The sequence below is a fragment of the Triticum urartu genome, chromosome 7A (assembly GCF_056163025.1).
Source record: "Triticum urartu cultivar PI428250 chromosome 7A, HENAU_Tu73, whole genome shotgun sequence".
Taxonomy (NCBI): domain Eukaryota; kingdom Viridiplantae; phylum Streptophyta; class Magnoliopsida; order Poales; family Poaceae; genus Triticum; species Triticum urartu.
The window spans coordinates 629668764-629808459 of record NC_141879.1 but is presented as its reverse complement, the minus strand read 5'-3'; the positions used below and the strand labels follow the sequence as shown (position 1 = coordinate 629808459).

The 139696-nt window shown below is 46.7% G+C and overlaps 5 protein-coding genes, 1 long non-coding RNA gene and 2 pseudogenes across 7 annotated transcripts; 5 read left to right on the top strand and 3 right to left on the bottom strand.

Moving 5' to 3' along the window:
• Window positions 1–50280: 50280 nt before the first annotated feature.
• On the top strand, window positions 50281–125097 carry LOC125518113 (putative cysteine-rich receptor-like protein kinase 20). Its single transcript, XM_087533185.1, is given in 8 exon segments — window positions 50281–50812; window positions 51168–51220; window positions 51500–51585; window positions 52195–52376; window positions 52494–52695; window positions 124100–124337; window positions 124450–124607; window positions 124745–125097. Coding segments are annotated over 8 exon segments (1695 nt in total). The 5' UTR covers window positions 50281–50374; the 3' UTR covers window positions 125083–125097.
• Window positions 56796–57832, top strand: LOC147960796 (uncharacterized). The gene is made up of 3 exons (XR_015610033.1): window positions 56796–56972; window positions 57055–57208; window positions 57363–57832. It is a non-coding gene; the product is annotated as an uncharacterized LOC147960796 (long non-coding RNA).
• LOC147960795 (uncharacterized) lies at window positions 61295–62888 on the top strand. The gene is made up of 2 exons (XM_087531398.1): window positions 61295–61580; window positions 62524–62888. Exons 1-2 carry the CDS (start codon window positions 61295–61297, stop codon window positions 62886–62888), a joined length of 651 nt encoding a protein of 216 aa, XP_087387524.1.
• Window positions 72923–75050, bottom strand: LOC125518112 (putative F-box protein At5g55150). 2 transcript variants are annotated; one of them, XM_087533186.1, is made up of 2 exons: window positions 74684–75050; window positions 72923–74594 (listed from the first exon to the last, which is right to left on the bottom strand). In XM_087533186.1, exon 2 carries the CDS (start codon window positions 74515–74517, stop codon window positions 73111–73113), a length of 1407 nt encoding a protein of 468 aa, XP_087389312.1. In that variant the 5' UTR covers window positions 74518–74594; window positions 74684–75050; the 3' UTR covers window positions 72923–73110. The 2 variants fall into 2 exon arrangements, with proteins under 2 accessions (XP_087389312.1, XP_048539006.1); XM_048683049.2 differs by having other exon boundaries at window positions 74804–75050.
• On the bottom strand, window positions 108611–111057 carry LOC125519182 (uncharacterized; annotated as a pseudogene).
• On the top strand, window positions 111794–112736 carry LOC147960794 (uncharacterized; annotated as a pseudogene).
• LOC147960793 (uncharacterized) lies at window positions 114042–122877 on the top strand. The gene is made up of 7 exons (XM_087537508.1): window positions 114042–114602; window positions 114807–115189; window positions 115734–115909; window positions 116365–117769; window positions 117935–119046; window positions 119873–119907; window positions 122341–122877. Exons 1-7 carry the CDS (start codon window positions 114042–114044, stop codon window positions 122875–122877), a joined length of 4209 nt encoding a protein of 1402 aa, XP_087393634.1.
• Window positions 125098–125532: 435 nt separating the features above from the next.
• LOC125523725 (VIN3-like protein 2) lies at window positions 125533–130763 on the bottom strand. Its single transcript, XM_048688789.2, has 4 exons — window positions 130559–130763; window positions 128604–129273; window positions 127434–127741; window positions 125533–127347 (listed from the first exon to the last, which is right to left on the bottom strand). Exons 1-4 carry the CDS (start codon window positions 130578–130580, stop codon window positions 125891–125893), a joined length of 2457 nt encoding a protein of 818 aa, XP_048544746.1. The 5' UTR covers window positions 130581–130763; the 3' UTR covers window positions 125533–125890.
• Between the last annotated feature and the right edge of the window lie 8933 nt (window positions 130764–139696).

Here is a 139696-nt window from a genome sequence, read left to right as displayed (position 1 = left end):
CAGCTCTACTGAGGAGGATCTGCTCCATACACACGCGGGCTGATCGTGGCACCAACGACACTGGCACCCTTTTTAGGGTTGAGGTGTCGGCCATGCGGCATGTTGACATTCAGTTACGACGCCGAGATGCAGTTCTAACAGTGGTAGACAAACTGGTGGACCGGGAGGTAGTGTCGTAGGTGCGGGCACTTAGGTTGGCGTGCCCCAGCATCGACAACGCAATGGTGAAGTTCGCCGGACGCCGCCTCGCAGTCATGCTTGCCATGGCCGGGCTTTCCGCTACATCTAAAAATACCAATGGGTGGCCAGGGATTGCTGGCTGTCGGGCGAGTGGGGCACGTAAAGACGAAAGCATGGGGGAGAAGAAGTGAAATGCATCCCCCTCCCCCCCCCCCCCCCCCCCGCCGCTGCAATCGGATAAAATAGGACCTCACGCAGACGCTGACGTGCGGGCCCAGGCGCACGCGTGTCCATTTAATATGGTAGGCAACAGTAGGTGGACGTCAAGAGCGAACCGGCGCCAAACAGCTAGCGGCCGCTTGGGCGTCCGCCTTGTGTTTGCGTGGACGCACATCTATTATAAATTTAGGTCAGAAATACCTCCAGACGGTTGACAAGCACACCCAATTTGCGAATACGTCGGCCCAAATTTAGGCCAGAAATGCGTATAGACAGATGACATGCGTACGCTTTTGTTCCTTTTCAAACGGACATGCGTAAACCAAATACGTCGGCACGTTGGAGTTGGCCTTAGCCTGCATAAACTGCGGACGCCAGTGGGCAAATGAAATATATTTATTTGCCTAGAAAAGTACGAAATATATTTATGGGACTTCAGCCCACATATCCCACGAGCAGCCCGCATATTAACAGAGGCAGGAGTGTGAATCTTTCCAAAAAAAGGCCGGTTTCGCCAGACACGGCGATTTGGTGCCCGAGCCCAGCTGATCCCGAAATCATTGGCGTCCGTTGCTGGCTCGAGATCCGCGATTTTCGGTCTGACACGTCTGACGCCGAGCGGCGAAAAAGGAGCATGCGATGGAATATGGTAGGAAACAGTATCTCTGGCGTGGGCCCTGAACGTAGGGAGGAGACTGCGTTCGCGCACGAGAACTCTGGTCCGTGGACCAGATCGTTAGAAGCGCACCTGAGTCAGGGATCAGATCGTCGGAACCCTCGTCGTCCCTTCCACCCAAAAACACGTTGTCCCTATTCTGAGCAGGTCCTTGCGGCGGCACTCGTTCTGCACCCGCGGTGACTGCAAAAATGGGGGATTCCGGGCTAGAGTTGCTCCACGCCGTTGACCGGTTAGTTCCCGGCCATTGTTGTCTTCTTTCAGGTTCCATTACGAGAGGAGTTTGCTGAGAAACTTGAGCAACCATATCCGGTTTCTCTAGTCTTGTTGCCCAACAACGGAGTTACGGAGCTGGCCTTGCCGTTCCGAAGACTCGAATGTTGGGTCTGGGTGCGCTCAGCAGCTCGACGGCGATGGGAAGGAAAGAGCAGGAGCTGGCGGCCGCCGTTGTCCGGATGCATCTTCGACGAGGTCAGCGCCGTCGACTGACATAGTCAACCCAGAGGCATCAGGCTGGACTAAAGGATGTGATCCGTATCCTACCGATGTTGGTCTGTATATTCAGCTTTGACTGCATGTTCGTCTGCGCATCCACACATGTTCTGTCAGAAAAATGTTTTACTTCACAAAAATCGTTAGCATAAAAGGTTTAACAGTCAGAAGCACTTTCAACATACTGTTAATATTATTGAAGTAGAACCAATGAACAGCAAAATTATTCTTGTATTTGATCTCGTAGAGTGAATAATGAACATCTGCAAAAAAAACAGGTTATGGCTGGATAGTGCGCCACCAAACAGGACACCATGTCCCTCTCGGATGAGCGCTATGGAGCAATCAATTTGCAACGCAGAGGAACCTACAAAGAATTTAGTACGCCCTGCCCTTGGCCCAAGTTTTGATTCACTAGTTGAGGCATACGTCTCCAACAATCTATATTCTTGGGATGTCTTTGGTATCAGATATGATAAAAGCAGACTAAATGCCGTGAGGATGAAATGCATGCAGGAGATCATATGTGGTTGCTCGGTGAGTAACGAGCGAGTTTGCTCAAATATTGTACATTTCAGAGTAAATGTTTTTTGCCGTGTCATCGATGTGCTCTCCAAGCGCGGTAGTGTCTGATGTTATGTTTTGTTGGCCAACATACAGGGCAAACCGGAGGTAGAGAATAGTAGGTCATGCATATGCGAGTGAACAGTGCTGATTAGACTGTTGCACGCGGCGGACAACAGCTGGTACATCACAGAGCACCGTGAGAGCCGCAACCATTCAATGTCCTTAAGAATGGGTGAGAAGGCGCACTGGTGGTCGCACAAGCACATCGACCCATACACAAGATTTGATAAAGCAACTTAGGGAAAACAATGTGAACCTTGAGAAGGTGTACCTTCTTTGGTTCGGTCAAGAAGGTGCGAGGACCCTAAGAAACATTTGCGTGAAGATAAGCCGTGAATCACATGTTGAAGACATGCATACATGCCGCCTTCAAGCCCAATGAATATATTTGTCAGGCAGTACATGAGTTTACAGTTTGACCACGAGCGTGAGGAAAGCTACGAGGAGAAGAGGACGGTGACTATAAGCATTTTGTGTGTGTATAATTTGATTATTTGACAGAAATGCATGTACGCTTCATACATGTCAGGCATTTGTTTACATGAATCACTAACAGACAGAAAAGCCGAACTATATTATGACAGGGTGGAGCTGTTAGGAGGACCAATTTGGCGATAGAGCGGCATGCAAGTAAAATTTACACCAGGGCTATGTTTGAGGAGTTTTGTTGCCTCCTAATCGAAGGGACGTTGTACAAACTGCCGAAAAATGAGTTCTGAAGTTTTAATCTGTAATCTGTATTGTAGTACTCCCTCCATTCCAAATTAGTTGACTTGAATTTGTCTAAATATGAATGTATCTATACTTGTTTAGTGTCTAGATACATCCGTATCTAGATAAATATGAGTCAAGTAATTTGGAATGGAGGGAGTACCTTTCAGGATTTTCTAGTGTTTTTCAGTGAGCATTGCTCCACGCTTGTTCCTCAATTACCAGAGGCATCTTACATATTGTACCAGTATACCAAGTTTGATAATGTTCATCTGTACTAAATTTGGTTTACTGATTGCAGGAAATATTGCTTCCTACTGTTGGGGTATCTCTGGCATCTGCCTAGTTCATATGTGTGGTCGTGTACACTAGCTAGCGTTCACGTCTCAGGTTTAGAGCATGGGCTTGTATGCTGAATGTGTTTGCTGCTGACACTTGGCCGGCATGCAGGATACAAAAGTGTGTTTTCCCAGTTCATGAGTGAGTTGTGCGCAGGTAGATTCAAAAAAGTTTGAACTTCCAGAAAGATTATATGCAAGTACTGCATGACAGGTGGCAGGATGGCATCCCTGAAAGCAGTATAAGAGTATACCGTACGGCAATGTTCGTCAGTTCTGGGGTCATGAATTCTGTCTGTAGAAGTTGGCTGACTGAGGTTTCACAGCTGGGGGTAGAGTATTTGTTTTGTTTTGAAACAAGGCTGCGGGTAGAGTTGGGAGCTGCCTGGTATGGAATGTGTGTCAGTTATTTGTTGTTATGACCGTAGTACTCCAGTATGAGTTTGAATGTGATAATTTCCTTGTCTGTTCTTGATGTGGGTCGCATCCATGATTTATCTGCGTGTGCGTTCCTCGTAGCTGGAAACACTGCAATTTCTAAGAATGGGGTCTGGTGAAATAAGCTCCTGCGGCTGGCTGCTGCTTTGGCCTTTGGATGGCGGCTGGTGGATTGGCAGGGGAACGGCGAGGGATATTTATTCCAGCTTGGGACCCGTCGCCCGTAGTGGAAAAGGTCGGCCCAGAACAGTTTCCGGTCCGTCGGGCTAACTTCTGTACCGGGATGTCCGTCCGTTTGGACCGAGAGTTAATGCGCCAGCTGTCCTTCTATATACGTCGCATATATGCAAGCGAGGTACGACGGGAAATACTAGCCGCAGATATCCCGATGCGAACGGATGCGTCAGATTTCGGGTCCAGCTGTGCTCGGGATCAAAAACGATTTTTCGCGGTTTCGCCCCCAACCTCCTTCCTCGTGCTCTCCGCCTGTCTCTCTCCAAGCTTCCTCTTTTCTTCCTTGGTTTGCCCCTATCCCTTCTCTCCCTCCAGCCTTTCCCTAGTAATTAGCAGGAGGCGCTTGCCGGGGTGGAGGCGTCTGCAGCCCGGCTTCTCTGCTCGCTGCTTCATGGGTATCTTGATTCGTTGTCCTCTTTGGAGCTGGTGGATTTGTTTCTTTTTTTTGCCCAATAATAAATCCCCTTTTTTTCTCTGCTTGATCTACTCACCGGTATTCATCTTCTTCTCTGGCGGTTTCTCTGCTATATGCATTAGATCTAGTTCCTCCAAATCATTTTGTCTGGGTGCATGAGCAGATCAATTTGGATCTGACGCATGTTTTAAGGTCCACCTCTTAGCATCAGGCCTTTCTCTCCCAGATGACGAACAATATCGGAGATCGCCTCCTCGGGAGCTTGCCCCCTCATGGTTTTCTGTTGCCGGAGCACCACCGTATATATAGCTTAGCAATGGTCGTTGCAGCACTGCCGTATATATCACTGCTAGGTTTAGGGGCGAGCGCCGCTGTATAGCTTCACAATGATCGCGTCGCAGCGCTGCCGGAGCAGCCTCCTGGAATCTGTACCCCTCTCTCTTTCTCTCTCTCTCTCTCATGTCCTCCATCTCTGTTTTCTTCACCGGCAAAAGGCAATCGCTCTCTCATGTCCTTCATCTTCTCTTCTCTGTTCATCCGAGTAAATTCCCCCCTTCCATCCTCCATCAAACGCAGCAAGGATGGCCTCTTTTACCCGAGCACGCGCCCATGGCGTCTGCCTTCTACTCCGCTGCGGCTGTAGCCGTCCGACGACAAGGGCGGCGTCCCTCACCTGCTCGTGCTCCGCCGTCGCTGAAAAAGGGAAGTTTGGATAAGATGTGTCAGAGGATTGCGGACAGAATTCCTTACAAGCATAGGATCTTTTTGTAAAAACAAAGCGTTTTCAGAGGCACTTAAATAGGGACCGCGGGTTCAATTTCGGAAAAGCACAAGGACTTTTTTGCAAAAATGACGACGGCGTACGACCCGAAGCAGCATCTGCTTTATTATTAGGGGAAGAATAAACTGTTTCTAATACTCGGAATTCATTAGTGCTAGTATAGTTGGAAATAGAGAAAGATTCATCTTATACTCGGATTCAAAAAAGGTGCGCGTTTTAGCTATGCATGGGCCCACTCAGATTAGCGCGCGTTTTAGATATGAACTCGGATCGCCCCGCATCTCTTCTTTCTTGATCGCCCCGTCTCCCAAATTCCCGATCTATCTCACCTTGCCCTTCACCGCATCCTCTTCCTCCCTCCCGTCTTGCCGCAGGATCCGTGCTCTCGCGATCGTCGTTTGATCGTTCCTCTCGCGACTCCACGGCCGCGACCATGGCCGGCACCACGGTGCTCCCGCCGTCTCTGCTCCCGCGCCGTAGCGCCGCCGCCGCGAGTAAATTGCAAAAAACCACCACATTAGGGGACGCTAAAACAGAAAACCACCACCTTTCATTTTTTTTTCAAAAAACCACCACGTTTGAGCTGACAATTTTCAAAAAACACTGATCGCACGATTTGGCGCGTCTGAGTGAAAAACTGACCTGTTGGGCCCAATCTCAGGCGCCATGTGGACAGGGGGAGACAGCGCCCGTGACGCGCGCCGTTAGACGGCGTCGCACTGACCTAACGAGCCGGCCCGACCCAGCCATTTCCCCAGGTCGCATCTAGTCGTCCTAGGTCACTTCCCGCATGGCGACCGGCGGTGGCGGCGGCGGCGTTGACGACGGAGGCGCATGCGGTGACGGTAGGGACGACCGCGACCTCGCCATCGCCGATGCTGGTGGCCGCCCCGTCCTTCCTCGCTCTCCGACGGCGCTCCCTGGTACGTTTGGCGCCTCTCGATCCACCGGCGTCGGCGGAGATGAGCGCGGCGAGGATTGCAACATCTTCAAGTCTGACGACATTGAGGCACGTGCGGCCGCCAAACTGGCCCAAGTCTGGAAGGCCAATCCAGGGCGGAGCCACCACTTCACATCCGGCCTCGGCGGTGTGGAATGAGTGTTTCCAAAATTCTCTTTTTGATTATGCCAGTGTAGTTGAACAATTTGAGTGATTATGCTACTGTAGTTGAACACTTTGAGTGATTTTGCTAGTTTAGCTAGACTCTTTCCTCCGTATGAATCTCAATTTAGGAATTAGGGTTTGAATCTAATTTTCAATAGTTGAACAGAATAATTGTGATGAAGTGAATGTACTGTTAAGTGAATAACTGAATTTAGTTTTAACTTAGCTCAGTTGTGTTTACATAGCTCAGTTTTAACTTAATTGTGGATAACTGAATTTAGTTTAGTTTTAACTTAACTTAGCTCAACTAGTTTTAACTGAGCTTAATTGTGGATAACTGAATTTAGTTTTAACTTAGCTCAGTTTTAACTTAAAGCAGATTTTTACTGAATTTACTGAATTGTGGATAACTGAATTTACTGAATTTCACTGTTAACTTAGTTTTAATTTAGTTTTAACTTAGCTCAGTTTTAACTTAAAGCACAATTTTACTGTTAACTGAATGTGAGCTTAATTGTGGTTAACTGAATTGACTATTAACTGAATTTACTGTTATCTGAATTGACTGTTAACTGAATTTAGTGTTATCTGAATTTACTGCTAAGTGAATTTACTGTTAATTGATTGACTGTTAACTGAATTTTCTGTTCACTTTGTTGTTTCTCTGAATGTAATATTGACTGTTATCTGACTCTGTTGTTTACTGAATGGTGTTAACTGAATGTAATGCTAACTGAACTTGCAGTTTGGATGATGATGAACCATGGGATATGAGGTTTCATTTCCAAGGCTGTGACAATCTGGAAAGGACCTTATGTGAATCAGATATCACATATATCAACAAGTTAGCTATTATTGGGATACAGGGCTATGATCAAAAGGATTCAATGTACTATGTGAAGCAAGAAGGTGTAGGAATGGCAGGCATGCAGCTAATCCAATCTGAGGAAGATGTAGAAGAAATGTTGATATTGTATGAGGAGAAGAGGTGTGTTACTATCACAGTAATGAAAGGAAGAGACTCAGAGATGGAAAAGTGCCAGATCAACATTGGAGATGGATGTGAAAAGAAGATTCCAATTTCTGAGATTGGTTGTCCAAAGGTGTATGATAACCCACAAGTATAGGGGATCGCAACTGTTTTCGAGGGTAAAGTATTAAACCCAAATTTATTGATTCGACACAAGGGGAGCCAAAGAATACTCTCAAGTATTAGCAGCTGAGTTGTCAATTCAACCACACCTGGAAACTTAGTATCTGCAGCAAAGTATTAGCAGCTGAGTTGTCAATTCAACCACACCTGGAAACTTGGTATCTGCAGCAAAGTATTTAGTAGTAAAGTAATATGATAGTAGTGGTAACGGTAACAAAAGGTAACGGTAGTAAAAGCAATGTTTTTGGTATTTTGTAGTGATGGTAGCAATAGCAACGGGAAAGTAAATAAGCGAAGAACAATATAGGAAAAGCTCATAGGCAATGGATCGGTGATAGAGAATTATGCCGGATGCGGTTCATCATGTAACAGTCATAACCTAGGTTGACACCGAACTAGCTCCAGTTCATCAATGTAATATAGGCATGTATTCCGAACATAGTCATACGTGCTTATGGAAAAGAACTTGCATGGCATCTTTTGTCCTACCCTCCCGTGACAGTGGGGTCCTTACGAAAACTAAGGGATATTAAGGCCTCCTTTTAATAGAGTACAGGAACAAAGCATTAACACATAGTGAATACATGAACTCCTCAAACTACGGTCATCACCGGTAAGTATCCCGATTATTGTCACTTCGGGGTTAACGGATCATAACACATAATAGGTGACTATAGACTTGCAAGATAGGATCAAGACCACTCATATATTGATGAAAACATAATAGGTTCAGATCTGAAATCATGGCACTCGGGCCCTAGTGACAAGCATTAAGCATAGCAAAGTCATAGCAACATCAATCTCAGAACATAGTGGATACTAGGGATCATACCCTAACAAAACTAACTCGATTACATGATAGATCCCATCCAACCCATCACCGTCTAGCAAGCCTACGATGGAATTACTCACGCACGGCGGTGAGCATCATGAAATTGGTGATGGAGGATGGTTGATGATGACGATGGCGATGGATTCCCCTCTCGGGAGCCCCGAACGGACTCCAGATCAGCCCTCTCGAGAGGTTTTAGGGCTTGGCGGCGGCTTCGTATCGTAAAACACGATGAATTCTTCTCTCTGATTTTTTTTCTCCCCGAAACACAATATATAGAGTTGGAGTTGGAGTCGGAGAGGCACCAGGGGGCCCACGAGGTAGGAGGGCGCGCCCCCACCCTCGTGGAGAGGTGGTGGGCCTCCTGGCCTTCATCTTTTGCAGGTACTTTTTATATTTTCCAAAAAGTTGCTCTGTGAAGTTTTAGGTCATTCCGAGAACGTTTGTTTCTGCACATAAATAACACCATGGCAATTCTGCTGAAAACAGCGTCAGTCCGGGTTAGTTGCATTCAAATCATGCAAGTTAGAGTCCAAAACAAGGGCAAAAGTGTTTGGAAAAGTAGATACGTTGGAGACGTATCAACTCCCCCAAGCTTAAACCTTTGCTTGTCCTCAAGAAATTCAGTTGACAAACTGAAAGTGATAAAGAAAAACTTTTACAAACTCTGTTTGCTCTTGTTGTTGTAAATATGTAAAGCTAGCATTCAAGTTTTCAGCAAAGATTATAACTAACCACATTTGTAACGATGCTTAGGTCTCAAGTTTACTCATATCAATAGCATAATCAACTAGCGAGCAATAATAATAAATATCGGATGACAACACTTTCTCAAAACAATCATAATATGATATAGCAAGGTGGTATCTCGCTAGCCCTTTCTGAGACCGCAAAACATAAATGCAGAGCACCTTTAAAGACCAAGGAATGACTAGACATTGTAATTCATGGTAAAAGAGATCCAGTCAAGTCATACTCAATGTAAACTAACAATAATGAATGCAAATGACAGCGGTGCTCTCCAACTGGTGCTTTTTAATAAGAGGATGATGACTCAGCATAAAAGTAAATAGAAAGGCCCTTCGCAGAGGGAAGCAGGGATTTGTAGAGGTGCCAGAGCTCGGTTTTGAAACAGAGGTGAATAATATTTTGAGTGGTATACTTTCATTGTCAACATAACAACCAAGAGATGGCGATATCTTCCATGCTACACACATTATAGGCGGTTCCCAAACAGAATGGTAAAGTTTATACTCCCCCTTCCACCAACAAGCATCAATCCATGGCTTGCTCGAAACAACGAGTGCCTCCAACTAACAAGAGTCCCAGGGGGAGTTTTTTTTGCAATTATTTTGATTTAGTTTGCATAAAACATGGGACTGGGCATCCCGGTGACCAGCCATTTATCTCGTGAGTGAGGAGCGGAGTCCACTCCTCTTGAGAATAACCCACCTAACATGGAAGATACAGACAACCCTAGTTGATATATGAGCTATTCGAGCATACAAAACAGGATATTTATTTGAAGGTTTAGAGTTTGGCACATACAAATTTACTTGGAATGGCAGGTAGATATCGTATATAGGTAGGTATAGTGGACTCATGTGGAATAACTTTGGGGTTTAAGGGATTGGATGCACAAGCAGTATTCCCGCTTAGTACAGGTGAAGCCTAGCAAAAGACTGGGAAGCGACCAGCTAGAGAGCGACAACAATCATGAACATGCATTAAAATTAATCAACACCGAATGCAAACATGAGTAGGATATAATCTACCATGAACATAAATATCGTGAAGGATATGTTGATTTTGTTTCAACTACATGCATGAACATGCGCCAAGTCAAGTCACTTAAATCATTCAGAGGCGGATACCACCCTATCATACCACATCATAACCATCTCAATAGCATGTTGGCACGCAAGGTAAACCATTATGATTCATAGCTAATCAAACATGGCACAAGGAACTATGATCTCTTATTGTCATTGCAAACATGTTTATTCATAATAGGCTAAATCAAGAACGCTGAACTAATCATATTTACAAAAACAAAAGAGGTCGTGTTCATACCAGCTTTTCTCATCTCAGTCAGTCTATCATATATCGTCATAATTGCCTTTCACTTGCACGACCGAACGGTGTGAATAATAATAGTAGTGTGCGTGCATTGGACTAAGCTGGAATCTGCAAGCATTCAATAAATAGGAGAAGACAAGGCAATATGGGCTCTTTTTCAGATCAACAAGTATGCATATAAGAGCCACTTCAACAATTTAATTATGGTCTTCTCCTATCGACCCCCAAAGAAAAGAAAAGAAATAAAACTATTTACACGGGAGAGTGATACGTCTCCGACGTATCTATAATTTTTGATTGCTCCATGCTATATTATCTACTGTTTTGGACTATATTGGGCTTTATTTTCCACTTTTATATTATTTTTGGGACTAACCTATTAACCGGAGACCCAGCCCAGAATTGTTGTTTTTTGCCTATTTCAGTGTTTCGAAGAAACGGAATATCAAACGGAATGGAACCTTCGGGAACGTGATTTTCTCACCGAACGTGATCCAGGAGACTTGGACCCTACGCCAAGGCATCAGAGAGGCGGTCACGAGGGTGGGGGCGCCCCCCCAGGGCGCGCCCCCTACCTCGTGGGCCCCTTGGTGCTCCACCGACGTACTCCTTCCTCCTATATATACCTACGTACCCCAAACGATCAGAAGGAGAGCCAAAAACCTAATTCCACTGCCGCAACTTTCTGTATCCACGAGATCCCATCTTGGGGCCTGTTCCGGAGCTCCGTCGGAGAGGGCCGTCATCACGGAGGGCTTCTTCATCATCATAGCCCTTCCGATGAAGTGTGAGTAGTTTACCTCAGACCTTCGGGTCCATAGTTAGTAGCTAGATGGCTTGTTCTCTCTTTTTGGATCTCAATACAAAGTTCTGCCCCTCTCTTGTGTAGATCTATTCGATGTAATCTTCTTTTTGCGGTGTGTTTGTTAAGACCGATGAATTGTGGGTTTATGATCAAGTCTATCTATGAATAATATTTGAATCTTCTCTGAATTCTTTTATGTATGATTGGTTATCTTTGCAAGTCTCTTCGAATTATCCGTTTCGTTTGGCCAACTAGATTGGTAGTTCTTGCCATGGGAGAAGTGCTTAGCTTTGGGTTCGATCTTGCGGTGTCCTTTCCCAGTGACAGAAGGGGCAGCAAGGCACGTATTGCATCGTTGCCATCGAGGATAACAAGATGGGGTTTATTTCATATTGCATGAATTTATCTCTCTACATCATGTCATCTTGCTTAAAGTGTTACTCTGTTTTTAACTTAATACTCTAGATGCATGCTGGATAGCGGTCGATGAGTGGAGTAATAGTAGTAGATGCAGAATCGTTTCGGTCTACTTGTCACGGACGTGATGCCTATATACATGATCATGCCTAGATATTCTCATAACTATGCTCAATTCTGTCAATTGCTCAATAGTAATTTGTTCACCCACCGTAGAATACTTATGCTCTTGAGAGAAGCCACTAGTGAAACCTATGGCCCCCGGGTCTATTCTCATCATATCAATCACCATCACTTTAATCTTGTTTTGCTTTTACTTTGCCTTTTACTTTTCACTTTGCATCTCTATACCAAAAATATTATATCTATCAGATCTCACTCTCGTAAGTGACCGTGAAGGGATTGACAACCCCTAATCGCGTTGGTTGCAAGTAGCTATCGTTTTGTGCAGGTACGAGGGACTTGAGCGTGGCCTCCTGCTGGATTGATACCTTGGTTCTCAAAAACTGAGGAAAATACTTACGCTACTCTGCTGCATCATCCCTTCCTCTTTGGGGAAATCCAGCGCAAGCTCAAGAGGTAGCAAGAAGAATTTCTGGCGCCGTTGCCGGGGAGTCTACGCAAAAAGTCAACATACCAAGTACCCATCACAATCCCTATCTCTCGCATTACATTATTTGTCATTTGCCTCTCGTTTTCCTCTCCCCCACTTCACCCTTTCCATTTTATTTGCCCTCTCTCTCTATCCTCCCTCTCTATTTGCCTCTTTTTGCCCGCTTGCCTTTTTGTTTGCTCGTGTGTTGGATTGCTTGTTTGTCGCGATGGCTCAAGATACTACCAAATTGTGTGACTTCACCAATACCAATAATAATGATTTCCTTAGCACTCTGATTGCTCCTCTTGCCAATACTGAATCTTGTGAAATCAATACTACTTTGTTGAATCTTGTTATGAAAGATAAATTCGCCGGCCTTCCTAGTGAAGATGCCGCTACTCATCTGAATAGCTTCATTAATTTATGTGATATGCAAAATAAAAAAGATGTCGATAATGATGTCGTTAAATTGAAACTATTTCCTTTTTCGCTTAGAGATCGTGCTAATGCTTGGTTTTCGTCTTTGCCTAAAAATAGTATTGATTCTTCGAACAAGTGCAAAGATGCTTTTATCTCTAAGTATTTCCCTCCCGCTAAGATCATCTCTCTTAGAAACGATATTATGAACTTTAAGCAACTTGATCATGAACATGTTGCACAAGCTTGGGAGAGAATGAAATTAATGATACGTAATTGCCCTACTCATGGTTCGAATTTGTGGATGATTATACAAAAAATTTATGCCAGATTGAATTTTGCTTCTAGAAATCTTTTAGATTCGGCCGCGGGAGGCACTTTTATGGAAATCACTTTAGGAGATGCTACTAAACTCCTAGATAATATTATGGTTAATTATTCTCAATGGCATACTGAAAGATCTTCTAATAAAAGTGCATGCGATAGAAGAAATAAATGTTTTGAGTGGCAAGATGGATGAACTTATGAAATTATTTGCTACTAAGAGTGTTTCTTCTGATCCTAATGATATGCCTTTGTCTACTTTGATTGAGAATAACAATGAATCTATGGATGTGAATTTTGTTGGTAGGAATAATTTTGGTAACAACGCTTATAGAGCGAATTTTAATCCTAGGCCATATCCTAGTAATCCTTCTAATAATTATGGGAATTCCTACAACAACTCTTATGGAAATTATAATAAGATGCCCTCTGAATTTGAGAATAGTGTTAAAGAGTTTATGAATTCACAATAGAATTTTAATGCTTTGCTTGAAGAGAAATTGCTTAAAGTTGATGATTTGGCTAGGAACGTTGATAGAATTTCTCTTGAGATTGATTCTTTAAAGCTTAGATCTATTCCTCCTAAGCATGATATCAATGAGTCTCTCAAAGCCATGAGAATTTCCATTAATGAGTGCAAGGAAAGAACCGCTAGGATGCGTGCTTCCAAAGATGCATTTATTAAAGCATGTTCTTCCAATTCCTATGAAAATCAAGATGAAGATCTAAAAGTTATTGATGTGTCTCCTATTAAATCTTTGTTTTGCAATATGAATCTTCATGAAACTGAATATGATCTTCCTTTACCTAGAAGGCGTTCTAAAAATTCGGAGTATTTAGATCTTTATGATGAAATTGATGAAAGTGGGATTGAAAGAAATATAAATCTAGATGTTGCTAAACCCACTATATTGGATTTCAAGGAATTTAATTATGAAAGTTGCTCTTTAATTGATTGTATTTCCTTGTTGCAATCCGTGCTAAATTCTCCACATGCTTATAGTCAAAAGAAAGCCTTCACCGAACATATTATTGATGCCTTGATGCAATCTTATGAAGAAAAACTTGAGTTGAAAGTTTCTATCCCTAGAAAACTCTATGATGAGTGGTAACCAACTATTAAAATTAAAATTAAAGATCATGAGTTCTATGCTTTATGTGATTTGGGTGCTAGTGTCTCTACTATTCCCAAGACTTTGTGTGATCTGCTAGATTTCCGTAATTTTGATGATTGCTCTCTAAACTTGCATCTTGCGGATTCTACTATTAAGAAACCTATGGGAAGAATTAATGATGTTCTTATTGTTGTAAATAGGAATTATGTGCCCGTAGATTTCATTGTTCTTGATATAGATTGCAATCCTTCTTGCCCTATTATTCTTGGTAGACCTTTCCTTAGAACGGTTGGTGCGATTATTGATATGAAGGAAGGGAATATTAGATTTCAATTTCCATTAAAAAGGGCATGGAACACTTTCCAAGAAAGAAAATAAAATTGCCATATGAAACTATCATGAGAGCCACTTATGGATTGCCTACCAAATATGGCAATACCTAGATCTATCCTCGCTTTTATGCCTAGCTAGGGGCGTTAAACGATAGCGCTTGTTGGGAGGCAACCCAATTTTATTTTTATTCATTGCTTTTTTCTCCTGTTTAGTAATAAATAAATTATTTAGACTCTGTTTTGGTTGTGTTTTTTGTGTTTAATTAGTGTTTGTGGCAAGTAGAACCGTTGGGAAGACTTGGGGAAAGTCTTGTTGAACTTGCTGTAAAAAACAGAAACTTTAGCTCTCACGAGAACTGCTGTAATTTTTATTTGGAGAGTGCTATTTAGTTAATTATTTTTGAAGATGATTAATAGATAAATTCCTCACATCCAGCAATTTATTTTAGAATTTTTGGGGTTCCAGATATTGTGCTAGCTACGGATTACTACACACTGTTCTGTTTTTGACAGATTCTGTTTTTCGTGTGTTGTTTGCTTATTTTGATGATTCTATGGCTAGTAAAATAGTTTATAATCCATAGAGAAGTTGGAATACATTAGGTTTAACACCAATATAAATAAAGAATGAGTTCATTACAGTACCTTGAAGTGGTTTATTGTTTTCTTTCGCTAACGGAGCTCACGAGTTTTCTACTTTAAGTTTTGTGTTGTGAAGTTTTCAAGTTTTGGGTGAATTATTGTGATGGATTATGGAAAAAGGAGTGACAAAATCCTAAGCTTGGGGATGCCCATGGCACCCAAAGATAATCCAAGGACACCAAAAAGTCAAATCTTGGGGATGCCCCGGAAGGCATCCCCTCTTTCGTCCACTTCCATCGGTAATTTACTTGGAGCTATATTTTTATTCACCAACATGATATGTGTTTTGCTTGGAGCGTCTTGTATTATTTGTGTCTTTGGTTGTTAGTGTGCCACAATCATCCTTGATGTACACACCTTTTGAGAGAGCCATACATGAATTAAAATTTGATAGAATACTCTATGTGCTTCACTTATATCTTTTGAGCTATGTAGTTTTGCTCTATGTGCTTCACTTATATCTTTTGAGCGTTATAATTTTGCTCTATGTGCTTCACTTAGATCTTTTAGAGCACGGTGGTGGATTTGTTTTAAAGAAACTATTGATCTCTCATGCTTCACTTAAATTATTTTGAGAGTCTTAATAGCATGGTAATTTGCTTAATAATAACATGCTTGGTATTCAAGATTTGTGAAACTTTCTTTTGAGTGTGTTGAATACTAAGAAAAGTTGGATGCTTGATAATTTTTTTGAGATATGGAGGTAGTAATATCAAAGTAATGCTAGTAGAGTAATTGTGAATTTGAGAAGTGCTTGAGTTAAAGTTTGCAAGTCCCGTAGCATGCACGTATGGTAAACGTTATGCAACAAATTTGAAACATGAGGTGTTATTTGATTGTCCTGCTTATGAGTGGCGGTCGGGGACGAACGATGGTATTTTCCCACCAATATATCCCCCTAGGAGCATGCGCGTGATACTTTGGTTTTTGATGGCTTCTAGATTTTTGCAATAAGTATATGAGTTCTTTATGACTAATGTTGAGTCCATGGATTATACGCACTCTCACCCTTCCATCATTGCTAGCCTCTATGGTACCGTGCATTGCCCTTTCTCACATCGAGAGTTGGTGCAAACTTCGCCGGTGCATCCAAACCCCGTTGAAAGGGCATTTCCCTACTTTATGTTTTGGATGATGATGACAACCCTCTGTGGTCTAATCGTGTGCTATATGGTTCAGGTTCTCGATGCTTAGGCTTACATCAGATTGCTATTGCCTATCGTAGGAAAAGATCGAAGACGTGTCCTCTACGCTTTTATTATATTTGGTCGTAGAGTACCCGTACTATCAAGAGGGAATCCTCATTAGGAAGCTCTGGGGGAATCAGTTCACATACACTTTCCTCACCCCTCCTTTGTCTTCCTCAGTTGTGAGAGAGAGAGAGTTCCCCCTGTCTTTATTTCGTGTTTCTGCTCTTCCCAGCGGTTGTACCGCTCCCTGGAGCGGTTGTACCGCTGGACCTTGACGCTCTCCAGCTTTGACCGAGCAGTTGTACCGCTACCTCCGGGCGGTGGTACCGCCACCTTGCTCAACAAAGGCTAGGGCGGTGGTTCCGGCCATGCACCGCTCAAGTACCGCTCAAGGTTCTGTTTTGATGCGGTTCTCGGGCGGTGGTGGCCCGGTTGATCCGGTCGATCCTCGATGACCGGTACCACCGGTGGTCTGAGCGGTTCTTCCGCTCAGAACTTCGCCGTCCAAGAGCTCAAGGCCATGCGGTTGTTCCGGTCTTGCACCGCTCAAGTACCGGTCTCGTCTCTGTTTCGAGGCGGTAGTTGTGCGGTGGCTGGGCGGTTGGTCCGGTCATTCTCTTAACCGGTACCACCGCCTAGTGGCCCGGTTGTACCGCCTGGTAGGGTTCTGCAGCTACACCGTGAGTCCCGGTTGTACCGGGACAAGGACCGGTTGTACCGTTGCGGGGCTGAAAACGCAGCAACGGTTGGATTTTTAGGGTTGGTATTTAAGAGAGCTTCTCCCACCTACCACTCTCACCTTTTACCTCTCTCACTCCACCATTAATTCACTTCAATCTCTCTTGCCCGATCTCTCTCTCTAGCCACTCAAACTTGTTGATTTGCTAGGGATTGAAGGAGGAGACCTAGATCTACACTTCCACCAAAGGATATTTGCTTCCCCCATACTTTCTTGTGTGGATTTTGTTACTCTTGGGTGTTTGAGCACCCTAGATGGTTGAGGTAACCTCGGAGCCATATTCCATTATGGTGAAGCTTCGTGGTTTTGTTGGGAGCCTCCAATTAAGTTGTGGAGAGAGCCCCAACCTTGTTTGTAAAGGTTCGGTCGCCGCCTTCAAGGGCACCAATAGTGGAATCACGACATCTCGCATTGTGTGAGGGCGTGAGGAGAATACGGTGGCCCTAGTGGCTTCTTGGGGAGCATTGTGCCTCCACACCGCTCCAACAGAGACGCACTTCCCCTCAAAGGGAAGGAACTTCGGCAACACATCCTCATCTCCACCGTCTCCACTCTTGGTTATCTCGTGCCTTTATTTGAGCAAGCTTATTTGTTTCATATCTCTTGCTTGCTTGTGTTCCTATCCTTGTTGCATCATATAGGTTGCTCACCTAGTTGCATATCTAGACAATCTACTTTGATGCAAAGTTTAAATTGTTAAAGAAAAGCTAAAAATTGTTAGTTGCCTATTCACCCCCCTCTAGTCAACCATATCGATCCTTTCAATTGGTATCAGAGCCTCTTCTCTTTATTAAGGACTTTACCGTCCAAAGAGTATGGTTGATACCGTAGACGGTGTGGAGGAACACTCCGGTGTGAATCCGACCTCGTCTACGGGCGATGGGGGCACTACTAGGAAAAGGGCTATAGATAGGATTGACACTAATGGCGCACCATAGAAGTAGTGCGCCACTACTATATACTAATGGCGCACTAGTTGGTGATGCGCCATTAGTGTGGAAGACACTAATGGCGCACCAGAAAATAGGTGCGCCACTAGTGATAATTTTTTTTACATACATACTAATGGCGCATCCTACCGAAGTGCGCCATTACTAGTTCTAACTAGTAATGGCGCACCGGGCATGCAGTGCGCCAATACTAAATTTTTTTTATTCTTTTTTTTTGCAAAACTACTAATGGCGCACCGCCTCACAGTGCGCCATTACTAGTTTAAACTACTAATGGCGCACCCTGTAAAAGTGCGCCATTAGTATATATTTTTTTTACTTTTCTGCAAAACCACCTGCAGGTGCGCCATTAGTAACCAGGATTACTAATGGCGCATTTGCAGGTGGTGCGCCAGTAGTAACCAGGGTTACTAATGGCGCATTTGCAGGTGGTGCGTCATCAGTAACCTGGGACCCCAACAAGATATTTTGGATAGCCCCACACCTACCCACTCACTTTCCCCACTTCATTCCCTCCACCTCCTTCTCCAAGCTTTCGGCTACCTCCTCCTCCTCACCTCATTTCCACCATAGATTCATCAAAATTAAGTGGTGAAATTACCTTTTTTTGATAGGTAAGTAAGGGGAAAGCTATCTTCATGATGTAGATCTACTTTTTTTCTCCCTAGCTCGCTCCAACAACGTGCACATGCACTTTTTGTGGCCTAGCTAGATCTATGTATGTTTGTGGTGTTGCATGTGTTTGTGGTGTTGCATATATGTTTGTGTTTGCAGGTACCGGTATTTGAAATGCGATAGTTGCCAATATTTTGCCGGAATGTTGATTCATTTCCGTTTCGGCGAGAATTTTGGCACTATGCATTCTTTTTGGTCCTATTTTTAGGGAAGGTCATGCCAATTTTTTTCTTGGTTCTAAAATATCATTTTGCTCTACCCCGCAGGCGACCATGGTCCGCACGAAGACCGAAGGCATCGTGAATAGGTTTTTGAGCTCCGCGAAGGCCGAGATGCTTCAAAAGAATGAGACGGAGATAAGATGTCTGTGTCGAAGATGCAAGCTGAAGAGCCTTATTGCGGACCCGGATTTCGGGCAGGTGCGGGACCACCTGCTCTTGCGTGGTTTCATGGATGGCTATTGGTGGCAAGGTGATGAAGATGACTATGAAGTCGTCCATGGGGGCCGGGCAAGAAATGAGGAAGGGCAACAAGACAAGTACCACCGCGGCGAGGGCGGGCGAGAAGACAAAGAATCTCCAGGACATGATCACGACGGTGATGCTGTACACAGTCATCATGTAGAAGATGTCGTACATGATGATGAGGAAGATCAAGACGAAGGGCATGATCATGAAGATGAAGATGCCGGAGCAGACGGCGATGGAGGCTGGGTGCAGGAACCTCATATTCAAGAGCTGCTTCTCAAGCAGACGGATAACGCAAGAGTTGCCGCCCGAGAGAAAGCCAAGCTGGATCAACTGGAGATAGAGGCGGTTACTCCATTGTATGAAGGATGCAGGCCCGAGGATACCCGCCTGAAAGTAACGCTCATGGCTCTGGAGATGAAGGTAAAACACAAAATGACCGACGCATGCTTCGACGAGAACATGTCATTCTGGAACGAATGTCTTCCCAAGGGGAACAAGTGCCCGACCAGTTTCGAGGAGGCGAAGAAAATCGTGTGTCCTCTGGATTTACCGCACGTGAAATACCATGTGTGCATGAACAATTGCATCATTTATCGGGACGAGCACGCGGAGTCTACCATATGTCCGGTGTGCGGCGTCACTCGATACAAGAAGAGGAAGAAAGCTCCTCGAAAATCGGTGTGGTACTTTCCGATCACTCCTCGTCTACAGCGGTATTTCGCGGACCCTAAGGTAGCAAAGCTCCTGCATTGGCACGCGGATAGGGAGGAGAAGAAGCGGGAAGATGACGGAAATGATCCGGAGATAAATAAAAAGACAAGATGCTGAGTCACCCTAAGGATGCGAGCCAGTGGCAAGCGTTGAACTTTGAATACCTAGAATTTGGGAAGGATCCAAGGAACATCGTTCTGGGCGCGAGCACCGATGGAGTCAATCCGTTTGGCAGCCAGAGAAGCACACATAGCACGTGGCCTGTGTTTGTGTGGATGTACAACCTTCCCCCCTGGTTGTGCATGAAGAGGAAGTACATTCACATGAGTATGCTAATTGAAGGGCCGAAACAACCAGGGAACGACATCAATCTGTATCTAGGGCTGCTGAAAGAGGAGCTAGACACGCTGTGGAAAACGCCAGCCAATACGTGGGACGCCGCAGAGAAAGAATATTTCCCTATGAGAGCTGCACTGCTCACAACGGTGCACGACTATCTCGGTTATGGATATCTCGCGGGGCAGGTAGTCCACGGATTTTCTGGATGCGTAAGGTGCATGGATGACACAACATATCGCCAGCTAGATAGAGATCCCGGGTCTTCGAAAACCGTGTTCATGGGACATCGAAGGTGGCTTCGCGACGATGACCCGTGGAGGAAACGCAAGGATCTGTTCAATGGTGAAACCAAACCCCGAAAACGCCCGCGTACGAGGAGCGGCGAGGAAATAGACGAGCTGTTGAAAAATTGGAAAGATTGCCCACTGCTGGGAAAGAAGCGAAAGGCGCCAGAGCCACTGCTGAAGGTATGGAAAACGAGGTCTATTTTCTGGGACTTGCCGTACTGGAAGATCCACCGTGTGCCTCACAGCCTTGATGTCATGCATATCACGAAGAACGTGTGCGAGAGTCTGCTTGGTACCCTGCTCAACATGCCAGAGAGGACCAAAGATGGGCCGAAAGCAAGGGCAGACTTGAAATCAATGGGCATCAGGCAGGAGCTTCACGCTAATGATGATGATGATGATGAGGCGAAGCAGGACACAAAAACTCGTCGCAAAGGCAAAAAGGCCAAGAAGACCGGAAGTGACTACCCTCCCGCGTGCTTCACTCTAAGTCAGGAGGAGATCGAGCAGTTTTTCACCTGCCTCGTAGGAGTAAAACTTCCTTACGGTTACGCGGGGAAGATAAGTAGATACCTAGACCCAGTGAAGCAGAAGTTCAGCGGGATGAAGTCTCACGACTGTCACGTGCTGATGACGCAAATACTTCCAGTTGCAATCCGTGGGATCATGGACGCACACGTCCGTGAAACGCTATTTGGCCTATGCAACTTTTTCAACGTCATCTCTCGGAAGTCGATTGGCGTGAGGCAACTCAGAAGGCTACAGGAAGAGATCGTGGTGATACTATGCGAGCTTGAGATGTACTTCCCACCCGCATTCTTCGACGTTATGGTGCATCTGCTGGTCCATATCGTGGAGGATATCATCCAACTCGGGCCGACGTTCCTGCACAGCATGATGCCGTTCGAAAGGATGAATGGTGTCATCAAAGGATACGTTCGTAACATGTCACGTCCAGGGGGAAGTATAGCCAGGGGCTTTCTGACCGAAGAGTCCATCTCCTACTGCACGAATTATCTAGGCATCGAGAACCCCGTTGGTCTGCACGTCAACAGGCACCTTGGCAGGCTCGCTGGATGGCGTCACCGTGAGGGTCGCCGCGAAATGCATGTCGACTTTGAGGGTCGACTCGCCGACTTTGAAAGAGCAAACCTAGTTGCGCTACAACACATAGACGTGGTCGATCCTTGGGTGGTAGAGCACAAAACCTTTATTGAGAAGACATACAATGACCGAGGCCAACAGAGGACGGACGGAGATATAATCAAAGAGCACAACTCATGTTTCACGCGTTGGTTCAAGCAGAAGCTTCTGTCATACCCTTTACATGAGGATTCTTCCGCGGAAGAACAACTCATATTCGCCTTGTCATAGGGCGCCGAGCACAACCTGATGACCTATGAGGCATACGATATCAACGGCTACACATTCTACACCGAGAACAAGGACATGAAGAGCGATGGTTATCAGAACTCCGGGGTAACGATGGAATCCTACACCGGTAACGACAAGGACAGATACTACGGAAGGATCGAGGAGATCTGGGAGCTGAGCTACGCTGGAGAGAAGGTCCCGATGTTCCGTGTTAGATGGGTCAAGAGCGTCCTAAAAGAAGACCGGCATTTCACCACCATGGTTATACCCGAAGCCAAATCCAAGACCGCGGGCGCAAACGTCACCGCGAAAAATGAGCCATGGGTACTGGCTTCCCAAGTGGACCAATGCTTCTTCATTACCGACCCGTCAAAGCCCAGTCGTGTTGTCGTGAGGAGAGGCAAAAGGAAGATCATCGGAATGGATGGAGTAGCCAATGAGCAAGACTTCGACAAGTACGGCGACCCGAAGATCGAACATGACGACGACGATGAAGTAGCAGCACACACCACAAGAAGAAGCAGGACCACCCTACCTAAAGGACGTCCATTCCACAAAAGAACTCCATTTGCGAAAAAGAAGGGCAAGAAGATTGTGAACAGATAGCTAGCTAAGATCGATTGTATTTAAATCGTAGTCTTCATTTCTCGATTGTATTTCATGGGCACTTTTTGATATCATGAATATTTTTAAATTTCACAGGAACTTTTTGAATTCATGAGGACACTCGATCTCGATCCCCCTCCACCGCCGCCGATGAGCACCCGGCCCCCCGCACCCTCCCCCGCTCCACCGCTGCCAACGGGCACCCCCCGCACCCTCCCCCGCTCCACCGCCGCCGCCGATGATATTTTCAAGTAACAAATTTGAATATATTTTTAAAAAAATTATTACTGTTTTTATAAAAAAAATATTACTGTTATGATTTAAACAAGTTTGAACATATTTAAACACAAATAAATATCAAACAGCATTTAAAATGCAAAAAAAAAATATTGCGGAGCCTGGGAATCAAACCCAAGACCTCCTGGTGTGTGTGCTGTGTGCTGACCAGTCGGGCTAGTGGGCGGGTTCTGATGTGGATTGGGTTAGGTGCAATATAACCTGTGCTCGAACTGTAATAAAAAATTCTAATGGCGCACCGCTGCGGGGTGCACCATTGCTATCTAAAAAAAGATTTCTAATGGTGCACCGCTGCGGGGTGCGCCATTGCTATCTAAAAAAAGATTTCTAATGGCGCACCGCTGCGGGGTGCGCCATTGCTATCTAAAAAAAGATTTCTAATGGCGCACCGAGGAGTGGTGCGCCATTAGTAAGCTTCCCCCTAGCAATCTCCCTCTCCCTCGCCAGATCCCCTTCGACCCTCTCTCCCTCGCCACCAGATCCACCCGCGCGCTGCCCCGACCCACGACGCCGCCGCCCCGACCCTCACCGGACTCCACCCCCGCGCCCCCACCCCCGCCGCCCCGACCCTCGCCGGACTCCACACCCCCGTCGCCCCCGCGCCCCCGCCCCCGCCGGAGCACATCTTCTTCCTCCGACCAACCCCATCTCGCCGTCACCACCGCCTTCTGTTTCGCCGAGCGGCTTTGCCTCCACCGTCCGTCGCCCGTGCAACCTGGCCGCCGTCCGTCACTACCCGGCCCCTGCGCAGGTGCCCCTCCCCTCTCCTCTTCCCCTTGCTTCGCCCCATGCCTGATTGAGCCGACGCGCCAAGTACTAGGTTATGTTCTGAATTTTGGGGCGGTAGTGTCTGTAAGCGAGTGAGCAGTGTTATGCATCGGCGTCTGATGCTTCCTGGTTAGACTTGGGAGTTTGCATTTGCCAACATTTCTATATAAGCAAAGTTGCCTTCTGTTCTTGTTTGCATTATCTAACGCAATACACAGTCATGGATTGTCTAAGGTGAATTTTTAAGTACAACTTGCTTCAAAAGCTGGAGTGCATTGGCATGTTCCTTTCTTTATGCCATTCCTGTAGTCTGTTTGCTAGGCACTTACAAGGGCACAATTAGTCAACCTTAAAACTCAACTAAATTGTATCGGTTACAGAAAACCAGTCCATGACAGATAGAAGCAACGACATGAGCTACTTCAGTGACCAGTTACACTTGCCTATACTTGTCATTGTTTTGGTTTCTGAATATGCATCTGTGTGCCTGACAAGACTCCTCTAGTACACATAGTACTATTTTATTAACAAGTTTTGGGAATTGTCTTTATTTATTTATTGCAGAAGCTTTTGATTTTTGAGCATGTGTTTCTCCCAGGGTTGTTGTTCTTGCTGTAGGAGTAAAATCCATGCCCTGTTAACAATGTATTACAAGAATTGTTTTCTTTTGTGTGTTTCCCTGAAATATTGTGTTATAATAGAACTGTTCCTGGATGTGGTCATGGCAGATAAATTTGTCATCAGTTTGTAGGTTGTCGAATCAGCAACTCGTAGTTGAATTGATTAGGGTTGGGTGAATTGATTAGAGTTGGGTGAATGATTTAAAAAAGTTTTAGAGTGGCTAGTATGTATGTAGTGGAGCTAGCAGTAGCAGCTGCTTCTACGGCACCTTCTTTGTTGTTCAACTGTGTCAAACAAAATTCCAATGGACTATCGTGTGGATGATGCTAAACAGAGATAGGAGTAGTAGTGGTGGCCATCTAGTTGGACTACTACTGCTAGGACTTGCTCCATATTTTAGGATTTCTTTTCTTTTAGGATTTATTTTCTTCTAGGACTAGGTTTTTATTATTTTTCTGTTGTGATTGTTTTTTGAGCTCTTTCTTTTTCATTTCCTACTATCCTTATCCTAATTATCTTAAATTGTTATGATGTGTGTAACAGGATTAGATCTTGGATTTGCTAGTGGACTTTGGGAGTTTCTTAGCCAGCTTGGTGACTCCATATTTTTCACTATTTCAGCAAGTCTTTTGTAAGCATTAAACTTTCAGCAATACATTTCCATCTTATGTGTACAAAAAAATTATATAGAAATATGCTGAATTTTCTGCTCTAATTGTTGCTCAAAGAAATTTAGCAAAAAAAGGGGTCCTGGGAGACGCCGCTGCTGCTTGAGGCCCTTGAGAGGCCCTTCGTGTCATGACGATTTTGCAGGTACCCCGAGAGTCCCTTGAGTTTGCCGGAATGTCGATTAACTTCCGTTCCGGCAAATTCAGGTACTCCATATGTCCTATTTTCAGCAAAGGTCATGCTGAAATTTTCCGTGAATTTTAGCATGACTTTGCTAAAAATCGGACATATGAGGTACTTGCTACTAATGCATGGGCCGGGGTATCTTAGTACTTACTACTCCTCAGCATCGATAAACCCTAGATGGTAAACCCAACATAGGTGGCAATAGAGCCAACTGATTAGTGCCAAGTGATTAGGCCCAACCTAGGGTGCCTCGGCATCGATAAACCCTAAATGATGAAAACTTAGCATTTAGGGTGCCTCGGCGTCGACAAACCCTAAATGATGAAACCTTGGCTTTTAGGGTGCCTCGGTGTCGATGAGAACCTTAATGATGTACGCTTAGGCTTTTAGGGTGCCTCGGCGTCGACAAACCCTAAATGATAAAAGCTTAGCTTTTAGGATGCCTCGGTGTCGACAAACCCTAAATGATGAGACCATGATCTTGTTCCTTGACAATAACCAACTTTTTGACCAAACTTTTTTCCTATTTAGAGCGAAACATGGCCCACAACGATGAGGCCGGCGGTTCGGGCGGCAAGCAATTCTGGGAGCTGTCCCAGGAGTTGGAGGAAGAACCTCACCGCTATGAGGACGCCACGGAAGACACCGATCCTGACTACACAACCCCTAGTGGCGTCGGGGATGACACCACTGATGATGGCACCGCAGATGCCACCACTGATGATGGCGGCGCATGCACAGATGGCAGCCAACCGAAGAGGCAACGGAAGGACCGGCGCCCGAACATGCTCGGCACCGTCAGGGAGGAATTTACTGAAGTGAACTCCGACGGGCATCCGACGGCGCCCAAACACGTAGTCAAGGGGTACTCGATTCAGCTTGGGTGCATTCTCCGGAGCACCGCCTCGATCAACACCAAGAACCTAAGGCATAAGGACCGAGGGAATTTGCGCAGCCTCCTCTTCATGAAGCTGCACGAACGATACAAGTTCCCCGCTGAGTTCACAAACACACGCCTCTCGGGTAATAAAGTGAACGGTGCCGCCCTCACGACGATGAGCACGACCCTGTCTACTTGGAAAAGCACGGTGAAGGCAATGATTGACAAAGGTGATAGTTATGAGAAGATCAAGGTGAAATATCCTTTGATGAGCGAAGATGACTACAAGGAGTTCAAGATCAAGTGCGAGAGCCCCGCAACCTCCGAATCAAGTCAGTGGGGGAAAGAAATGCGGCAGTTGAACATAGGGGTCCACCAACTCGGTCCCGGCGGTTACAGAGTGGCGGAGCCTGTATGGGACAAGGAGGACGCGGAGCGTGCCGAGCAAGGCCTACCACCCCGCTTCGAGAAATACAGTGACAAGAAGACCAGGAACTTTCTCAGGGCCCGGTACAAGGAGGACCCGGTAACAAAGGAGCTTACCATGGATCCGAAGACCAAGGAGCTTGAGCTTGTTCTGGTAAGGAATACACCCCCGCGTAATTAGCTCCATATGGTTGCATTCTAATTAATCCCCAATATTTCTAAATGGTTCACGTTCCTTCCGCAGGACAAAGAAAGCAGTAGCGCGGGGTCGTCTCAGAGCTCCCCTTTCGACACCCCTTTGAATAGGGCATTGAACGTAATGAAAAACAGGGATAAGCTCAATAAGCCGACGTCAGCTGGTCATGTGGCCGGCAAAGGCTTGTCCACAAAATGGTCGTCATACTATGGCGCTGGTGGGCGAAAGGAGAAAAAGACCAGCTCGGAAAGCTAGTCGCGCGAGGTTGAAGCACTCAAGGCGCAAGTGGCGCGGATTCCGGAGATGGTCCAAGAGCAAGTGCAACAACAACTGGGATCGACGCTTACTGGCATTATGCCTACCTTGATTCATGGGATAACGACGTGGATTGCGGGTGGCCAACAGGGGCCGCCCCCGATTCCCAGCTTCACGGCCAGCAACTCACACAACGCGCAGGCGGCACCATTGGTGTCTCCGGCGGCGGCGGTATTGGTGTCTACGGTGGCGGCGCCATTGGTGTCTCCGGCGGCGGCGGTATTGGTGTCTCCGACGCCGGCATTGGAGCTTAATGCACCCGGGTGTACGCCGGCCGGCACCTCGCCAGCAAGCGGCCCCTCCGTCAGTTGCACGCCCGCCATTGGCGGTGCCTCGACATTAGCCGAGCTCGACGGCATCACGGTAACTAAGCCTCTCGGCCGAGGACTTCATCTCCTTGCCTTTGACTGGGCATCCCTGACGCCCTACATGTTTTCGCAGGGCGCCGCCGACGTTCCTTGCACTCTCCTGCACTTCGTGGGCGGCGAGTTGGTCGATGTCGCCAAGGGCAAAATCGTTCAACCGGGCAACCCCGTGTTCCATGGTAATCCGATGCCACCCACAATGTATAGGGTTGAAGTGGTTCGGGTGCTGCCAGGCTGCGACGAGCTGTTACCTCCGATTCGACCTGCTGGGGCCGACGAAGAAGATGAGATGACCCTCAGCGCCTGCGTAAGCTGGCCCCTGCTTTGGCCGAAGAGCCAGATTCATTTGGGGGTGGGGACACCACCCCACAGACAAGACCACCAGTCGCGCCGGCGCCAAGCCATGGCAAGAACGCCACAACGCTACCGGACATGCCGGACATCCCTATGGCACAGGATCCGGACATGCATATGGCACAGGATCCGGACGACGACGACAACGACGATGGTACATTTACCAACGTCAATAAGTACTTTGCCGAACATGGGCACAGTGACGAGTTCTGCGGGCCTCCTTCTCAAGAACCCAAACAAGACGACCACGATCTAGCTGGTACGGCGGAGAAACCCAATTGCAACAGGCGTCGTCTGGCGTTCAGTTCTCAGGAGACGCCTCCAGCTGCCACCTTCACCGAGCCTTAGATAGCGGAGGTGCCAAATATTATCAGCCCCAACATGCTCAAGAAGGCGGTCTGTGAGCAGAACTCGGTCCCATTACAGCAGATCAAGAAGAAGGGCCGGAAACGACCGACTAAAAAGGCCGCCGGTGCGAGCCAGCCGGCACCGAGTACGATCTGTGCTCAGGACGGGCCACCTTCACCTAAGGATATCTCGAGGAGGGTGCATGTGGCGGGTAGGGCGATGATACCGACAAATATGCTCAGTGTTGCAACCGGTGCTATGCGGAGTCTGCACGACAGTGTTCTTTCTTTGGATAAGCGGCGTCTCAGAGAGAATGATGTGGCATACCCGGTTTTCGTGGCCAAGGTGCCAGAGGGCAAGGGCTTTGTGGATGGCGCCATCAGGGGTACGATCGTCCTGTGGTTTGATGACATCTTTGCTATGTTCAACCTTCATCCGCTGCACTACACCTTTGTTCGGCTATTTTCGCTGAGTATGGAGATGCGGATCATTAGAGACAAGACCCCGGACATCGTGATCGTCGACCCCTTCTACATGCGTGCCAAGCTCTTGAGCAGCGCTAGGGACCGCCATGTCGCGAGTTCACACCTCGAAGACGTCATTCTGGCAAACCCAGATAAGGATAACTTCCTTGTGGCTTACTTTCTCGAGTAAGTCATCCCTTAACCGCCCCGTAACATATGATTTCTTAGATTTCGATCGTTCTTTTTTTTCTAACATTCCGTGTTCTGTGCAGTGACACACATTGCACACTCATCCTCTTAAGCCCGAAATATTCCATGGCCACGTATTTCGACCCGAACCGTAACTCCAAGATAGACTACACAAATATCAAGAAAGTTCTTGATGATGTTCTCCCTGGCTACGCCAAATCTGGAGGCACCTTCATCAGGGCAGTTCGTAAGTACGGCAAGCACGTGTTCTCCCACAATACGATGTTCTGCTGCGTCAAGCAGCCGCCTGGCGGTCAGAAGGATGCCTACTACGCCCTCCATCACATGCGGGCGATCGTAAGGGACCATCATCACCTTCTGCTACCAAATAATCTCAAAGATTGGGCTGTGAGCTTGTTGGCAATCCAGGACGCGGACATCAGACAAGAATTCTTTCGCATCCAGTCGGAGTTTGCGGACATCATCCATCAAGATGTCCTCCATACCTCGGGGCAGTTCTTCCTCAGATATCAACCGTCCAACATTGAGATAGACGGTATGCTACAAATGCAGGCTGACAACGCCCGCGATTTCATGACCATCACGACAGATGGCGGCTTCATCCACGCTCCTGTCCATGAGTCGAGTCGAAAGTAGTGATGTGTAGTTCTGAAAAATTGATTGGCTCATGTTGTAATTAAAATTTAATGAATTGTATGTCTCTTTGGTTTGGACAGTCGTTCAACTTAGATGTAATCGATGCTATTTATTAGTAGGACCATGAATCGTGCTATTAATGTCTTGCTTTTCTCTTCCGATCCTTTTGTTGCATACTTATATATTGCTTATGTATGTATTGTCTATTGTTTGGCTTGTGCATAGAGATGCCGTCGTATGTCATGTACAAGGGTAAGGTTCCCGGAGTCTACGACAACTGGGAGGAGTGTCGGAGACAGGTTCACCGTTTCAGCAGTAACAGTTACAAAGGGTACACCACTAGGGCGGAGGCCGAATCTAGATACGCCTGCTATCTAGCGGGAGAGAGGAGGGAGCGTTGGAGGAACCGGATGAAGACCAGTTTGATCGCGATGATGCTCATCGTGATGACCACAGCTCTCTTCTATGTGATGGTAGTTTAGATGATTGATATCGACTTGTAATGTGAAGACAAACTCGATACTCGCGGTCTCGAGACTTGTAATGTTTTATCTTTGTTCGGTCTTTTGAATTCGGAGACTAATATGATGAATTGTATTCGATGAATCTGCTGTTGATGTGTGCTACTGTCTATATTCTGTCAAATAATATATTTTGTAACCTGTGCAAAAATCAGAAAAGTAAAAAAACCAAATATTCATACTAATGGCGCATCACAACAAGGTGCGCCATTAGTATGCCAAAGGATACTAATGGCGCATCAAGACAGAGTGCGCCATTAGTATGCCAAGTATACTAATGGCGCATCTATCTGCAGTGCGCCATTAGTGTGCCAAAGCACATGGTTAAATATGGCCCCTGGGAGGCACACTAATGGCGCATGGTGTTATATACTAATGGCGCACTGGGTGGTGCGCCATTAGTATACCAGATACTAATGGCGCACCAGTGGTGCGCCATTAGTAAAAATTACTAGTGGCGTGCTACTGATGGCGCACCAGTGATGCGCCATTAGTAGGCAAAACTGGTGCGCCATTAGTAGGCCTTTTCCTAGTAGTGGGGAACCTCGGTCTCTCGTGAGGATTTCAATGTGGCCTTGGAGACATTGAAAACCTCCATGACGACCGAAGTTGAAAGCATGTTTACTAAATTTCTTGAGGGGCTTAAACTATCCACCGCACCGTTGAAAGTGGGTGACCCCGCCGACAAGGTGATGGATGCTATCCCCGGCAAGGGGGAAGCTAGTAGTGAAAAGGCTCCTTCTTCTAGTGGTAAGAATGGCACCGGCATCTTTGCCCATGTGGAAGCACCACTTGTTTATGGTGGACCGGTTCCTTCCACTCATTTGAATCATGCAGGTCCTCCCCCTAAGATTGTGAAAAATGAGGACTCTAATTCTTAGGTTTACCGCTCTAAACGTCATTTAAATCATGTGAACACTAACCTTTGGAGAATCATTGAAGAAGGTTTCTATCCGCATGATCCAAGCAACTTCACTCCTCGAGAAGCCGCGGACAATCAATTCAATGAGAATGCTCTCTTCATCATTCAAGATGCAATTCCACCCAAAGACCTACCTCATCTTCGTCCCTTCGCCTTGGCCAAAGAGGCATGGCATTGTGTTATCTCTCTCTACCGGGGAAGCGCAAGCATTCAACGCTCCAACTATGAAGTGGTACAAGATGAGGCCGATGAGTTTGCAATGAAAGAAGATGAAGAACCTCGTGAGCTTTATCGGAGAGTAACCAAACTCGCGGTCTCACTACGAGATCACGGGAGCAAGGACACGGATGACAATTGGATCAAGCGCAAATTCCTCAAGGCAATGATGCCCTATCACAAGGCCATGACCTCCGTCATTTGTCAAAGACCGGACTTCCACACTTTTGACCTCAAGCGAAGTGTTGGATGAGTTTGTGGCCATGAACATTTTGGACAAGACCGCCGACAATGCGGTTCTTCGTTCTCAAAGGGCAAAGAGGCCTAACCTTGCATTGAAGGCCAAGCTCACCGTTGAAGAAGAAGAAGAGGAAGAAGAGAGGAGAAACCCCGAAGATACGAAGTATGCATATCATGAACACATGGCACTTGCTTCAAGGCAATTTTGGAGCAAGAAAAACTCAAGGCCAAACTTTAGCAAAAACAACTCAAGTGGCACGAAGGGCAAGCAACGTGTAAGGACTTGCTACAATTGCGGCAACGTGAGTCATTTTATTGCGAAATGCCCGTATGAGAAGAGGGAAGACAATGGTGGCAAGCTCATCCGAAAGGACAAGGCCAAGTCGTTCTCCAACAAGAGAAACTTCACCAAGAAGACGCCTCCCAGGGCATTGGTGGTACAAGAAGAGTACAATGAGGATGATGACGATGATGAAAGTGATGAGTCGGTTGCCATGGCCTCCGTTGCCATTGCGACGACTCCACGGGTGTCTCTCTTCGACTCACCCAATGAGAGCATCACCGCCAAGTGCCTCATGGCTAAAGCCACCAACAAGGTAACCCCCAACATAAAAAATACCATCATTAATCATCCTTCTTCAACGGATTGCATTGGTGAACATGAGGGAACTAATGTGGAGGAGAATGAGTTTGAGACCTTTATGGGCAAACTCAAGGGCAAGTCCAAGAAGCACTTTGTTGCTCTCTTGGAACAACTTGGTGAAGCCAATGACATGATCGATGCTCACGAAGATACCATCTCTAAGATGGAAGGGCATAGTCGTGACTATGCCGATGAGATTTCGGATCTTTCCAATGCTCTTGAGGAAGAGCGTGGTCTACGTTTGGCTCTTGAGGAGTCACACAACGAAGATCATGCTAAATTAAAGAAAGATCGTGATCATGCTCTTCTTGTTTCTCGTGTGCTAAATTCCGAGAAGGCCAAACTTGGGGTTGATCTTGCTAGACTCAAAGAGGAGTTTGATATACTTGACAAGGCCCACAAGGCCTTGAAGGGTATTCACGCTAGTCTCAAGGAGTCTCATGATCAACTCCAAGTGAAGCTAACTAAGGAGAAAGCCACATTTCCTCATATGGTTTTAATTGACAATGCAAATGCTACTAACCCGTGTTGTGAGCATATACATCTTGTTGAGGAAAATGCTAAGTTGAAGGAGCAGCTTGAGAAAGGCCTTGTGTCATGCATACAAGGTGAAAAGAACCTCAACGACCTTTTGAGTAGTCAAAAGGAAGTCGTGGCCAAGGAAGGGGTTGGGTACGTGCCCGACTCCAAGAACAAGAAGAAGAATGACAAGACCAAACGACCTCCTCCTCTCATGCAAACCTTTGTGAAGGAGGGAGAGAGTGTGTCCGAGGAAAAGACGAAGAACATTGCAAAGGGCAGCAATGTCAAGAAGGGCAATGCCACCCCTCCCAACAAAGCCGGCGATTTTAATCCTTCTTATGTGTTATGCCGTGCTAGTGATGGGCATGTTTATGCCAAATTTGTTGGTTCTCTTCATGAATACATTGAATGGTCTATTTGGGTTCCAAAGACCCTTGTTACTAACATGAAAGGACCCATTACAAAATGGGTACCTAAAACCAAGCATTGATCTCTTGTAGGTGTTTGCTTCCGGTAGGGGATCATGGTTGCTCGATAGCGGAGCTACAAATCATATGACCGGAAGCAAGGACTTGGTGGTGGATGTGCACAAGGTTCCATCTATGCCCACCAATGTCGAGTGGGGTGACACCTCATCTTCTAAGGTATTGGGACTTGGCGAGGTGGTCATCTCTCATGATCTCATGATCGAGAAGGTCATGCTTGTTGAGTCCCTTGCATACAACTTACTTCCGGTTCGTCAACTTGCAATCATGGGCTTTGCCACTTTCTTTGATATTGATACCGTGGCCCTCTTGTGGAGCAAGACTCTTAAAGTAGCCTTTGTTGGGCATGTCGAGAACGGTCTATATGTGATTAACTTTTTGGAGCGACCCACTAAGACCGCGACGTGCGTAATGGCTAAAGTTGATGTGGGATGGCTTTGGCATCGCCATTTAGCCCATGTCAATATGAGATCTTTGCAAAGTCTCCTCAAGGGGGACCATGTCCGTGGACTAACGAATGTTAGTTTTGCTAAAGATCGTGCTTGCAGTGCCTGTATCGAAGGAAAGCTACATGAGAAGGCTCACCCTCCCACAACTATCATTTATTCAAAGAGGCCTTTGGAGCTCCTTCACATGGATCTCTTTGGGCCTCCATCCTTTGATAGTCTTGGAGGTAGGAAGTACTGCTTGGTGACTGTGGATGACTACTAAAGGTACACGTGGGTGTATTTCTTCAATAGGAAGAGCGAGACCCAACAAACTGTCATTGACTTTGCAAATGAAGCACAACATCAACACAATGCAAAGATCTTGACAATAAGAAGTGACAACGGCACCGAGTTCAAGAACTACACCTTGGATGAGTTTCTTAGTGATGAGGGAATCAAGCATCAATATTCCGCACCCTACACCCCTCAACAAAACGGTGTTGCGGAGAGGAAGAACCGGACGTTGATGGATGCGGCAAGGACCATGATGGCGGAGTTCAAGTCTCCATACAACTTTTGGGCCGAAGCCATCAACACCGCGTGTCATGCATCCAATCGGCTCTACCTCCGCAAGGGCTTGAACAAGACTCCATATGAGATACTCACTGGTAACAAGCCCAACCTCAAGTACTTCCGGGTATTCGGGTGTAAGTGTTTCATTCTCAAGAAAGGTGTTCGGTTGTCTAAATTTGAGGCTAAAGCTTATGAGTGCATATTTGTTGGTTATGCTACAAACTCTCATGCTTACCGTGTCATCAATAAATCCACGGGACTTATTGAGGAGATGTGTAACGTGGAGTTTGATGAGAATAACGGCTCCCAAGTGGAGCAAAGTGGCACTTGTGATGTAGGTGATGAAATTCCTCCCCAAGCCATAAGAAGAATGGGTGTTGGCTTTATCCTACCCATTGAGGAACCCCTTGTGGCCGAAGGAGAAGGACAAAGCTCCACTCAAGTGGAGCCATCACCAACCCAAGGCCCACATGCTTCCAAAGAACAAAGTGAAGGCCCTCAACCTCATGAACAAGACCAAGGGCAAGATCATACTCAAGACGGTGTTGACACACCAAGTGATGCCCAAGGTCAAGTTCTCTCCCCCGAGCAAGTTCAAGATCAAGAACAAGTTCATGACGGCGCTCAAGATGATCAAGTAACCGCTCCTCAACTCACCACCGAGGAGGAATTAGAGCGTCGTGCCGCCAAGATTGCATCCAAGCTCTCCACCAAGGATCATCTCATGACGAATGTGCTTGGAAGCTTAAGAAAGGGGGTAAGCACTTGTAGACAATTAGCAAATTATTGTGAGCATCACGCGTTTGTCTCTTGTGTGGAACCCCACAAGGTCTATGAGGCGCTAGAAGATCCGGATTGGCTCAATGCCATGCATTAAGAACTCAACAACTTCGAGCGCAACAAAGTGTGGAGATTGGTGCCAAGGCCAACGGGGAACCACAATGTCATTGGAACCAAGTGGATATTCAAGAACAAGCAAGATGCCCATGGGATTATCATTCGCAACAAAGCTCGTTTGGTAGCACAAGGCTACTCCCAAGTCGAGGGTATCGACTACGGTGAAACCTTTGCTCCCGTTGCTCGTCTTCAATCCATTTGCATGTTGATTGCATATGCTTCTCATCATAACTTTAAGTTACAACAAATGGATGTGAAGAGTGCTTTTCTTAATGGTCCTATTAATGAATTGCTTTATGTCAAGCAACCCCCCGGGTTCGAGGATCCCTACCTTCTCGATCATGTGTATCAACTCGATAAGGCACTCTATGGCCTTAAACAAGCCCCACGTGCGTGGTATGACCACCTTACCAAGTTGTTACAAGATCGTGGTTTTGAAGTTGAGCTAATCGACCCCACTCTTTTTACTAAGAAGGTCAAAGGGGAGTTGTTTGTGTGCCAATTATATGTTGATGACATTATCTTTGGTTCTCCTAACAAGGCTTTCAATGAGGAATTTGCCGCTCTCATGACCTCAAAGTTCGAGATGTCCTCCATGGGAGAGTTGAAGTTCTTTCTAGGGTTCGAAGTGAAGCAAAGAAGAGAAGGAACCTTCATCAATCAATCCAAATACACTCAAGACATGCTCAAGAGATTCAAACTAAGTGACGTCAAGCCGGCTTCCACTCCAATGCCCACCAAGTGCCAACTTGACTTAGATCCCAATGGTAAAGTGGTGGATCAAAAGGTATATCGCTCCATGATTGGTTCATTGCTTTTCCTTTGTGCATCTAGACCAGATTTCATGTTGAGTGTGGGAATTTGTGAACGGTTTCAAGCCGCACCTAAGGAAAGTCACTATGTGGCGGTCAAACGAATATTTCAATATTTGGCTCATACCCCAAACTTTGGCTTATGGTATCCAAGAGGATCAAACTTCAAGCTTGTAGGGTACTCGGATTCCGATTGGGCGGGAGACAAAGTGGATAGGAAGTCCACTTCCGGAGGGTGCCAATTCCTTGGTTGCTCTTTGGTAAGTTGGTCTTCCAAAAAGCAAAGTTGTGTGTCTCTCTCGTCCACCGAGGCGGAGTATGTTGCAGCCGGGAGTTGTTGTGCACAACTCTTATGGATGAGGCAAACTTTAAAGGATTACGGTGTCATTTGTGACAAAGTGCCTCTTTGGTGTGATAATGAAAGTGCCATCAAGATCTCTCTCAACCCGGTGCAACACTTCAAGACAAAGCATATTGAGATCCGGTATCACTTCATCCGGGATCACATTAGGCGAGGAGAGATCGAGCTCAACTATGTCAACACTCATGATAACCTTGCAGATATCTTCACGAAGCCCTTGGATGAAGCAAGATTTCGCGAGTTAAGGCATGAGCTAAATATCATTGATTCGAGCAATGTTGCTTGAACTCTTGCACACCCCACCGTACTCAACATGTTGTCTTGTTTAGATGTAGGCATGAACATAGGGGGAGTGATGTTCTCTCAATGAACTCTTCCTCCCCCCATTATGCATAAATTGATCGAGTCTTTCATATTAGCCATGTTTGATGGTACTTGTGCTTCAAAGACGAGTTTTGGTCATGGACCCAAGGATAATTCTTCATGGTGCCATACCAATTGACTCAAACATAGGTGGCCTCGTCCACCGTCCTCTCTTCGGGAGGTTGGAGTTAGCCTTATTGTTCTCGTGTTGTTTTCTCTCGTTCTTTCTTTGCTCTTTGTGTTGGGTTCTCCTAGGGTGTTGCTTCTCTCCTGTTTTGTGCTCTTTCTTCCTCCCTTCGGATTGCACTCATTTGATCTTGGCTTGGGCATAGGTGGTCGGGCGGTACAACCGGTATCACGGGCGGTTCTACCGCTGGTCCCGGGTTGTGCCGTCCCAATGGGTCTCCGTTCGGTGCTTGGGCGGTTCCACCGCCCAAACCCACGGTAACCTACGTTCGATACTACCGGTTGACGCAGAGCGGTACTACCGCTGCCTCCCAGGCACCGGAAGTATTGCCTCCAACCACCGGTCTGTACCAGACGAGCGGTACAACCGCTCCCCAAAGCGGTACTACCGGGGCGTGTCTACGGGCCTATATATACTCGACGGGGCTGAAGGGTTGTATTTTTTCCCTTCATCCTCGTTCCTCTTCTCTTTGCCCTAGCCGCTGGCCATCTCTACCCCTGCACCGGAGTGCGTCTCGCGCTTCGGATCCTTGGCTCTCCGTGGATTCTCTCTGTGGAGGCCTCCCGATCTCTTCCCATGGATGGTGGTAATGCCTCGTGATTCTTTGCTCCTAGATCTTTCTAGGGTTCTTCCTTTGTCTAGGGCATTACTTAACTTTCCGCGATTAGTGTTTGAACTATGGAGTAGAAGAGATCTTTGTTTGCCTCCTGTCTTGTTTGCAGCACTTAGAATTTGGAATATTACTTGTGTGATTCGTATGCCTCGGTTAGATCTATCTTCCGTGGTAGTGCCACCGTCAGTGGTTCTACCGCCCCTCTGGGCGGTACAACCGCTGGAGCGGTACTACCGGCGGAAGATCCGGTACAACCGGAGTATATCAACCACAAAGCACTGTTCTATCTTCTCTGTTGTTGCAACTTGTTCCTTTTCTGCTAGTGGGTGCAATCCTCTCATCCTTGTTGGGTTTTGTGTGTTCTTTTCGTGTGTGTGTTCAGGTGGCTCTAGTTCTCGCTCTGCTCCTCGCAAGACCAAGAAGAGGGCACGAAGGACCTTGCGCCCGGTTGTGTGTGATGATGAAGAATAAGTTGTGATTCCCACCAAGCCCACTCGCCGTGAAAAGTCTGCAGCTGCTAAGCAACGTGTGGTTATGCTGTTGCATCGTTGGAAAGCCAAGGATTGGGAAGCCTTCCGGTCAAAGAATCCGTATGAGGTTCCCATTGCTCCCCGTTGGACCACCGTTCAGTTCCGGAATGAGATGCAAGTGCGGATTGTTCATGAACTCTTTGAGCACAACAAGAACAGATATGCAAGCAGTGGACAATTGATCTTGACCATTGGAGGAACAACATGGAGTATTTTGGTGAGGCACTGGCTCTCTGCGAGGAGTTTGATCTTGTCAAGCTCATGTCAGTCAACTGTGACTTTGATGTTCAACTCATCCATCAGTTCTATGCCACGGTTCATTTTGGGGAAGATGATGCGCGCACTCTCACCTTCATGTGTCGCGATGAATTGTTTCACGTTCCCTGGAGGGCATTCTGCAATGTTATTGGGTACGAGGATACCGGTCTGGAAGGAAGGGGTGGCATTCGTCCTCATGACTTTCCTGAGTCCATGCTTAAGGAGAAGCTTGCCCCTCTGTACATTCGGGGCCGTGGGATTATTGGAGAATCCAAGGATTTGGAGAAGGTCTATGACATCATGCACCGAGTGTTCTGCAATGTGCTCTTGCCCAAGGTGGGCAATCAAGATGAGATTCATGGTTATCTGGTTGATTTGATGGTTGCTATGAAGACCATGGTGCGGACAGGGGCAACGTTTGATGTGTCAAATTGGATGTGGCATGAGATGTACAACATGGTCATCTACCGTAAAGTCCCAATCTATGCCCCGTTTGTCATGTGCTTTCTGAACTCTGCGTGGGCTGTTCGTCGTCCTGGAGAGCTCCTCACTTCTCCAGACAACCTCACTGTTCATGCGGTCAAGCTTCTTAAGAAGAAGAAGCATGCCGAGCCTCGCTTCCCTGAAAATGCTCCTGAGGATGTCTATGCTACTTCTGACGATGAGGACTTTGAGCTGGAGCCAGGGGCCAAGCCTTCCTGGGTGGCCAAACTCACTGCCAAGGTGAAGAAGACCTTTTGTCTCCAGGCTGACATCCAGAAGAAGATGTATGAGGCACATGTCAATGAGAAGCTTGCACGACGTCACCAAATTGTAATGATGAAGCACCTCAACATGCCGGTTCAGAGTGGCTCTGAGAAGAGCATCACCCCAGAGGAGCGTTGGATTTCTACCCATAGCACCTGGACTGATGATGAAGCCCCTCCCCAGCCATCCTCCTCGTTTGCAGCAGCTGACAATGCCATGGAAGAATCTGATCACGACGACGATGATGACTCTGACGATGAGGATCCAGATGCGACCGAGGAGTCAGAGGAGGACGCATGAGCTTTGGGACGCTAGCTTCGCTCTTTTCCTTTTTGGTGTCTTGATGCCAAAGGGGGAGAGGGTTCTATAGGTCTTGGGGATTTGCATGGGTTTTTCTCTTTTTCTCGTGTTTAGTGTTGGTCTTTGTTCGTGGACTTGTTTCGTTCCTTGCTGTGTGTGAGTCTTATGTTACTCCTTTTACCTTTCCGTTCATCGGTCATTATCGTTATTATTGCACTCTAAGTATTATATTGTCTCTCCTTTTTGTGCTCAGAGTGGTGAGTCTATAAAATCTAGAGGGAGTCTAGTCCTGAAAGTGTGCCCATGCTTTCTAACAGCTAGTTCCTTTTGGGGCACACATTCAGGGGGAGTTCCGTCTAGATTTCATTGACTTATCTCTTGCAAATCGTGTTGTTGTCATCATCCACCAAAAAGGGGGAGATTGAAAGGGCATTTCCCTACTTTATGTTTTGGATGATGATGACAACCCTTTGTGGTCTAATCGTGTGCTATATGGTTTAGGTTCTCGATGCTTAGGCTTACATCGGATTGCTATTGCCTCTCGTAGGAAAAGATCGAAGACGTGTCCTCTACGCTTTTATTATCTTTGGTCGTAGAGTACCCGTACTATCAAGAGGGAATCCTCATTAGGAAGCTCTCGGGGAATCAGTTCACGTACAATTTCCTCACCCCTCCTTTGTCTTCCTCAGTTGTGAGAGAGAGAGTTCCCCCTGTCTTTCCTTCGTGTTTCTACTCTTCCCAGCGGTTGTACCGCTCCCTGGAGCGGTTGTACCGCTGGACCTTGACACTCTCCAGCTTTGACCGAGCGGTTGTACCGCTGCCTCCGGGCGGTGGTACCGGCACCTTGCTCAACAAAGGCTAGGGCGGTGGTTCCGGCCATGCACCGCTCAAGTACCGCTCAAGGTTCTGTTTTGATGTGGTTCTCGGGCGGTGGTGGCCCGGTTGATCCGGTCGATCCTCGATGACCGGTACCACCGGTGGTCTGAGCGGTTCTTCCACTCAGAACTTCGCCGTCCAAGATCTCAAGGCCATGCGGTTGTTCCGGTCTTGCACCGCTCAAGTACCGGTCTCGTCTCTGTTTCGAGGCGGTAGTTGTGCGGTGGCTGGGCGGTTGGTCCGGTCATTCTCTTAACCGGTACCACCGCCTAGTGGCCCGGTTGTACCGCCTGGTAGGGTTCTGCAGCTACAACGTGAGTCCCGGTTGTACCACCTGGTAGGGTTCTGCAGCTACACCGTGAGTCCCGGTTGTACCGGGACAAGGACCGGTTGTACCGCTGTGGGGCTGAAAACGCAGCAACGGCTGGATTTTTAGGGTTGGTATTTAAGAGAGCTTCTCCCACCTACCACTCTCACCTTTTACCTTTCTCACTCCACCATTAATGCACTTCAAGCTCTCTTGCCCGATCTCTCTCTCTAGCCACTCAAACTTGTTGATTTGCTAGGGATTGAAGGAGGAGGCCTAGATCTACACTTCCACCAAAGGATATTTGCTTCCCCCATACTTTCTTGTGTGGATTTTGTTACTCTTGGGTGTTTGAGCACCCTAGACGGTTGAGGTCACCTCGGAGCCATATTCCATTGTGGTGAAGCTTCGTGGTTTTGTTGGGAGCCTCCAATTAAGTTGTGGAGAGAGCCCCAACCTTGTTTGTAAAGGTTCGGTCGCCGCCTTCAAGGGCACCAATAGTGGAATCACGGCATCTCGCATTGTGTGAGGGCGTGAGGAGAATACGGTGGCCCTAGTGGCTTCTTCGGGAGCATGGTGCCTCCACACCGCTCCAACGGAGACGTACTTCCCCTCAAAGGGAAGGAACTTCGGCAACACATCCTCGTCTCCACCGTCTCCACTCTTGGTTATCTCGTGCCTTTATTTGAGCAAGCTTATTTGTTTCATATCTCTTGCTTGCTTGTGTTCCTATCCTTGTTGCATCATATAGGTTGCTCACCTAGTTGCATATCTAGACAACCTACTTTGATGCAAAGTTTAAATTGTTAAAGAAAGGCTAAAAATTGTTAGTTGCCTATTCACCCCCCCTCTAGTCAACCATATCGATCCTTTCACCCGTGATATGATACGCTCTTTCACACATAAACCTCCTTATATATTCCTCAAAACAGCCACTATACCTACCTATTATGGCATTTCCGTAGCCATTCCGAGATAATATTGCCATGCAACTTTCCACCATCCAGTTTATCATGACACATCCATCATTGTCATATTGCTTGGCATGATCATGTAGTTGACATAGTATTTGTGGCAAAGCCACCGTTCATAATTTTTGCATACTTGTCACTCTTGATTCATTGCATATACCGGTACATCGCCGGAGGCATCCATATAGAGTCATACTTTGTTCTAGTATCGAGTTGTAATCATTGAGTTGTAAATAATTAAAAGTGTGATGATCATCATTCAATAGAGCATTGTCCCAAAAAAAGAGAAAGGCCAAAGAAAAAAAGAAGGCCCAAAAAAGGGGCAATGCTACTATTCCTTGTTCCACACTTGTGCTTCAAAGTAGCACCATGTTTTTCATATAGAGAGTCTCTAGAGTTATTACTTTCATAGACTAGTGGGAATTTTCATTATAGAACTTGGCTTGTATATTCCAACAATGGGCCTCCTCAAGTGCCCTAGGTCTTCATGAGCAAGCAAGTTGGATGCACACCCACTTAGTTTCTTTTGTTGAGCTTTCATACATTTATAGCTCTAGTGCATCCGTTGCATGGAAATCCCTACTCCTTGCATTAACATCAATATATGGGCATCTCCATAGCCCATTGATTAGCCTCGTTGATGTGAGACTTTCTCCTTTTGTCTTCTCCACGTAACCCCCATCATTATATTCTATTCCACCCATAGTGCTATATCCATGGCTCACGCTCATGTATTGCGTGAAAGTTTATGAGTTTGAAATTATTAAGGTATGAAACAATTGCTTGGCTTGTCATCGTGGTTGTGCATGATGAGAGCATTCTTGTGTGACGAAAATGGAGCATGACTAAACTATATGATTTTGTAGGGATGAACTTTCTTTGGCCATGTTACTTTAAGAAAACATAATTGCTTTGTTGGTTTGCTTGAAGTATTATTATTTTTATGTCAATATAAACTTTTTTCTTGAATCTTTCTAATCTGAATATTCATACCACAATTAAGAAGATTTGCATTGAAATTATGCCAAGTAGCACTCCGCATCAAAAATTCTCTTTTTATCATTTACCTACTTGAGGACGAGCAGGAATTAAGCTTGGGGATGCCTGATACGTCTCCAACGTATCTATAATTTTTGATTGCTCCATGCTATATTATCTACTGTTTTGGACTATATTGGGCTTTATTTTCCACTTTTATATTATTTTTGGGACTAACCTATTAACTGGAGGCCCAGCCCAGAATTGCTGTTTTTGCCTATTTCAGTGTTTCGAAGAAACGGAATATCAAACGGAGTCCAAACGGAATGAAACCTTTGGGAACGTGATTTTCTCACCGAATGTGATCCAGGAGACTTGGACCCTACGCCGAGGCATCAGAGAGGCGGTCACGAGGGTGGGGGTGCCCCCCCTAGGGCGCGCCCCCTTGCCTCGTGGGCCCCTCGGTGCTCCACCAACGTACTCCTTCCTCCTATATATACCTACGTACCCCCAAACGATCAGAAGGAGAGCCAAAAACCTAATTCCACCGCCGCAACTTTCTGTATCCACGACATCCCATCTTGGGGCCTGTTCCAGAGCTCTGCCGGAGAGGGCCGTCATCACGGAGGGCTTCTTCATCATCATAGCCCCTCCGATGAAGTGTGAGTAGTTTACCTCAGACCTTCGGGTCCATAGTTAGTAGCTAGATGGCTTCTTCTCTCTTTTTGGATCTCAATACAAAGTTCTCCCCCTCTCTTGTGGAGATCTATTCGATGTAATCTTATTTTTGCAGTGTGTTTGTTGAGACCGATGAATTGTGGGTTTATGATCAAGTCTATCTATGAATAATATTTGAATCTTCTCTGAATTCTTTTATGTATGATTGGTTATCTTTGCAAGTCTCTTCGAATTATCCGTTTGGTTTGGCCAACTAGATTGGTAGTTCTTGCCATGGGAGAAGTGCTTAGCTTTGGGTTCGATCTTGCGGTGTCCTTTCCCAGTGACAGAAGGGGCAGTAAGGCATGTATTGCATCGTTGCCATCGAGGATAACAAGATGTTTTCATATTGCATGAATTTATCTCTCTACATCATGTCATCTTGCTTAAAGCGTTACTCTGTTTTTAACTTAATACTCTAGATGCATGCTGGATAGCGGTCGATGAGTGGAGTAATAGTAGTAGATGAAAAAAATATGAGCTCCGACATCTAGCAATAATTGTGTAAACATAAATGTAATGTCGGTGACAAATACGTACTCCCCCAAGCTTAGGCTTTTGGCCTAAGTTGGTCTATGGCCACGGCTGGCCTCGCGGATATCCATAATAGTAGTTGGGGTCGTATTGAGAAGAAGAAGAAGAAGACTCCGATTGCCACTGGCTGACAATCATCTCCGGATCCCACTGGTAATTAGACTATCGTGAAGGATCAACTTGTGGTTCTGGCTCTGGCTCCATGGCTGGTGCAGGGTTCCGGTAGGCGTGAATAGCCTTCAATGGAACAAGGTACTGGCCTGCAGATAAATCAAACAAAGAAGGAGCAGGCAGAGTAATAGTCTCAGGATGATGTTTATTAAAGAACAATTTGTATTTAAGCTCTCCTTCCCTATTCTTAACAATAAAATCATGTTCCACCATACTTTTATAATCTAGATAAACATGACGCAGCACTTTTTCTTCCTTCTCATAATGCCTAATAGGTATGTTAAAATGTGCAGCTAGGCGTGAAGCATAGATGCCTCCAAAGATGGGCCCCTTTGTATGGTTCAGACTTAACCGTTTAGCAATAATTCCGCCCATACTAACAGAGTTATCACCGTATAAACCATGGAGCAAAATAATAATATCAGGGACACTAAGGTTTCCATAGTTTCCGCGACCAATTAAACAACGACTAGCAAATAATGCAAAACAGCGTAAAACAGGAAAATGTATGCTAGTGATTCGTGCATCGGAAACCTTCCTTGTTTCCCCTACAGTGATAGTATCAATAAACCCATCCACATCATCGGGATGTGATTCTTCTGTCTTGCCCTCAAAAGGGACTAATCAAACCCGACAAAAATCATAAAGTGACATCTCCTTATACTCATCATATAAATGAAACTCCACCATAGGTGGTGAGCTCCTAGAATGGAAATGAAAGTTTTGCACAAAGATATTTGTGAGTAAGAGATACTGATCGCATTGATCGTGGAGGAAAGCGGTGAGGCCTGCATTCTTAGCCAATTCATGAAAATCTTCATAAATCCCGGCTGCTCTCAAGAAATCATCGGAAGGCCATTCACACGCCCGAACCTCCGGGTGCGAGGCAGATTATACTTAGGCTTCGGTGCCTTTTCCTTCGGGCTTCGGCTCGATGAGCCCCTCAAAAGTCTCTTCATCATTTTCTGAAAAATTCTGAATTTTTTAGTAACTTCAAAATAAAAGTAAACCAAACTCAATAATATTGATAGCAACTACTCCTACAAGTGCCTAGGGCCTATATCATGCATCAAAACGACTTTTGACCATGTAAATTTGACATGCAAGCTCAAGAACAGGGTCACCTAAGCAGCAAGAATTTGCAATGAATAAAGCACTAGAACAAAAACTAATTGGACTAATGGAGGAGTCACATACCAAGGAACAATCTCCCCAAGCAGTTTTGTGAGAGGTGCTTTGAGAAGGGAGATCGAAAATGGCTGCAAAACGAGCTTGGACTCGGGTTTGAGCTGGTTTCAGGTTGAGCATCAACATGAACATTATCATTAACACTAGTTTCAGGTTCATTACCAGATTGAGTTTCAGCATCAAAAATATAAATATCATTTGGATTCTCAGGTGTTTCAGCAATAGGTTCACTAGAAGCATGCAAAGTCCTATCATTTTTCTTTTTCTTCCTTTTAGAAGGACTAGGTGCATATACATTATTTCTCTGAGAATCTTGCTCAATTCTCTTAGGATGGCCTTCAGGATACAAAGGTTCCTGAGTCATTCTACCACCTCTAGTCATAACTCTAACAACATTATCATTATCTTTACTATTCAATTCATTGAGCAAATCATTTTGAGCTTTAATTACTTGTTCTACTTGAGTGGTAACCATAGAAGCATGTTTACTAATGAGTTTAAGTTCACCTTTAACATTAGCCATCTAATCACTCAAGTGTTCAAGCATATTTGAATTGTATTTCAATTGTCTACCAAAATAAGCATTAAAGTCTTCTTGCTTAGCCATAAATTTACCAAACTCATCTAAGCATGGGCTAGCAAACTTAGTAAATTGGATTTCAGCTTTATCATATCTATAGAGAGAATTTACCTTTACTACCTGTGTCGGGTTATCAAGACCATGAGTTTCTTCAACAGGCGGTAAATCAAGACCATGTATTTCTTCAATAGGAGGTAATTTCTTAACATCTTCAGCTTTAATACCTTTTTCTTTCATAGATTTCTTTGCCTCTTGCATATCTTTAGGACTGAGAAATAGAATACCCCTCTTTTTTGGAGTTGGTTTAGGAATAGGCTCAGGAATTGGCTCCGGAGGTGTCCAATTATTTTCATTTGTCAACATATTATTCAATAGAATTTCAGCTTCATCCGGTGTTCTTTCCCTGAAAACAGAACCAGCACAACTATCCAGGTAATCTCTAGAAGCATCGGTTAGTCCATTATAAAAGATATCAAGTATTTCATTTTCCTTAAGAGGATGGTCAGGCAAAGCATTAAGCAATTGGAGAAGCCTCCCCCAAACTTGTGGGAGACTCTCTTCTTCAATTTGCACAAAATTATATATATATCCCTTAAAGCAGCTTGTTTCTTATGAGCATGGAAATATTTAGCAGAGAAGTAATAAACAACATCCTGGGGACTACGCACACAACCAGGATCAAGAGAACTAAAGCATATCTTAGCATCAGCCTTTAATGAGAACGGAAATATTTTAAGGATATAAAAGTAGCGAGTTCTCTCATCTTTAGTAAACAGGGTAGCTATATCATTTAATTTAGTAAGATGTGCCACAACAGTTTCAAATTCATAGCCATGAAAAGGATCAGATTCAACCAAAGTAATTATATCATGATCAACAGAGAACTCATGATCCTTATCGGTAACACAGATAGGTGAAGTAGCAAAAGCAGGGTCAGGTTTCATTCTAGCATTTAGAGATTGCTTATTCCATTTAGCAAATAACCTCTTAAGTTTGTATCTATCTTTGCAAGCTAAAATAACTAAAGAGGCTTCTTGATCAAAAACATAACCCTCGGGAATAACAAGTCATTCTTCATCATCAGTATTATCAGATTCAATATTTTCAATCTCTCTAGCCCTAGCAAGTTGTTCATCCAGAAATTCACCAAGTGGCACAATAGTATCAAGCATAGAAGTAGTTTTATCATAAGTATCATGCATAGCAGAAGTAGCATCATCAATAACATGTGACATATCAGAACGAATAGCAGAAGCAGGTTTACGTGTCGCAAGCTTACTCAAACAGAAGGTGAATCAAGTGCAGAGCTAGATGGCAGTTCCTTACCTCCCCTCGTAGTTGAGGGATAAATCTTGGTTCTTGGATCTTTCAAGTTCTTCATAATGATAAGCAGATATAAATCCCAAGTGACTCAAAGAATAGAGCTATGCTCCCTGGCAACGGCGCCAGAAAATAGTCTTGATAACCCACAAGTATAGGGGATTGCAACAGTTTTCGAGGGTAAAGTATTCAACCCAAATTTATTGATTCGACACAAGGGGAGCCAAAGAATACTCTCAAGTATTAGCAGCTGAGTTGTCAATTCAACCACACCTGGAAACTTAGTATCTGCAGCAAAGTATTTAGTAGCAAAGTAATATGATAGTAGTGGTAACGGTAACAAAAGGTAACGGTAGTAAAAGTAATGTTTTTGGTATTTTGTAGTGATGATAGCGCTAGCAACGGGAAAGTAAATAAGCCGCCTACAATATTAATAATCACATAGCAGATGTAGCAGAAGGGCGCATGAGTAGGGTCGTGTGAACCAGGTATCAGCTGCCTACAATATTAATAATCACATATTCCCATCATTTGTTTTCAAATGTCCTAATCTCACAGTCTTGACATCTTTTGTTTCACTTTTCAGTGGTTACAAAGCTCCAGAGTATGCATCTCGAGGAGTTTACTCGACGAAGACAGATGTGTTCAGCTTTGGCATTTTGGTTCTGGTGATTATTAGTGGCCGAAAGAATACCATACTCAACAAGCAAGGGGATACTGTTGGTGATCTTGTACGAGATGTGAGTGAAAACATACATTTCAAGCAACATTTTTTATCCGCTCTCAATATTAGAAAATAGGCTTACTACAATTTTTTTACTTAAGTGGTGAGTTTTAACCTATACCATTGCTTGGCATCAAAAGTTGTGAACTTTTCTAATAGGGTGTGGAAAAGCAAGACTTATTTTAATACCTGGCCCATATAAATTGCATTGCATCTCTTTAAAGTCAAATATATTATACATTTCAGACCTGGCATATGTGGAAGGACCAAAGATTGCATGAGCTTGTGGATCCGTTGTTAGGGGACAGATACGAAGTCACGGAGATAATGAGATGTGCTCAGGTGGCACTGCTTTGTGCTCAGGAAGATCCCGCAAATCGGCCCACCATGACAGATGTTGCTGCAATGCTGAACTCTGAAAGCATAAGCTTACCAATGGAGCCTAAGCAGCCCGCTAAGCTAATCCATGGGTGTGCTGACAGAGACACGACATCGACATACATGTGCCAATCAAGCAAGACAATACACATAACCATAACAAGTTCAGCTCCAATGTCGACTAGAGTTCGAATCATTCTAGACAATGTCGACTAGAGTTCGAATCATTCTAGACCCGGAGGTTTGATATGATGAACATTTAGTGCTACCATCTGGAATATATAATTAGAATGTAAGGATTATGTGCCTTTTTTATGGCTCAGGTAGTGTAGATATCAAGACCTGTTTTGTGGAGTGAAAATAATTAAATAAACATGTGTCTGTGGTTGGTACCAGCTACCAGACTGGTTTTCCATCAGCTACATTGTAATTCAGACCTACAATGTTTCATTTTTTGTTGTTCCTATTTTCTACGGCACCAGAGCTAGGGATTTCGGAATCTTTGCAAGCTGGATCATCGGATTTGTCAAGTTCGGTTGTAGATGCTCTAACTACACAGGCTTTTTTGGACTTCGATCCTCCTCAAGTTCGTCAATCTGGAGCTCCGACGTAGATTCCTACCGTCGCCTTAGGGCAGCGAGTTTAGAGTTTCTTACCGTGCATGCGCAACGGCGAGATTTGATGTCAGTTGCTTTAGATTTACTCCCTCAGTCCCATAATATAAGACATTTTTGCAAGCTGTTTTAGCTTAGCTTGCAAAAACGTCTTATATTATGGAATGGAGGGGGTATTCAAGAGTGCTCACTTGCACGAAGACTTCCTAGCTATCATCGACAAGGTAAGCCGACTCTGATATGGGAGCGGTTATAGCGGTGCGTTGGTGGCACATTGTAGGGCTGTTGTTCGATGGTCTAGAAACCTTGATGTAATTTTTATTATGTGTGGGGTCCTTTGTACTTCCTCTATAAATAAATATAAGAGTGTTTAGAACACTAAAGCTTTACCGAAAAAGGCTTTCGTCCCGCTTTATATATAAACCATCGATCAACAACACTCGATACAAACACACGCCCCCACAACACACACCCAAGGCAGGATACATAGGCGTTGAGCGCAACAACATCATTCCTAGCACTACGCGAAGAGGTGAAGCCGCATATGATGAACCGTGGGCTCCAAGACGGCGCCTTTAGGAAGGGGACGACACCGGAGCGCCGCCACCGCCCGATCCGAGGATCAGAGTTTCCCCTAGAACAACACGACGGGCAATGAGAGCCGCGACGACGCCTTCAAGAAGGGAACGAGTTTCGCCACCGCCGGTCCGTCCGAAGATAGAGCAGGTTTTCACCCCGGGCACCATTCACCGCCACTGATCGCCACACCCCGGCTACCACGCCGCCCACACGGCCGTGGCAACTGGGCAGCACCAAGCCACAGGCTCTGCCCATGAGCACCGCGGACCCACCACCAGGGCCGCCGCCCCGACATCCAAGACCTTAACACCACCTCATCCGAGATCCGCCGCTACCCCAACCAAAGACACGAGCGGAAAGGACCCGCTTTTCGCACCCCTGGGCTGCCCCCAGTGCTGAGACCCAATTGGCTGGCCAAAACTGGCCTCCATCGACCCGTCTTGCGGCACCGGGCGCGAGATGAGCTCGGTCCTGCTGCCGAGCGCGAGACGAGCTCGGTCCTGCTGTCAGGCGCGAGACAAGCTCAATCCTGCTGCTGGGTGCGAGACGAGCTCGGTCCTGCTGCCGAGTGCGAGGCGAGTGATGGACCGCAGCTGGGGGAGGGCCAACCCTTCGACCAAGCTAGCGGTCGAACGACGAGATGAGGGATTGAAGGTCGAACCGGGCCGCCTACAGATGAGCCGACGCCGGCAATCCATCTGCCACCGTAGCCGACCCACCGAGCTGCCGTGATGCCAGCTCCGCGAATGGAAGCTCCAAAGAGTCGAGCCACCTCGCCGCCGCCGCCCACAACCAAAGCAGCAGCCACACCGGGCCGCTGCCCTAACCCGCCCCGGCCATCGGAAAAGCTGCATCATATCCGGCCAGTGTGCATCCACCTTAGCTGGCCAGAGCCTAGCCAGCACGCCATCCGCGCCCGACCAGGAGCAGCCCGACACGCCACCACCACCACCCTCCAGCGCCGCTGGTTGCCCAAGACGCCGCCAACCACCACCGACCCGGATCTGGGCATGGAACCCCAGATCCGCAGCCTACACGCCTCGCCTCGGCAACGGGCACACAACAGCGAGCCAGGGCGCAACGGGAGCGAGGCCACACCAAGAGAGGCCCCCAGCCGCCGGGGGGAGGTCGGAGCCAGGGACAAGAGCCGCACCACGCCATGGCAAGGAGGGCGAGCCCCGCGTCGCACCACGCCAGCCAGGGAGGGAAAGCAGCCCCGCCGACGTCGACGCCGCGTGGGCTTTACCTGGCAGCGCCCGTTGGCGACGGCGAGGGGAGGAGGGGCGAGAGGAAAGGCCTTTGGCGGCGGAGAGGGGCTCTCCCGGATCGCCCGTAGGGGGAGGGGGGAGGGGGAGCGACACGGAAGACGGGGCAACCTGTCCCACAGTTTACAGAGGAACACTCTTCCTTGGAGGTTGGAGCGCCACACTAAAGCTTTGGTTGCCACATTTTCTTACAAGCAGTGTACTAAACGCTCTTATATTTTAGTGTTCTAAACGCTCTTATATTTCTTTACGTAGGGAGTACTAAAGGAGTGTTCTAAACGCTCTTAATATTTCTTTACGGAGGGAGTATTTTCTATGAACTTTTATAAGTTTTTTTAAAAAAAGGTCCTTTTATTTTGAAAAGACCATTGGTCCCAAATTAAGAAGAAAATGTGGCAACGAAAAGTTCCTGAAAAAAAATGCAACGGAAGTCCACAGTCCACACATTTACCACGCTTAGTCAAAGTCGCCGATCCACACACAAGCTCACCGATAGATACACCCGAGCCCGTCAATGGCGGCAATGAGGACTGCAGCGGGGAGCAGCGAGCATGGCGAGCCCGTCGAGCAGCCTGTGGGGCGCCCTTGGGCAAGCCTCCACCATGGCGCAGCTGATGGGCGTGGACGCGCTCGGGCTGGTCTCCATGGTCGTGCAGGCCGCCCTGGTGGCGCGTCGCCACCGGGATGCCTGCGTGCGGCTCGCGCAGCACGTGGAGCTCGTCGGCGGCCTGCTCGGGGAGCTGGAGCTCGCCGAGCTGATGCGTCGGGAGGCCACCAGGCGGCCGCTGGAGCAGCTCGGCGGCGCGCTGCGGCGGTGCTACGCGCTCGTCACGGCGTGCCAGGACTGCGGCTACCTGCGCCGCCTGCTCCTAGGAGCCCGGATGGCCGAGGAGCTCCGCGCCGCGCAGCATGAGATCGACATGTTCATCCGCCTCATCCCGCTCATCGCCCTCGTCGACAATTCTACTGCAGATAGTCGCCGTGTCAAGGTTAGTAGTATCAAAATTGGGGCAACCACTGATTTTCAGAGCTGATATCAAACCGGAAACCTCTCTGGTTGAGGAAAATCTCTGATTTCAGCGCGATTTTACTTAAATTTGGTCGAACTGAGTCTGAATTGGGGTCCAATTGCAGATTGTTAATTGCCAGTTAAACAATTCGATATGAATTTACAGTGAGTAATGCTAGAGCTACGGGGGATTGCTTACAGGTTTAACGGACTACTTAATCGTGGACCAATAGTATTGGAGATTGGGGGAATGAGGGGCTACAGCTAACCTCAATCATACAATCTGTGCTGGTTAGTGTATATCAATAACGATGATATTTGATATTGTCTAGCAGGCTGATGAGGGGGTGCTCACTGTAGTCACAGATAGTTCAAATCGTCACATCAGGTCAGATTATTCTTCCATTATGTAGCTTATTATTACAGGATGTACGCCACATCAATGAATTTGTTTTACTTAAGATGCAAAATGATTTGACATATTCCTAGCACTTTCGTCAATAAGCATGATTTTTCCTTGTTAAGTTGAGTCAGTGTCATGCTCAAGTTATGTAACCGTGCCATAAGTTCAGCTATACAGACTCAAATGCATTAGGCTTCCCACTTCTTATGACTGTTGAAACCAAAGGTGGGTGGCACATTAATGATGAGATTTACCTACGTTTAGGTTTCCAACAAAATCTTTGTAGTTAACCAAAATCCGCATTCAAGGAGCTACTGAACTCTGCAATGCTGGAGAACAACCATTTGTAGGTAAGCACTTAAGTGAATTTCCTATTGGGCTTAATCATGGACTCGGATATATGGAATCTAATAGGCTTAAGTTTTATGTCAATGTTGTAAGTTTCAAGGATTTCAGAATTTCTTCGTTATGTCGATAATGATAATGATATTACTTTTGTTATACACATGCATACTTTTTCATGAATAAATTTTGTGTCACCACATAGAATTTAATTGTGGTAAAAAATAGAAGTTAATAAGCACATGTGTCATGGAAGAGCACTAGCTAGTGAAAGCAATCGTACATGTACTCCCTCCGTTTCCACTTTAGACTACATACGGAGCAAAATGAGTGAACATATACTCTAAAAGGCGTCTATATACATCCGAATGCAGTCTCTATAGTGGAATCTCTAAAAAGACTTATATTTAGGAACGGAGGGAGTACAAAATAAGAACTTCAATCAAACTACAGTTCTGGACTTGAGAAATTCCTTTAGCACATAAGTATTTAATCCATCAGTAATCACATGAAACACAAACAAACTGGAGCATTTTATCAATAATTTGTATACTTTTAGTGGTGTCAATGTTCGTTAAATCTCCATTGGTGACAAGGATAGATTATCTGTGAGTCAGGAAAAGTGGACCTGCGAGAACAAAATATCGTTGACATTGAAGAACTTGTGGAACTTTGTACCCGTATGGAAGAGGCTTGCTCGGGATTCACAAGGTTCGATTTCTGTCAGATCTTGGATGCTACAGACAATTTCTCAGAGAAGATGATAGTTGGGTGGGGAGGATTTGGGAAGGTGTACAAGGTAAGCCAACATAGAAACAAGTTAACAAAGTGAATGCATATCTCCCTTGTCCTCCTAATAAAGTGTGGATGTCTGCTTAGAGAAAGTTAATTTTAACTCCCTTTTTAAAAATTGCAGGGCCAGTTGCCTGGTGGACTTAATGTTGCCATCAAAAGAGCTGATGAGCACACAGCAATGCTTGAAGTCAACAGTGAATTGCAGCTTGCAAAGCTTCAGCATGCCAATGTGATTAGGTTATTGGGGTGGTGCATCCATGGGAAAGAAAGGATTCTAGTGTATGAGTTCATGCAAAATGGTTCCTTGGATCGTTACCTATGCGGTAAGTTTTCCCTACTGTAAGTTATTTCCAAGCGTGCCTCATTTAATTCCAAGTATGTATGTGCACGAATGCAAACCGTCTATGATTAAATCAAGGCTACAACAACCCTAATTCCATGGGCCAATCAAGCAGGACAATAGAAGTAACCATAACGAGTTCAGCTCCAATGTCGACTAGAGTTCGAATCATTCTAGACTCGGAGGTTTGATATAATGGAGAACATTCAGTAGTAGCATATATATACAATAAAAATGTAAGCAAGGATTATGGTCTTTTTACGGCTCAGGTAGTGTATATATTCGAGATATTAAGACCAGTTTTGTATAGTGAAAATAAACATGTTTCTGTAGTACCAACTACCAAAATCTTTGCAAGCTTGATCTTCAGGTTTCTGAGATCATACATGGCAAACCAAAAGCTGGCATGTTCAACTTGAGAATAATCAGACTTCAACTCATTATTTTTTTTCTGTTTTTTTTTGCGCATAATCAGACTTCAACTTGACAAGCAGCAACTACAGAGCTCAGAGTTAAGATCTGCAGCTGCACACAGTACAAACACATCAGGATCTCCAAATAAGCGCTGTTCTGGATTGAAAAAAGACCCTGATGCGCCTGAATATCTCCATACAAACACATCAGGAACTCTGAACTGAAGCAGAGAGACGTAGTAATCAGAAGCCATGCCTGGGCCGACTCGGATTCAAAAACCAAAGTGCGCGTTTTAGCTATGCCGGCCTGGGCCGACTTCGACTCGGATTCAAACACTTCACTGCCTCCCGCGTCCTTATTTTCTTGCTCGCCGTGTTTCCCCAAATCCCGATCCATCAGACCACGCCCTCCGATCAGCCTCCCTCGATCCATCTTCCTCTCTCTCTCAGTGCCGGATCGTTGCTCCTCGATCAACTCCGCGGCCGCGACCATGGCCGGCACCACGGTGCTCCCGCCGTCTCTGCTCCCGCGCCGTAGCGCCGCCGCCTCCGCCGACCTGCACTCCTGCTCCTCCCGCGTGCGCGTGAACCCTGCCTTGATGGCGAACCCCGCGGCTGCCAAGAAGCCAAAGCGCCCCGGATCCATGCGCGGCGAGCAACCGCCGCCGGCGAAGCGCCTACGCGGTGCCTGCTCCGGGGGCGAGCTCCATGTCGCCGTCCCCGCCAACATCAAGAACGGCAGCAAGCTTCCGTCTCCCGTCAGCGGCAAGGATCTGCTCCACTCCTCCGCAATCAAGAACCAGGTCGCCGAATCTCCGGCTGCCGCGACGCAATCGAAGCCGCAGATGAGCATGCGCGAACTGATCGCGAACGCTCGCCTCACCATGGCTCGCCTCGACAAGGCTCGCTCTGCCTCCAAAGAAGAGGCCAACCGTCGGCAGGAGATCGAGCGCAGCAGAGCAGAGGCCCGGCGAAAGATGGAGCAGATGGCGGACACGGTGCAGTTCAACGACCCCTGGATCCATCACTCCGACGTGACCAAGTCCCCTGAGGAGCTGCTCAAAGCAAGACAGCACGCATGGCGTTATCAAGCTCACCTCCTCGAGATGGCTCGTCGACGGGACTTTGCTCAAGCGATGCAAATCCACGGATGGCTGCAATCCACGGGTGATCGAAGCAGAGGAAGAAATCATCAGCAGTGCAAGCTTCTTGGTGCTAGTCTTGCATCAGAGGAAACAAAGCAGAGGAACCAATTCCTTTCTTGAGTCCGTGTGGGTGAGCCTTCGAGTTAAGCTAGTCCTTCCTAAACCATTCACACATGAGTTTCATTTAATCTTTGCATCTCTAGGTTCTGCACTTAATCACCAAGATTTCTAGTGTTCTTTCAATCCCTTTCAGTCATTAGTAATTTTACAAGAGTGTCAGCAGAGTCTCCATCTAGCTAGGCAGCAAAAACCTTGTTAAGATGTGTACGGCATAGTTACACTACATCCACACCTGGTCCTAAGTAAGGGTTTAAGTAAATAAAGGGCATTTTCAATAAATCAAAGTAAAGCAGATGAGCCTAAAAAGGAAGCTCATGTACTGCAATTCCGGCACGAGACAGAGCGTAAAACGCACTCGCCGCAAAATCCAAAATGCCCGTTTGCTACCCGGCTTGTAGCAGGAAAAAAGGAGTAGAATTGAACTTGTCGATACACACAGTAATCATGTGAGCTGCCTAGCGTCTGGAGACTATGCTGACCCTCCTGTAAAATTAATCTTGGCTGACTTGGATTCTTAGGCATTGGCGTCGTGGTGAGTTAAAGTTGCAGTTTCTGACGAGTAGCATTGGTTGGTGAACTCTTGTGTGTATGTGTGAGTGAAGCTTTGAGCTAAGCAAGTCCTTGATGTACCGACTATCAAGTCATACTGTAATCAATTTTCGATATGAATGAGAAAATTGTTGATCTGAATTTTGCAGAGCATCTGAGTATTCTTTTCGTATCTATTTATTCTTGTATGCTTCTGTGGCTTCTTAAAGCATTCTGCTGCTCTAGTCGGAAAAGTGTGTACTGAGGCACAGATCCAATGAATTCATCTCTGATTTCACAATACTTCGTTTGACGGGACTTTGCTCAAGCGATGCAAATCCACGGATGACTGCAATCCACGGGTGATCGAAGCAGAGGAAGAAATCATCAGCAGTGCAAGCTTCTTGGTGCTAGTCTTACATCAGAGGAAGCAAAGCAGAGGAAGCAGAGTCGGCAGTTTTCCAGTAGCTGAGAAAATCAGAGCAAGCAAAGGATGGGATGGATAAGATACAAGTTGTCAACTATGTTATCTACTAGTTGCAAGTTTGTAGGAGTATTTCACTGGCATATTTTCCAGTAGTGCGAGTGAGATTCTGGATTTGGCCATTAATTAGTGTGCTTATGATCACAATTGGTCAATTAATGCAAGGGATTTGATTCATGTAAGAACATTGGATCTCTTTCTACGTTTTCATCTGTTGTATGTTCCTTCCTAATAACAATTCTTTTCATGAACAAAGAAGATTACTGCTGTGCTTGAACTATTCCAAATCACTGTTATTTTTCAGGAGAAGAACAGATATATGTCCCCGTCTAGAAAATTTTATACCACAACAATTCAGAATTTATTTGTCGCATCAGGAAGGCGCCAAAAAGCATGTCTCCTGAGCTCCTGAATCCTGATGCATACATGCATCATTGTTGCCAAGTGCTCATGTATACTTGCTGTCTGAATTTTGCAACTCCTACAGATTTCGTTTAGTACAGTTGCTGTATATGCCAGGCCAGCAATGGTGCTTACTTCATTTAATTAACATATTCATTGGCATGAATCCCCTGAGTTAAGGGAATTACAATGCATCATACCTCATCTGAAGCTTTATAAAGATAGGACTTCAGTGAGAGACAACACAATATTATCCATGAAGCTTCTATTAAATTTTAGTATATTTTCAAGTTCATAAGCTAGCGGCTTCTACAAATGATGATTCGATGATCTGCGTGACAAAGAAAATGGAAGATCTTAATATTATATTTGTATACTGTTAGCCATATCAATGTTTATTGCAATTTCATTAGTGACGAGGATATATTGTTCATGACTCTGGAACAGCAGGCCTGCAAGAACAGAATACAGAAAATCCTTGACAACAAAGAATTAGTGGAACTTTGCATGCGCACAGGAGAAAATTACCCAGGATTCACAGTGTTCAATTACTTTCAGATCGTGGATGCTACAGATAATTTCTCAGAGAAGAGATATCTTGGATCTGGTGGATTTGCTACAGCATACACGGTATTTGTAAGCAAATAGAAAGGAACTAATTATGTAAATGCCTATGATGTCTAAACTCTATTTGCAATCGTTGCAGGATCAGTTGCCCCATGGACTTGTGGTTGGCATCAAGAGATTCGATCACCGTGCAATGTTATCTTATTTCAGCAATGAACTGCAGCTTGCTAGGCTTCGGCATACCAATGTAACAAGGTTACTATTCTGATTTACCGTAATTGATTTAAAAACTATTCTAATTTGATTTAGAGCAAAATATAAATCTTATTTTATCTGAAAGTTTGTTGTTTCAACATTTGGCAGCCAGAATAAAAGGGCCATTACTAGACTGGTCTAAGAGACTCAAAATAATCAAAGGGTTAGTAGAGGGGCTTGTTTACCTGCACAAGCACCCCATGCTATCTATTGTCCATAGGGACTTGAAACCAAATAATATTATCTTGGAATGTGACATGACCCTTAATATTTCTGATTTTGGATCAGCTAAAACCCTGAGTCCAGACGTAACAGAAGAGCATACATGCAGGGTGGTGGGCACTAGGTAAGAAGCTACCTGCCTCCTGATTTTTCAGTCACTGGGTCATATGTGCTAATATTGCAGTTTTCTCATCCCCTCTTTTCAGTGGTTACATAGCCCCGGAGTACGCATCTCGAGGGGTTTACTCTCTGAAGACGGATGTGTTCAGCTTCGGCATCTTGGTTCTGGAGACCATTAGCGGACGAAAGAACACCATACTCGACAAGCGAGGGGATACCGTCGGCGATCTTGTACGAGATGTGAGTGAACATAAATTCCAGGCGACATCTCTTACAGTTCTATGACTGTTCTTGTTAAAATGTTAATAGTCGGCCCATATATGTATGTAATTATGTATGAATTTGGATTCAGATTGCATTTCTTTAATGGCAACTGTATTGAAAAACATTTCAGGCCTGGTGTATATGGAAGGACAGAATCACAGAAGGCTGCATGAGCTCGTAGATCGATCACTAGGGCACGGATACGACATCGCCGAGGTAGTGATGTACGCTCAGGTTGCGCTGCTCTTGCTCTGTGCTCAGGAAGATCCAGTGGATCGCCCTGCCATGACGGATGTTGCTGCAATGCTGAGCTCTGAAAGCATGAGCTTACCAATGGAGCCTAAGGAGCCTTCCGCGCTGAGTGAAGGGGGTGCTGGTGAAGATACATACATAAACCGATCAAGCCGGACAATAGACATAACCATAACGAGTTCAGCCACAGTGCTGACTAGAGTTCGCTTCATCATAGACCCGGAGGTTTGATGCGACGAAAAATGTTCAATGCCACATATGGTTGGAATTGGAACGTGTGGAAGGATCATGGCCTTTTTATTGTTCAGAGCAATGTGCAGGTTTCAGATATTAAGATCAGTTTTGTTAGTGGAGATAAACTTTTTTTAAAGGTAGGCCCCGACCCCCGCGTCGCCAACCCTAGGCGACACGAGGGGAAACCGCGCCACCGGCCCTCGGCACCTCGCCCTGATCTCTCCCTCCCGCCGTCGCCCGAGTTCACGTCGGTGAAGCCCAGGCTATGGGCTATGACGGCGGCGGCGGGGTCTTCTTCCCTCGCTCGCTGTGGAGTCCTCTTATGGCGGCGACATGGACTTCCGTGACCCGGTGGCGCGGTGCAGCAGGATCCCGGCGGTGGACATGGCGGCGGCGCGACCTTCCCGCGGGGGAGGCGCCCCTGTGGCGGCGGCCGGTATCCTTGATCTCGTCGGGCCCAGCTGGGTTTTGGAGGGCCGACGGGTCTGGTATATAGCGACAGGCTGGCGTGGTGGGCCTCACAAAGCTGGCTGCTTTGGCACCATGGTGGTGCCGCGACCGGTCCGGTGGCGGCGGCTGGATCCTTTTGGTCTAGTCTCCGGCAGAGAAGGCGGTGATCCGTGCACAAGAAGCTGGATGAAGTTCTTCAAACAGATCTGGGTGAAAACCTGCTCTTGGCTAGATGCCAAGGGTGGCGATGGCGGTGCTCTACGGTGTCGTTCCCTTCTTGAAGGCATCATCGTGGAGAAGCTCTAGACCACTATCTGCTACCTCCGGGGGAAACCCTGGATCGATAGTTCAGAAGACGGCGGCGCGCTTGTGTTGTTTCCCCCTTGGGGGCGTCATTCTTAGAGGTGTACACGAGCTCGAGGGACCAGTGGACGACATCTTTGGTGGAGCGGTGCTTCATCCTACACATTGATGGTGACGGATCTCGATGGCATGGCGCCATGGAGATTAGGCGTCTGATGTGTGACGATGGACTCATGCAGGAGGGTGACGCTGTCTGGTGTCGTGGTGGCGTCGATGATAGAGAGGCCTGGCATGGTCATTGCGTCAGTTTCTGCTCTGAAGATGGATCGATAAAAGACAGTGGTAACGGACCTTGCAGTGTGCGCATGTGGTGCCCACTGGACCGGTGTGCGATCCAGTCCGGGTATGTGTCTAGGATGGGATATCTGACTTTAGATGTTAGGCTTTGGTGCGATGTCTGTTTGGTATTAGGCTCGGACATTTGGCACCCCTTTATCAAGAGGATAGGAGTAGCAATAGGTGTTGCCAAGATGGTTGCTTTAGACATACTGATGTACTACTTTATAAGGTCTACATGAATAATTAATAATATGGCTGCATGTATCGCCCAAATAGGGGTACATCCTCTTTAAAAAAAGAAACGAAGATAAACTTGTTTATGTGGTACACGACTGATTATCCATCAGCTACATCAAGTTATAAATGAAATATGTTCCACCTTTAAACCTTTTGTTGTTGTTGTCCTAAGCCAGTTTTAGCAAAATTTAGCATCTTATTGCTTATGTTTTGGAACAGTTATCTCCATAAAAAAAAGGCCTCTATATATCAGACTTTTGTCCACATGTTTCCTTTACAAAATCATAAACACTCCTGCTTGGGTACAACCCTCCCCCTAACACATCAACAGAGAAGATTTCTTTATACCCTTTCATAGGATGGTCTTTCTCTTAAAAAACACGTCGTTCGCGCCGAGCACACCGATACACGGCATGTGTATATATTACCCGTACACGGCCCGACGCGCGTGGCATACTCAAACTCTATTTGGCGCCTTCAGTTTTTTTCTTTTCTTTCTAATCTTCAAAAAAGCTGAGCCACGAGAGATTCCCTCAAGGTTTACTTCAAGTTATAATAATGCTCACTTATTTTTCTTTTGACTTCTTATGTGGCAAATGTACCTTCTTAATTTTTCAGGCCGGTTTATTCATGTTTTTCTACTAGGTCTTGTTCTGTTTTATTTTGATTATTTTGTGTTCTTTTTTATTTCAATTATATGGTTTCTTTAATGCCGAACCTGATTTGAATTCGGTTATTAAAACAAAAAACCAATTTTAACTGTACTTAACAATAAGAACTGTAAAATTATTTTTTGGGTTTCGGCGGTATTTATGCCCACCCCTAGTCGCCTAGTTGGGTCGAGGCCTAAGCAATTTTTTTCTATTTTTTTCTTCTCTTCTTCGCTAATTCAATTTCTCCCTTTTGAACTTTATTATTATTTTCAAAACATGTTCAAGAATTTTAAATGTTGTTTAGAATACCAAAAAATGTTCTGGTTTTCAAATAGTTTTTACAATTTCCAAAAATGTTCCGTAATTTCAAAAATTATTCCTGTTTTTGGATTTTATGTTCATAAATTTAAAAAATGTTTGCATTTTGAAAAAAGTTGATACATTTTTAAAAAAGTATGTGGTTTGCACTTTGTATTTAAAATTTTCATCAATTGTTGGGTATTTGTTAATATTTTTGGAAAAAATGTTCAAGTTTGTAAAAAAATCGTACACAATTTGAAATTCCAATATTATTAACAAATTTTAAGAAATGATTAGGACATAACAAAATGTTCGTGTTGATTGATAATGATGGAATTTGTAAATAATAGAATCATTTAAATTAAGAAAAACAACATGCTCACGGATGCACCCGTCTGGCCTACTTTGGCACACTTCTCTCAACTTGACAGATATGAAGTAACTGAAATAAAGAGATGTGCTGAGGTGGCACTGCTTTGTGCCCAGGAAGATCCAGTAGATCGGCCCGCCATGACAGATGTTGCTGCAATGCTGAACTCTGAAAGCATAAGCTTATCAATGGAGCCTAAGCAACCCACTGTGCTGATCCATGGGTGTGCTGACAGAGACACGACATCGACATAAATGGGCCGATCAAACAGGACAATAGAAGTAACCATATCGAGTTCAGCTCCAATGTTGACCAGAGTTCGGATCATTCTAGACCCGGAGGTTTGATATAATGGAGCACATTCAGTAGCATATATACAATAAAAATGTAAGCGAGGTTTCTGAGCCAAAAGTGATACTTAGCCGGCATGTTCAACTTCAGAATAATCAGACTTCAATTTTATTTTATTTTTGCGCATAATCAGACTTCAACTTGACAAGCAGCAACTACAGAGCTCAGAGTTAAGATCTGTAGCTGCACACACTACAAACACATCAGGATCTCGAAATAAGTGCTGTTCTGGATTGAAAAAAGACCTTGATGCACCAAAAGATCCTCTTTGTGTGTCTGTGTGCCATTAGTTGAAGCAGAGAGACGTAAGCAACTCAGAAGCCATTAGTTGGAAAGAGGGAAAGATTCATCTTATACTCGGATTCAAAAAAGGTGCCTGGGCCGACTCGGATTCAAATTATTTGCAGCCACTTCTCTGTCTCCCGCGTCTCTTCTTTCTTGCTCGTCCCCGTCTTCCAAATTCCCGATCTATCTCACCTCGCTCTCCACCGCATCCTCTTCCTCCCTCCCGCCGGATCCCTACTCTCGCGATCATCGTTTGATCGTTGCTCTCGCGACTCCGCGGCCGCGACCATGGCCGGCACCACGGTGCTCCCACCGTCTCTGCTCCCGCACCATAGCGCCGCCGCCACCGCCGACCTGCACTCCTGCTCCTCCCGCGTGCGCGTAAACCCGGCCTCGATGGCGAACCCCGCGGCTGCCAAGAAGCCAAAGCGCCCCGGATCCGTGCGCGACGTCCAACCGCCGCCGGCGAAGCGCGTACGCGGTGCCTGCTCCGGGAACGAGCTCCATGTCGCGGTCAACGCCAACATCAAGGACAGAAAGCTTCCGTGTCCCAGCAGCGGCAAGGATCTGAAGAGTCCGACATGCCTCCACTCGTCCGTGACTGTCGCGGGACTAATCCACGAGCACCTATGGGACCGGCGGACCGAGTCCCTTTCGGTTCGGCGGGGGCGAGGGTCGCACGAAGAGCGGATCGAGGCGAAGCACACGAGCAGTTTACCCAGGTTCGGGCCGCACGGATGCGTAAAACCCTACTCCTGCTTTGTGGTTTGTATTGAGTTCTTGCTCGGGAGCGCGGAGTGCTACAGTACACCCCAGCAGCTAACGAGCCCGAGCGTGAGTGTTCTCTTTCTCCCCTCTCCTCCCCCTCTACGTTGCGCATGGGCCTCCTTTTATATGCTCAAGGGGTCACCGACAGGTGGCAACGTAGACAAGGGTAAAAATGGAAAGGTGTTGCGGTTGGTACAGCTACCTGCTACAGTGTATCATACCTAACCCTGACGGCAGGGGGCCAGGGCATTAAATGCCCGTCTGCGTCGCCTAAATAGTGCAAAAGGGACCGTCAGGGACGCCACCGCTCGCCACAATGGCAATCTTGTCAGCGCCGCTTGCCACCGCGCACCGCTGGCTGCACAGCCTCCCGCCACGTACGCCTGGAAGGGTCCCAGAGCGACACGTTGGTGGATGTGCTGGAGCGCGGGCACAGAGTGGTGGCTTGCCGCGGCAAGCGCCTTGCCGCGGTCGTTGTCTTGTCGCGTCCGGGAGCTTGTCGCTCACCGGGCCTTGCCGGGACGCGTGGCGCGTCACGGCAAGTTCCTTGAGATGCCTTGGTTGGCCTTCCCGGCAAGCTCCTCTTGCCGGGGTCTTGTCTCCTTGGTTTGGATACTTTGTCCTTGAATGGCTCCAAAGGAACCACGGAGGACCTTGGCGGTTACCCGGCAAGCCTTGCCGCGGGATGCTGCGACTGCCCGTGCACAAGTTCGGGATACTAGGGTACTCCTACTCTAGTACACCGACAGTGACCAAGAACCAGGTCGCCGAATCTCCGGCGAGCACGACGCAGTCGAAGCCGCCGATCAGCATGCGCGAACTGATCGCGAACGCTCGCCTCACCATGGCTCTTCTCGACAAGGCTCGTGGTGCCGCCGAAGAAGAGGCCAGCCGTCGGGGCGACATCGAGCGCAGCCGAGCGGAGGCCCGGCGAAAGGTGGAGCAGATGGCGGACACCGTGCAGTTCAACGACCCCTGGATCCATCACTCCGACGTGACCAAGTCCCCTGAGGAGCTGCTCCAAGCAAGACAGCAAGCATGGCGTTATCAAGCTCACCGCATCGAGATGGCTCGTCGACGGGACTTTGCTCAAGCGTTGCGAATCCACGGATGAGTGCTCAAGTGATGGAAGCAGAGGAAGAAATCATCAGCGGTGCAAGCTTCTTGGTGGTAGTCTTACATCAGAGGAAGCAAAGCAGAGGAAGCAGGGGAAGCAGAGAAGATGAAGCAGAGTCGCTAGTGCTAGTTGCAAGTGTGTAGTAGGAGTATTTCGCTGGCCATCAATTAGTAGTGTGAGTGAGATTCTTAATTTGGCCATCAATTAGTGTGCATTATGATCACAGTTGATCAATAATGCAAGGGATTGTTCTATGTAAAAGCATTGGATCTGATGTATGCAAGTAGCACCAGATCTCTTTCTATGTTTTCAATCTGTTGTAGTAGTATGTTTTTTATGTAAAAGCATTGGATGTGATGATCCCATCAAGAATATCACTTCTGTGCTTGAACTAGTATTCCAGATGACTTCTATTTTCCTGGAGAAGAACAGATATGTGTGCTTGCTGAACTCCTGAATCCTGATGCAGAATCTACTTGTCGCATCAGATCTCTTTCTATGTTTTCCGTGTGTTGTATTTTTCAGTCTGTTGTATGCAAGCATTGGATTTGATGGATGCAAGCATACCACGAAGATCACTTCTGTGCTTAACTACTATTCCAGATGACTGCTATTTTCCTGGAGAAGAACCGATATTTTTTCTCGAATACGCACGAGTATGCGTATCATTCATTAAAGGAGAGGGGGGAAAAACTCCCCAAATATTCACGCGGGCTACAATATTTACAAAGAACACTCCCGAATCCACCGAGCACTAACTCCTATTACATGCTACTCACTGGCTGTCCGTTCGCTACCTAACTCTTCAAACCCTCTAATGTCGTCTTTAAACAAGCCAGCTTTCGCCCAGAGCCTCCCTTCCTCAAGTAGCCGCTCTTTGACTCGTGGCAGAGAAACTGGAGCCCCATTGAACACGACGTCGTTTCGATGCTTCCAAATTGTCCACAAGGCGAGGATGCATTTTGCCCTAGTTGATTTCCTGCCCGTCGGGTCCCGATCCTGCCTCAGGCACCAAGCACTCAAAGATTCATTCTGGAGTGGCTCCAGCTCCCGAAGCCCTGTCGTTCGGCTTATCTCATGCCAGACCTGCCGTGCAAACACACAGCCAAGCAGTAGGTGCTGCAATGTTTCTTCCTGTTGATCACAGAGGGGGCACGCATCCTGATGGGGTAGACCTCGTCTGGCCAAACGATCCGACGTCCAACAATGCAGATATGTTGTGTGAATTTTACACCTCAACAATGCAGAATTTATTTGTTGTGTCAGGAAGGCGCCAAAAAGCATGTTTCATTCAGTACAATTGGTGTATATGCTATTTTCCTGGAGAAGAACATATATGTTGTCTGAATTTTGCAACTGCTGCAAATTTCATTCAGTACAATTGGTATATATGCCAGACTAGTTTCATGTCACACTGCAAAGAAAATCAATAGTACTTGACGGCAATGGTGCTTACTGCATTTAATTAACAAATTCATAGATATGGATCCATTGAGGTAAGGGAATTACAATGCATGATGCATCATCTGAATTCAAACTACACGGCTTCATTCCAAATCAACTCAGCTACAATGAGAAACGTTGGCAACATCCACAGGTATTGCAGTTCTTCCTCCTCCTCTGTACCTTCAGCATCATCCGCAGCTTCTCGGCTTTTTTTCCTGAAGAGAAATCACGAGTGCGCACTTTAACACGCTTGGAAATGGAAAAATTAGCTCTGCTCTGTACAAGTTTTGTAGCTCCTGGGGTGACATATTATTTTTCCTCTGTGAACGCCAGTACTTTGTTTGTATCTTGTGTGCTAATAAAGGGGCTTATTTGTAAGAGCTAGACCTCCTTTTAGCATAGCTTGGAATGTCAAGATGATGCAGGCACAAAACAGTCCTGAACTTGTAGCAGCTCTGAAGTTCAGGGTTAATATTGATGTTTCCTTCCCTAAATAGCACTTGTCATCAGTAGTTAAATGAACTAGTTGTTTTTCTTTTTTGTTTTACTTCTGAATCGCAACTTAATATATTTTTGGATGGAGTCCCGCCGCTACATATTAACTGAACTGTGCAACATTTTTAGAAAAATAACTGGTTTACTGGACTTCAACATCCAATGAGGATATAAGTGAAATTCAACATTAACATTCAGCATATTCAGCGCAACAACGTTAAGAAAAAAATCAGCTATTGCAACTTACTGAATTCAGCATCATTTTGTTGGGGATGCATCTTTTTTGTAATGAATTCAAGATGAACATCTATCAAGTTCATATCTGTTATCATCAATGCAACAAGGAATTTACTCAGGAAAACATTTAGTCTCTACACAAACAAGCTCATCATCAACGCAAATGTTGCAATGCTTCTGCAAAACACGGAATCGCTCAAGGATTTCAGAAGGTTAGGGTTTTCAGATAAGAACTCACACAATTTGTACTACTCGTAGATATGGTAGGGGCACCATCAGGGAAAACAAAATTGGCGGATCGTGGTACATCCGCGCAGTGGTGGCTTGAAACCTGGGATCTATGCCACTCGTTGGAGCTAAATTCATCCGTCGGGGAATAGTCGTCACCTCGGAGCTTTGAACCATGGTGGAGGAGAGCAGATCCCTGGCAATATGGTGCGCCATCTGACCGGATTAGGAGCAGGTGGTGATGGGAGGTGTTGCAACGGTGTTATAGGGGCGTGATCGCATTTTCCTAAATTTATTTCAGGCCATCAGGGTTCAAGTCCTGACTTACACTGGTGCTCACATTCTCCTGGATTTATTTTACATCGTCTGGTGATGTGTGTTCAGTGGAAAGAGACGTTAACCTTCGACTATGAAGACGTCTTTGGCGACTTCGTCAATCTCAAGATGATGCTCCGGTTCAGCACTCGGAGGTGCTTACAGGGGTCGTATTCAAGAAGAAAAAGATGCTTATAGGGGTATGGTGTGTGCGTGAGTTTATAGGAGTGATTTTATGTGTGTATGTTTAGAGCATCTCCACTCGTTCGGCCCCCCAACGCACCCGGCGATCGCGTTTTGGCGTATGCGCCGGCGGTTTTTTCGCCCTGGGGGCGATCCAGTTCCCAGCCGCGCCCCCAGGTTTCGGCCCCCAGACGCCCATAAATTCAAACTTGTCTTTCCCGCAGCCAAAAAGCGCCACAAGTTCGGCGATCATTATGACACAGTTCGGCGATCACCATGCCATACTTCGGCGATCAAACATAGACGAAAGTTCGGCGATCAAAAGAAAGGGCGCGTAGACAAAGGAACACATCAAACGGCGGGCTCCTCTTGCGTGAGACTGGCCGATGTCGGCGTGCTCGGCGTCAGTGTACTCGGCGTCGGCGTGGCTTCTGCATTCGGGCTGGTGGTCGGCGGCGTGGCTTCATTGCTCGGGCTGGGCTCGGCATTGGTGTCGATGTGGGCTTAGGGGTGGTGGTCGAAGCCGGCCCGCACATCTGGTTCAGGATGAGTCCGCGCTCCGCCAGGCACCACGCTTTGACTTGCTCGTCTATCTTCGACATGTCTGCCGACATCAAGAACGTCAGGTCGGTGTTCCTCTTCTTCGCGGTGACGTTGGTCCTGAGAAGGTCAAGCTTCACGTCCTGCTTCGTCATCAAAGCCGACCAGCGCGTGTCGGATTTCTCCTCCCTCTTTGCGGCGCTGTTCTTGGCGTCGACGATGCACTACTCGATCGACGATTGCAACTGTTCGGCAGCAGGTGCCACGTCCCTCGCCATCTTGGCTCTTTTGTTGCCATCAGGGCGCCCATCCGTCGTCCCAGGGTAGGCGCGTCCGGCTTGTACGTCTCCTTGGCCTTGGCAAGGGTGAGCCGAACCTCCCTCCACTTCTCGCACGACTCGATCCTGGAGAACACGTGAGGGAACTTGAACTCTTGGTCGTCGCTGTTGTCCTGGCGAAACATGTTGAACATCCGAACCATCTGCACAGCCGAAGAACAAGAGTCGGCGAAGTGCACGGCGAAAAAGAGCTGAGCCGACGGGCTGGGCATACCTGACCCTCGATGTTGGAGCCGCTTTCCGGGCGAGCCGCGGCCTCCTCTACAATCCCATGTCATTTGTTGCAGGGCACCTGGATGATCGCCCAATGGTTTGACATGGCTGTGTCACCGCGCTCCATGTGGATGGTGGCAAAGTAGGGGTCGACCAACTTGCGCTCGTCAAACGCCGTCTTGATCCTTCTCCAGTACGTATCGGTGTTTTGGTTCACGCCGGTGATCGAGTCGATGCTGACTGTCTTCCATGCTTCGGCGAGGCACTCGTCCTCCTTCGATGTCCACTTGACGCGAGGCTCGCCCGGCCTGGCATTGGCCGCCTTCTTCTTCTTCCTCCCTTTCATCGTCGGTGCCGGCTCCGCCTCCTCCTCCGCCTATTCTTCCTCCTCCCCCTCCTCATCGGCGTCGTCGAGATCGTCATCCATGTCGGCGTCCATCGTGTCGTCTTGTGCGTGGAACCCGGGGCAGGAAGCGGCAGCGACCGAGCCGCTCGTGATGATCTCGTCCATTTCGGTGCCGGTGTTATTGAACTGTGGCGCCGAACCGTGTCCAAACGGCAGGGCGCCCCGGTGTAGAGGAGGCGCAGGCAAGGCTGAGTACGTAGGCGGCTAGTAGATGTACTAGGTGTTGAGGCCGGTGGTGAATGCGGGGGAGGGAGCGCGTTGGTCGGGGTTGAGGCCGGAGGGCGAGGCACGCGGCGGCACGCCATGCGGGAAGGTGATGTTGGGGTTGAACCCGCCATGCGCATCACCGTCGAGTAGCCGGGCGATGGGGCGTACCCCCAATGCGGCGGGGGCGGCGAGAGGTTGGCCGGCGACGCGACACTCGCTTGGCTCCCCCACGTGGCATGTGGGCCGTGGCCGGGCGACAGGTTCATCATCCCCGCACGAGACGCCTCTGCCTGCTCCGCCGACGCCACCGCCTCCTGGCACTGAACGTCCACACTCCACTCGGCATTGGTCACGCTCGGCGGTCTTGCCAGCGGCACCCTCGGCTTCCTCTGCTTCGGTTGGGTGGCATCAGCGACGCGAGGGGCAACATATTTCTTCGGCGGCATGGCGATTGGTCCGATGAGGAGAATGGCGGGAACGGCGGGGGAGAAGCGTGATGTCGCTTGAACTACGTCGGTATTTCCCTAAAGAGGAATGGATGATGCAGCACAGCTACGGTAGGTATTTTCCTCGGTTATGAAACCAAGATATAATTCCGGTAGGAGAACCAAGGAACATTATGTAAACGGTACCTCCACACAAAGAACAAATACTTGCAACCCGACGCTTATGAGGGGTTGTCAATCCCTCTACAGGTAACGGTGCCAGAAATTGTCAAGTTAACGGAATAAAAATTGTGTAGATTGGATAATAGATCTTGATAAAACATAAAATAAAATAAGTAATAAAAAAGTGCAGCAAGGTATTTTTGGATTTTTGAAATAATAGATATGAAAATAAAAGAAAATAAAAATAGATCTCAAAGCAAATATGATAATTAATAGACGCGGGGGGGGGGGGCGTATTTCACCGGTGGCTTTTCTCAAGAAAATATCATACGGTGGGTAAACAAATTACTGTTGGGCAATTGATAGAAGATCGAATAATTATGATGATATCCAAGGCAATGATCAATATATAGGCATCACACCCAAGATTAGTAGACTGACTCCTGCCTGCATCTATCACTATTACTCCACACATCGACCGCTATCCAGCATGCATCTAGTGTATTAAGTTCATGAAGAAACGGAGTAATGCAATAAGAACGATGACATGATATAGACGAGATCTGTTCATGTAGGAATAGCCCCCATCTTGTTATCCTTAATAGCAATGATACATGTGTGTCTTGCTGCCCTTTCTGTCACTGGAAAAGAACACCGCACGATCGAACCCATCACAAAGCACCTCTTCCCATGGCAAGAAAAATTGATCTAGTTGGCCTAACTAAACCAAAGATTTGAATAAGAAATACAAGGCTATAAATAATCATGCATATAAGAGATCAAAAGAAGACTCAAATAATATTCATGGATATAGATCTGATCATAAACTCAAAGTTCATCGGATCCCAATAACACACCCCAAAAAGAGTTACATGAAATAGATCTCCAAGAGACCATTGTATTGAGAATCAAAAAAGAGAGAGGAAGCCATCTAGCTACTGCCTACGGATGCGTAGGTCTATGATGAACTACTCATGCATCATCGGAGAGGCACCAATGAGGATGATGAACCCCTATGTGATGTTGTCTAGATTGGATCTCGTGGTTCTGAAACTTGCGACTGCTGGAATTGTGTTTGTGGACTCCCCTAAGATTTTTGGAATAATATTGGGATATTTATAGAGCAAAGAGGCAGTGCAGAAGGCCACCGAGGGAGCACAACCCCCTGGGCATGCCTGGGCTCCTGGGCGCGCCCAGGTGGGTTGTGCCCACCTCGGGCCTCCCCTCTGGTACTTCTTTGGCCCATGTTGTGTCTTCTAGTCAAAAAAACTCTTCAAAAAGTTTCGCTGCATTTTGACTCCGTTTGGTACTAATATTCTGCGAAGTACAAAACAAGCAAAAAAACAGCAACTGACACTGGGCACTATGTCAATAGTTAGTCCTAAAAAATGATAAACAATTACTATAAAATGATTGTAAAACATCCAAGAATGATAATATAACAACATGGAACAATAAAAAATTATAGATACGTTGGAGACGTATCAACATCCCCAAGCTTAATTCCCACTCGTCCTTGAATAGGTAAATGATAAAAACAAAATTTTTAATGTGGAATGCTGCCTAACATGTCCATCACATATTCTTTTCTTTTATAGCATGGACATTTGGACTTTTATATAGTTCAAAGAAATAATCTAGTTTTGACATGAAGATTTCAATACTCAAGCATATCAATAAGAAACTATGTCTTTCAAAATATCAGCACTAAAGAAAGTTATCCCTAGCCCATCATGCTCAATCATTGATTCATTCATGAAACACACTCGCATATTAGCTACATCCAATGCTCAAGTACGATCATAGTGCCCATTGGTTGGTGCTTTATAAGAGAAGATGGTGACTCAAATAGAAATAAAAATTGCATAAATTAAATAAATAGGCCGTTCACAGAGGGAAGTAGGGCTTTGTAGAGGTGCCAGAGCTCAAAGTTTAAATTGAGAGATAAATTTTTTGAGAGGCATACTTTTACCGTCACCAAAAACGACCGACTAATTCCCAACACTTTCCATGCTAGATATATCATAGGCGGTACCCAAACAGAAAATAAAGTTTATTCCATTTTCCACCATTCTTTCACACTGCACGACTAGTCGTATCCACGGGTGCCGTCCATACCAACACTTTTCAAGGAATTTATTATTTGATAACATAAAGTAAATTTCTTTTTCATTTCGGGACTGAGCATCCCTATTACCGTCGCACTCTCGTGCAATGACAAGTGAATAAACACTCATCTTGAGAATAACACATCTAGCATGAAAAAATTTAGTCACCCCCTGCCGCTTCATGAGCGGTACAAGCACACAAAAAGAAAATTTATTTTGAAAATTAGATATGGCACATACAAATTTGCTTAGAACAACACGAAAATACCACATATAGATAACTATGGTGGACTCATATGACAAAATTGGGTTTAAATATTTTGGATGCACAAATGGAGACTAGCAAATAGATTGAGAAGCAACCAACCAAGAAACAAAAAATTACATAAGCGAGCATTAAGCATAACTAACACTGAATAATGCACCACAAGTAGGATATAATTTCATTGCATAACTATTGACTTTTGTGCTTGCATAGGGAATCATAAACTTTAACACCAATATTCTTACTAAAGCATAATTACTCACCAATATCACTCACATATCACTATCATCATATCTCAAAACTATTACAATGAATCAAGTTTATTTTGTCCAATAATCTTCATGAAAGTTTTTATTATATACCTCTTAAATATCTATCATGTTGGGACTAGTTTCATATATTGCAATTGCTTGACAAGCTCAAACAAATCTAAGTGAAGAACATGTGCATTTTTTATTATTAAGAGATGGCATTATTTTTATTAAGAGATGGCATTATTATTATTAAGAGATGAAATTTTTATTATTAAGAGAGCGCATTTTTTTATTATTAAGAGATGATATTTTATGTTTATTAAGAGATTGCTTTTTTTATCATGGCATTTTAACATATGCCTTTTTGTTTTTTTGTCTATGGGAAAAGTATTCTCTAATTTTACAATGGCAATTTTCATTTTTTTTCTTCAGATCATGAGATTTTTATAAAAAAAAGTTCCTCTGCTTTTTATAAGAAAGTGTATTCTTTACAAATCATTTTTACATGTGTTTTTTTGTACAAAGGAAATTATAACTGAGTCTGGAGGCCTGGAAGCCGAATGTGGGAGCTAAAGGGGCCGTTGGTTCGCTCGATCCCGAGTTCCCAACGAATGAAAATGTTTGCTGGTCGATCGACTAGCTAAAGAATGAATCGGTCGTTGGAGCCTCACTCCCCGGCGACCGATCGCCAGATATTGGCGTCCTTATTTTATCGCATTTACTATGCCCCCTAGTAAAAACAAAAAACTTGGCGAGATTATGAGCTTCAAAATTGAAGTTCCTACATTCATGAATGAACTTGCATGACTGAAAGCCAGCCGTTCGATCTGCTATTTCTTCTATAATCGCTCCATGAGGACCTCCGGTGCCCTGCTGGCTACTAAATATCATTCACCCCTTGGCAATCAGATGCAACATATATTTTCCGCAAACCGAGATCCCCAGCAAGAGCCGTGGATTCCCGGCAAGCATAAGCTTCTAGGATTTTGAGATCGGTAGTTCCTCGAAACACTATCGCGGAGGATCCGAAGTATGCACCATGTTGAATTGCTGATGTTTGTAGGTTGTAGCTGCCACTCCTCTCTAACCATATCTTATTTCAGTGGAAGAGTTTTCTGTGTGTGTGCTAGAGGGAATGTGTTTTTTGAGAGAGAGAGAGAGAGAGAGAGTGGAACATGGGCCAAATGGGCCACCTGGAAAAACCTCGTGGGCTAGAACGCAACCGAAGTCGGTTCGCTTCATATGCCCCGTGCTCCCCGTCCCGTCCCGCCCCATATTCCCTCTTTCTTGTCTCCGAAAAATTAACCCGGCCAGATCAAGAAAAAGAAGAGAAAAGAAAATACCCCGGCTGGCCTGAACATATTTCTCCTCCTTTGAGTGCCGAGTCAGCTAATTTTGAAATGCCCTAACCATAGATGATCAGGCACTGCTCCTATTTGCATCAAGTAGGCGGCACTTGGTGTGGCGAGCTTGGCTGCGTCGCCAAACTTCGCTCCGGCGATGATGTCCGCTGGCACGCGCACTTTTGCCACCGGCTAGGTCCTGACTGGTGGCAACAATATGCTTGATCTACCATGTAGGTTTTTGATTCTCAAGTTAATAGATGTGCTGCTGCTGTTGCTCCTGTGAATAGCTATATTTCTTGTTCCTGACATAAAACCAAACTAAGTTAATCCAGTTTTACAGGAACCGATACTGTGCGAAGGCAAACAACAAAAGAGGCGGCAACTATGCGTCATGTTGTTCGGCATTCTACTGGACCAAGAATTCTCTCTTGCGCATCAAAGGTGTAGAGTGGCCAGTCACAAACTGCCTGTAAATGTATGAAATGGGAACATTTGTTGTTCAACTACATTGGTCAATTAGTTTCTTTCTAGGTGGTAGAGAAGTCTGGAACAAATTTCATGATCAACTTCTTGACAACCTGTTGGGAATTCTTCTTCCTTATACATAGACCTTTTCCCTTGTTTGTATGCATGAAAATCTTGTTTGTTACAGCAAAAAAAATAATCTGTTTCTACTTCAGCAAGATTTCGTTGTTGATTCCGCCCCAGCAATGTTCTGAGCATACACCATATGTTCCGAACATACCCCAAAAAAATGGAGAGAGCAATTTGGTATTCCTCAAGTTTCTGTTGACACATTAAAATTGGAGAGAGTTATTTGGTACATTGAGTAAACAACATGAGTAAACAAAGGAAAACGAAATCTCTTTATTCAAAGTAAACTGGATCGAAGCTAGTCGAGTGTACAAACTAAGGGCATTATTAGCTCATTGCAAATAATGGCCGCGCACAGTCCTATTACTCCCTGGGTATCTGCAATAACCTTGCAAATACCACCCATTATTAGCTCATTGAACCCATCAGCTCTTATTCAAGCTACCCCTACTGATGCCAAGTTCATCTTTCTAAGATCAGCCGTAATCCACATAGGAGCTGGAAAGTTGGAGCAAAGATGAGGAGATATAATTTCCTCCCTGCTATTATCATCCAAATTGAGAACTCCCATGTCACGGTGATTATTCTTCAATCCCGTTGTCCAGAAAAAACTATCATCAGTAAAGTAGACATGATTTGCCTTGAGAGCTGGATATTCTTCAGCATTGAGACAAAGAGATTGATTATGCCCAAGAAATAACACATGGGCACGCAACGAATTGATTTCCTTAAGTTTACTTGCCACCATGTCAACTTCATACATATTAATTCTGCCTGTTTGCCAAAACACAGATGCCCCAGGTTCAGGTTCTAAATCATAATCCCCAAAGATTCTCCAAATAAGCAGCAGATCACCCCAGGGAGCTTGAACAATGTACGCACTGCCAGCTGAAACATTCTCAGATGCCCCCATAATTATCTTCATACTGGCGACAGGCCCACTAAGATCAAAAGTATGAATTTCTCCAGTTGAAGTCACTGCATACAATAGGCCATTCTTGTAAGTGCAGTCGTCATAGACATCATGAGGTGGCAGCCAGGTCCACTTGTCATCCCCTACCCTTGCATAAGAGAGCTGACGCATTGGATTGTGGATGAGCACCACAATGAAGCTTTCCGTGGATGCATCGGAGAACACATACGCCTTATAGTGGAGTTCGTGCCGCAGGTTGTCAAGATCAAAGATTGACGGCAAGTTATAACCATCGTGCATTCCAGTGTGCCATGAGAGTTCATACTTGTGGACAGCACCATGCTCATCAAAGATGGGCCTCACCTGCTCAATGGTGATCACTGAAGGGAGAGCAATCTGTTCACCTGTGACCGGATTGACGAGGTGCATCTCAGATCTCTCATCAGCAGTTATCAGCCAGCCATGTGAGGACCCGATCAAACACCTAGTGCGGATAGGCGGCTCCGGGAGGGTTAACTTGTACAATCGCTTCTCTGCGAGGCTGTAGAGGCATGCAACACTCTCACTGGTGGATTTGGAGGTGTAGAGGAGACATGGCGTCTGCTGGAGTTTGTACTGCCCAAGGCTCCGTAGGCTTGTGTATGCGGAGCGCCAGGATGAGCAGACAGAGCCGGCACGCACGAGGTCAGGGATCTCAAGGGTGGCAAAGATACCCATCAAAATGTCCGGAGGCAGCTCCGGCAATGTGCCCAGTGTAGTCTTCTTGGTCAGTTGTAGCTCAACATGTTCAGCTTTGCAGAATCTCTTCAGCAAACTGGGAGTGAAGCCTAGCATCTTTGGCAAAGTTCTGAAGATTAGGGTGCACAAATACGTCCGGTGTATAGCAAGCTTCCCTAAGCTCATTATCCTGGCAACACTACATGACTCCATTGGATATCTTCAGCTTCGGCCAAACTGACAAATTTCGCAGAGTGTCTCTGCAGATATCTTGAGGAGCTTCGGCCAAACTGATAAAAAAAATCAGTAAGCTGGACGCAAATTTCTGCAGAGGAAAGGCTGGCTCCTGGCTATACTTATATACAGATAGATCACCAACCGCTTCAAATTCCGGTAGGAGAAGCAAATCCGAGCCCAAGAAGGCACTCGACAAAGATTCGGACTTGTTTCTGCAGGAATTCCGAGTCACGCAAGCAAGGGCGAAAGGAAGAGCACTAACCGGCGGAGGGCGACCAGAGGGGATTAATCGGCCGGGGGAGGAGCTGGGGCAGTCGCCGACGACAAGGGGGGGCTGGTTCGTGCGAACTGTGGCCAGCGAAGACGGCGATTCGAACCGCTGGGAGGAGCAAGCTGACTTCGCGCCGCCGCCGGCGGCGGCGGCGGCGGCGGCGAGGGGGTGGGACCGGTGGAGTCTTTTTTTCCTGTCCTTGCCGGTACCGGTTTTTTGAGCGGTCAATTGGCAAGCGGTCCATCATGCATATATTTCTGTAGACTGGCCCATTTTGCTCTCACAGGCCCCTGCGTGTAATACAAGTATAGTAACCTTCGCTCAAAAAAGTATAAAATAACCAATTTCTTATTCATCCACTAGAAAACAAATTCTACTCTTCAAAGGACTGTAAAAATAAAAATAGTATGCATAAACCAGGGAAATTCACAACATGAAATAATGTACTCACTCTCTACCGAAATACTTGTAGTTGAGGGAACTTGCACTAGTTTCCCCAACTACAAGTATTTTGGTACAGAGGGAGTAGTGGACATGAACCTCAATAAAAAATAAAAGAACAATAAAAATGTATTTTTGTTCAATTTTTGATTTGCAGTGGCAAGCAAATAGATATGTTTAATTAGTTTACTTAATTGGGTCCAACACAAAGGTAATTACCGAAGGCTCAGTCACATGCAATGATCTAATTAAGGTCAACCTCATGATAGCTTCTCATATTGAGATTGGATATTCAACTCAAACTGAAATCAATATAATTTTTTCACATAAGCGTGTGAATTGATGGCAGAGAAACCCCCCCCCCCCCCCCCCCCAATATCAAATCGTAATAATAAATGGAGTTCTACATGAATAAAATAAAATGTGCAAATTTATAATTAATGCACCGTTACGCCATTATGTAAGAAACCAAGAGAGAAAATATTGAATTATTGTTGTAAAAAAATAAAGTTTAGCATGAAAATTGCCAGATACATCTTATCATTCCTAAAGTTGCTTACAGAGTTGTGTCTATCATCTACATCAGAGATAATATATAGAACTACAAAAATGCAAAGAAAAGGAAATACAAACTATCTGTTATTTAGGCCCACCCAGTTCAATTACAGATTTCATTCTCATCAAAATGAGGATAGGTAGCCTAGATCATCTTTAAAATAATAGATTTGCTATTTCACATCTAGATGTGAAATAGCTACTCCCTCCGTTCGGAATTACTTGTCGCAGAAATGAATGTATCTAGACGTATTTTAGTTTTAGATACATCCATATTCAAGATAAGTAATTCCGAACGAAGGGAGTACCTCACATCTAAGTCCAAAGTCGTTGGATCATCTGTCTTTAATATTTGTACAAAACATGATGGTCTGGCTGGTACGCTTGCTTGTTGAGCCTTGTCCCACGCGTAGCTCATGTCCAGGTTGTTGCTAGTGCAAGGTCGGGCCGTTATCGTGTGTTTTCGTGATATTGGGTTGCCGGCCGCTTTTTGTCTATAGTCCACTCACATTCCTCTCCAGAGCCTCACATCTAGTGGGCCTTAGTTTTTTTCGCCGTCGACTGCATTTTTCTATTTTCTTTTCGCAAGTTTGTGCGACGACTCAATTCTAGTTCTTCTCCAGAGCCTCACAAAACTATACTATCACTGTTACCGTTACTGTTACTGCTACCACTACTATCAAAGGTATCATATTACTCAGCTACTGATCATTTTGTTGCAGATAATTAATCTCCAGACGTGATTGAATTGATAACTCAGTTGGTAATACTTGCAAATATTCTTTGGCTCCCCTTGTGTCGAATCTACAAATTTGAGTTGAATACTCTACCCTCCTTGCAATTAGGAGGAAAAAATGTCGGGCCCCAGTTGCGAGTCGACAATGAAATTGCAACCGGAAAAAAATGACGGGCCCTAGTTGCGACTCGAGGGTATACTTGTAACTTGGACAAAAAAACCGGACCCCAGTTGCAAGTTGAGAGTGGACTTGCAACTGGGACAAAAAAAAGTCAGGTTCTAGTTACGAGTTGAGGGGGTTGCAATTGGGACGAAAAAAGGTCGGACTCTAGTTGCGAGTCGACGATGGACTTGCAACTGGGAAAAAAGGTTGAGCCCCAGTTGCAAGTCGGCGATAGACTTGCAACTGGGACAAAAAAATGTCAGGTCCCAGTTGCGAGTCAAGGACGTACTTGCAAATGAGACAAAAATGGTCGGACCCTATTTGCGAGTCGAGGGTGAACTTGCAACTGGGACTAGAAGACCGGGTTCCAGTTGCGAATCGAGGGTGGACTTGCAACTTGGACAAAAAATGGTCAAACCCCAGTTGCGAGTCGAGGGGACAATAGCGAAGCCAAACATGCCTAGACCAACAACAGGATACGCAAAAAAACAAATAGTGACAACCAAGATAGAAGATAGAGCGCTTGCAATTTGGGAAAAGTATGAGCCTATTTGCGAGTCGAGGGTGGACTTGCACCTGGGACAACTACAAAACTTTCGAGGGTAGAGTATTCAACCCAAATTTATAGATTCGACACAAGGGGAGCTGAAGAATATTTGCAAGTATTGACAACCGAGTTATCAATTCAATCACACCTGAAGATTAATTATCTGCAGTAAAGTGATCAGTAGCACAGTAATATGATAGCTTTGATAGTAGTGATAGCAGGAACAGTAACGGTAACAATGATAGTAATAGTTTTGTAGTAGTGACAATAGTAACAACACCAGTAGTAACTTAGCAAGATCTATATGTAGGAAAATCGTAGGCATTGGATCGGCGATTTGTTGGATGATATTCATCATGTGACAGTTACAACCTAGGGAGATACGTCACTAACTCTAGTTCATAAATATAATGTAGGCATGTATTCCATAAATAGTCATACGTGCTTATGGAAAGAACTTGCATGATATCTTTTGTCCTACCTTCCCGTGGCAGCGAGGTCCTATTGGAAAAACTAAGGGATATTAAGGCCTCCTTTTAATAGAGAACCGGTACAAAACATTAACAGACGGTGAATACATGAACTCCTCAAACTACGGTCATCACTGGGAAGTGTCCCGACTATTGTCACTCCGGAATTGCCGGATCATAACATGTAGTAGGTGACTATAACTTGCAAGATCAGATCTAGAACATAGATATAATGGTGATAACATAAACGATTCAGATCTGTAATCATGGCACCCGATCCCAAAGTGACAAGCATTAAGCATGGCAAAGTCATAGCAACATCAATTTCAGAACATAATGGATGCTAGGGATCAAGCCCTAACAAAACTAACTCGATTGCATGATGAATCTCATCCAAATCCTCACCGACCAGCGAGCCTACGAAGGAAATACTCACTCCCGGTGGGGAACGTCGTGGAATTAGCGATGGAGAAGGGTTGGTGATGTCGAAGATCGAAAATTGAAGGAAATATGCCCTAGAGGCAATAATAAAGTTGTTATTTATATTTTCTTATATCATGATAAATGTTTATTATTCATGCTAGAATTGTATTAACCGGAAACTTAGTACATGTGTGAATATATAGACAAACAGAGTGTCACTAGTATGCCTCTACTTGACTAGCTCGTTAATCAAAGATGGTTAAGTTTCCTAGCCATAGACATGAGTTGTCATTTGATGGACGAGATCACATTATTAGAGAATGATGTGATTGACTTGGCCCATCCGTTAGCTTAGCACTATGATCGTTTAGTTTATTGATATTGCTTTCTTCATAACTTATACATGTTCCTATGACTATGAGATTATGCAACCCCCGAATACCGGAGGAACACCTAGTGTGCTATCAAACGTCACGACGTAACTGGGTGACTATAAAGATGCTCTACAGGTGTATCCGATGGTCTTTGTTGAGTTGGCATAGATCGAGATTAGGATTTGTCACTGCGATTGTCGGAGATGTAACTCTGGGCCCTCTCGGTAATGCACATCACTATAAGCCTTGCAAGCAATGTGACTAATGAGTTAGTTACGGGATGATGCATTACAAAACGAGTAAAGAGACTTGCCGGTAACAATATTGAACTAGGTATTGAGATACCGACGATCGAATCTCGGGCAAGTAACATACCGATGACAAAGGGAACAACATATGTTGTTATGCGGTTTGACCGATAAAGATCTTCGTAGAATACGTAGGAACCAATATGAGCATCCAGGTTCCGCTATTGGTATTTGACCAGATGTGAGTCCTGGTCATGTCTACATAGTTCTCAAACCCGTAGGGTCCGCACGCTTAACGTTCGATGACGATCAGTATTATGAGTTTATGTGTTTTGATGTACCGAAGGTAGTTCGGAGTCCCGGATGTGATCACGGGCATGACGAGGAGTCTCGAAATGGTTAAGACATATATTGAATGACTATATTCGGACACCGGAATAGTTCTAGGGGTCACCGAATAAATATCGGAGTACCGGAAGGGTTATCGGAACCACCGGAGAAGAATTGGGCCTTATTGGGCCTAGGGGAGAGAGAGGGGCTGCTAAGGGCTGGCCCCCCCATGGGCCTAGTCCAAATTAGACTAGGGGGAGGGGCAGCGCCCCCTCCTTCCTTCTCTTTCCCCCTCCTTCCTTCTTCTCCTAGTAGGACTAGGAAAGGGGGAAGTCCTACTCCTACTAGGAGGAGGATTCCTCCCCCTTTGGCGCGCCTATGCATGAGGGCCGACCGGCCTCCCCCTCCCTCCTTTATATACGTGGGGATGGGAGCACCCTAGAACACATGAAAGTTGATCTTAGCCGTGTGCGGTGCCCCCCTCCACAGATTTCCACCTCGGTCATATCATTGTAGTGCTTAGGCGAAGCCCTACGTCGATAACTTCATCATCACCGTCATCACGCCGTTGTGCTAACGAAACTATCCCTCGGCCTCAGCTGGATCAAGAGTACGAGGGACGTCACTGAGCTGAACGTGTGCAGATCGCGGAGGTGCCGTGCGTTCGGTACATGGATCGGTTGGATCGCGAAGACGTTCGACTACATCAACCGCGTTACTAAACTCTTCCGCTTTCGGTATACGACGGTACGTGGACACACTCTCCCCGCTCGTTGCTATGCTTCTCCTAGATAGATCTTGCATGATCGTTGGCAAAATTTCTGAAATACTATGTTCCCTAACAAAAATCCCCTCTTCGGAGCCCCAAATGGACTCCAGATCTGGCCTCCCGATGAAGAACAGGAGGTGGCAGCGGCTCCGTCTCGTGAAACACGATAATTCTTCCTCCCTTATTTTTTTGGAAATATGTGATTTTATAGCGTCCATTTCAGGGTCTGCGGGGGCCACCAGGTGGGGACAACCCACCTGGGTGCGCCTGGAGGGGGAGCGCCCTGGTGGGTTGTGCCTACCCAGGTGCCCCCCTCCGGTGGTTCTTGGCTCCAGAAATTCTCTTTTATTGAATACAAAATCCTCGCAAAGTTTCGTTCCAATCCAAGAACTTTTATTTCTGCACAAAAACAACACCATGGTAGTTCTGCTGAAAATAGTGCCAGTCCAGGTTAGTTTCATTCAAATCATGCAAATTAGAGTCCAAAACAAGAGGAAAAGCATTAGGAAAAGTAGATACGACGGAGACGTATCAACTCCCCCAAGCTTAAACCTTTGCTTGTCCTCAAGCAATTCAGTTGATAAACTGAAAGTGAAAAAGGAAAACTTTTACGAACTCTTTTGCTCTTGTTTACATAAATAAGCTTAAACAACACCCAAGTTTTCAGCCAAGATTATAACTAACCATGTCGACAATAACTCTTAAAAATTATATTAACTCATATCAATAACATAAACAACTAGAGAGCAATAATAAGACATCTCAAATATCAACACTTTGTCAAAACAACCATGATATAATATGACAATAGTGACATCTCGTTAGCCATTTCTGAGACCGCAAAACATAAATGCAGAGCACCTCCAAAGTTCAAGCAGCGACTAGACATTGTAATTCATGGTAGAAAATATCCAGTCATGATGCACCCAACATTAGCTACACACAATGCATGAGGATGACAATAGTGCTCTCAGGTTCTGGCGCTTATTTGAGAAGGTGATGACACAACATAAAAGTAAATAGATAGTCCCTTCGCGGAGGGAAGCAGTGATTTGCAGCGGTGCCAGAGCTCGAGTTTTTAAAACAGAGGTAAATGAAATTTTGAGAAATGCACCCTTCCTGTTTACTTCACGACCATTAGTTATCGGTATCTTCCATGCTAAACACATTAGTGGCGATTCCCAAGCGATAAAAGTAGAGGTTTACTCCCCCTCCACCAACAATCACACTCCACTGCTTGTCCGAAACAACGGGTGCCGTCCATACCAACAACAATCCCGGGAGAGTTTTGTTTAATTATTTGCAATTTGAATTTGGGACCGGGAATCCCTATTACCGCCCCTCTCATGCAAGGACGAGTGAATAAACACTCATCATGAAAATAACCCGCTTAGCATGGAAGATACGGACTACCTCCTATCGCTCTATGAAGAATCCAGGCACATGATGTTTGCTAGGACTGCGTCGGTATTTCCCCAAAGAGGAAGGGATGATGCAGTACAGCAACGGTAGGTATTTCCCTCAGTGATGAGAACAAGGTTATTGAACCAGTAGGAGAACCAAGCAACACTACGTAAACAACACCTACACACAAATAACAAATACTCGCAACCCGACGTGTTAAAGGGGTTATCAATCCCTTTCGGGTAACGGCACCAAAAATTGGCAAAAGGACGGAATAAAGTTGTAATAGATTGGATAAATAGATCACAAATAAAATAAAGTGCAGCAAAATATTTTTGTATTTTTGGTTTAATAGATCTGAAAATAAAAGCAAATAAAAATAGATCGCAAAGAAAAATATAATAAAAGAGACCTAGGGGTCGTAGATTTCAATAGTGGCTTCTCTCGAGAAAAATAGCAAACGGTGGGTAAACGAATTACTATTGGCAATTGATAAAACTTCAACTAATCATGACGATTGAAGGAAATATGCCCTAGAGGCAATAATAAAGTTGTTATTTTATATTTCCTTATATCATGATAAATGTTTATTATTCATGCTAGAATTGTATTAACCGGAGACTTGATACATGTGTGAATACATACATAAAACACCGTGTCCCTAGTAAGCCTCTATTAGACTAGCTCGTTAATCAAAGATGGTTAAGTTTCCTAACCATAGACATGTGTTGTCATTTGATGAACGGGATCACATCATTAGGAGAATGATGTGATGGACAAGACCCATCCGTTAGCTTAGCATGTTGATCATTCAGTTTTATTGCTATTGCTTTCTTCATGTCAAATACATATTCCTTCGACTATGAGATTATGCAACTCTCGGATAGTGGAGGAATACCTTGTGTGCTATCAACCGTCATAACTTAACTGGGTGATTATAAAGATGCTCTACAGGTACCTCCGGAGGTGTTTTTCGGGTGGCATAGATCAAGATTAGGATTTGTCACTCCGAGTATCGGAGAGGTATCTCTGGGCCCTCTCGGTAATGCACATCATAGTAAGCCTCGCAAGCAATGTGACTAATGAGTTAATTGTGGGATGATGTATTACGGAATGAGTAAAGAGACTTACCGGTAACGAGATTGAACTAGGTATGAAGATACCGATAATCGAATCTCGGGCAAGTAACATAACGATGACAAATGGAATAATGTATGTTGTCATTACGGTACGACTGATAAAGATCTTCTTAGAATATGTGGGAACCGATATGAGCATCCAAGTCCCGTTGTTGGTTATTAACCGGAGAGGTGTCTCGGTCATGTCTACATAGTTCTCGAACCCGTAGGGTCTGCACGCTTAACGTTCGATGATGATTTTATATTGTATGAGTTATGTGATTTGATGACCGAATGTTGTTCGGAGTCCCAAATGAGATCACGGACATGACGGGGAGTCTCGAAATGGTCGAGAGGTAAAGATTCATATAGAGGACGATAGTATTTGGACACCGAAAAGTGTTCTGGGGGTACCGGGTACGTATCGGGTCACCGGAAGCGGTTCCGGGCACCCCCCCCCCCCCGTGCGGCAAAGATATGGGCCTTATTGGGCCAAGGGCGGGACAGACCAGCCCCTAGTGGGCTGGTGCACCCCCATATAGGCCGAATAGGAGGAGAAAGAAGGAGGGGGAGGGAGAAAGGAAAGGGAAGGATTCGGTCTCCCCCTTCCCTTCTTTCCCCCCTCTCTTTCCTTCCCCCTCCGACAATTATGGAAGGGGGGAGGCCGCCTTGTGGGAGGCGCCGAAGTAAGATTAGTCCTATTTGGGACACCCCTTGCTACCCCTCTCCCTCTCCCACCTCATATATATGTGGATTAGTCCTATTTGGAACGCACAACATTGATTTCTAGCCGTGTGCGGCGCCCCTCTCCATAGTTTACGTCTCCGGTCATATTCACGTTGTTCTTAGGCGAAGCCCTGCACGGATCACTTCACCATCACCGTCACCAGGCCGTCGTGCTAACGAAACTCCCCCTCCGGCCTATATGTGTATTGTGGGCTGAGTAATTTCCAGATTCAAGCCCTTGCTTTTTCCCCAAAATTTGGAAGTTTTTCCAAAAAAAAAACTTCACAAAAGGTTTTATAAATTGTTCACTTCGTCAAAATAAAACCACATTTTTTTACAAAATGTTCATTTTTGAAAAATAAATATATATATTCATCTATTTCTGGAAAACTAAATATAAAAATCGATTGAAATCTTGTAAAACCAAAAAAAATGAAAACCGAGGAATCACTGGATACAATCAGCTACCTTAGGGCTCGCAATTTAGAGCTCCTACAGGATGCATCAAAAGGGAGCTCCCGATTAAATTATCGATGATGAAACTTATGAATGTAAAAAAATAAATCAATGATGAAACTCCCAAAATTTGATAGGCACGAATTCAACCTCCTGTATGGGCCAAATGTTAGGTCTATATGTGTATTGTGGGCCGAGTAATTTCCTGATTCAAGCCCTTGCTTTTTTTCCTGGTAATTATTTGCATGGGAAACGTTCGCTGCCGGTGCACCGGCCGAAGCGTTGCAACGGACGCACGCGGGCCTTGCGATCACTGGATCATGCGAGTACTAGGCGACGGGAGCACCGCTTAAAAAAAACTGGCAACCGAAGCACTTCTTATCCAATCGATTTTCCCCTCATCTTCTTCCGCACGACCCGGACTCCATGGGGCACCCGCAGAACCAGGCACCAGCCTCCACCCGTGCCACTGCATGCTGATTGGATCGCTGCACAGCATTCGTCTCCGGCCGCGACTACGGCGCCCTCCGCCATGCGCGCGACCCCTTGCCCCCATTCGCAGCTCCTCGTTCGTCTACCGCTTAAAGCACCTTATGTCCCTGACGGTTGAAGCTTTTCCCACCAAGGTTGAAGCTTTTTCCCCCGACGGTTGCAGCACCCGCGCGATGGATCACGCCGGTTCCAACGTCCGTCGTCGAGGTCGCAGCTCCCTGCCGTTGCACCACCGGTAGCACGCGGTCACCGCCGTGGTAGCAAAAAAGCACACTGGTTGTAGCAAATCCATGGCAGCGTGGTCATCCATGTTGCTGCTCGTCGCACCACCGCACGCCGGTCGGACCACCGCATATCCAGTTGCAGCAAATTTGGCCGCCGGTGGTAGCTTTTTCCCACTGCGGTTGCAACAAATTCACAACCCGTCGTCGCCGGCCACACTTCGTCATCTTCCTGGATGTAGCAAAAATGGCTACTGGTTGTAGCTTTCTTCGTTCCCTATTGCAGCAAAAAACATTTTCCCGTTGCCTCATCGTGCTGAAAAAGCTTCAACCATTGCGCGAAAAGCTTCAACTGATATGTGAAGAAGCTTCAACCATGAAAAAAGCTTCAATGGCCATGGGAAAAAACTTCAAATCGTGAAAATAGCTTCAACCATCTTGAAAAAAGCTTCAAGTGACATGGGAAAAAGCTTCAACCGATACAACATGCTGACGACGGTGGGAATGGCGACACCAGGGAGTTGCAGACCGACGGCATGGCGGTGCTGCATGGCCACCGAGCTACATCCGTCGTCGGGCGGATCTGCAACCCAGAGCAGTTGTTGCATGGGTAGAGCAAGGGACAAGGGCGGCGACCGGCGGCGAGGACGGCCGGAGAAGGTGCCGACTGGCGACGAGGATGGCCGGCGAGGGCGCCGACCGGCGACGAGGACGCTGTCGTGCTGCTTCAAGCTCGGGGAAGGGTGTTGGCGGCGCTCGGGGGCGTTCAGTTTTTCAGAAGAAAATGACTCGCAAGAAGGGACGAAGCATTGGGACAGATCTGACAGCCTTTAAGCACCTGCATTGCACGGCTGGGGCTCGACCGGCCCAACTGTTGGGCCTGCGCGCCGGCGCCTAGCGTCCCCCAAAAGTAAAACAGGTTGAATTGGAGATGGGAGGTATCGACCCCCCTGCCTCTTATTAGCATACATAAGCGCTCTACCATTTGAGTTACATCCCCATGTTTCATCCTCTAGGATAATCTAGGCTATTTATACATTGAATAACTATTATAGAGGATCACCTGTCGCACAGTAGTCTTCCATTCCATTCAATCGCACAAGTGGAACCTTTATAATAATAAAAAATTACACTGTTTTAAGCCGGCAGCTCCTTCTATGTAAAATTAAATTATCAATGTTTTATAGAGAATTAAATTGTTAGGGGAGAGATTAAATTGGTATTTCCTATTTGCTGCTGGTTCTGCAAGTTGCCGACTCACATAATTAGCGGATGAGCGAACGAGTGGGCCGGCCCAATCAGATACATTTTTGTTATCAGCAGGTTTTGTCTGGTTTTTGGTGTTTTAGGAAGGTTCTCACCCAGATTTTTCATTTTTATTTTCTCTACCAATTTTTGTCACTTTTGTTTCACAGAATGTGCACCATTTGTAAAATTAGTTCCCAAAACTTTAAAATGTTCACAAATTTTAAAAAATCTTCAAAGTTTTTCAAAAAATGTTCCCAAAATTTATTAATGTGCACATTTATTTAATAAAATGTTCAATTTTTTCAAGAAAAAATATGTTTTCCCAAAAATGATTTTTTTAGAAATTTAATAATCATGTTTTAATAAAACTAAATGTAGGAATTGCTTGCTATATTTTCGAGAAAGATGAGCACTCCATACAATCAGCTACAACACCGAGTGCTAAATGGACAGCTCCAGCCTGGGTCTCATGTGCAAAATATCAAAATTTTGGCGCAGTGAAATAGGAGCTTGCCGTTAAATTATTGTAAAAAAAATCAATGTTGAAACTTAGAAATTTTGATAGACGTGAATTCAACTTCCTCTATGGGCCAACTGCTAGGCCTATATGTGCATTGTGGGCCGAGGAATTTCTTGCTTCCACCCCTAGCTTTTTTTCACTGGTAATTTATATTTGAATAAAAGTAAAACGTGTTGAATTGGAGATGAGAGGTACCGCCCCCTGCCTCTTATCAGCATATTTTTTTCCGACAAAGGGTGAATTTTATTGGCTCAAAACGGAGCATCAAAAAGATACATAATATAATGAGCACACACCCGGCCTCTGCATAACTAGGATGCACACAGCCAACATCAATTCACACATATGCGAAAACTCACCGGCGACAAGCAAAGTCATATAAGATCAAAGCTATGAGTAGGCGAGGAAAAACGAAAAAAAGCTCCAAAGCGATCAGATCTAGGATTGACAAACTAGAACAGAGACTGTATCCGCACCAACCATCTCATGACACCACATTGACGACGTAGGATGGCAATTTTATCCATGGACATGGATATTCATGGATATCCGACCTGAATAGATAGAGTTTGGATATGCTTTTGTGTCCATGGGCGGCGCCCAAACTCAACCCGATTGTTCGTGGATAGGGCATGGATATAATCTTGTACCCATGGATATAAACTGTGACGCCCCCGATTCAACCATACACTAATCATGCACGCAAATGTGTACGATCAAGATCAAGGACTCACGGGAAGATATCACAACACAACTCTACAAATAAAATAAGTCATAGAAGCATCATATTACAAGCCATGGGCCTCGAGGGCTCGAATACAAGAGCTCGATCATAGACGAGTCAGCGGAAGCAACAATATCTGAGTACAGACATAAGTTAAACAAGTTTGCCTTAAGAAGGCTAGCACAAACTGGGACACAAATCGAAAAAGGCGCAGGCCTCCTGCCTGGGATCCTCCTAAACTACTCCTGGTCGTCGTCAGCGGGCACCACGTAGTAGTAGGCACCTCCGGTGTAGTAGGAGTCGTCGTCGACGGTGGCGTCTGGATCCTGGGCTCCAACATCTGGTTGCGGCAACCAGGTAGAAGGGATAGAGGGAAAGAAGGAGAAAGCAACCGTGAGTACTCATCCAAAGTACTCGCAAGCAAGGAGCTACACTACATATGCATGGGTAAATGTGTAAAGGGCCATATCGGTGGACTGAACTACAGAAAGCCAGAATAAGAGGGGGGATAGCTAATCCTTTCGAAGACTACGCTTCTGGCAGCCTCCGTCTTGCAGCATGTAGAAGAGAGTAGACTGAATACCTCCAAGTAGCATCGCATAGCATAACCCTAACCGATGATCCTCCCCTCGTCGCCCTGTGAGAGAGCGACCACCGGTTGTATCTGGCACTTGGAAGGGTGTGTTTTATTAAGTATCCGGTTCTAGTTGTCATAAGGTCAAGATACAACTCCAAGTCGTCCTGTTACCGAAGATCACGGCTATTCGAATAGATTAACTTCCCTGCAGGGGTGCACCACATACCCCAACACGCTCGATCCCATTTGGCCGGACACACTTTCCTGGGTCATGCCCGGCCTCGGAAGATCAACACGTCGCAGCCCCACCTAGACCAACAGAGAGGTCAGCACGCCGGTCTAAACCTAAGCGCCCGGGGGTCTGGGCCCATCGCCCTTAGCACACCTGCACGTTGCGTGGGCGGCCGGAAGCAGACCTAGCCTAGTGGCGTTCCAGTCCAATCCAGCGCGCGCCGCTCCGTCGCTGACGTCAAGAAGGCTTCGGCTGATACCACGACGCCAGGATACCCATAACTACTCCCGCGTAGATGGTTAGTGCGTATAGACCAAATGGCCAGACTCAAATCAAATACCCAGATCTCGTTAAGCGTGTTAAGTATCCGCGAACGCCGACCAGGGCCAGGCCCACCTCTCTCCTAGGTGGTCGGAACCTGCCCTGTCGCTCCACCTCAAAGATCCACTCGCGGGTGCTCCTACGAGCCGACCCATCTTTAATCACCACATTATCATGTACAAAGTATATAGTATATACCCGTGATCAACTCCCGAGTGATCACGGCCCGATAGTATAGCATGGCAGACGGACAAGGATGTTGGGCCACTGATGATAAACTAGCATCCTATACTAAGCATTAGGATTGCAGGTAAAGGTAACAACAGTAGTAGCAAGGACAGGCTATGCATCAGTATGGGATTAACGGGAAGCAGTAACATGCTACACTACTCTAATGCAAGCAGTATAGAGAAGAGTAGGCGATATCTGGTGATCAAAGGGGGGGCTTGCCTGGTTGCTCTGGCAAGAGAGAGGGGTCGTCAACACCGTAGTCGTACGGGGTAGCAGCGGCGTCGGTCTCGGTGTCTAGAGAGAGAAGAGGGGGAAGAAACAATAAACATAATGCAAGCATATGCCTAGTGAAGCATGACATGACAAGTAACGATGCTAGGCGTGCCCTAACGTGGTATGAGGTGGTACCGGTTAAGGGGGGAAACATCCGGGAAAGTATTCCCGGTGTTTCGTGATTTCGGGCAGAGGAGCCGGAGGGGGAAAGTTGCGGGTTCGATAGGTTAGGGGTGTGTGGCGGACGAACGGACTGCGTATCCGGATTCGTCTCGTCGTTCTGAGCAACTTTCATGTTGAAAATATTTTAATCCGAGTTACGGATTAAAAGATATGATTTTCTAAAGATTTTATTAATTTCTGAAATTTAATTAATTAATTATTTAATTCGAAAAATGAATTTATGACGTCAGCATGATGTCATGCTGACGTCAGCAGTCAATAGGGTTGACTTGGTCAACCTGACAGGTGGGTCCCGTTCGTCATACTCTGTTAGTTAATTAACAATAGTTAATTAGGTTAATTAGCCATTAGGTTAATTAATCAGGATTAATTAAATTAAGTATTTACTTAATTAAATAATTAATATTTTAATTATCATTTATTTTTATTTTTAACGTTCTGGGGGGGCTGCGGTCAGTGGCATGGCCGGTCCAGTCAGCAAGGCTGACCGGGTCAACAGGCCGGCCGGGCCCCTAGGGCCCATGGGTCAGTGACCCAGGGGTGGCCCCAGGTCGGCCACGTCGGCGGCCGGCGTTGGGGAGCTCCGGGGAGCGTTCCCGCGGCGGAGGGGCGCCGGACCTTGCCGGGATTCGCCGTCCGGCGGCAAAAATGGCCGCGGGCGGGTGCGTTCGAACGTGGAGAGGATGCCGCGTCCAACGGTGGCAGAGGCACGGCCGGACTTGGCCGGAAACGACGCCGGCGAGCGGCGGAGGCGGCGGTGGGATTCGGGACCGCGTCGGGATCGCGCTACGGGGCTAACGGGAAGGCCAGGGGGGCTGCGCGACGCGCTGAGCACAAGGGGCTCGGCCCCGTGACCATTTGGTCACTGGAAGGGCGCCGGCGACGAGATCCGCGACGGGGGCGCTCGGGTACGGAGGGGAACGAGGGGGAAGAGGAGGGGGGGCCTCGACCGAGCGGAGGAGGCGCGAGGGGAGGGGGGTACGTGGGGCGCGGTGAGCCGGTGCGAGCCGGAGCGCGACGAGCGCGGCGCCGGAGCGAGCTCCGGCCATGGCGACCGAGCGCGGGGGTCGACCCCTACGGCTACAGAGCGAAGCAGGGGAGGGAAGAGCTCACGGGGGGGAGGGACGCGTGGGGTCTCGGAAGCGGGCTCGGGGGTGGTCGGGGGCGTCCGGCGGGGAGGAGGTCGAGGCGGCGGCCGTCCGGCGATGCGGATCCGGCGAGGTGGGAGTCGGGGACGGTCCCGAGGCGACGAGGGGGGGGGGGTTCGGGCGTCCTGCGCGGCCGGTCGGGGAGGAGGGGAGGAGGACGAGCGCCGGTGGGGTGGGGCGCCGGCGTCGGGGGCGACGGGATCGGGCGGATCCCGATCCAGATCGGCGGGGGAGGGAGGAGAAGGGGATCGGGGGGAATGGGGTGTCGGCTAGGGTTTCCGCCGACCGGGGGGGTTATGGGAGTGAGGGGGTGGGCCGGGCCAGGGGCTGGCCGGCTGGGCCAGGTGGGCTTGGCCCAGTTTGGCCAGGGGGGTTTTTTTCCCTCTCCTTTGTTTTATTTTTCTTTTCTTAATTTATTTTCTCTTCTGTTTTATTTCATTTTAAAATATTCAGACACTTTATAAAAATGTGTGCACCCCACCATAATTAACCTTGTAATATTTGACAACCCCCGAACATTTTAGTTTGATTTTTTTTTGAAAACTTTTATTACCATCATAATTTTGAATTGAATTTCGAAACCGTTTTGATTTAACCCGAGATTAACTACAGCGACAGAGGTGACGTGGCATCATTAGTGAGGATTACTATAGCTTAATTACCCGGGCGTCACAATTCTCCTCCACTACAAGAAATCTCGTCCCGAGATTTAGGAGGTAGAAGGAAAGAGTGCGGGGTATTCATCACGCAGACGATCCTCGCGTTCCCAGGTGGCTTCGTCTTCAGAGTGATTCGACCACTGGACTTTGAGGAACTTGATCGCCTTCTGACGTGTGCGGCGTTCAGCTTGGTCGAGAATGCGGACCGGATGCTCTTTATAGGAGAGGTCCTGCTGCAATTCGAGCACTTCATGATCCACTGCTCGGATTGGGTCCTTGAAGCAGCGTCGGAGTTGTGACACGTGGAACACATCGTGAACCTGAGAAAGGTTCGACGGAAGCTCCAGTTGATATGCCACTTTTCCACGCCTTTCCAGAATAGTGAATGGGCCAATATAGCGAGAAGCTAGCTTGCCCTTGATCCCGAAGCGGTGAGCACCCTTCATTGGTGTAACTCGAAGATAAGCCCTTTCGCCAGGTTGATAGAGCATGTCTTGGTGATGACGGTCATACTGACTTTTCTGACGTGACTGAGCAGTCTTGAGATTCTCGCGAATAATGCGAACTTGTTCTTCGGCCTGTTGGATAATATCCGGACCGAAGAGTGGGCGTTCCCCAGTTTCTAACCAGTTCAGAGGGGTTCGACACTTTCGTCCATAAAGCACTTCGAAGGGGGACATCTTCAGACTAGCTTGATAGCTATTATTATAAGAGAACTCGGCATATGGAAGAGATTCCTCCCATTTCTTGCCGAATGAGATTACACAAGCTCGAAGCATGTCTTCGAGAACTTGGTTGACACGTTCAACTTGCCCTTGGGACTGAGGATGGAACGCAGTACTGAACGACAGATGAGTCCCCATAGCTTCTTGGAAACTTGCCCAGAATCTTGAGGTGAATAAGCTGCCACGGTCCGAACTGATAACCAGTGGAATACCGTGAAGTGAAACAATTCTGGACATGTAGAGAGTAGCAAGCTGACTAGCAGTGATTGTCTCTTTGACCGCCAGAAAATGGGCAACTTTGGAAAGCCGGTCAATGACGACAAGAATAGCATCATTACCTTTCTGAGATTTGGGAAATCCAGTGACGAAGTCCATTTCAACATGGTCCCATTTCCATTCAGGAATAGAGATAGGTTGCAGAGTTCCAGCAGGCCTTTGATGCTCTGCTTTGATTCGGCGACAAATGTCACACTCAGCAACATAACGAGCAATGTCCTGCTTCATATTAGACCACCAGAATCTTTGACGAATATCCTGGTACATCTTTGTACTACCAGGATGGATGGACAGAGGCGTATCATGGGCTTCTTGCATAACCCTTTTAGTCTTATCCAGGTTTTTCTTTGAAGACGGTACCACTAGGCGGCCTTTGAAATACAAGGCGCCATCGTCGGCGATAGAGAAGAATGAGGGCTTTCCCCTTTTGAGGTCGCGCTTAATCTTGAGGACTTCATCGTCACACTTCTGTATCCATTTGATGGTGTCCACAAGATCTGGTTTCGCAACCAGGGTATTGAGAGAACCCTTGGAAACAACATGGAGGTTCTGTTTGGGGAAACCTTCAGGAGGGGGAGCGAGTGATCCCGGGGGAACAATATGGAGGTTCGGCCTTCTAAATTCTTCGGTAAGCGAGGGCTGAACTTTGTGGACCTGGAGGTGGTTGCAGTAAGACTTGCGGCTCAAGGCATCAGCCATTACATTAGCCTTGCCGGGGGTATAGGATATACCCACGTCAAAGTCTGCAACAGTCTCCATCCATCTTTGCTGGCGTAGGTTCAAATCTGGCTGAGTAAACAGATACTTCAGACTTTGATGGTCGGTGAAGATCTCGCAACGATTACCGAGAAGGTAATGTCGCCACTGCTTCAGTGCATGAATGACAGCAGCAAGCTCGAGGTCGTGAACTGGGTAGTTTTCTTCGTGAGGGCGCAATTGACGAGAGGCATAAGCAATCACTCTGCGCTCTTGCATTAGGACACAGCCTAATCCTTGACGTGAAGCGTCGCAGTAAATGACGAAGTCCTTCTTAGTATCAGGTGGAGCAAGTACGGGGGCAGAAGTCAACTTGTCTTTGAGCGCCTGGAAACTTTCCTGACACTTGTCTGTCCAGTCAAACTTGACACCCTTATGCAACAGATTAGTCAGGGGCCTGGCAATCTTGGAGAAGTTCTCGACGAATCGACGGCAGTAGCTGGCGAGACCGAGGAAACTTCGGACTTGCTTGACGTTCTTCGGAGGAGTCCAATCGAGAATAGCTTGAACTCGTTCAGGGTTGACGGCAATACCATCCTTGGAGATGACATGCCCAAGATAGGTTACTTCGGGGAGCCAGAATTCACACTTGGAATACTTAGCATACAGTTGATGTTCTCGAAGCTTCTCTAGCACAAGACGCAGATGTCCAGCATGTTCTTCCTCGTTCTTGGAAAATACAAGGATATCGTCCAGATAAACCACGACGAACTTGTCGAGGTAATCCATGAATATATAATTCATCAGACGAGAGAAGGTGGCGGGAGCATTCGTTAAGCCGAATGACATGACTGTGTACTCATATGATCCATACCGAGTCACGAAGGCGGTTTTTGGGATGTCCTCTTCACGAACACGGATCTGGTGGTAACCCAACCTCAAGTCGAGTTTGGAGAACACTGATGAGCCAGCCAGTTGATCATAAAGGTCATTGATTCGAGGAAGAGGATATTTATTCTGAACGGTAGCTTGGTTTATAGGACGGTAGTCTTGGACTAATCGGTTTGTCCCATCCTTCTTCTTAACAAAGAGAGAAGGTGCTCCCCAAGGAGAGCAACTTGGGCGAATGAAACCTTTGGTAAGAGATTTGTCGATTTCCTCCTTAAGCTCAATGAGTTCATGCGGCGGCATCTTGTAGGGTCGTTTAGCTATAGGGGTAGTGCCAGCTTTCAAGTCGATGATGAACTCGACAGCTCTAGCAGGGGGAATCCCTGGAAGTTCTTCTGGAAAGACGTCTTGGAATTCACGAACGACGGGAATGTTTTCAATGCCCTCGAGTGGTGCAGCGTTCAACGCATTCAAGGCATAAAGTCGTGCCTCGGCGTTCTGAACTAGATGAGCTTGGTAAGCTATTATTTCATCAGAAGGGTGTAGCAGATGGACGACCTTAGTGGCGCAAACTATAGAAGCAGTATGCGCTTTTAACCAATTCATTCCCAGAATGAGATCAATGCTACAGGACTTCAGTACGATGGGAGAGACAAGGAATTCCAGTCCTTCGATTTCTACAGGGACGTCGTTGCAAATCATGGAGGTTCGACATTGGCCCGCAGGGGTGTGTACTAATAGTGAAGCATCCATGTTCTCACATTTAATGTCGTGCAAGCATGCAAAACCTTCTGACATGAATGAATGCGATGCACCTGTATCAAATAAAACGGATGCTGGTACTGAATTTACGAGGAGGGTACCCATCACAGTAGCAGGCTGGTCTTGAGCTTCGCTCAGATCAACGTGGTTGGCATGAACACGACCATAAGATTTGGCATTGTTGCTGCGGGGCTGGTTGCTTCCACGGCCAGTTGCTGGAAGGGCCAGTTGATTCGGGTTCTGGTTGCATTCCCTAGCACGATGCCCTGGTTGTCCACACCTGAAGCACAATCCATTATTGGGAGTGGGAACAGGAGCTTGTGGTGGTGGAGCTGGGAGTCTTGGCCGCCTAGTCGGAGGAGTAGGCAGACGAGGTGCAGCATAGGTCTGCCTTGGGGTAGGTGCATCCGGCTGGTACAAGCTATTGGGAATCCATATCTTGCGCTTCTGCGAGGACGGGCCCGAAGATGAGCCCGTGTCACGGTTGCGCCTGTGAGAGCTCTGGTATTCCTGCAGACCAGTTTCGACATTGATGGCTTTGTTCACCAGAGTGGCGAAATCAGCAAAATCATGCACTAGAAGTGCGAGTTTGATGTCAGCTTGAAGGCCATCCCGGAACTTCTCCTGTCTGCGTGCATCAGTTGCAATGTCCTCTTCAGCATAGCGGGACAAGTCCAGAAACTCCCGCTGATAAGCTTCCACAGTTCTGTTGCCTTGGGTGAGGTTGCGGAACTCACGCTTCTTCCGGTCCATAACTCCCTGAGGAATGAAGCGAGCACGGAAGGCAGCTTGGAAGTCTGGCCAGGTGATGATTGTTCCAGCTGGCAGAGTACGCCTGTGGCTGTCCCACCATTGAGCCGCGGGTCCTTTCAGGAAGAAGGAAGCAAAGGTGACATAGCTGGTAGGGGCTACATCAGCAGACTCCATCTCATAGGTGATGTCACGGAGCCAGTCATTAGCATCCAGAGGCTGAGTTGAGCTGCGGTACACAGTTGGGTTCAGGCGCATGAAATCCTGCAGAGTCACTGGGGTTGGCTGCTGGTTCATATTGGGGCGAGGAAACTGAGCCATCATATTCTCCATGAACTGGCGATTCATCTCAAGCTGTTGGATCATACCAGCCATGTACTCAGGCGGTGGTGGGGCGTTGCCACCACGACCACGACCACCTGGTCTAACCATCCTGCTAATATTTAACAGGGGTAGTTCAGCATTGAGGAATTGCAAAAAAGAAACAAGAATCATTCATGATGAAACATGCACAACGAAAGCAGCACGATAGATACTACATAGTAGTCGACATATCTTACAAAAGAGATCATGCATGGAGTTCGTTACACAGAGTTTGGTACATAGACTAAGACATCATAGGCGGCACGCAGGCTCGCGGCGAATGCATCTAACACTAACAAGCAAGTCTACATCAGTCCCACGCGGTACTTCGGAGGTAGTTGTAGCCTGAAAGCTGGTAGTGTGGCATCGGGTACACCACGTCGGCAACCTGGGGTCCGCAGGTACTCTGGTGCAGAACCTGACGCTCAAGTGGTAGAAGAGGACCAAGTGCAGGAGAGTAGCCTCCCACATCTGGCCAGCCGACGCCCTGAGGCATCACGGTCCTGGCAGGGTAGACCGCAGAACGCGATAGATCACCAGATCGGACATAGGGGTGCAACGGTGTCAGAGCACGGTAAAGGTGCTGACGAGTGGTGTACAACTCGTGGCGAAGATCTCGGTTAGCGCGATCCAGCCCATCAGCATGCAGAACCAGGTTCTGATGGTAGAAGGGCTCTCGGGTGATAGTGGAGTAGGCAGCAGTGTAGTAACCCTTCGCACCAACATCGGATGCGATAGCAACGTGCCTGAAGGGGGAGGTATCCAACTCCTGATACTCTCCACGAAGACGTGTCAGAGCAGCATAAGCAGCATCGTGGACCGCCATATCGATAGTCACTCCAACACCATGAGCAGTGTGCAGCACGGTAGTGGAGTCATACTCTCGAGAGTAGAGGTGGACGATGGCACGGTACTGCTCCTGGTTGAAGTCCTGGTACTCCTCATAGACGGTGTACTCAGGGTGCCAGCGATAACCCAGATAAGTCATCATCTCAACCAACACAGCAGGTGATCCTGAGGCACCAATGGCCGTCGTGTGGCGCATGACCTGCCTCGTGGGTTCCATCTGAAAACAAAGATGTTTTCACAGGAGTCAAATGACAATGTGGATAATGTTCAATTACTACTCTAAAGAACAACTAGGGCTTATCCAACTTTGGGGTGAATGTCGTAACGGGACCCTAGTGTCAGAGTTAGTAAAATCGTTTAACCCGAGTAGGAGAGAGTTCAGAGTCCCAGAGTAAAGGTCGAGGAGTAAAAGATCCTAGCACCACCCAATGGTGACGTGGGCCCGTAAGGCACACAGCCAAGTTAGTAAAAGTTTTTGCAATGTCTAGACTCGACTTCGGCCAAGGAGTGTGGAAGGGGGGTTCCTACAGGCAGTCGGCTCTGATACCAACTTGTGACGCCCCCGATTCAACCGTACACTAATCATGCATGCAAATGTGTACGATCAAGATCAAGGACTCACGGGAAGATATCACAACACAACTCTACAAATAAAATAAGTCATACAAGCATCATATTACAAGCCATGGGCCTCGAGGGCTCGAATACAAGAGCTCGATCATAGACGAGTCAGCGGAAGCAACAATATCTGAGTACAGACATAAGTTAAACAAGTTTGCCTTAAGAAGGCTAGCACAAACTGGGACACAAATCGAAAAAGGCGCAGGCCTCCTGCCTGGGATCCTCCTAAACTACTCCTGGTCGTCGTCAGCGGGCACCACGTAGTAGTAGGCACCTCCGGTGTAGTAGGAGTCGTCGTCGACGGTGGCGTCTGGATCCTGGGCTCCAACATCTGGTTGCGGCAACCAGGTAGAAGGGATAGAGGGAAAGAAGGAGAAAGCAACCGTGAGTACTCATCCAAAGTACTCGCAAGCAAGGAGCTACACTACATATGCATGGGTAAATGTGTAAAGGGCCATATCGGTGGACTGAACTACAGAAAGCCAGAATAAGAGGGGGGATAGCTAATCCTTTCGAAGACTACGCTTCTGGCAGCCTCCGTCTTGCAGCATGTAGAAGAGAGTAGACTGAATACCTCCAAGTAGCATCGCATAGCATAACCCTAACCGATGATCCTCCCCTCGTCGCCCTGTGAGAGAGCGACCACCGGTTGTATCTGGCACTTGGAAGGGTGTGTTTTATTAAGTATCCGGTTCTAGTTGTCATAAGGTCAAGATACAACTCCAAGTCGTCCTGTTACCGAAGATCACGGCTATTCGAATAGATTAACTTCCCTGCAGGGGTGCACCACATACCCCAACACGCTCGATCCCATTTGGCCGGACACACTTTCCTGGGTCATGCCCGGCCTCGGAAGATCAACACGTCGCAGCCCCACCTAGACCAACAGAGAGGTCAGCACGCCGGTCTAAACCTAAGCGCCCGGGGGTCTGGGCCCATCGCCCTTAGCACACCTGCACGTTGCGTGGGCGGCCGGAAGCAGACCTAGCCTAGTGGCGTTCCAGTCCAATCCAGCGCGCGCCGCTCCGTCGCTGACGTCAAGAAGGCTTCGGCTGATACCACGACGCCAGGATACCCATAACTACTCCCGCGTAGATGGTTAGTGCGTATAGACCAAATGGCCAGACTCAGATCAAATACCCAGATCTCGTTAAGCGTGTTAAGTATCCGCGAACGCCGACCAGGGCCAGGCCCACCTCTCTCCTAGGTGGTCGGAACCTGCCCTGTCGCTCCACCTCAAAGATCCACTCGCGGGTGCTCCTACGAGCCGACCCGTCTTTAATCACCACATTATCATGTACAAAGTATATAGTATATACCCGTGATCAACTCCCGAGTGATCACGGCCCGATAGTATAGCATGGCAGACGGACAAGGATGTTGGGCCACTGATGATAAACTAGCATCCTATACTAAGCATTAGGATTGCAGGTAAAGGTAACAACAGTAGTAGCAAGGACAGGCTATGCATCAGTATGGGATTAACGGGAAGCAGTAACATGCTACACTACTCTAATGCAAGCAGTATAGAGAAGAGTAGGCGATATCTGGTGATCAAAGGGGGGGCTTGCCTGGTTGCTCTGGCAAGAGAGAGGGGTCGTCAACACCGTAGTCGTACGGGGTAGCAGCGGCGTCGGTCTCGGTGTCTAGAGAGAGAAGACGGGGAAGAAACAATAAATATAATGCAAGCATATGCCTAGTGAAGCATGACATGACAAGTAACGATGCTAGGCGTGCCCTAACGTGGTATGAGGTGGTACCGGTTAAGGGGGGAAACATCCGGGAAAGTATTCCCGGTGTTTCGTGATTTCGGGCAGAGGAGCCGGAGGGGGAAAGTTACGGGTTCGATAGGTTAGGGGTGTGTGGCGGACGAACGGACTGCGTATCCGGATTCGTCTCGTCGTTCTGAGCAACTTTCATGTTGAAAATATTTTAATCCGAGTTACGGATTAAAAGATATGATTTTCTAAAGATTTTATTAATTTCTGGAATTTAATTAATTAATTATTTAATTCGAAAAATGAATTTATGACGTCAGCATGATGTCATGCTGACGTCAGCAGTCAACAGGGTTGACTTGGTCAACCTGACAGGTGGGTCCCGTTCGTCATACTCTGTTAGTTAATTAACAATAGTTAATTAGGTTAATTAGCCATTAGGTTAATTAATCAGGATTAATTAAATTAAGTATTTACTTAATTAATTAATTAATATTTTAATTATCATTTATTTATATTTTTAACGTTCTGGGGGGGGCCTGCGGTCAGTGGCATGGCCGGTCCAGTCAGCAAGGCTGACCGGGTCAACAGGCCGGCCGGGCCCCTAGGGCCCACGGGTCAGTGACCCAGGGGTGGCCCCAGGTCGGCCACGTCGGCGGCCGGCGTTGTGGAGCTCCGGGGAGCGTTCCCGCGGCGGAGGGGCGCCGGACCTCGCCGGGATTCGCCGTCCGGCGGCAAAAATGGCCGCGGGCGGGTGCGTTCGAACGTGGAGAGGATGCCGCGTCCAACGGTGGCAGAGGCACGGCCGGACTTGGCCGGAAACGACGCCGGCGAGCGGCGGAGGCGGCGGTGGGATTCGGGACCGCGTCGGGATCGCGCTACGGGGCTAACGGGAAGGCCAGGGGGGCTGCGCGACGCGCTGAGCACAAGGGGCTCGGCCCCGTGACCATTTGGTCACTGGAAGGGCGCCGGCGACGAGATCCGCGACGGGGGCGCTCGGGTACGGAGCGGAACGAGGGGGAAGAGGAGGGGGGCCTCGACCGAGCGGAGGAGGCGCGAGGGGAGGGGGGTACGTGGGGCGCGGTGAGCCGGTGCGAGCCGGAGCGCGACGAGCGCGGCGCCGGAGCGAGCTCCGGCCATGGCGACCGAGCGCGGGGGTCGACCCCTACGACTACAGAGCGAAGCAGGGGAGGGAAGAGCTCACGGGGGGGGGGGGACGCGTGGGGTCTCGGAAGCGGGCTCGGGGGCGTCCGGCGGGGAGGAGGTCGAGGCGGCGGCCGTCCGGCGATGCGGATCCGGCGAGGTGGGAGTCGGGGACGGTCCCGAGGCGACGAGGGGGGGGTTCGGGCGTCCTGCGCGGCCGGTCGGGGAGGAGGGGAGGAGGACGAGCGCCGCTGGGGTGGGGCGCCGGCGTCGGGGGCGACGGGATCGGGCGGATCCCGATCCAGATCGGCGGGGGAGGGAGGAGAAGGGGATCGGGGGGGAATGGGGTGTCGGCTAGGGTTTCCGCCGACCGGGGGGGGGTTATGGGAGTGAGGGGGGTGGGCCGGGCCAGGGGCTGGCCGGCTGGGCCAGGTGGGCTTGGCCCAGTTTGGCCAGGGGGTTTTTTTCCCCTCTCCTTTGTTTTATTTTTCTTTTCTTAATTTATTTTCTCTTCTGTTTTATTTCATTTTAAAATATTCAGACACTTTATAAAAATGTGTGCACCCCACCACAATTAACCTTGTAATATTTGACAACCCCCGAACATTTTAGTTTGATTTTTTTTTTGAAAACTTTTATTACCATCATAATTTTGAATTGAATTTCGAAACCGTTTTGATTTAACCCGAGATTAACTACAGTGACAGAGGTGACGTGGCATCATTAGTGAGGATTACTGTAGCTTAATTACCCGGGCGTCACACAGCCAACATCAATTCACACATATGCGAAAACTCACCGGCGACAAGCAAAGTCATATAAGATCAAAGCTATGAGTAGGCGAGGAAAAAAGAAAAAAAGCTCCAAAGCGATCAGATCTAGGATTGACAAACTAGAACAGAGACTGTATCCGCACCAACCATCTCATGACACCACATTGACGACGTAGGATGGCAATTTTATCCATGGACATGGATATCCATGGATATCCGACCTGAATAGATAGGGTTTGGATATGCTTTTGTGTCCATAGGCGGCGCCCAAACTCAACCCGATTGTTCGTGGATAGGGCATGGATATAATCTTGTACCCATGGATATAAACCAACCCGATCCGATAGTATGACTTAATGGGGAAAAAATCTGCTATCCCTGCCCCACGGTCGTATGTCCCACAGCAATTTTACACTTTTTTTATCTAAAACATGCATAAGAAATTACACAATCCCCATCGTAACTTTTTTAGTTGACATTCAATCCCCTCTGTAACATACTCCAACACCCCTTCCCTTATTTTTACCTCCTTCTTAAATGACTCGTCATTCTCATCTGTTAGAAAAATACTAAATGATCTTAGGTTGTTAGTGGATGTTGATTTACCATAAATGAAGCCTAGCCTACCATGAGGTGAAGAATGGAAGAGTTTATGTTAATATTGTCTATTGTGTTATGTCTCAAGAGGACCCAATGGATATCCAATGGGTATGGATATCCATCGGATTTGGACATGGACACAATTTTTCACCCATGGATTTTTTCATGGCGGGCAAAGACTGTGTTCATGGACATGGATATGGATTTGAGATTGTTCAACCCGATCCAAACCCGACCCATTGCCATCCCTTAACGACGAGGTTCTTCAACAGCAACGCCTTCAAGAAGGGAGCAACACTCAAGCGCTGTCGTCGCCAGATTCAACCACAAGGTCAGAATCTAGGTTTTCACCCTGAAGAATCAGTCCGAGCATATCCGAGCAATGCCTTCAACAAGGTAACGACGTAAGAAACATCGCCAATGCCAGGTATAACCACTCGGGTCTGACCTAAGCTTTCGCCCCGGGGCTCAAGACCGGGTGCTCTAATTGCACCACCATCAAAGTCACTAATGTGTTGCTGCCACCACTTTTCCACGATCCCGACAGCTACAAGCATTGCGCCCGCCGCCACTGCACAACCATTCCTTTGCATCAAGTCATCGTTCATAATTTGTACCTCACCGCCGAAGTTAACCACCGGATCTGAAGAGATGAACACTCTCGAAGACCTTCCAGTGATCACCATCATCGTGGAGCCATAAGAAGTCACTGCATCATGTTTGCAGTTACCACCAACCGGCTGATCTGATCTGAATCACCACCACGAAATCATGCACCGTAGCGCAGAAAAACCTGGGAATAGTTTGTAATCCAGTTTAAATCCAGCCCAATCCATACAGTTATAAGTCCAGCAGCCAGACTAGACCAGACCAAATTGCAAATGCTATAATCCAAATCAATCCAAACTGTACGTATTTTCTGTTGGAAATATGAGCAATTTACCAAATGATTTTATTAACAGAAATACTAGATAAAGCATGACAAATATAGTAGAGATAAAACAAGTCATGCGTTCTGACAGAGAGAAGGTAAATAGCTTCTGCATATATGAACCGTAGCCTATCATATCTAAAGTAGACAGTATAGTAAGTAGCATATATGAAGTAGAACCTATCATGTGTAGGACAAGGACTAGAACAAGGAACTGCGGCAGAACCTTTAACAGGAAAGACAAGAACACGTACGGGACAACAGCAGCAGAAGCGCTGGACTTGGGGTCGGTGTCCTCGCCTGCCATGTCGTCGGGGAAGAAGTCGTCATCGGGGAAGTAGCCGTCGGCGACCGGATCGTCCGTGATGAAACAGCCAGTAGTCGCGCTGAGCGCTCCCCAAAAACCTTATCACCCTTATCCCGTACAGGACTCAAAAGGTGCGGTTTCGGAGGCCTACTGTCCCGATCTGCCGTGCACGCCGCAAGATGGGATGGGGAAGAACGTAGCAGCAACACAGTGGTCGGAACTTTGTGGCGAGAGGAAGATGAGCTTCTGTTGTGTCTCTCTAGAGAGGAGCGACCTCTCTTATATAGGCACAGGAGAAGGACGCGAAGAGGCTGTGGCAGGAGGTGAAGCAACGAAGGGAGACGAAGCGAACAGGCAGCGGCCGAAGAGGCGCGCCATTCGAATTCAGTGTCCACTACAGAAAACGTTTCAACTCCCACATGACCTTTCGTATACCCGTCGTGCGTGGCAAAAATTTAGATATCGGCTCGGCTCATTCCCGCAACCTGCGGCGCGGCGTGGCGTGATGAGGCGTGACGTGGCGAGGCGGACGGCGGAGGAGGAGCGCGCGTGGATATCCCTCTTGTTCTCATACTCTTACAAGTGAGAAAAGAACCTCCCTTATAAGGAGGTCCAACTCCCACTAAACTAGCAATGTGGGACTAAACTTTAGTATCCCTTGCTTTGCACAAATGGGCTAAGTGGGCCTCTAGGATTTATTAGGAATTTCTGAAATAGTTATTGGGCTGCCCAAAATAGACTAAATTCCAGCAATCCCCCACTAGATCCCAGAGGCACACAGAAATTTGCCCTTGGTTCCAAAACACTGTTTTATATACCGGTACTGCAGTGGAGACTGTTAAGTTGAACTTTCACCTAGAACTCTATGCTACACTAGTAAGCAACTTGAACAGTGGACTGGGCCTTGAACTGCAAGTTTTCTGCGAATCTAGCTTCACATAAAGCCTTGACCGATACGTGGCTACCGTGGATCTTCCCCGCGGGTGGAGCTTATGCGTCATACTCCATGACCTTTCATGAGTTTACTAGAGAGAACCCTACTCTCATAGATTGCGACGTTTGACAATCAGACTCATATAGGTGTGTTCTTCAAAAGATGTTCTGCAGGATAACATCTTTGCTTAAATAAGCCACTTAGAACACATTAAGATATACATCAACCTGCCATGCAGATTAGGAGAGTATTGCATATTCATGGAGTGGTATTGTGAATAGTAAGGATACTCTCCTCTCAGTTGACCAACAGCTTGTCTTCCACATCTAATTCACGGGATCTCCGATCACAAAGAATAGGTTACCACTGTGAACAACTCATATTGTGGGTCTCATACCCATCTCCCTCGATGCATTATCTATCACATTATGTGATAGACCCTTGGTAAAAGGATCTGCCAGATTTTTAGACGTTTGGATATAATCCAACGCAATAACTCTGGAGTTTTTCATTTTCCTGACAGACTTTAACCTTTTCTGAACGTGTCTTGATGACTTCATGTTATCCTTTGAGCTGCTCACTTTCGTGATCACAATTTGATTGTCGCAGTTCATAAGGACACCCGGTACAGGTTTCTCAACAACCGGCAAGTCATTCAAGAGCCGGCGAAGCCAATCTGCTTCAACCGTAGCTGTATCTAGTGCTGTGAGTTCTGCTTCCATTATTGACCTCGTTAAGATGGTCCGCTTGCAAGACTTCCAAGAAACAGCGCCACCTCCATGAGTGAATACATAACCGCTCGTGGCCTTTATCTCATCAGCATCTGAGATCCAGTTTGAGTCACTATACCCTTCAAGCACCTTTGGATGTCCGGTATAGTGAATGCCATAATTTGCAGTGCCTTTCAAATAACGCAAAACTCTTTCTAGAGCTTTCCAATGCACATCTCCTGGTTTTGAAACAAACCGACTCAGTTTGCTAACAGCAAAAGAGATGTCAGGTCTTGTAGCACTGGCTAAGTACATAAGCGAGCCAATAATCTGAGAATACTTCAATTGGTCTCTAGCAATTCTTCGATTCTTTCGAAGCAACACACTAGCATCATATGGTGTTGGAGAGGGCTTGCAGTCACTATAGCCAAAGCGACTCAAGATCTTTTCCACATAGTGAGATTGAAGCAATGTAATCCCACCATCATCGTCTCTCAACAACTTGATGTTCAGAATGACATCAGCCACTCCTAAATCCTTCATCTCAAAACAACGAGATAGGAAATCCTTGACCTCCTTAATAACATTCAGATTGGTTCCCAAAATCAGTATGTCATCAACATACAAGCACAGGATAACTCCCTCGCCCCCACCATGGCGATAGTACACACATTTGTCAGCTTCGTTCACAACAAAGCCTGCAGCTGTTAAAGTTCTTTCAAACTTCTCATGCCACTGTTTGGGTGCTTGCTTAAGTCCGTATAAAGAGGCTGTTTGGTTTGGAGCCTTGAGCTGCCCAGCCAAAACATTGGTCGTTGACCAGGCTTCGGCTGGCCGCTTGGATCGCCTCCAAAATTTTGGTGCGCCGGCCCGCCTCAGCTCCCTCCCGCTGCTCTTGAGCCAAATCGTTGGCAGAAACGCGGGCGGCTGAATCCCTCGCCAATATTTTGGCGTGCCAATAGCGCCCAGGATTTGGCAGGGCGGACATGGAAACTAACCAAACAGCCCCAAAGACTTCAGCAACTTGCACACTTTCCCTTCCTGACCATCTAGTACAAACCCATCTGGTTGTTCCATATAAATTTCCTCGTCCAACTATCCATTTAGGAAAGCAGTCTTAACATCCATTTGATGAACGAGAAGACCATGCGAGGCAGCTAGTGAAAGTAGAACTCGAATAGTGGTCAGTCGAGCCACAAGTGAGTAAGTATCAAAAAAGTCTTCACCTTCCTTTTGGGTATAACCCTTAGCCACGAGCCGAGCCTTGTACTTTTCAATAGTACCATAAGGCCTAAGCTTCTTCTTGAATACCCATTTGCATCCTATAGGTTTGCACCCATAAGGACGGTCAGTTATCTCCTAAGTTTCATTCGTCAAGATGGAATCCATCTCGCTACGAACCGCTTCCTTCCAGTAGTCAGCATCTTCAGATGCATAGGCCTCTGAAATAGAACTGGGAGTGTCATCTATGAGGTACACAAGAAAATAATCACCAAAGGACTTTGGAGTCCTCTGTCTCTTGCTCCTAATAGGAACTTCATTGTTCTCCTCCACAGGACTTTCAAAGTGTTCCATCGAAATTGTAGGTTCGGTAATTGTAACTGGTTCCTGATTCGATGAACTAGGCATCTCCTGATTAGATGAGTAGCCATATCCTTCATGGGAAAGATATCTTCAAAGAAAGTCGCATCATTCGACTCCATGATCGTACCGACATGCATGTCAGGTACCTCAGATTTTACAACCAAGAATCTATAGCCAATGCTATGAAAAGCATATCCCAGGAAAACACAATCCACAGTCTTTGGTCCAAGCTTCCGCTTCTTTGAAATTGGAGCATTGACTTTCACCAAACAACCCCATGTTCGCAGATAAGAGAGTTTTAACCTTTTCTTCTCCCATTCCTCGAATGGAGTTATCTCTTTGTTCTTTGTGGGGACTCGGTTCAGGACATGACATGCTGTCAATATCGCCTCCCCCCACCATGCCTTGGAGAGACCCGATGTGTCTAACATGGCGTTAACCAAATCAGTTAGAGTACGGTTCTTTCTTTCGGCCACCCCATTTGACTGAGGTGAGTAGGGAGGCGTACTCTCATGGATTATACCATGTTCCGCACAAAAAGCATCAAACTCATTGGAAAAATACTCTCCACCACGGTCGGACCTAAGCCTCTTGATTTTCCGATTAAGTTGGTTTTCCACTTCAGCTTTATAGATCTTGAAAAAGTTCAAAGCCTCATCCTTAGATTTCAGAAGATACACACGACAGTATCTAGTGGAGTCATCAATTAATGTCATGAAATATTTCTTTCCACCTTTTGTCAACACACCATTCATTTCACATAGATCTGAATGTATGAGCTCTAGTGGTGCAAGATTTCTTATTTCCGCAGTCGTGTGAGACTTACGAGGTTGTTTAGCTTGCACACACACTTGACACTTAGATCCCTTGACGATGGTGAAACTAGGGATTGAGTTCAACTTCGCTAGTCGCGACATGCAACCAAAGTTAACATGACAAAGACGTGAATGCCACACATTGGATTCACTATTGTTGCAAATATGATTAACAACTTTATTGCAAACGTCTGATAAGGATAAACGAAACAAGCCTCCTGACTCATAGCCTTTACCAACAAAGGTTCCATACTTGGATATTACAAATTTATTCGACTCAAAGACAAGCTTGTAGCCATCTCTACACAGAAGAGATCCTCTAACAAGATTTTTATTGACGAAGGGGACATAATGCACGTTCTTCAGCCGCACGATCTTCTCCGAAGTAAACTTCAGATCGACCGTGCCAACACCACGAACAGAAGCACTTGAACCGTTGCCCATCAGCACGGTTGAAGTCCCTGCGGTCTGATAAGACGAAAACATGGAAATATCACCGCATACATGCACATTAGCACCCGTGTCAATCAACCAGTCAGGAGAATGACATACTGAAAGAATAGTGGGAAATATACCATACCCAGCATCCTTCATGTCAGTGTCTCCAATGACAACATTAGCGGTCTTGCCGCCTTTCCCAGGATGACGCTTGTCATAGCGATTAGGGCAACTAGGAGCCCAATGATCAGGATCCCCACACACATGACAAGCACCTTTCTTATTGCCATTCTTCTTCTTGAAGTTCGTGTGTTGCACAGTCTTGTTCTTCCCATCAAACTTTGCTTTTCCATCAAACTTGCTCTTATTCTTGAACTTGTGGGGCTGGAAGTTCTGCTTCTGTACCACATTGGCACTAGATCCTCCCTCAATACCTCGAGCACGTGTGTCCTTTGCTCTCGCCTTTTCTTCCACATCAAGAGTGTCAATGAGATCTGGGACGGAAAACTCCTGCCTCTTATACTTCAGCAAGGTAGCAAAGTTCCTCCATGAAGGGGGAAGCTTAGTGATGATACCTCCGGCAACAAACTTGTCCAGTAGCATACAACTGAAGTGCTCAAGTTCTCTAGCAAATGACTGTATCTCATGAGCTTGCTCAACCACGGAGCGCTCTTCAGTCATCATGTAATAATAGAATTGCTCCATGATGTACAGCTCAGTGCCAGCATCCGAGACCACAAACTTGGCCTCGAGTGCACCCCACATATCTTTTCCATTATCAATTGACGCATAAGCATCAACTATGTTCTCACCAAGAACACTCAAGAGAGCAGCCTTAAACAGAATATCCATTTTCTGAAAAGCTTGTGCCTGTTGAGCATCAAGCTCTCCTTCAGGTTTGCCGAGAGTGGCGTCATAGCAACTCATGGTTTGAAACCATAAGACTGCTCTCACGCGCCACCTCTTATAGTGGATACCCTCAAACATAGGAGGTCTCATGGAAGCAGCAAAACCACTTGGGGTAAATTGCCTATAATAAGGTTTTTGGATTGTTGGAAATATGAGCAATTTACCAAATGATTTTATTAACAGAAATACTAGATAAAGCATGACTAATATAGTAGAGATAAAACAAGTCATGCGTTCTGACAGAGAGAAGGTAAATAGCTTCTGCATATATGAACCGTAGCCTATCATATCTAAAGCCGACAGTATAGCAAGTAGCATATATGAAGTAGAACCTATCATGTGTAGGACAAGGACTAGAACAAGGAACTGCGGCAGAACCTTTAACAGGAAAGACAAGAACACGTACGGGACAGCAGCAGCAGAAGTGCTGGACTTGGGATCGGTGTCCTCGCCTGCCATGTCGTCGAGGAGGTCGTGAATGTCAGGGAAGAAGTCGTCATCGGGGAAGTAGCCATCGGCGACCGGATCGTCCGTGATGAAACAGCCAGTAGTCGCGCTGAGCGCTCCCCAAAAACCTTATCACCCTTCTCCCGTACAGGACTCAAAAGGTGCAGTTTCGGAGGCCTACTGTCCCGACCTACGGTGCATGCCGCAAGATGGGATGGGGAAGAACGTAGCAGCAGCACAGTGGTCGGAACTTTGTGGCGAGAGGAAGAGGAGCTTCTGTTGTGTCTCTCTCTGGAGAGGAGCGACCTCTCTTATATAGGCACAGGAGAAGGACGCGAAGAGGCTGTGGCAGGAGGTGAAGCAACGAAGGGAGACGAAGCGAACAGGCAGCGGCCGAAGAGGCGCGCCGTTCGAATTCAGTGTCCACTACAGAAAACGTTTCAACTCCCACGTGACCTTTCGTATACCCGTCATGCGTGGCAAAAATTTAGATATCGGCTCGGCTCATTCCCGCAACCCGCGTCGCGTCATGGCGAGGCGGGCAGCGGAGAAGGAGCGCGCGTGGATATCCCTCTTGTTCTCATGCTCATACAAGTGGGAAAAAAACCTCCCTTATAAGGAGGTCCAACTCCCACTAAACTAGCAATGTGGGACTAAACTTTAGTATCCCTTGCCTTGCATAAATGGGCTAAGTGGGTCTTTAGAATTTATTAGGAATATCTGAAATAATTATTGGGCTGCCCAAAATAGACTAAATTCCAGCATTTTCAAGCCAAACCCATCCAAGCCATTCCCCACATACAGTTTGAACCTGAAGTTTCAAAGCAAGGGCGTGTCCGATTACTACGGGAAGAGAGGCGTGATTAGCTGCTGCTGCATGTTACTCACCACCACAACGTATGTACATAGAAGTAGAACAAGCTATAATGCTAGATACTTGTACTGTATGCGACGAGCTGCACTCCATCCATCACGGTATAAGATGATCTTGTTCGCATTGTCCGACCTCGTCGGCCAACTCCCCGGCGCCGCACTGTCCGACCTCGTCTGTCAACTCGCCGGCGCCGTCGAGCGGGAAGAAGGGGTACATCTCGTAGGGCTCCATGTGACTGTTGTGTATCACACTGTCCGGCAGTAGTTGGGCAGCTCGGCCACCGCCCGCAGTCCACCGCCTGCGCCACTCACAGCCCGCAGTCCACCGTCACCGCCACCGAGCTGCGCCATGTCCGTCGCCAGCCCCTTGTTCGCACCATCGCAGGAGTCACCGGACATGAGCTTCCATGCGCTTGGTCGAACGCGTCCAGGCCCTTCAGTCCATGCCGGTGGCGTTCTGGGTGTTGAGAAGGCTGAGCGTGTAGCCCGTGTCGGCAGTCGACACCGGCGCGGCCACTAAGAGCACGCAGTCCTACCATGGGACGTCCCCACGGCACTGCGCAAGGCCCCATATCGCCGAGAAGGAGCGGCCGGCGGTGGCTGCGTACTAGGCGGAGGCGTGCGGACGAGGCCGCGAGAACCTGGTCGATGCTGGTTTGTGTCTCTGCACTGTCACCATTCTTGCCGCAGTACGCGCCGATTGGGTCAGCATGGACGTGCCATAGCGAGCAGGAGCATCATCGCCGGCACCAGCAATGGAGACGACGAGGTGGACGTTGCCAATGGGTGATTGCTTTTCCCGGCAAAAGAAGGGTGATTGCTTTGATTGGGATCCTAACCTGGTCCTTGATTTAGGGCATGTACAATAGTGCTATCTTAGGAGTGCCACGTAGGATAAATGATGAGGTGGAGGAGAGAGAACTCGTAAAAAAAGGTTTGTCTTCTCTTATTTAAGATAAGACAAGAGATGATCTCTTAGCACAATTTGTCTCACCATGTTTTAAGGAATTGCTAGTTATTGAAGATAAGGCTAAGATATAACCCATTATAGACATACTTTTTTGTCATCTCTAAATTACATGCAAGACTTAAGATAAGACTATTTTATCAACCATTGTACATGCCCTTAGTTCTCAGTCCATGGGTTGGAACGGTTTGAGACTGTTTGGTCTGTGACCAGACCGAACCAAACCAAGCCGATAATAGGAAAAGCCCAAACCAAACCAGCTTACACTAGGAGCTCAGCCCATTTAATCCAAACCAAAAGAGACCAATAGGAAAACCGATTTGAAATTATAGTTTGAGTCCAAACTATTCTCAGGTTTAAGCGCAGTCGGCCGACCACCGGACGCGCGTAAGGTCACCATCTCGACGCCGCAGTCCACAACCAACGGAGAGGCCGACCCACACCAAAGATCAATCCACACAGGCCATAGGCAGATCCTCCACGGCGGCCACCCAGAGAACATGCGCACTCCTAGGCGGCAAGATCTGAAGCAGGCCTGCTGAGAACCCAGATCGGATCTAGCACCTGTACACGTCTCGCCTAGGACCCTGTTGCCGGCGCTCCTGAACGCCCGGCCGGCGGGCGAAGACCTCGCGGAGGACGTCGTCGACGATCTTGCCGCCGGAGCCTATATGCGTGGATTAAGCCATCGCCTCAAGGTTCGGCCGATGCATGGCTGGATCCGTGGATCTGCTGATGGAGGCTACGTGCATGGAGAACCCCTGCGCAACCTTCGGATGCGAGGGCCTCTTATCAGCATATATAAGCGCTCTACCATTTGAGCTACATCCCCATGTTTTATCCTCTAAATAAATCAAGGCTATTTATATATAAATTAATAACTGTTGTCGATGATTAACCTGCCGGTCGTCAGTAGTCGTCCATTCCGTTCAATCGCGCGATTGCAATTTTTGCTTCATGCATGTCTATTTTTCTCTTGCAGGTCTCTATGTAGCTATCAGCATGGTGATGTGATGGCCCATAGAATAAGTGAATTCGGACGTCTGTTGTCTCATGGAAGGGATTGTGCTGCTTCATGTTTTCAGAAAAGGATTGAAGGGCTTATCTGTACAACTCCAGGGATTAGTTGGAACGTACAGATGCATCTTTGTTCATCATATATGTCCCAGTAGTTCCGAGACGAGAGGAAACAGACCACAATTTTGTAAGGTAGGATGCTGGGCTGATCAATAAGCACCAAAAAAAAAAAGAGCTAGGAAGTGAACATTCTTGGCTGCTCGGTATACTTTTGGCAAAGAAGCGGGGCATCAAAACGAAACGAAAAGAAACAGTGATATGCAACAGAAATCGTAGGGTTAACAGAATCACTTGGAGAACATGACTTGCACATACCGGTTCAGCAGAATAATTTGGCCAACCAAATATAACTAAGATTGCAACACAATGAGCATATAACAGCAGCGCACCACCAAAACAACCCCTCATTTTATGGGTCCCAGAAACCAGGCTCCAAGCAAAATCCTGAAACCAGCTAATATGTAGAGATGCCCAGCATGGGGAGGGATGATCTTGTCCATGTAAGGATGAAAATCATGTCAGCAGGCAATTTTGGCTCTGATGCATTAACCCTGCAGTAGAGGCAAATCCAAACCAGCTCCGGTTAGTATCACAACGTGCAAATGTAGTCATTCAGTTATATGTAGATGATTGTTCTTACTAGCAATTACTTCCTCTGTTCCTAAATATAAGTCTTTGTAGAGATTCCATTGGTCTACATATGCATTGAAAGCATGCAATTGTGTATAAATATTAAAAGGTGATAACTGGATATATACATGTACAGCCAAACCTTATAATTGGCATATAAACGGCACATTGCAACAACTATAGAGATTTTGCACAACATGAAAATCGATGACAGATTGACTTTATATTCTTGTTGCATCTCACTTACCAGAGCTAAGATAAACATTACATTTCACAGAAGGGTACCCCCCTGCAAAGAGAGCCTTGGCTCAGTGGTTGGGCATGCGGTTGTGCAACCTAACAACCCGAGTTCAATTCATAGAATTGACAGGTGATGCACAGGGGTTTTCCCCATTTATTGAGGATCAAATTTGGTGTGTGGTGAAACCACTCATAAAAAAATATCTTGATACTCATTGAAAAAAAATTCTAAGGGCCATGTTTATCTTGGTACTCATACTAAAATGGCCGTATGCATCCCTAGTTGGTGCAGAGGCCGGGGAAGTGAAATTCTCCCCCATTTTTTCAGGCCACCACCGCATCAGCTGGTCAAATCAAGGCGGAAGGATGGCAAGGGCGACGGACGGGGCGGCGCCCTTGCCACCCCCACCCGAGCCACCTCCTACGGAGATATCTAGGCCGCCGCCTGCCCTCGAGGGATCGCCGGAGACAGTGTTGCCGGCGCGATCGCCGGACTGTGGCGGATCACGAGATCCGGAGTCGGTGGCGCAGATCGGGGGCTTCATACATCCAGCAAAATGGAGAATTCTCTTCGAGGATGTTCGGGCAATCGGACTCCGATCGGAGGGAGTTCTATTTACGTACCACCCATCGAGATGGACGGTGGCGCGCGATCTGGATAATGATATCCTCGGCGGGCGCTACCTGAATGAGGATGAGATCTCTGAAGGTACGCGGTTGTTGATTGATACTTTTGATGTTACTATTTGTTCTTTTTTGCAGGAAGAACCGGAGGTGCATGATCAAACCGAGGTGATCGATCTCACGGACGATCCCAAGCGATCAAAACCGCGGTTTGGGGGACAATTTTCTGTTTTGGCTGATGCGGACGATGATGTACCACTGGCGAAGAAAATCGCAGATGATCCGGAGGAAGAGTGCCCGGTGCAGTCGGTGGCTCCGCCACATGCGACATCGCCTTTGGGGAAGAACAAACTGGAGCAGGACACAGGAGTCGGCATGGCAACGGGACGGGCGACTGGGCGGGCGACCGTGCGCCCGACCGCAGTGGTGCCGTCCATAACCGGTGATCGCCGGCGAGTCGGCGGGCGTTTTTGGGCTCTCGCCGAATCCGACGAGGAGGAAGCGGACGACGATGGGGATGCATCGCCGGTGGAGTCGCCGCCATCTCCCACTCCTTCGGATCTCATTTGCGAATTTTTCCATTCAGGTTATAGCGAAGATGAGGTGGCCACTACGATCGATCGGGTTCTGTCGCTGGAAGATCCGGCACGTATCGGTCTACACGCGGGCGAGAAGATCGAGATGATCCGGTGAATTGTTCATCGCAAGACGGCGGCGTCGGCGATACGGCCTTGGAAAGGTCCTATACCTAAGGTGAGTCTCCCAAACCTTACGTTATTCGATATGATTCGACCGGAGTCTTGGGTTACTGTGAAGAAGCGAAGGAATGCGAGGCGGATCGCCGCTCGTCAAGCGCCGGCGGCGTCCACGATGGCCGTGTCGGTGGCCGAGATCTCGAAGGCGAGAGCGCTTCGTTTGAATCAGCTCTTGGGGTCAGCTGGGCCGGTTCGGATGGATTCGGGTTCGCGAGGAGTTGGGCCGGGTCAGGTGGGTATGAGGCCCACGCTGTACCAGGCCGGCCTTCTGCCCATAGCGATACCACATGCACGTACGAGGGCGATCGCGTTTTGCTCTGCACTGCGCCGTCTCTCGCTGGTTCTAGGGTTCGCAAGCTCGGGAAGAGAGGATTCCCGGTCTGTGGCGCCGGGCGGGCAAGGAGGATCCGGCCGCTCTCTGAGATGGCAGGCCGTGGGGCTGCGCCGCCGCCTCCCGTGAAAACCAATTCAGGTTCAGCAGGAAGGGATGGGCCGGCTCCATCGCCGGGGGCGGGTGCTGGGCGAGGAGCCCCGGCGCCGCCCGGTCAGAGGCCACCGGCGGGGGGAGGAGTTGCGTCGGCTCATCCGGGCCGTGGCGCTGGCTACCAGGGTGTCCGGCCATCGGGGCAGCTGCCCCCTACTACAGGGCGGGGCAGGCTGAGGCCTCCAGCGCCGGGAGGGGTGCCCGTTTCTCAGCCAGCAGCGGGACGTGCTGGCCCCTGGCCGCCTGCGCCGGGCGTGCCTGATGTGGCTCCGGTTGGCCACGGCGGTACTGCACTTGGGGTGGTGCAGAAGCCGGAGGGCGGTCCGCCTCGTGCCGCACCGCCGCCCCACTAGTCGCAAGACCGGCTCAGAACCGCGCGGGTTCGACGCTCACGACGCAGAATTCTAGAAACAGAGAGCCCAATGATCCGCCCCGAGGCCAGTGGGGGGATGGCGGGTATGATGCATATGGCAATGGACGGCATCGAGGTTCCTCCTCCTCGGGAGGAGGCCGTGGACATGCCTGGCAGAGTGACGGGTCTGCTGAGAGACCGTTTCTCGGCCCTGCAGGTGGTTTTGTCGAGGGTGCCTCCGGCCTGGATCACCGCCAGAGAGGAGGCTTTCTTGGCCATCGTGGTGGTCGGGGTGGGGGCCGTGCGAGATATCACCGACCGCCTCCGCCCAGGGCAGTTGATCCTGCGGCGTCTACAGTGGAGACCGGCCATACTTCCACAGAGCTTCCTTCCCAGGCGATGAAGGTGGTGAATGCCTTGGCCAGTGTTGAGGTTCCTGAGGCTGGGACGGTGGCTGAGGTTACCGACAGGTCTGATGCCGAGAGGGCGTCCAAATATGCGCGTAAGAAGGAAATGATGCTTTGTTACCGTTGTGGTGAGAAGGGTCACTTCATTGCTGAGTGCGTGGCCGAGCTGTGTGAGTCATGTGGCAAGCCTGCACATGACTCGGGGGAGTGCCCATTGTTTCGTGACCTGCCTCCGTCGCTGACTATGTATGGAGTCTATTGTGCTGAGCTCATGTTTTTTGAGTCCCCGGCTGCGAGAGAGGTCCCGGAGGAGACCCTGAGCTTGACCACCGGGATTGTGAAAGCGACCCAGGGAGAGGTGACTGAGGCTCAGATTGTGAGGAGGCTTCAGGAGCTGGCTCCCGGGGATTTTCGATGGGAGTTGGTGCTTCTCGAGGACAATGTTTTTAAGGTTGATTTCCCAACCGTGGATGATTTGCAGAGATTGCTGAGCTTTGGCTTGTGTAGAGTCCCCGGTACTAAGTGTATCCTGGAGTTTCACGAGTGGAAGCAGGTAGAGCCTAAGGGAAAGCCGCTTACGCAGGTCTGGTTGCGGTTTTTAGGGGCTCCATCTAAGCCTCTGTAGGATGCTCGAGTGGTGGCTAGTATGGGTATTATGGTTGGGAAGACAGAAAGAGTAGATATGGCTTTTACACGTGCCCATGGGGTGGCCCGGCTTTTAGTGAGTGTTCTGGATATTGAGTTCGTGCCTGATAAGGTCAACTGGACCTATAGGGGAGAGGTGTTCCCGCTAGAGATCGAGTTTGAGGACACTGATCTATTTGCTGATGCGGTTAATGGAAACGATGTTGACATGCAAGACAGTGACGGCAATGCGGGGGCCAAGGGGGCACCGTCTGATGAGCCCGCGCGAGAGGGGTCTAACGGTTCTCACCCAGCTACTCAGTTGCCTGGGGATGGGACCGGGGTTGAGCCCGCAGCATCACCAGTGGTGCCCATGACTACGCTGCGTTTTGGGTCTTTTGAGCCAGCCTCGGCACCTCCCAGACTCTGGAGTGACCGGGTAGATTCTGATGATATTTTTGAGCGCACGCTCCCTCTGTTGGAGTTTGAGGAGGATGCTGGATCTTTTGCTGGACGGTCAGCAAGGACATTGGTTGGAGCTGCGGAGGGGAGACCGGAGGGTGCTTCTCTTGTCCTAGTGTCTCACGTGGACGCGACTCCGGTGTCGGCGACTGCGGGCGAGGTGGGGCGTGGGGGAGGGGGTTCGGGGAAGGTGGCCTCGCCTTCTCCACTCCCTTTCCCGATCCCGGTGGCATCAGTGACGCCGGCCCCGAGGGGGTCGGCCTGTGCTGGGAGAGGGAGCCCGAGGCAGGCGGCCTCGGCTCCTGCTACTCCGGTGGTGGCGGCGACACCCGCGACAGCAGCTGCGTTGGGGGGGGGGGCTGGGGCAGGAGGCCCTGGCTCCTCCTTCTTCCCCGACGGTCAGGAGGACCGTCTCTCCTTCGTCGACGGCTCATCCGTCTGAGCCGGCGGGTGGGGTGGGAGGAGGGAGCGGTCAGGCGGCCCCCGTCATCCCCTCTTCGCTCGTTCCCGTGGCCGGGGTCCCCGGTGTGGGGCACTTGTCTGAGGGGCTCGGGAGCCCGCAGCCGCCTTCTCTGGTAACCTCGGTTGACCCTTTCAGGGACTCAGTGCCAGGTTTTACTAGGGAGGAGGTTGTCGCGTTTGGCGGGATCCCGGACCCTGTCTCGACGGTGAGACGGATGAGTGCTCGCATCCACGACCTCCCGGAGGTGGATGATATGCAGCAGCAGTGCGCTATGAGGGCGGCCAAGCTTCAGGAGGCTGCCTCATCTTTTGGTACGTTCGTCAACATATCTAATTCCTTATTGCATTTTTCTAATGAGGAGATTATACACAATGCAAACCAATTAGGAGTTTCACTAGGTGCCACAGATAGTGAGATTACCAACTCGATGAATGATCTATTAGATTTGGAGGCGGAACGTGCCTTAGAGACTATTCGTAATCTTGCAGCGGTTAAACCAATGAATGATGATGAGATTGATGCGTTAGGGGTTAGAGTGCTCGATAATCTGTGTGTGGATCTAGCACCCCCCAATCATGACTCTGAGGAAGATGATGTACCCCTAGAGAATGATGCTAGTAGTATAAGTGAACCCGGTTATGAGGACCGGGCGACAGAGCCTAGTAAACCAAAGCGTAAGTGGAAACAGAAGATTTATCCCGATTCCGCAGTTCGTAGGAGTGCTAGGATTCGAACCACTAAAAAATTTCATGATGAAATATGAGAGGAATCTTCTGGAATAGTAGAGGTCTGAAGGACTTGGCTAAAAGAAGGTTCCTTGCCGAGACATCTTTAGAGCAGCGGTTAGATTTCATTGCTCTATCGGAAACTGGTAGAGACAACTTTGCGCCCCAGTTTCTTTCTTCTCTTGTGGGTGGTATTGATTTCGATTGGCATTGCATCCCTCCGCGAGGAAGATCGGGTGGTATCTTACTCGGTGTGAGATGTGATTCGCTTGAAGTCCGAAGTGTAGTGATGGACGACTTTGCGGTGAAGTTTCGAGTCAGGTCTAAGATAGATGGTTTTAATTGGGCTTTGGTGGCGGTTTATGGTGCCGCACAGCCCGAGCTTAAACCGGAGTTTCTAGCGGACCTTGTTCGAATCTGTGGGTCAGAACAGCTTCCAATTTTAGTTGGAGGTGATTTCAATATCATCAGGAGGAGAGAGGAGAAGAACAATGATAACTTTGACGGCAGATGGTCGTTTATGTTCAATACCATTATTGAAAGCTTGGATCTAAGGGAGATAGAGCTTTCTGGTAGAAAGTTTACCTGGGCTAATGCTCTGCCAAACCCAACTTATGAAAAACTTGATCGAGTTCTTGCGAGCGTGGAGTGGGAACAGAAGTTCCCTCTGGTTACGGTGCAAGCTCTCTCGAGAGGAATATCCGATCACACACCCTTGTTCGTAGACTCAGGGGAGCCGAACCACGTGGGTAACAAGAACACCTTTTCTTTCGAGATGTCATGGTTCGAACGCGAGGGGTTCTTGGACTTGATTGCCAGGGAATGGAATAGAGGTGCAGGAGGCACGACTGTGATCAAGCGTTGGCAGAATAAGATAAGGCATTTGAGAAGTTTCTTGCGGGGTTGGGCTAAGCACCTCAGTGGTGTGTATAAAATTGAAAAGGATAGACTCCTTTCTCTTATACAGGCCCTGGACATAAAGGCCGAATCCACGATTTTACTGCCAGCTGAGCTTCAGGTCAAAACTGAGGCGGAGAAGAGGTTGAAAGAACTGCTCCGCGAAGAAGAATTGAAGTGGGCTTTGCGTGCTAAAGTCCGCAAAGTAGTCCAAGGGGATGCGAATACTCAATTCTTTCATTTGATAGCTAATGGTAAGCATAGAAAGAAGCGTATCTTTCAGCTTGAACAAGATGAGGGCACTATTTTAGGACAGGATAACCTAAAAACATATATTACCGAGTATTATAAGCAGTTATTTGGACCTCCGGAGGATAATTGTGTGTCCCTCGACGAGTCCAGGACTGAGGATGTGCCTCAGTTATCAGCTGCCGAAAATGATATTCTGGTTGCCCCGTTCTCAGAGAAGGAGGTGTTTGATGCTATTTCACAGATGAAAAACAATAAGGCTCCCGGTCCGGATGGATTCCCGGCCGAGTTCTATAAAAAGTGCTGGCACATTATTAAGGGGGATTTGCTACCTATGTTCAATGATCTGTTCGCTGGACAGCTTCAATTATTTTACTTGAATTTTGGAACTATCACACTGCTTCCTAAGAAAACGGAGGCTGTGAGAATTGAGCAATTCAAGCCGATCTGTCTCCTCAATGTTAGTTTCAAAATTTTCACCAAGGTCGGGACTAATAGGCTCACACAGATTGCGCATTTTGTGGTACAACAGTCCCAAACTGCTTTCATGCCGGACAGAAATATCCTTGAAGGGGTAGTCGTCTTGCATGAAACGCTCCATGAAATCCACTCCAAAAAGTTAGATGGAGTAATTTTTAAGGTGGATTTCGAGAAAGCGTACGATAAGGTCAAATGGCCATTCCTCCAACAGTCATTGCGTATGAAAGGATTTGATGAAGTTTGGCGCCGCCAGGTTGAATCATTTACGCAAAAAGGTAGTGTGGGAATTAAAGTTAATGATGACATAGGTCATTACTTTCAGACACATAAAGGCCTAAGACAAGGAGATCCGATGTCCCCTATCTTGTTTAACATTGTGGTGGATATGTTAGCAATTTTGATAGGAAGGGCTAAGGAACATGGTCAAGTAGGTGGTTTGATACCTCATCTTGTTGATGGAGGTGTATCCATCCTTCAGTACGCTGATGATACAATTATCTTTATGGAGCATGACTTGGCCAAGGCGAGAAATATGAAGCTTGTGTTATGCCTATTTGAACAATTGACCGGATTAAAGATCAACTTTTATAAGAGCGAGCTATTTTGTTTTGGTAGAGTCAAAGACGAACAGGAGGCTTATAGGCAATTGTTTGGGTGCGAATTGAGAGAGTTACCCTTCTCTTACCTAGGTATTCCCATCCACCATCGTAGGCTGACAAACAGAGAGTGGAAGTGCATCGAGGACCGATTTGAGAAGAAACTGAGTTGCTGGAAGGGTAAGCTCATGTCCTACGGAGGCCGATTAATCCTAATAAATTCGGTGCTCACGAGCATGCCTATGTTTCTCCTATCGTTCTTTGAGGTACCAGTTCGTGTTAGGAAGAGACTGGACTTCTATCGATCGCGTTTCTTTTGGCAGGGTGATGAGCTTAAAAGAAAATATCGGCTCGCTAAATGGGATATCATCTGTAGACCGAAAGACCAAGGGGGCCTCGGTATTGAGAACCTAGAAGTTAAGAACAGATGCCTTCTTAGCAAGTGGCTGTGGAGCTTTCTACGGAGAATGATGCCATGTGGGCTCAAATCCTTCGTAGCAAGTACCTCCAGACAAAAACTTTGTCCCAAGTTACAGTCAGGCCGACAGATTCACCTTTCTGGAAAGGTCTGATGAAAGTCAAACAATCTCTGTTTAATAGGATGAAGTTTGTTATTGGAAATGGCACTAGTACACGTTTCTGGGAGGATACTTGGCTCGGCGAGACACCCTTGGCCATTCAATATCCGTCTTTGTACCGTATCGTTCAACGACGAGAGGTGTTCGTCGCATCGGTATTTCAATCTATCCCCCTTAATATTCGGTTCCGGCGGACGCTAGCGGGCAATCGTTGGGAAGAATGGCTCCGTCTAGTTAGGAGACTGATGGAGGTCAAGCTTTCTCAACAACCCGATGAATTACGCTGGAAATTGACTAAGTCTGGAGTATTCACTGTTAAATCAATGTATATTGATGTTATTAATTCGAACTCCATTCCTACCTCCAAGCATGTTTGGGATGTCAAAATTCCTTTGAAAATAAAAGTGTTTATGTGGTTTGTGCATAAACAAGTTATTTTAACCAAGGACAACTTGATAAAGCGTAATTGGACAGGACCTACTAGGTGTAGTTTCTGTGATCGGGATGAGACAATCAAGCACCTTTTTGTTGATTGCCCGTTGGCCAAAGTGCTTTGGCAGACGGTCCACATTGCTTTTAATATCAATCAACCGAATTCTGTTAACGCGTTATTTGGGACATGGCTTAATGGGATTGAGCCTGACTTAGCGAGACACATTCGGGTTGGAGTTTGCGCTTTGCTGTGGACTATCTGGACTTGCAGAAATGATTTGGTTTTTAACAGAATATCATGTATCCAATTTTTGCAGGTTATATTGTGAACTACGGCATTGATCCATTCGTGGTCGCTACTCACCCCGACGGAGGCCAGGGAGCATTTGGTTACTGGATCTTTCCGCTGGGAGATGGTAGTTCGGGATATCTTCAACCGGTTTGGATGGCGGTCATGTAATAGGATAGGCATTTAGTTTACCTACCTAGCTTTAGCCAGCCGGTTGTGGCGTCTGTTCATGGCTAGTTGGTGTTTCTAGCCTCTTTTTAGCTCTATGTGAGCTTTCTTTGCTATTCATTACTTTTGGAGACTTTGGAACCTTGCTGGCACTTCTTTATTTGGTTAATAAGATGGCCGTATGCATCATTCTGATGCAGAGGCCGGGGAGTACGTCCCTCTTTTCGAAAAAAAGAAGGGTACCCCCTGAAGATGTCGCATACTTTCGTGATTGTATCATCACCCGACGAGATCTCATCTGACAGATTCACAATCACTGTTTTAAGCATTGGTGCAGAACGGAATATCAATTTCAAGAAATCAAGCTCGTGATCCTCTGCTTCGATGCCATCAATTTCTAAATCTTCAAGGGCGGTCAAGGAGATAATTTGGGTCCTCCAGTTTGTAAACTCACAAGGACAATTTGCAGGGCATGATTTCCCCCCCTAATAGTACCAAAGATGTGAATGGTTAGAAAATGTATTATTGAGAATTTGAGATATAAAGCAGACGGAGCATTACCCGTGATCTCTGTCCGACTCAGATGACCTTAAGTCTTCGTATAACACTGCAGATCCGAATCAATCCAAAAAGATGCAACACAAATCCTCCAAAAACATGGCCTGTTGTTGTCAGATGTAGCTCCAAAGCAAAGAAGTCAGCAACCATATGCTTCTCTATCTCTTGTGCAAAGTTGGCTCCCTCATTGGAAAAAATATACCACCTCTGAAAAAACAATTTGTTGCATATGTACATATCATTCATAAAGTTAAGTTTAACTGGTGAATGATATCAGTAAATTGACCAAAAGAGGAGACATACATTGTAGGCATGAATGAGCAGCGAAGGGAGTTGTCCTCGTCCCTCTGTCGTCTGTAGCCTCAGCTTCTCTAGGATCCAAAGACCAAATACAACAGTTCCATTGTGATAGAGCCACTGCCATGATGCCTTGTCGATCATCGGCCCGTAAGGACAGCGTCAATTGCTTAAGGATGGGAGAAACAATGTCGATTCGGCGTGTCAAGATGTTCTCCATGACAAGCTCCCGCAGCGACACCGAGTGGAGGCAAAATTTTGTGTTTTGACCCTTTTGGCAAAAATAAGTGAGATCTGACCCCTGTTTGAAACTTTTTCGGGATCTGACCCTTTTACCTGTCGCCAGGGACCATGGCGGTAGGAAAATACAGGCTACCACCACATGGAGCGGCGGTAGCCCACTCATCCACGTCAGCCTCAAGTAGACAGAACCGTCTCCTGTCATCCTCCTACCGCCAGAGCTCACGGCGGTAGGCTATGTAGCCCTACCGCTGTAGACTCTGGAGGTAGGTGCTGAAACCTTATAAGCCTGCGGGGTCGGATCGTGGGGCCCACCCACCAACCAGCCCCCATCTTCTTCTCCCCAGCCGCGCTGTGCCGCAAGAACAGAGAGCACAAACTCTCTCTCATCCCCTCCACTTCCCCTCCGATCTTCTTCATTTGGCCACCATTTTTGCGGATCGAGATGGATCCGAGACAGGAAAAAGTAAGCTCTTTCAATCCCTCCAATTAGTTCTACTCGAAACACTTTCGATTTGATGCATTATTTGGTGCAAATAAACCTATTTTCTTACTTTGTTTTTATCCTAGGATTGCTTAGGTTGATTCTGTATGATGCATATGGTTGAATATGAACTCTAATAACTAGTTGTGGAGATTATATGTAGTTTTGATATAAACCCTAGTTCATCACGAAGGTAGTTGGAGATTAACATTATTTTTGAACAAATGGTGATATGATTGATGTTGGAGGGATTGTAAGTAGTTGCGTACATATGATTGAATTATGTATATGCATTTTTTTAAACAAATGGTCATATGATGGATTTTGGTGAATAATGTATATGCAATTTTCTTATAAATATTGAATAAACAAGTGCATTAATGATGGTGGAATGTTGTTGAATGAATGATGTTGGTTGAATATGATTCATTTACATTGATCATTTATATTGGTTGAATATATGATAAATGATGAATGTTGGTTGAATATGATTCATTTATATTTGGACTTGATATGTTCATGTTTGTTCAAATGATACAAGTTGGTTGAAAATGACATCATTTCTAATTGTTATAGGCGCCCCCCTTGCGCCATAAATCGGCGTGAAGTACACCGTGCTTGATCATGCTTTTGACAATGGTCACCGCTCCCGTTTTATGGAGAACGGAGTGGTAATGTCTATCGTCAAATTGTTGTATTGTTTATTATGAAAAAATTAGTTACTAACAATTCCGTTTACATTTTGACAGATGCTCCCCCCATTGCGGATGAGGGGCCACATGAAGGCCGTGCAGATGCAGTACGATGAGTGCTACACTCCGTACTTCAGGAGAGCACGGATGTTGGGTTTCGTTCTTCAGTTCAAAAGACAGTCACCGACGCTCGTCCACTCAGCTCTTACGGCATTGATCGACCAGTGGCGCCCCAAGACGCACAGCTTCCATCTCACCTGTGGTGAGATGACAGTGACTCTCGAGGACTTTGGCATGATCATGGCCCTGCCCATCGAGGGCCATGCTCTGACTGGGCGAGTGGAGAGGGCCACCTGGCAGGAGAGGGTGATCGCCCTGATCGGCGACTGCCCTCCCATGAAGGGGAATAGAACATCCGGTGTGCGGCTCAAGTGGCTCTTGGAGAACCGGTCCGTATGCCCGCAAGATGCCGATGAGCGGACCGTGGAGCAGTACGCGAGGGCCTATTTGTGGTACCTTCTGACGGAGGTCATCTTTCAAGACTACTCGGAGGATTGCGCCCTATGGATGTATCTCGGCTTCCTGGAGGACTAGGATGCGGGGTACAACTGGGGGCCCGCCGGCCTAGCTTACCTATACCGCTCGGTAAGATAAAAATCTCAATACTCGTTTTTCTACCTATGTATGTTGTTTGAGATTGTGCTATATGATCATCGTCATCACTTCATGTTTGCAGCTGGATGACGTGACGCAGAGGACCGAAGAGACCTCCGGCGTGTGTGGATTTGTTTGGGACCTTTCAATTTGGACGTGGGTGCGGTTGCCGGTCGGCCGTCCAGAGAGAGTTCGCTCGCGTGCATGGACGGATTATGGCGAAGAAGGGGAGCCACGTCACCGCATGCATGCATGTGTAAATCTTTTTGGATTTTCAGTTTTTAAAATGTTTTATCTCTTAAATAAAGAATTCGATTGAAGATCCGTTTTCACCATTAAATCCCTCGCGACGAGATCTTCGAAACTAGATCTCATATCACTATATTTCGACGAATTTTTTGGGGTTAAAAGTTGCCATGTCTATTGCACATGAATTGCCATGATATTTACACTGAAGTTGACATGATATGTTTCAGATATTTTCTTCTAAATTTAAAAGTAAATTTTGACATATTATAAAACAGGGAATTAAGAAACTAGACTTGTCATGAACCATAAACTAAAATTGCCATGATACATGCACTTAAAATTGCCACGGTTCATACAAAAAATAATTTTCATGGTCAAAGTACTTGAATTGCCATCATCAAAAAACTAAAATTGTCATGCTCTACAAACTAAAATTGCCACATGGCAACTTTAGTTTAATCACTATGGCAACTACAGTGTAAACATCATGCCAACTTTTGGGCAAAAAAAATTCGTCGAAACATATCAACATGGGGTCTAGTTTTGAAGATCTCGTCGAGATGAATTTAATGATGAAAACAGATTTTTAATTTGATTTTTTAATTAGGAGATAAAACATTTTTAAACCGAAACCAAAAAGATTCCTGCTGATGTCATCTGTTCATACGTGGCAAAATGAGTGATGATGGAGGCGTGTGGGCGATGTGCAAAATACCACATGTGTGGGCGTTAGTTTTTTCGTTATTTTAAGACGTGCTTCTGAGTAAATATGTGAACAAACTTATTGACAGTTACTGATCTGCTATGTTCTTGTTTTCTGTTGTAATTGCTTTAAACTGTGATGATTTGATTTAGAGCAGAATATATGTAAAAGTTATGTTATCTAAAGGCTTGCTGTTTCAATATTCCACAGACAGGATAAAAGGACAATTGCTAGACTGGTCTAAGAGACTCAAAATAATCAAGGGGTTGGTAGAGGGGCTTGTTTACCTGCACAAGCACTCTATGTTACATATTGTCCATAGGGACTTGAAACCGAATAATATTCTCTTGGAATGTGACATGACCCCAAAGATTTCTGATTTTGGATCAGCTCAAACACTCTGTTCAGACGTAACAGAAGAGCGTACAAGCAGGGTGGTGGGCACTAGGTATATGAAGCTGCCTGCTTCCTGGTTTTTCAGTCATTACAAGTTCCATTATTCTGTGTTCAAATGTGCTAATATTGCAGTTTTGGTCTCTGCTTTTTCCGCTATTTTCCAGTGGTTACATTGCTCCGGAGTATGCATCTCGAGCAGTTTACTCACTGAAGACAGATGTCTTCAGCTTTGGCATCTTGGTTCTGGAGACCATTAGCGGACGAAAGAACACCATACTCGACAAGCGAGGGGATACCGTTGGCGATCTTGTACGAGATGTAAGTGAACATAAATGGATTTCAAGCAGCAACTATCACAATTCTATACTCATGACTGTTTGTGCTAATATTTAATCTATGAGTCTGGATTCACATTGCAATTCTGTAACATCAAATTAATCTACTGAAAAACATTTCAAGCCTGGTGTCTGTGGAAGGACAGAAGGCTGCATGAGCTCGTGGATCCGTCTCTAGGGAACAGATATGAAGTCGCTGAGATAACACGATGTGCTCAGGTGGCACTGCTCTGTGCTCAGGAAGATCCAGCAGATCGGCCCACCATGACTGACGTTGCTGCAATGTTGAGCTCGGAAAGCATAAGGCTACCAATGGAGCCTAAGCAGCCTGCCGTGCTGAGTGAAGGGAGTGCTGGTGAAGATACATATATGAGCCAGTCAAGCAGGACGGTGGACATAACCATAACAAGTTCAGCCACTTTGCTGACTAGGGTTCGGATCATTGTAGACCCGGAGGTTTGATGCGATGAAAGATGTTCAATGCCATATGGTTGGAAGGTGAGGAAGGATCATGGCCTTTTTATTGTCCAGAGCGATGTTCAGATTTCAGATGTTAAGACCAGTTTTGCTAGTGGAAAGAAACTTGTTCCTATAGTATAGTTCAGATTTCAGATGTTAAGACCAGTTTTGCTAGTGGAAAGAAACTTGTTCCTATGGTAGTGGAAAGAAACTTGTTCCTATGGTTGGAAGGTGAGGAAGTGTTTGCAGCCCTGCACTATACAGCACTACTATATGATCATCACTGCAAACGTCTGGTCCTATTTTCTACAGTATCCAGAGACAGTGATCTCAGAATCTCACGCTGGATCAAATCTTCCTGAGAACATGCGAGGCAAACCAACACTGATACTTGGCCAGCACATTCAGCTCGAGAATCATCAAGCTGTCAAAAAATGGAAAGGAAAAAAAAACTTGAAAATCATCAAACTTCAACTTGGCAAGCAGCACACACTTACAAAAACACGTCAAGATTTCGAAACAAGCGTTGTCCCAGATTGCAAAGTTCCTGGTGCTTCATGCTGCTTAAGGTGTGTTTAACTTTCAATGGAGGGGAATGGGGAGTTAACAAAACATAACGGTTATACAGTGCATAAGGTTCCAGTGAGAAACTGGTGCAAGGGTTAGCTAGTTATATCTAACAGTAGATGATGGCAGCTCCCCTTATCTTTTTGTCACTCCAAAAGAAGAAGAAACTCCCCTTATCTTTCCATTCACAAAAGAAGATCTCCGTTGCTCCCAACGGCGCTCAAGTTCCACGCAGAGACTACGTCTACGGCGCCATGGGCGGCCTCTTGCTGTAGATGGCCTCGGAGAAGGTGTCGCTTAGCTGGCCGGCGAGGCTCGCAGGGTCGTCGATGAAGGCGTCCACAAACACGCTGACCACCCTCTTCTCGTGCCGGGTCGCCCGCAGGCTCAGCCACGTCAGGAACTTCACCCTGAAGCCGGCCTCGACGTAGCCCTCGCACTCCAGCCACCTGATCACCTTGACACAGTACACATAGGCGTCCGTGTCCGTGCGCGCCGCGTCCTCGGGTTTTCCTGGCTCTGGCACAGGTTTCACAGGGCAAGGTTGAGGAACACGGCCGTCGTTCTTTGGCTTGCTCCCATTCCCTGCTACAGGAACCGGCGAACCCGGCGCGTTCTCCGGTGAGACCCCCTGCTCGCGACGCTGCGGCAAGTTCGACGGCTTCCGAAGAGGAGGCGCTTGAGCAGATGTGTGGGGCTCTGAAGGTCCATCATCATTGTATCCACCGCCCTCGGATTTCCCAGCAGGGGTTCCTTTGCATGACAGACTCCCAGGGTCCTCCGTTTCAGCCTTCGAACTGTCATCTTGAGGAATATGGTCATCGGACTTTGCTTGAACTGACCTTGCAGAAACCCCCTTGCGGTTCTCAGTCCCTTCCTGCGTGACGCATGGCGGTGAGCCGTGGTGTTCGGGTGGAGCAACCGACTCGCTTCCAGTGTGCTCCTGCGATGCAATCCCTGAGCAGATCGTCGCCAGGTTTTGCTTCAGAGCTTCCCGGCTGCACACCATCAACTCTGACGGCCTCTTTGGCAAAGCTGCTTCAGCAGCTGAACTGGGTTCCTCTTCGTCGTCGTCGTCGTCTAGAGCTGATGGTGAACCCCTAGGAGCTTCCTCCAGCTTGTCGACTTCAGTTCCCCCAGCAACACCTGTTTGAAGATCTCGCGAGTCACCGGCGGCTTCATTGCGGCGATGAGGTGCCTTTTCAAGACTTGTCCAGTATTCAACGTCGCTCTCCGGCGACCTGCTGAGATCGGTAGAAGTGCTACTGTCATTGTACGATTCCACGTCTTCAGAAGAAGGATTTGACAGACCACTGCTGTTTGTCTTCGCGCTTGTGTTATTCAGATCTTTTCCAGCATCCCCTGGCATCGAATCTTTTGCATCCATTTCCTTGGGGCAGTTAATGGTATTTGTCCTGACTTCCCACGACCCAATCTCCTTTGAGTTGGTGAATGCAACAACCTTGATGACATAGCACGTACATGGAGCAAGTCCTCTGACCACTAGCATTGTCGATGGCGTCGGTACTATGCCTGTTGGGTTTGAGGGATAATGTTCCTCGCTGGCCTTCCGGTGCCACAGGTTAAAGCCAGTTAAACCTTGAGAGAGCATGGGGCATGCATCCAGGTCAAAAACTACAGTGACAGATTCATGGGATATATCCACAAGCTTTATGAAGTTGGATGGTACCACAGAAGAACCTGAATTACAAGTGATATGTGCATAAGCATTCATTTCAATTACAGGCATACATGCATGAGGGAAAAAAAGGAAGCATGGAACTTACTCCGGGTTTGTGACTCAGCTGTTAATGCACCAGATAACATAGATTCCAGAGTCTCTATGGCGCAGCTGCAAAGCTTCTGAACTTCAGCACCTACAACAAGACGACCAACAATTCCCCGGCCCTTATCTTCAAGGCCAGTAATCGGACCAAGCTCGCCCTCCAGCTTCTTCAATGCTGTATCCACAAACTCATGGAGGACCAAGTACTTCTTAGTGGATGCGAGGAGCTTATGACAAAGAGATATCCGATGGCACAACACATCAGACCTCCGAGCATCTTTTGCTATCAATAGTTGTTTCTTCCAGCACCTGAGAAAATGAAATTACATGGTCATCCTTAATAACTATACTTGCTTGCATTCTCTCTAATATACAGATTAGGTCTTCCGGTTGATAGGACCATTTCCCACTGGAAAAAACAAATCAAATTCCTGAAAACGCTTTATCATTCAGATGTTTACAGATAAAATGCTGAGAAAATAACTCATCCCCGACCAACTTTGTTATTCAACCATGCCAAGTACTACTGTTTCTTTCCGTCCATTTTGACATTATCTTTATGGAAGCATACATAGCAAGGGTATCCTGACTATTATTCACAAACAGAGAGGTATAAGGAAGACACTCTAGCACCCCAAGTAAAATTATGAATCAGGGTGGGGTGATTACGAACAAGTACGGCCTGATGGGAGCTTACGAACAAGTATAAATCACAAGGTGAAAATATAAACCACGCTGTTAAAAAAATGAAGTTACTGTGGGTGCATAGTAAGAATTTGGCCCCACTCTTTTTATTTCACTTAATTACCATAACTAAAAAGCCTAACATATAAATGAGAAATAATCTTATAGTAGCAGAAACAAATAGTTATCTTAACCACTGTACTGAATCTAGACAGCTCAGATCGACAACTAAAGAGACATTATTGCGACACTCGCGTACCAACTCTACACAACATATATGTTACACTGGTTATTTATATGGTAAATTTTAGGCTAAAAGCTGACCCATTCTGAATTTGTCAATCATTGTGAGATTTGCGAGGACAAAAATGATGCGATAAGGCAGCTAACAAGTAAGACTGGGAGCCCAAGTACTGAAACAGATATGTCTGACTAATTCTAACATTAGAATACAAACATATAACTGGAAAGTGTTTCAGAGAAATACCCAAGTAAATCATTTTGTTTCCCGCAGTGGATGCAGTGATAAGAACCATCAAGTTTCTTTGACTGTCCACTCTGCAGAATTCCGGATCTTTCATCCCCGAGTGCACATTCCAAGTGGCATGACAAACCACATGACTCTCCCTGCAAGGGTTGGTCTGAATTGCAGGACAGCCAGAGGCTAGGATCCTTATTGTCGTCATACTTAAAACAGATGCAGCATGAGCAACGTCTGCAAAATTTATCCGCTGGATTAAGACTAGCCCTGCAAGCTGAATTTTGGCATGCACTGTTTGTTGGTGCACTTACACCAGCTGTTACTGGAGTGCTGGCAATAACTGGAAGCAGTGTAGCATCATTCTTTCTCAGTTTTTTGTGAGAGAACTGGAGAGTGCTTGAGTTTTGCTCAGGGTCTGACTTGGATACACGTTTACCACGGCCAGAAGGCTCCCCGTTCACAGCTTGGAAGAGATACTTTAGCATTATTTTCTTTGATACCCCTTCATATTTTTTTTCTCTACATAACACAGAGAAGAGAATCTGCTTGATATCATGGCTTGTCCATTCATGTAGCAATCCAAGTGCAATATGCGGACACTTCGATAATTGAAGGACAAGTTCTCTCTTTGCATCGACACTCAGCAAGCGGCATCTATCTGGATCAGCAATACATCCTGGAGAACCAAAATGTTACAGTTTCTGACAAAAAAATTCGGAATATTCTCAAAGTATTGGCAGACTGGTAACCAACAATATGTTGTTATCCAACATATAGTGGAGGAAATAAACAGTAGGAGTATCGCAGATCTCTTCAAGAACATAATAGTTGGTTGCCTTAAGTTAAAGGTACACTAAATACATATAAGCTTGCGGGCTAGACATAATGTCTTATACTAAAAGGAGAACATGTTATATGAAGCAGAATCAGTAATGTGCAATGCGTCTTTAGTATACATTATTCTTCTAAAGAAGACGTTATGAAGTAAAAGGAAACATGGTCCAAAAATGATTTATTTATGTATCTTCAGTGATAATGTGCATTATCCTGAGTTTAATCATGTATGCAGGCATAAAAAATATGTGATGTGCACTACTCACTGGATGTGGCCAATGAGATCATGTCCTTGCCGAGCAATTTACACTAACTGAGAAGGAATGGATAGCATTTCTCCCCAAATGCTGATGAAAATCAATAATAATCATGTAATTGCAATAAGATCACATTATAACACGAATCATGTGCTGGGTAACTCCAATATCCATTCAACGGTCAGCAAATTCTGCCTGACACAACTTCTAATGCAGCAAAGAAACCCGGCACGCAACCGACCAACCTTACCCCTTCTCAAATGGGTTATGGACAGTAAAAATCATATATGCATTTCTGAATCCTGACAAGTAAATGCGCAAATGACATATACCAAAAGCAGAGAAAACACAATGCGGGAACGATAACCGCACGCACACGAACAGAGCATCGAGAAATGAGCAAACCTTTCTCGTTTCTTGCCCATCAATTTCATCAAGGTGACGATACTACAGTACTAGTGTACTACACTGACAGACTACCCACAGACGAGCCCTAGTTTGCGACCGGGCGGCGAAATTCTACACGCACATTGCAGGAATCGCAACCATGGCGATTCGCACGGCCTCAAATCCGCGACCGGACCGGGCAGAAACGGGCAGACGCGGGCGAGAATCGGCGCGATTTCGGCTTCTCGAGGACAAGCCCTAGCTCGCAGCCGACCCAGGGGGCAGGGGCCAATCCCCCCTCCCAAAAGAGCATGCAGAACAGGATCGTCGCCGATCGCGTCGGGAATCGGCCGCCTGACGAGCCCGCCGGCGGATTGCGGGCACCTCCATAGAGCTTGGCCAGGAAAAAAAAACATCCCAGGAAAAAAGTAGGCGGAAATGTAGAGGGGGGGGAAGCGGGGGGGTCGCGGGGTCGGCGCTGACCGGAGTAGAGGGAGGAGGCCATGGCGTGGAGCCGCGGATCGTGGAGGGGGACGGGGGCGGAGGAGAGGAGAGGAGAGGAGTGGTCTCGCTTCTCCGGCTCTCGCTCTCACTCTCACTCACATGGCGGGTCTGTCTGCCTGCCACTTCTCCGGCGCCTCTTCACTTCGGCACACGACACGACAGAAACCCCACAAACCTCCGAATGCGTCGGGGTTGGCAAACCAATGGCAAAGGGTGCTTTTGGCACACATTCATCGTGTGGTCCTTTTTAGCTGTAACACCCCTGATGTTATCTCGTATTTACAGACTATGTTGCATTTGATACTTTTTTTTGCGAATAATGTTGCATTTCGTACTATGGTGGATCATTCCGGCAATCAAGTTTTAGTGCGGGTATGATGATGAGCTATGATCCATGTTGTTACTTTTGAATGTTCTATATACTCCTTGTTGTGCTTTTGGTTGAATTTTTCTTGCGCAAATGTGGTTTGAGTTTGGACAAGATGTTTTTGAAGTTAATTAGAAATGAGGTCTTATGTGTGCAAAAGGTGGGAGAAATAGCAAAGAATATTTTCAAAATACTCCCTCCTTCCATCTATATAGGGACTAATGCGTTTTTTAAGACCGTCTTTGACTATTGACAAGATTAATAGTACATGACATGCACAATGTGAAAAATATATCATTGAAAGCTCCTTTCACACACGAATTTAACGGTGTGCTTTGTGTATGTTGCATGTCATGTATTATTTCTCTAATATTTGGTCAAAGTTAGCCTCGAAAAACACATTAGACCCTATATAGATGGAAGGGGGGAGTAGCTTGCAAAGAAAAAATTGGGTGTTACATTTAGGCATTGCACTAGTTACAGGCCTCCCAATACCTAAAGATTATTGGAGTTCAGTCGCGGGGGGTTGAGTTCTGGAGGGTTAAGATTAAGGGCAGGTGAGAGATTCTATAAGTAGGCAACAACCAAGGGGTCATTATCGATCCCTGGTGTCGTGTCAGACCATCGCGGCATCGATAGATTAGTAGGATGATTTTAAAGTAAAATACAACTGCGCACGACAGAAACTCCCATCTCAACAAACCCATCGAATGCGCGTCGGAGTTCACAAACCCCCATGACGAGGGTCTTTTTAGTACACATTCATTGAAGGGCATTTTTGGAAAACATTCATTCAAGGGTGTATTTAGCAAGCATTCATCAAGGATCCATTTAGTTATAAGACCCTTGGTGTTCTTGTGTATTCATAGACTAAGGTTGCGTATGATACTGTGATGGATCGGCATATTAATCAAGTTTCCATGCAGTGTGATGGTGAACTACATTATATATTATTGCCTTTCGGATTTCTATGTTGTTGCTTTGGGTTGGATTTCTTGCGCAAATGTGGTCTCAATTTGAATCAATGAAATTTAAAATTATGCATTTAAATGTTGTTGAGATGAGTGTAGTGGAAATGTTGAGATTTGAATGAATATAATATTAAAATGAATTATAAAATAGAAAATAATATATTGGAAGTTAAATTCAGACTAGCTATAATGGGTAGTAACGTCGAAAGTGCTCTTCTGAGCACGAGCACAGGTGTGCTCGTTATCTGACTCATCCTTTCCCTCCGAGATCCTCACCTGTCAGCGTAGAGGCACAGGTATATATTACGTATTCCATAGTTATTCTGCGCATGTGGCCCACACGTGTGCAGGGACGTCGTTTGCCTGACTTACCCGGCTCAGACGGCCGCGCACGATTTGAGCCGTCCCGTGCAAGATTCTGATCCACCGGCGTGTGTCAAAGCCGGCGTCCCCTTCCTCTGTCCCCTCCTTTCTCGACGGCCATACACGCTCCACCGCCCTCTTGCCCTCCATGCCGGAAATCTCCCCAAACCACATGACTACACCATCCTCTCGGCCATGTGAGGCTGGATTCGGTTGCCAAGTTTCTAGTCCTCCTTATTATAGATCCACCAAATATTAATCTCCTTCTCCATTCATCCACTTTCAGGCTCGTCTGTACAGATTCATGAGTTCAAATGAGACATACCCGGCGTTGCTGAACCACGTTGCTGGCATCCAGTAGTACGAACGGGCCATGGATGCACAACCAGCCTCTCATCCGCATCACAGATTCGGGCGGGAGCCAGCATTTGAGGGTGTCGGGCTCTCCGGAGAATAGGTTATGCATGTGTGTTCTCAGAACCAGATCCGGCACGGACGCCCACCATGGTCACCTTCATGTTGTTCCTCTGACAGTCGGTGCATTGCCCAGCTTCTAGCAGAGAGACCCACCATGGAGGATTAACCGAACAAGCCTACGCAGTATCCATGCCATATGTTTTTTAGGGGTTCCATGCCATATGTAGGCATTACTTCATTTGTCTAGTGGTTTCCTAATAGTATTTGCTTACGAAATCCAGAATTGGCAATTCTCGGCCATGTACCACAGACCAATCTTGTAGTCATACCAGTTCTACTCCAGAAATATATTTTACCACATTAACTCTTTACCTATACATCTTTTGACCCAGACATTATGCAGTCCCTACTTGTTACCTAATCTCATTATCATCATTTTTCACCCCCTCATGTTTCATACCTGAATGTTTTGACAAGTTCACTCCGGTATTTGCAGTACTGGTTTTGTCAAGAATGCAAAGCATGTATACTCAAAATTCTAACCACGTAAATGTTGGGGAACGTAGTAATTTCAAAAAAAATCCTACGCACACGCAAGATCATGGTGATGCATAGCAACGAGAGGGGAGAGTGTGATCTACGTACCCTTGTAGACCGACAGCGGAAGCGTTAGCACAACGCGGTTGATGTAGTCGTACGTCTTCACGGCCCAACCGATCAAGCACCGAAACTACGACACCTCCGAGTTTTAGCACACGTTCAGCTCGATGGCGATCCCCAGACTCCGATCCAGCAAAGTGTCGGGGAAGAGTTCCGTCAGCACGACGGCGTGGTGACGATCTTGATGCACTACCGTCGCAGGGCTTCGCCTAAGCACCGCTACAATATTATCGAGGACTATGGTGGAAGGGGGCACCGCACACGACTAAGAATATGATCACGTGGATCAACTTGTGTGTCAAGGGGTGCCCCCTGCCCCCGTATATAAAGGATCAAGGGGAGGAGGCCGGCCGGCCCTCTATGGCGCGCCAAGGAGGAGTCCTCCTCCTAGTAGGAGTAGGACTCCTACTAGGAGGGGGAAAGAAGTGGGGAGGGAGAGGGAAAGGGGGGCGCCGCCCCCCTCTCCTAGTCCAATTCGGACCAGGGGGGAGGAGGCGCGCGGCCCACCCTGGCTACCCTTCTCTCTCTCCACCAAGGCCCATATGGCCCATTACTTCTCCCGGTAGGGTTCCGGTAACCCTCCGGCTCTCCGGTTTTCTCCGAAATCACCCGGAACACTTCCGGTGTCCGAATATAGCCGTCCAATATATCAATCTTTATGTCTCGACCATTTCGAGACTCCTCGTTATGTCCGTGATCACATCCGGGACTCCGAACTAACTTCGGTACATCAAAACTCATAAACTCATAATATAACTGTCATCGAAACCTTAAGCGTGCGCCTACGGGTTCGAGAACAATGTAGACATGACCGAGACACGTCTCCGGTCAATAACCAATAGTGGAACCTGGATGCTCATATTGGCTCCTACATATTCTACGAAGATCTTTATCGGTCAGACCGCATAACAACATACGTTGTTCCCTTTGTCATTGGTATTTTACTTGCCCGAGATTCGATCGTCGGTATCTCAATACCTAGTTCAATCTCGTTACCGGCAAGTCTCTTTACTCATTTCGTAATACATCATCTCACAACTAACTCATTAGTTGCAATGCTTGCAAGGCTTATGTGATGTGCATTACCGAGAGGGCCCAGAGATACCTCTCCGACAATCGGAGTGACAAATCCTAATCTCGAAATACGCCAACCCAACATGTACCTTTGGAGACACCTGTAGAGCTCCTTTATAATCACCCAGTTACGTTGTGACGTTTGGTAGCACACAAAGTGTTCCTCCTGTTGGGGAACGTAGTAATTTCAAAATTTTCCTACGCACACGCAAGATCATGGTGATGCATAGCAACGAGAGGGGAGAGTGTTGTCTACGTACCCTCGTAGACCGAAGCGGAAGCATTGACGCAACGTAGAGGAAGTAGTCGTACGTCTTCCCGGTCCAACCGATCCAAGCACCGTTACTCCGGCACCTCTGAGTTCTTGGCACACGTTCAGCTCGATGACGCTCCCCGGGCTCCGATCCAGCAAAGCTTCGGGGAGGAGTTCCGTCAGCACGACGGCGTGGTGACGATCTTGATGTTCAACCGTCGCAGGGCTTCGCCTAAGCACCGTTACAATATGACCGAGGTGGAATATGGTGGAGGGGGGCACCGCACACGGCTAAGGAACGATCATGAAGATCAACTTGTGTGTCCTAGGGTGCCCCCTACCCCCGTATATAAAGGAGCCAAGGGGAGGGGGCGGCCGGCCAAGGAGGGCGCGCCAAGGGGGAGTCCTACTCCCACCGGGAGTAGGACTCCCTTCTTTCCTAGTTGGAGAAGGAGAAGTGGGAAAGAGGAGGAAGAGGGAAAGGAAAGGGGGGCGCCACCCCCCTCTCCTTGTCCTATTCGGACTAGGGAGGGGAGGGGCGCGCGACCACCTCTTGCCTCCTTTCCTCTTCTCCCTTAGGGCCCATGTAGGCCCAATAACCCCCGGGGGGGTTCCGGTAACCCCCCGGTACTCCGGTAAAATCTCGATTTCACCCGGAACGATTCCGATATCCAAATATAGGCTTCCAATATATCGATCTTTATGTCTCGACCATTTCGAGACTCCTCGTCATGTCCATGATCACATCCGGGACTCCGAACAACCTTCGGTACATCAAAATACATAAACTCATAATGAAATTGTCATCGTAACATTAAGCGTGCGGACCCTACGGTTCGAGAACAATGTAGACATGACCGAGACACGTCTTCGGTCAATAACCAATAGCGGAACCTGGATGCTCATATTGGTTCCTACATATTCTACGAAGATCTTTATCGGTCAGACCGCATAACAACATACGTTGTTCCCTTTGTCATCGGTATGTTACTTGCCCGAGATTCGATCGTCGGTATCTCAATACCTAGTTCAATCTCGTTACCGGCAAGTCTCTTTACTCGTTCCGTAATACATCATCTCACAACTAACTCATTAGTTGCAATGCTTGCAAGGCTTATGTGATGTGCATTACCGAGAGGGCCCAGAGATACCTCTCCGACAATCGGAGTGACAAATCCTAATCTCGAAATACGCCAACCCAACATGTACCTTTGGAGACACCTGTAGAGCACCTTTATAATCACCCTGTTACGTTGTGACGTTTGGTAGCACACAAAGTGTTCCTCCGGCAAACGGGAGTTGCATAATCTCATAGTCATAGGAACATGTATAAGTCATGAAGAAAGCAATAGCAACATACTAAACGATCGGGTGCTAAGCTAATGGAATGGGTCATGTCAATCAGATCATTCACCTAATGATGTGATCCCGTTAATTAAATAACAACTCTTTGTCCATGGTTAGGAAACATAACCATCTTTGATTAACGAGCTAGTCAAGTAGAGGCATACTAGTGACACTCTGTTTGTCTATGTATTCACACATGTATTATGTTTCCGGTTAATACAATTCTAGCATGAATAATAAACATTTATCATGATATAAGGAAATAAATAATAACTTTATTATTGCCTCTAGGGCATATTTCCTTCAGTCTCCCACTTGCACTAGAGTAAATAATCTAGATTACACAGTAATGATTCTAACACCCATGGAGCCTTGGTGCTGATCATGTTTTGCTCGTGGAAGAGGCTTAGTCAACGGGTCTGCTACATTCAGATCCGTATGTATCTTGCAAATCTCTATGTCTCCCACCTGGACTAGATCCCGGATGGAATTGAAGCTTCTCTTGATGTGCTTGGTTCTCTTGTGAAATCTGGATTCCTTTGCCAAGGCTTGCACCAGTATTGTCACAAAAGATTTTCATTGGACCCGATGTACTAGGTATGACACCTAGATCGGATATGAACTCCTTCATCCAGACTCCTTCATTTGCTGCTTCCGAAGCAGATATGTATTCAGCTTCACACGTAGATCCCGCCACGACGCTTTGTTTAGAACTGCACCAACTGACAGCTCCACCGTTTAATGTAAACACGTATCCGGTTTGTGATTTAGAATCGTCCGGATCAGTGTCAAAGCTTGCATCAACGTAACCATTTACGATGAGCTCTTTGTCACCTCCATAAACGAGAAACATATCCTTAGTCCTTTTCAGGTATTTCAGGATGTTCTTGACTGCTGTCCAGTGATCCACTCCTGGATTACTTTGGTACCTCCCTGCTAGACTTATAGCAAGGCACACATCAGGTCTGGTACACAGCATTGCATACATGATAGAGCCTATGGCTGAAGCATAGGGAACATCTTTCATTTTCTCTCTATCTTCTGCAGTGGTCGGGCATTGAGTCTTACTCAACTTCACACCTTGTAACACAGGCAAGAACCCTTTCTTTGCTTGATCCATTTTGAACTTCTTCAAAACTTTGTCAAGGTATGTGCTTTGTGAAAGTCCAATTAAGCGTCTTGATCTATCTCTATAGATCTTAATGCCTAATATGTAAGCAGCTTCACCGAGGTCTTTCATTGAAAAACTCTTATTCAAGTATCCCTTTATGCTATCCAGAAATTATATATCATTTCCAATTAGTAATATGTCATCCACATATAATATCAGAAATGCTACAGAGCTCCCACTCACTTTCTTGTAAATACAGGCTTCTCCAAAAGTCTGTATAAAACCAAATGCTTTGATCACACTATCAAAGCATTTATTCCAACTCCGAGAGGCTTGCACCAGTCCATAAATAGATCGCTGGAGCTTGCACACTTTGTTAGTTCCCTTTGGATCGACAAAACCTTCTGGTTGCATCATATACAACTCTTCTTACAGAAATCCATTCAGGAATGCAGTTTTGACATCCATCTGCCAAATTTCATAATCAAAAAATGCGGCAATTGCTAACATGATTCGGACAGACTTAAGCATCGCTACGGGTGAGAAGGTCTCATCGTAGTCAATCCCTTGAACTTGTCGAAAACCTTTTGCGACAAGTCGAGCTTTGTAGACAGTAACATTACTGTCAGCGTCAGTCTTCTTCTTAAAGATCCATTTATTCTCAATTGCTTGCCGATCATTGGGCAAGTCAACCTAAGTCCATACTTTGTTCTCATACATGGATCCCATCTCAGATTTCATGGCTTCAAGCCATTTTGCTGAATCTGGGTTCACCATCGCTTCTCCATAGTTCGTAGGTTCATCATGATCTAGTAGCATGACTTCCAGAACAGGATTACCGTACCACTCTGGTGCGGATCTTACTCTGGTTGATCTACGAGGTTCAGTAGTATCTTGTTCTGAAGCTTCATGATCATCATCATTAGCTTCCTCACTAATTGGTGTAGGTGTCACAGAAACTGGTTTCTGTGATGTACTACTTTCCAATAAGGGAGCAGGTACAGTTACCTCATCAAGTTCTACTTTCCTCCCACTCACTTCTTTCGAGAGAAACTCCTTCTCTAGAAAGTTTCCGAATTTAGCAACAAAAGTGTTGCCTTCGGATCTGTGATAGAAGGTGTATCCAATACTTTCCTTTGGATATCCTATGAAGACACATTTCTCCGATTTGGGTTCGGGCTTATCAGGTTGAAGCTTTTTCACATAAGCATCGCAACCCCAAACTTTCAGAAACGACAACTTTGGTTTCTTGCCAAACCATAGTTCATAAGGCATCGTCTCAACGGATTTTGATGGTGCCCTATTTAACGCGAATGCGGCCGTCTCTAGAGCATAACCCCAAAACGATAGCGGTAAATCAGTAAGAGACATCATAGATCGCACCATATCTAGTAAAGTACGATTAGTACGTTCGGACACACCATTACGCTGTGGTGTTCCGGGTGGCGTGAGTTGCGAAACTATTCCGCATTGTTTCAAATGTACACCAAACTCGTAACTCAAATATTCTCCTCCACGATCAGATCGCAGGAATTTTATTTTCTTGTTACGATGATTTTCAACTTCACTCTGAAATTCTTTGAACTTTTCAAATGTTCCAGACTTATGTTTCATTAAGTAGATATACCCATATCTGCTTAAGTCATCTGTGAAGGTGAGAAAATAACGATATCCGCCACGAGCCTCAACATTCATCGGACCACATACATCTGTATGTATGATTTCCAACAAATATGTTGCTCTCTCCATAGTACCGGAGAATGGTATTTTTGTCATCTTACCCATAAGGCACGGTTCGCAAGTACCAAGTGATTCATAATCAAGTGGTTCCAAAAGCCCATCAGTATGGAGTTTCTTCATGCGCTTTGCACCGATATGACCCAAACGGCAGTGCCACAAATAAGTTGCACTATCATTATCAACTCTGCATCTTTTTGCTTCAACATTATGAATATGTGTGTCACTACTATCGAGATTTAATAAGAATAGACCACTCTTTAAGGGTGCATGACCATAAACGATATTACTCATATAAATAGAACAACCATTATTCTCTGATTTAAATGAATAACCGTCTCGCATCAAACAAGATCCAGATATAATGTTCATGCTTAACGCTGGCACCAAATAACAATTATTTAGGTCTAATACTAATCCCGAAGGTAGATGTAGAGGTAGCGTGCCGACCGCGATCACATCGACTTTGGAACCATTTCCTACGCGCATCGTCACCTCGTCCTTAGCTAATCTTCGCTTAATCCGTAGTCCCTGTTTCGAGTTGCAAATGTTAGCAACAGAACCAGTATCAAATACCCAGGTGCTACTGCGAGCATTAGTAAGGTACACATTAATAACATGTATATCACATATACATTTGTTCACCTTGCCATCCTTCTTATCCACCAAATACTTGGGGCAGTTCCGCTTCCAGTGACCAGTCTGCTTGCAGTAGAAGCACTCAGTTTCAGGCTTAGGTCCAGGTTTGGATTTCTTCTCTTGAGTAGCAACTTGCTTGCTGTTCTTTTTGAAGTTCCCCTTCTTCTTCCCTTTGCCC

Excerpts from the sequence above, each read along its gene's own strand:
- LOC125518112 (XM_087533186.1), bottom strand. The coding sequence starts at position 74,517 with ATGGAGTCATGTAGTGTTGCCAGGATAATGAGCTTAGGGAAGCTTGCT.
- LOC147960793 (XM_087537508.1), top strand. The coding sequence starts at position 114,042 with ATGAAGGTGGTGAATGCCTTGGCCAGTGTTGAGGTTCCTGAGGCTGGG. Across the intron at positions 114,603-114,806 it reads AGTTTCACGAGTGGAAGCAG|GTCAACTGGACCTATAGGGG; the intron begins GTAGAGCCTAAG and ends GTGCCTGATAAG. Across the intron at positions 117,770-117,934 it reads CCGGCCGAGTTCTATAAAAA|TTTCAAAATTTTCACCAAGG; the intron begins GTGCTGGCACAT and ends CCTCAATGTTAG.
- LOC147960795 (XM_087531398.1), top strand. The coding sequence starts at position 61,295 with ATGGCCGGCACCACGGTGCTCCCACCGTCTCTGCTCCCGCACCATAGC. Across the intron at positions 61,581-62,523 it reads CAGCGGCAAGGATCTGAAGA|TGACCAAGAACCAGGTCGCC; the intron begins GTCCGACATGCC and ends GTACACCGACAG.
- LOC125523725 (XM_048688789.2), bottom strand. The coding sequence starts at position 130,580 with ATGGCCTCCTCCCTCTACTCCG. Across the intron at positions 127,742-128,603 it reads AAACAAAATGATTTACTTGG|GTGCTGGAAGAAACAACTAT; the intron begins GTATTTCTCTGA and ends TCATTTTCTCAG. Across the intron at positions 127,348-127,433 it reads AGCTGAGTCACAAACCCGGA|GTTCTTCTGTGGTACCATCC; the intron begins GTAAGTTCCATG and ends CTTGTAATTCAG.